At 39.8% G+C, this 144179-nt stretch overlaps 1 protein-coding gene across 7 annotated transcripts; it reads right to left on the minus strand.

The window, feature by feature from the left end:
- Positions 1 to 20505: 20505 nt before the first annotated feature.
- ENAH (ENAH actin regulator) lies at positions 20506 to 112398 on the minus strand. Of its 7 annotated transcripts, none has more exons than XM_050314822.1 (14): positions 112045 to 112398; positions 69106 to 69271; positions 67525 to 67702; positions 56174 to 56258; positions 41304 to 41623; positions 39290 to 40090; positions 37197 to 37504; positions 36792 to 36937; positions 36342 to 36396; positions 36015 to 36063; positions 33745 to 33811; positions 27643 to 27721; positions 25886 to 25943; positions 20506 to 24758 (listed from the first exon to the last, which is right to left on the minus strand). In XM_050314822.1, exons 1-14 carry the CDS (start codon positions 112047 to 112049, stop codon positions 24721 to 24723), a joined length of 2355 nt encoding a protein of 784 aa, XP_050170779.1. In that variant the 5' UTR covers positions 112050 to 112398; the 3' UTR covers positions 20506 to 24720. The 7 variants fall into 7 exon arrangements, with proteins under 7 accessions (XP_050170779.1, XP_050170780.1, XP_050170783.1 ...); XM_050314823.1 differs by lacking the exon at positions 112045 to 112398 and adding an exon at positions 111092 to 111127; XM_050314826.1 differs by lacking the exon at positions 112045 to 112398 and adding an exon at positions 109710 to 109754 and having other exon boundaries at positions 39290 to 39400.
- Positions 112399 to 144179: the final 31781 nt, after the last annotated feature.

A 144179-nucleotide genomic window follows, 5' to 3' on the forward strand; every position in this document is an offset into this window, starting at 1 on the left:
ACGCGGCAGGAGGACCTCACGGTGCAAAGGCAATTGGGCAATGGAGCCTGAAAACCACAGCACAGTCTAAAAGATACCCATTTCACTTTCCTACTTCTCTGTTCCTTTCCTCTCTGCTATATATAAGAACATTTCTCAGAGCACGTTTCCCCCAGTTACAGCCTCTGCCGACATTGCAGCGGCCTTTTGCTGAAGCTGTGGTGGCGCAGGGCAGGCACTGCAAAGTCATTTCCTGCGCTAGCGACTTCAGGCTCTGAGGAGGTGCAGTAACCACCCCATGCTCCCCTGCCACTCCAGCACTGAGACACCACGTGAGCTTTCACCTGAAAAAGGCAGAAAAAAGATAAAATCCAGATGGAATTGCAAAGCCAACGGTCAAAAACAAACCCAATGGCTGCTTTTGCGGGCTGAAGCAGATAGGCTCTAGGCAAGGCTAAACAGAAATCAGGAGATCATCACTGCATCCTCAAGCCTTGCTTCAAAGCTGGGGTTTTAAAGCATTTTCAAGTCTGAAGGAGATTTTTTTGCTGTGCAAACAGAAGAGCATAAGTCAGCATCAGTTGACACAGAACTGTATTTTTCAGTAGTCCCAGTGGCTCACATAGGCGTGGAGCAGGGTGGGGCAGCAAAACACCCAGAAACACCATAACACTCAGGCCACTAAAGCTGGTTTTGAGACAGCTATTGAAACAGCCTCGCTCGCAGTTCCACCTTTCCCCTGCAGCCCTCACTTTAAAAAGGTCTATTCATAAATGCACAAAATCTGTGGAGGCTTCTCCTATTACTTCAAAGGAAAACCTCAGGGAAAGGCCTTTCTCTACATGCTTTCTTACCTACAGATTTACATTTCAGTAAAGGAACTGTGTAGGTCACCCTAACCGTAGACTTTGCCGGTGACACTTCTCTACCGTTCCCTTGAAACCCAGTTTTGCTTTCAAGTTCAAAATGAGATGTTTTTCTCTTCCTGCACACAGCTGCCAACTGCTTCTTGAGCCTTCTAAGGTGCAGCATGTCTCCTTCGCTGGGAGGGGGGAATTTCCTCTTTTCAAAGCATGAAGTCTCTCCCCACACCCAGATCTATCCCTGGTTACTGTATACAGCCTCTCAGAAGACTGATAGAAATGCAAAATAATAACTTGTTTGGCCCCTTTGTATTTATTCAGTTGCTTTGCTCATTAACTGTACTTGTCTGACCCTTCCTTTCCTTGCAGAAGCATGGATAAGGAGTTAACATCAGCACTTAACAGCAAAAGGGAGCCCAATTTCTGCTTTGCTTCCCTCCTCACTCCCCAATTGTCTGTAAGTCAGCACCAGAGATTTCCACTGTCTTGCCTTTGCAAAATGAGAGCCCTGCTAGTCTTTAGTGACTTATGCCTACTTATACCTTCTTTCTTTTGCCTCATTTTTACTAGGACGGTAGAGCTGGCACATATGCCACGCTGTGCTGTTTTGGCTTTGCCATCCAGCGTTTCATGGGCATGCAAACAGAGACGGTGTCACAGCTCCCAGGGGGCCTGGGAGGAGCTGAGTCACACACTGGAGAGAAGTCATCTGTAACTCAATAATTAATAAATGATGCTAAGCAAATCAGAGATTACATGCAAGAAACTGTTCAGAAATACACAAGAAAATTTAAAGTGCAAATTTATATCATTATATAGGCTATATATTGCAAATAATTCACAACATATGACTACTATAGAATTCATAAGTGTACAATTATGCAGAATCACATAATTTATAATTTTCTAACATAAACCCCTCATATATATGTAATATAAACCCTTCTGGAATTTTATAATAAAAATTGCATTTGGTTAAGCCAGCTAAGAGCTTTCTCTGCAATTCTTGAAAGTACTTTTCACTTGAGATCTACACAACCTGGTTAAAATCTAGTTTATAGTTTCAGCACATTCAACGTGTAAAAAGTTTGCCTATAAGCAAGCGTTTCCAGAAGCAATGTGTCTGGGCCTTATTGTTTTGCTCCTCAGACAGGAAAAGTATTGTATCACAGGCATCCTGAGCAGCTGCTCCAGGGAGGGTGAGTCTGAGATACAGTCTTATGCAGTGCTGCCTGTCACAGCAATTTCTCCTAAGATGCTGCAAATTACCCAGTTGGAGAACACCTCACAGTGCAAATGTAAAACAAAGCACAAAAACAAAGAAAAAACTCCCTCCTTAAAAAAACAACAACAATAAAAAATGAAAGAAAATAAAGGAAAAAAGAAAGAAAAGAGAATTAAAAGAATAAAGAAAAATAAGAAAAATAAGAAAAAAGAATAAATAAACAAAGGGAAATAAGAAGGAAAATTAAAAAAATATAAAAAGGCACTTCGAGCTTCTAACTTAAAAGCAGTTCTCTTTGTTTTATGACTTCTTTGTGTGTTTCTTCCCACATCTCTTTATCCCATTGCAAAGTAGCCAAACTTGCCTAACATCTACAGCAGCAGAGGAGCCGAGCTGAGCTTTGATGTTGGGCTGTGGATCTGCATAGTTTCATGTGAGGAGAAAAACAAGCCCTCAGCCACTCCTGCTCCCTAAATTTCATGCTCAGCGAGTGAGCGCTGGACTGCACGGCACAGCAGGAGGCACTAGGAGGGGAGAAGCAACGCTGTGCCCTTCCCAGAGCAGCATTCCTGCAGCGACACCACAAGCAGACCTAAAGCATCGAGGGGCTTGGATGTGGGACCATCCATTTGGAGCCTGGAAGTTAAATCACTTCTTATTGATGCAGGCTGTTACCTCTCAGTAGAAATACCTTTTAGAGGTTCTCGAAGAAACCACTGACACAACGAACATGGTGAGCTGCCTCTGGGCTTTACCCTGTGGTCTCAGGGATCAGTTTCCTGCAGGATCATACGGATGGAGGAAAATGGGACAAGGCAGAGAGAAGAAACTCTACAGTGAATTAGACATCTTTTGCACAACACACAGCTAGTTTATTCAGAGCTGTCTACCTTGCAGTCTAGTCTATGCAGTCTAATCTGGGGTGTGTTTGCTCTCTGGTATATATGATACAGAACAAAATAATTTTAAGATATTGGGGTAAAATTAACAAATACACAGATCATTATGGAAAAATCTGGTTTCACTAATGAGAATAAGACCTCCACCTAAACTGATGGAAGAGGGAGTCCTTCCTATCATGCTGGCAAGAAACACAGGGGCATTAACCATATCTGATAGGATATTAAGGCTATGGGCTATCCCATGCCTCCCTGGTGTTACTACAGTTTCACTTTCCTTTGGAGTACATATTTCAGCTGCTGCAGCTTGTGTGTGATTGTTACTGAGCTGATACCAACAGCCCCCTCATCTGCCTACTTTATGTGCCTACACTGCCTTGGGGACTGGCCCCATGTGGACATCCAGCTACTGCAGTCTGGCAGCTTATTTTAGGGATGAACATCCCACACAGTGTTCACAGTGTGAAAGGGAAAGGCATACAGAAGTTATCCTGGTTTCTTACCCTTCCCTCATTCAAAGTTGCACCTGTCAGCTGTCCCCTTCCATCCTTCTCCACATAAATCCTCCGGCAGGTGATGGATGGTGCGGAGCACTTGCACGTGTGGCCGTCCCGTCTGTGTGAGCACATCCCTGTGCTCCTTCCCAAAAGCAGCTCAGCTGAGCAATGGCAGCAGAGTCCCATCCATAGTTTCCAGCCCAACCAAACCTGAGGACTCTGCAGGAACAGGTCATTATAGGGCTCTCCCTAGACCAAGGGGAGCAGTTTGCAAGCCCAGACTGATGGCTCTGAACTGGAGACTCACTGGGATTAGGGGAGGATGCTGGGACTCTACTGGGCAGGTATCTTCCTAGTGCCACAGCCAGCTCTTCCTCTCCTGTGCTTTTTAAGGCCCCTTGGAAAAGCTTTCAGGGAGGCAGAAGAAAGAAGAACAACTCTTACACCACACTTTACTTGTCCTGATATCTTGACAACCCCAGGAATTGTTCTGACTAAAAAAAAAAAAAAAAAAAAAAAAGGCTTTGTTTCACTAGCTTGATAATTTTTTTTTTCAGGAAACAAAGTTTCCTCTAAATTTTATCTGTTGAAATTGTAGCAGCAAATTCCATCTGTAACAGCTTCAGTGGCTGTTCCAACTATCCATTCAAACAGCTCTCATTTCTGAAGCTCTACAGGGAGATGCCTACTACCAGATAAAACCACACAATTCGGTGACTGTAGAGCAAGAATTAGATGACTGCATGACATGATTTTTGAACCTGAGTCTACTGCCCTTTCAATACATGTATTTCTTTTATGTCATCTTTGAGGAGGCCACCTGAAAGCCATCTCAAACAGGGACAAGGAAATGATACTGGGAAACCTATTTTTCCACGTTCTGCCTGGAAATTAGGATTTATTTGGTGTATGCATCTGACAAGCTGATTACAGTGCTAGCACGAGTTGAGAAAGGCTGCCCTGTGTTACTAACATATTGTCAGCTAGAGGATACTTCACAGAACCACAGAATATTCTGAGTTGGAATGGACCCACAGGTGAACAGCCCACATGGAGATCAAACTTGGTGTTATTAGCACCACACTCCAACCAACTGAGCTAATCTCAGGCTACTTCTCAGTATTAGAACAGTCACATAGTTTACTCTTTAAAAATGCCTGTCAGGGGATGAGGGACACACTCCAAGCGGGTTTGTGTCAAACTCCAACACTCTGCAACAGCCTTCGGGTCTCTCGAAGCAGCAGGCTGGCAGAGGGGTGTGCAAGTGAGCCCTCTTCACTCTCCTCATTAAAAATCCTGCTGAAGCAGCATTTCACATGTGTATGCACGCAGCCAACTTGTAAAGATCAGGGCTGTGGGCAGGGTGTTGCATCATTAGCAGCCCTCTCTGACACAGTACCACAAAGTACTGAGAGAGTTCAAGGCAAATTACGCTTTTCTCAGCAAAGATCCTAAGCAGCTCGCCTCCACAGCAACCTCATATACAAAACCAGAGAGGATAACACACTCAGAGCACAAGAGACCATTTACCAGTCCCTGTCTTACACATTAGAGCCCGACCTGTGAACGTGTGGTTTCTGGCTTGAGGTGCTGCAATTAGACCAGGGGAGAGCAAAGCAATCAGCGTCGCTCTAACCTCTCACGCTATGTAATAATACACCTTCTGTATTAAACACATCGCAATTACCATGCTAATCACCTGTGAGAAAAACAGTCTGTAGGGCGCCCAGCCCTGTCTTTTCCTGGGAAGGGGGGAAAGGACTTGCCAGACTCAGGGTGTCTCACAGTATTCAACTTTTTTTTTTTTTTCTAATTTCAATAGAAGTGCAAGCCACTGCTTTGCAGAGGTAGGACTGAACAAAAGGCTTGCATTTCGTCATTCTTCTCTGTGTTTTCCATAGAGGCACTGGCCAATCACCGAGGGCTCATCAGCTGAGAATGGCAGTGTGATGATACAAAGCTATTCGACCTGGCTCCACCAAGAGCCCAGGGTACACTCCCTGCATCGGTCTCCCGATGCAGCCCTACAGTCAATTCCAAAGCCTGAAGCCCGTGAGAGAGTGTGTGTGTGTCTGTATTTGTGTATGGATGTGTGCTTTTGGGAGGCAGGGGTTGTGCTGTCTTCCCCTACACACAGCAGTGACCTTGTCCTTGCCTACTTTAGATGTTGCTCTTGGGCTTATGTCCCACTTATCCAAGTAAAACTGAGTCTGATTTACTAGATGTTGGTCTTAAATAGACAGTGCAAAAGAAATCTAAGGCTGAGGCACTTCTCATCCCTGCTTTTTCTCCCTTCCCTCCCTTGTTTGTGAGAAATAACTTGGTGTAAAATCTTGGTCTGACACTTCTTTCATGGTCTTTTCCTTCCCCATTTAATGACCTGTACTTGATGCTGCTTAGAGGCCTCCAAGAACAAAGCCTGCATTTGCTGTGCCACAGCATGGGTGTGTTATTTACCATATTACACTTCTGCAACATGATTTTAGTACTCTGAAATGCAAAAATATTTCTCTGCCCTTTTACATGACTAATTTCAAGCTGGGGTAATAAAAGCTCCTAATTTTTTTCTGTGATTTCAACATCATGAGGTTCACTATTTGCACATAGGTTAGTTCACACATAAAGATGCTGAGCAGCACAGAAAAGATTGATCTTGTGCTTACTGGATTCATCATCAGCTTCCAGATAGCTCAGAAATCTGGGAAGGCTGCTTTGGCTGGTAAATTGGAGGAACTAATTGGATACACTCTTTCATGAGTAAACAGCATCCAGTTCTGAGCAGAGCACTTTGAACAAGCAGATGAATTTTGATCTGGAGAGGGTCCATAAAAGCAGCAACCTTGGGGACCCTGAGGGAGGGGATCTCAGCAGAAGCTGCGGCTGATGCACAAATCAAAAGGTACAGAGTAAACTCACAAGAACACCCTCATTTTGAAAGCCCAAGAGACTCCAAGGGCCCCAATGGAGTAAGTTGTTGTGAGCTCAGTGCAAAAACCCCTGCCACCATCAATGCCCCCACAAAGTGATCCCGAGATTGCTCTGACCTACATTGCTCTTACCAGCTGAGCTGCAGCTCCAGTCACGTTCCGCGGAACTGAACCCTCAGCCCTCGCCTCTCGCAGCAACAACAGCATCATTAGTGGGTCTGGCAGCCCACAGAGAAGTAATTGTGGGCATTATGAAGCAGTGACAGTGATGGCAGGTTCAGAGGGCAGTCCCGTAATCGAGTGAACGTTTAGATAAGAACAATAATAGCATAGGGGAACTCAGAGGGAGATAACAAGCGGGTTATTGAAATATGCTTCAAGGAGTAGAAAGATCAGCTCGGATAGGAGGGAATCAAACTGGCATTTCTTTTAATTCAAGTTCAATCTCAGCTATAATCTATACATTCAGGTTTAGGTCCAATTCAGACTACCAACAGACATCCCCACACACATGCACACCACACTGCTTCACGTATGGAATCGAGCTGGATCACTTCAGACCTCAGCTTCACTGGAAATATGTTAAAATGTGCATTTATTTAAAGTTCCACAAATGTTCAGAAGTAAATTTTTCTCTAGACCATTTTTGTGTTGCTAGGCAAAACTGTAAGAATCGTTCTGATTAAACCTTAGACTCAAGGGGCAGAAAGATTATTTGAATTTGGATTATTGAAATGTATATTTTATAAGAGATTGTTAAAGCATTGACACTCCTCGTAAAATGAAAAGTTTTAACATACTGGAAGTTACATATAAAAAACTAGAAGCATCCCTTTGATATTACACCTGTGGCCTCATCAGATGAAGTTGGCAGCATGCTGTGCATGTTTTGATTTTGGAGTGAGGTACAGCATTTTATGCTAAATCCTACAGCCAGTCAACTTGTATTGACAGTGGAATAATTCTAGACAAACATGCAGCAAACTGACATCAGCTCTAGAAGTACTTGTCTTAGAAAAAAGGAACAGAAGACAATCCCTGTGAACCTTTTGGGTGCAGGTACACTGTAGTCTTCTGTAGATACGTCATAATTTACAGACTGCTTTCCTCCCCTCCCCCAAAATAAACAGTATGAAATTCAAGGTTATGTATTTAAATTCCTAGAATTCCAAGAACCAGGGCAGGACCTTGCTAGCAAATGGGCTTTTTTCCACCTCCTAAGCATTATGCAATTTAAAAACCAAATAAATTAAATTAAAGAAATCTCTGGTTTCAGTTTAGTAAATTGGATTAAACTCAGATGGTGCCCCATCTGAGCTTATGTCTGGAAGCTGTAGATGGACTGTGGGGCATGGAACGTGTAACCAATGAACAGCTAACCTGAGTATGGGCACTGGCTGTACCTCCAGGACTCCCCACCTGTTTCTCCACCTCGGCTGCAGGAATTCAGACCCTCTTCCATAGGACCCGGATCAACAAGAAGGACTTTACTACAGGAGGCAAAAGAGACGGTGAATATGGAAACTGAGATTCAGGTTCAGTGAGAGTTCACACAAAGCATCAGTTTAAGCTTCCAGGAGGAGCCAGACACAAAGTGAAGCCAAGCCCTTCTCAGGAGGAAATGAGTTCACTGGGGCTCTCGAGCTCAGCAGCCGCCCACACTTCGGACGTGGGACAAAGCTTTGCAGCAGCGTTTCCAACTTCATTCAGGCCTTGCTCGCCCTCAGGACAAGCTGGTGGCATCTGAAAATTGGGGAGGAAACGGCCAGGGGGTTTGTTCAGTTTTTCATTTGTTTTTTTTTTCCTGGTGCTATGCCTTTGGCAGCTCACCTCACCCGCGTGGTTTCTGTGCCTCAGATCGTTTCCTGTCGCTGCCACAGCTCGTTCGTTTCCCGGTGGTGCTGCTGAAGTGCTCGCTGTGCAGAGAGGGTTGTTTTGGTTTTTTTTTTCAAAACAAAATGAAGTTTCAGTAAGCTGTCAGGAATCAAACCCCCAGATGGTATAGTAAGAGTTTTTAAAAAATAATATGTTGGATTATTTAGGTCAACATTAAGCTCCTCTAAGCCTTTTGTTACGCTGTTTCAAAACAGGCCTTGTTGTATTATTTCAAAGCATAATATACTATATCAGAGCATCAGTCTTTTGTGTTGCCTCAATAAAAACCTCAGACACTACTTAGGATCAAGTTGTGCTCTGAAACAGTCTGAGTTGTGCTGTGTTTATGCCGTTGCAGCTCTGAAACATAACACAGGAAACAATTTCATTTGTGTAGCACCAAGGCAGTGCACAACAGGCTTCACAAAGGCACATCAGTGCTTCGCTGTGTAATTTCTCTCATGTCCTGCTGTAGAGAATATGTTGTGTGTACAAATGGCTCTTGCAACTCCAAGAAAAAGGGTAAATGGTGTTTATATGATGCTTCGATTTATTCACCAGCAATATGTTTAGTTGCTAAATTATTACGCAGTACAGCAGCGGGGTCACCTAGCTAATTTAGTCTTTCACTGTATAATTAGAAAACATATGTAGATATTTTCTATACTAATCTGAAACACTGAAGCCGAAGAGTATCTGTGCAGGCCTACTATGCCAAGTTAAAATTTTCCCAATGGAAAAAGATATATTTCAGATATTTTTTAATTACTTAGTTATACACCATACATTTAATGCCATTTTAGATAAAATATGCAGCTTAAAACTGAACATACAATTTAGGTCTTCAAAAGACATCAGTACCAGACAGTGATGCTTTGAATTATGGGATAAAACTAACTGCAACGACTTTTAAGCTTCTATTACAATTGCTTCTGATTTACCACTGACTTTGCATGTAAAGAGATATGTCAATGGAATAACTGAATGCACCAAATGCATCTTTGTACATTACCTGAAGAACAGTGAATCCCTTCTCTGTTTTAAAAGCAGATGCTGTGTTCTTCCACAGGATGTGAGAGTCAGATGACCCTGAATATTTTCTGCTGGAGAGCCTTGGGAGAGGATAAGGGAGATTTTGCTTGTTTAGGTTAAATCACTGAATGTTTGTCTCAGAAATAACTTCTTTCAGCATTTAAAATAAGGTCTGTCCCAAGTGGTGAAGTACAATTCCCCAAACTTGCACGGTATCTGAGGGGTTTTCACAGTAATCTCAATTCCAGCATGGTTTGCATGACATCTGTTCTCTCTTCTACACATCTGCACCAATGACTTAAGTTGACCTCTGAGAGGCTGCACACGTATGGGTGAGTGCCAGGGAAACATTTACACACGCTTGGGACTCTTCAGGTCTCTCCTCCTGCTTGCATTGCTCCTTCCCTCGGACATATCACTTGCTTTCACAGTGTTCTGGTGAAAAGCACTGAAATTACCCAACCTGACAGGGAAACACATCCACATGGTTCAGCCATTTGCCATCTGTGCCAGACCCCAAAGAAAGGCGATTTCAGCTGGACTGAGATGTTTTGGGGACTGACATTGGTTCAGGGAAAGCAAATCCTTAAAAATAAATAAATAAGTAAATGCAAATCAGGGAGTTTAGTCCATGATGTTTAAAAGAATGAAACTTGTAAAGTGGATTGCAGGGAAATTCCAGCTGGAACAAACTCAGGCAATGCCTTGTCAGACCTCTGACTCAAACCAAGGTCAGCTGTAAGAACAAGCCTGCTGACTCAGAGCTTTAAATGCCCCTGATATGGTATTTTAAATAGGTCAACAAAACATTTTTTAGTGCCTGCACTAACACCCAACAAGCCCTGCAGTTTTTAACCTTGCCAGCAGATGCCACTGCAGTAAAGTTGTTACAAAAGATAAAAAAGTCGAGATTAAGACCCTTTGTTCCTTGGTACATTTTGGTACCTACCCAGCAGCTTCCCAGAATTACTTAAATTAGAATCTGGTGATTGGAAACAAAATACCTAAATACCCAAATCCTCACCACCACCACCCCTTTCAGGGGACTGAGTTTTCCTGGGTTTAGTGCAGAAAGAAAACCACAGCATGGCAAAGCGTGAAGGTACTGCTTGATGCCACAAAAAGGCTGGACAAGGCACGTGCTGATCACTGCATTCAACCCACCCTGAGCGATGCTGAGGAGGACGGTACCTGGAGAAACAGCCACACTTGGAGCATCTTAGCTGAAGTTCGTGCTGCCTGCGTCCTTGGAGACCTGCTGGTGCTCAGGCAGCCTGAAGCAACCCAGTCTCTTTCCATAAAGAATTAACATAACCTGAAAAGGGCTTGGCTTTCGGTTTCATTTTTTTGTTGGTTTGTTTTTGAAGTTTCACCGTAAACTGTTGTTTCTTGATACAAGAAACCTGTCCAGGCAGAGGCACGGAAATCCCACAATCAGCAGGCACCAGCAGCCGTGTCTGGGGAGGATCAGGCTCCACCTCTGCTGGAGTATTTTCCTGGTCAGGCTCTCGGTCTCTGAACATCTTTATGCTGCTCAGAGCAGGAAAGAGCAGCGCTATTGCCAGCAAACCGGCTGGACAATACACATTGGCCCCTGAAGAGGCTGTGGGGAAGCAGTGGAAGAACCTTTCTGCTGTCCTTGGCCTAGGTTAGCTGGAGACAGCTCCTCAGTGATAGGAGCAGCCCAGCTGCAGGAACTCTCCTGCCTGCTGCCAGTTCGGCAGCCTGAGAAGCCTGATAAGGCTCAAAATGCCACGCCAGGGTTTGACAGGAGTGGCCTGTGACTTATCCGGGCAGCAGCTCGTCCCAGCAGCGAGGCAGGAGTGACCACACCCCGCCCTCCCACAGCTGCACCAGGAGCCTGAACAAAAAACTTTGTTTTTAAATGAAACTTCTATGGCTACAAAGACGCCGTAAAGGAGGTGGGAGGGAGATCTTGTACAATGGGTCATGTGCTCTAATGGTGGGATGACACGGGGGTGGGCCTGCGAATTGCAGAGCAATAATCAAGGTATCACCGCTTCTGATGACAACTGTGTTGGGCACAGCGAGGCAAGAAAACACATCTATAACAGCTTTACTTAGCAGGGGGAATAGGAATAAGGTGGACCCTTAGAAAAAAAAACCAAAAACAAACAAACAAAAAAACACAAAAAACCAAACCAAACCAAACCAAACCAAAAAACCACCGTGGCATCCCCACAGCTCCTGGATACCCTCTGAACTAAAGGAGCCCAGCAGCTTCTGAAAGAGATGGAGAGGGACACAGGAGAGAAGCGCTCTCCTCCCACGAGGAAAGAGAAGAAATTCTCCTCCAGGCTCTTGGGTTTCTCAGAAGGAAATTTCTCCACTCACAATGCCCTTGGGGAAGGAGGTGCATCCACAGGATGATTGTTTCCTTCATAATCTCACTGACCTCAAGTTATGACAGAAACCTCCTTACCATAGCATCCAATGCACCAGCTGCACAGGGAACTGGAACTAATTCCTTGGGAGAAAAAAAAAGCCAAAAGGCTCTCCTTGAGCACCTGTGGCCCCATATTGTCAAGCCATAGAAGAGATGAAGTCTTCATCCTCTGGTTCCTCCCTGGTGACTGTTGTCTAGGCTGAATAATTTAGAGTTGGAGGCCTAAGGTGGGTGTGAAAACTGAGACAGTGTCAGTCCCTCCTGAAGCTGTAGATTGCCTTCAGGGCTATCAGCACTGCCCTTGGCAATTAACACTCCTGACCTTCTCCTGTTCCCAGGATGATTTCTTCCAGTCACACTTGGGAAAAGAGGATGTCTGGACACCACTCCTGAGTTTCTTCTCTCTCTGTGCAGATCAGACTTTCAGGTAGATGCGGATCTGTTTTGCAGCAAGGTGCTGAGGATGCAGCAGCTCCTCAACACACACCACTGCGTATTAGCACAAACATTCAGCTAAACAAGTAACAATTCCAGGCTCGTTTCAGTGACAACTCTCACTTTACTAATTCCCCAAGGCCTTTTTGCCCTGCCAGCCTCATGGGATGGAACCACTTGTTCAGCTCTATTCCGAACACACTGACAGGATTAGTAGCTGGGACACAAGGCAATTTTCTGTGAACTTAAATTAACTGCAAGTTTATGGCAAACGAATATTGTTGCCTCGTATCTGAAAATAACTCAAACATGGAACCAATGTTTCCTTCTCTTTCTTTTTTTCTTGGAATTTTAGCAACAGGTTTTTGCGTCGGTCCTTAGAAATATTAACGGTGTCACTGTCAGATTTTTGTTTGAAGGTAAAACACATTTTTTACTGAGTGATTATTTGAAGGATGGTTATTTTTGCTTTTCAGAACATAACACCAAGGGCTGAGATCAAGAGCAATTCAGTCACTGGAGTAAAACAAAAGAAAGAGAAGAATCATTTAATAAAATCACTTGGAAGAATGAATGAGCTTGAGTAAAAACATCACTAATTTGTACCAACTGCACATTTGACAGAACTGAAGGAGCAGATGCAGACCTCTTCTTTCTCCATTGGCTATTGGCATTTGATGGTGTCCTACCATCAACATCTGATCCTGTGGGATAACAAGAACTAAAAGAATCCACCCAAAAGCCTTGGAACTGAAGTGGAATACTCTACCTTTGCTTAGAGACAGGAAAAAGAAATTAGAATTTTGAGCATATATGCAAGCAATCAAAAGGAACTACTGGCAAGAAGTTCACTGTTTTACACAGGGGAATTAAATAGATGTTAAAATACCCAGCCCTTATTCCAAGGCTTCTTCTGAAGGTGGAGAATGTTGCTGATGAACAACGCCTGACACTTGGCAGAGAAGACCTGTGCCCGCTGTCCCAGCAGCTGCACATCAGCAGGGAGGACAGAACCTCCCTTTCTTTCCTCTGACTTATCCCCAAACAGGTACAACCCTTTCCTCAACTCCCAAACATTTCCATCAGTGCTTCCCAGTTACTGTTTCACGAGACTGTCTCTGCCACTGATAACTTCTTCCTTATCCATGTCTTGACCCAGCTTTGTCAGTGATACTTTTGCCTCTGCATCCCGCACAGACTGCCATTTCATCAATCCCGTTGTATCCTTGGGAAGATCTATGTTCAGTTTTCCATTTTAAACAGAATGTCCTGTGTTTAGGAATAGGAATCATACACAGGAACATCTCCTAATCCACCCATTGTATTTTTACTGAAGCTAGTAGAGTGTAAATACAAACACACACACTAATTACAATTAATACCTCTGTTCCCACAGACCTTATTTTTCCTCTTCATTGGCTCCAGCTTTCTTACACGTTTCCCAGGACATAGCACAATATTGGGCATTGTATCTGGAGTTTACTCCTGCTGCTGCCTTTGCAGGGGGATTTCTCAGCAAACGATTATTTGCTTGTTAATACACAGTCATCTGAGTAACACTCCAGACTGAGCATTCTTGGGGGGTATTTCATAGGCTTTTATTTTTAAATTGTATTCTCGATACTGGACTGAATACTTGGACATTTGTACTACTGGGTGCTGAGGCTTGCCAGGTATTTTTTCTGCTTGTTTAGTGGGAAAGCACATTATGCCAAGCAGCATAGTTCACATCACCTGCCTTCTCCTCTCTCCTCCTTAACTGCAGATGGACTATTTTTACATTAATTACAGCATCACTAATTTTTTTTTATAATAACTGAAGAAGATCCTGATATGGTGGGACTCTGGCTGTAGGGAATGAATACACAACTGACATATGATTGCTAAAAAAGCCCCAGTGAACTCCCAGTGAGGAGCTGGTTTTCTGGAACCTAAACCTAGTTACTAATTAGTATAACCCAAGTCACCTTAGCAAAGTGTCATGGTTTAACCCCAGCTGTCCACCAAGTACCACACAGCTGCTTGCTCATTCCTCCCCCAGTGGGATGGGGAGGAAAATCAGAAAAAAAAAAGTGAAAAACACAAACTCATGGGTTGAGATACGAACAGTTTACTCACTGAAAGTACTACTACTAATTATAATAGAGACAGAAATAAACTCCAAGAGAAACAAGTGGTGCACAAGACAACTCTGCCATGTGTAGTAGGAGAACCTTGGTCAACAGGCAAGTGAGAGGCTGGTCAAGGAGAAGATTTAGGGAAGCCCAGAGGAAGAACATGAATCCATATCCATGTATCTATCTTTAAAGATTAATTTAAGCCTGAAAAGACCATGAAGAGTTGAACAGTCATCCCCTGCCTCTTCTGAAGCTGCTTTAAGACTGAAAACACCTGATGGAAGTTGCTCTCCAGATTTGGAAGGAAACAGTTCCATTAACTGCTTCAACTGCACCGTAGGATATCCCCTAGGCTGAAACTGTGGTGACTGTGAAACAAATCTGTTTTGATTATCCTCATTGTTCTACACACTGGGCATGTAAATCCTTTTGTTAAAAACAAGCCATTACAGAGCACAGACTGTTCTGGTTTCTGCCCTCTCTCAAGCACTTCAATTACCTTTCTCCAGCATCAGAAAATAATCAATGCTACACTGCTAGAAAAACATGACACAGTTTACATTCAAGCCAAACTATCAGTATTTATTTCAAAAAGAAAACTGACACTGACTGTATCAAAATAGCACCTTTTTTTAACCAGCAAACATGGATATGAGGAGTTAATCCATTATCACCAAGAAACTTTTAATACAAGCTTCCCCCTGCCTTTTCCAAACCAATGTATTTTCAAGAGGAAAACCTGAAATTAACTGGAACATGAAACTTATATGCAGTTCACACAATATAAAAAGACTATATTTAAGTCACTGTTTGCAACACAGAATCTCAACCTGCCTGTGATATATCCGTGCAGAACTTCAGGGAAGTTTTCCTCTGGGAGCATTAGCTTTGGCAATGACATAAAAAAAGGCCCTCTGAGGTAACTTTGTAATTGGAGCGTTTTCATTTTTGTTCCCTTTAAAGCAGCCATCAAGCCATTTCTGAAATTTTAGTGAGAAGCCTCTCCATAAATAGGTGTTTTCCTTACCTCTAGCAAATTTAGTGCTACTAAAACTCAGTAACAGAGTTCAAAAATCCCTCAATGCTCGCAGTGGCTGCACCTCCCTGCAATGCTGGCTCCAAACTGCACCAGCTGGCAACACTATCCAAGATCATTGCTCAAAAAAGAGACCTTACTTGTCAGTAATTGCTATTGATTTATTAAGTATCTGAATCTCAGTTATTCAGCAAATCAGTTTTAGTTTAGAAATACTGCCAGATGCTTTCTTTCCTTTACTCAGAGCATACTGAGTATGACATATCATATGACAGTGTAGTCGTATGATAGTATGGAAGTTCCAGGACACTGATATCAAACATGAAACATCAGACAGAAAAGGAGCATATAGACTGGCAGTAAGCAATTAAAAATAGTTTGAGCCATTCTGTAGCACCCCTAACAGTATTAGAAGCGGGATGCTCAACCTCCAGTTAAAAAAAAAAAAGAAAGTAATTTCCTGTAATTCAAGTTTTGTTTTATTGCTTACACATTTTTCATAAATGCATAGAAATGCTGGGCAGTATTTACTAGGTTGTATAAATACAAGACAATTACATCTGATGGCTGGAAATATTTCAGACTAAGAAGACCAAACTAGTATTGGCTTCAGAGAAGCTGAGAACACTCAGGGCTTGAAGATGTGCAACTTCTGTTCATGACAGCTGAGAGCATACAGAGAAATATTCACGATTTGGGTCCAGTTAAACAAAACCTTTTGCCTTTAGAGTAACGTAGAGGGTAAATACAGAATGACTTATTTGCTCTAAAGGTTGCAGGCTGACCGACTGACACAAGAATTGTGAGGGTTTTTTTCCCCAGAAATCAGTGACTTTAAGGCAATGAAGTTGTCCTTCAGCAGATATGTAAAACGTAATTATTACGCAGTGAGAACGCCCTGACTTCACTGCTGGCGCAGCCTTGGCTGTGCTCAAGGCTTCATGGACGGGCTGTGCTGGATCCTGCACAGCGCTCAGACCTCGAGCTGTGACCCTGCCAAGCTCTGCCCTTGGGGAGCAGTGCTTCAGACCTGAACTCCTCTCCCTTTACTGTTAGTCAAGTATGTAGAAGACATGATTTCGGTTATATATTTCACCTTATGTTTCTACACCATCAGTGAAAAAGTGAAAGCATGTAAGTGAAAAGCAATACAGCAAGAAATTGCAGTATTTTATGAAGTGCTTGTTCCACTCCCCTTATTAACCTGTGGCTTTCCTCACAGAGAGTGCTGGGGAACACAAGAAACCCGGATGCTCAGATTAACACTCATTGTTTTGACCATGCTAAATGTGCCACCATCTTCAAAGCACTTTGAAACTCAATTCCTTCATTTTGAAGGAAGGAATTTGCGTTTTTGGCTGTCAGAATCCCTCTCTTCTGGAGTCCTCTCATTTGCCTACCACTGCTGTGGACTTGTGATTTCTCTATCTACATTCCCTAAAGGTGCACTGCTCCATTTCTCGCTGGCTCTATGATAACTTATTATATCAAGTAGTAGCTCACTAAGCATTATAAGATACAAGAGATGGAAAACCATCTAGAAAGCAATGCAAACTAACAGACTGAGTAGAGAGCTGAAGACCTGTGTTTTCAGTTTACAACCAATAAATTACAGACCGGTCATATTTCCAGCTTGCAAGTTATTTTGTAAAAGCCTTCAAAGAGTGCTTTCTTTTTTTGCTTTTTTTTTTCTTTTTGGTTAAATAATTTAATTAAAGAGCACTTGAAAGCTGTCCCTGGTATGCAGGCTGTGTGTTCCCCTTTCCTGTAGTTTGAGATCTGTGTGGGAATCTGACCTTGTGAAGACTCAGTATGAGTTTGTCACCACAGCTTCACAAAAGCTTGCTTGACTCGAGTATCTGAGAAGAATATTTAAATCTTTGAAGGACTTTTTTTCCCCCCATAAAATAGAAATAGGACAACAAAGTAAATTTTAAGGCCTCATTCAGCAATGCTGCCTCCAAAAATGTCTTGAGCACAGACTTGCCATGTTATGGAGATACTAAGAGAAGCTGGAGATCGGAGTATCACTTACTATCTCTTTAATAACAGACTTTAGGTGGAAAAAAAAGATATAAGGCCACAAGCATTGGATTTCCTTTCCCTGCTAGACAAAGGCCTCCTGACCGTCAAAGTCTGAACCTGTGCATCCATAGCTAACTGCACTCTCCCTCTGGGGACACAGTATTTACTAGGCACTGTACTCCAGTGTCCCTGAAACTGCCAGTGTCTGATGGGACTGAACTCCTCAGCTTCTTTGTGTAACACTTCATTAGGTCATGTAACAGCCAGTTTCAGTTTCCTACATCATGACTAACTCCAATTCACTTCTGGGAGGTGGAACAGGCAAACTGGCTCCATAACTGAGAGATTCACTCCCATACAACTCGTAACATGTAGAATAAGAGCAGGATATAAAGAGATTCTCACCTCTGAGAAACCAAACACTCCAGCAAACATCTGAACTAAAAAAGACCATGTTTAAGGCCGCATTCTATGTAAAATACAAAGCTTTGCCCTTCGGGTCAGGCTACGAGTATGTTGCACTAACATAGAATATCCAGTTACCCTTCAAGATGTGCTGACAAATCCAGTGTAAGTGCCAAGTCTTTCATGAATGCCAGTGTCTTTCTAGCATCACAGACAGCTGGCAGCATCAGCCAGTACTCCTCAGGATGCACTCTGAGCAAGGAAAAGGATTTTTCACTTACCCTATGAAGTCCTTTGATGGATCAGCTCCATCGGGACCGGACTCCTTGGACCCTCCTCCACTTCTTACACTGTTGTGTCAACCTGTGGGACCACGAGCTGAGGAGAGCTTTTCTCATCAGGGGAGCAAAGATTACTGGGCACGTTTTTGATGCTTGCATTTGAGGCAAAATTGGCCAGTCACTGGCAGAGCTAAAGGTCTCAGCCTAAGAGCCATATAAAACTGCTTCTCAACTTCTCCAACCACAAGGCTTCATGGCAGTGACAGACACCCCTAGATCCACAGTGAGTGTCTCTGCACCTCTCTTTTCATCAGGGCTACATGTCAGCTGTTGGGGCTGGTTCTGCAGCACCACAGGACGTACCAAGCTATGTAGGGTCAAATGGGTTTCACACTGCAGTACTGGGGAAAAAATGTCAAGCAGCAGAAAACTGAATTTCAATACAGACATTTTTTTTTTAACATCCTAGTGACAGGCAAGCAGCCTTAAGACTGTCCAGAAAGCCACCTCTCCTGCCTGTCTCTATTTGTGGATTCCAGCAGCATCCATAGTGGGTTTAAAACCTGTTTGTGTGTTTTCAAGCCTCCTGCAGGCCACTTGCAGCAGTGCCCGTCCCTGCAGGTTATAACCTGAACACTTTCACAACTCCCTTACACTTTCTCTTCTTTCACCAACATCCTCACTACCGTTTATGTTGTCCTCTGCCTGTGTCAGCAGCTTGTGGGACAATTCCCAGAGACTGTGCAAGGAAAACCAGTTCAGCACACCTACAGCATAGTTAACACAGGTAACTTTATTGCTGAGTGGAAAGTTGTTCAGAGAGTAGGAAATTCAGTGGCTCCAGCTGGTTGGTGAAAAAAAGTTATATTTAAGATGCTTAACACTGGATGATGAAGGGACACCACTTCCAACCCTATTGTGCTTGAGCAGTTGCAGAAGAGACGTGAAGTCACAAAGAGAAAGGAAAACGTCACACCAGTAAAAGCTGTGAAACAGGTTAAGACAGAAGATGGCCCCTATCACTGAATAACAATTAAGGCAAAATTAAGCATCTCGGAGAGAGCTGTCAGCTTGCAATCAAAAGCTGCAACAGCCAGAGAGCAGCAACGCAGCTCAGCTGCAGTACTTGCTCCACATCTTCACCACTGAGCATCTGAACAGGACACCAGACAAGGAATACTCATTGAGTAAGATTCAGGACACTTAGCCCTACAAAGCAAATGTTAAACAATGCATTTATATAACAGAGTTTACCTGGGATCCACTTATAAAATGGAGGTAATTTTCAAAGCTCCTTGATTTTCAGCATTGCTGTGACAACCAACTACCCAAAGAACCCCCTGTGCAATGAATTAAGATACTGATTACCATGTAACACGCAGACACCAATGCTGTGATTACAAGGTTTGGCTGAGCTTTCCCAACATCTAGAACTATACCTATTTTTTCATATCTTGGACAATTACACCAATTTCTATTACATGTTTATTATTATTATTATTGTAAACCTAATTGACTTGAATATATCTCCTGACATATCAATTTCAACAGTCTTAGGTGACCATCTTTAAGGTTTGGAAATAAATACTTAACTCCTGTCAGGCCTTCACATAGGCTGACTTAAAGATATGCTGGTTTGAATACGTTAATTTATATGGTGACAGTTGATTTAACATCCTGCTTCTTCCTTAAGACTCTCCTAGATAGCATGTAACTGAGCCTTAGATAATCCTCATACCCAAAAATAACCCCTTTCAGACAAACATTTTAAGCGATCTTCAGCCCACTCTTCAAGAACTTTGCACTGGCCCTGGTTCCACCAAAATCAGACTCTCAGTTCCCTTGTCACCTGCTCTCTATCACCCCCTGCCCAGCAGTAGCCTACAGTGTCAAGAAAATTTACAGCTCCCAAAAAGAATCTTTTGGTAAAAAGCCGGTTTGGGAAAATTTTTTCTTGCTTCCAGTCTTGTTCACCTGCTGAAAACAGAGGATTGATTTTGCAGGCTTTGTTTGAGTAGACATAAGAATATGCTGGTAAGTAATATTTAGCACTGGAACCAAGCCCAGGTAAACATTTTCAGAAGAGCCCATGCGAAGTGTTGACAATCACCAGTTTGATCAACCACTGACCATCTTCCTGCTTTTGTAACACATAATTTTAAAATGTAGATACCATCCATTTCTTGACACTGATGAACAGATTTGGTAACACTGTTCAGACATTTAAATCAGGAATGTTTACACTTATTGCCTAAACACTGCCCCAATAACAGCAGACCATTTTAGAATCTAGTGATAATTTTATTAAAAAACCCCAAACCTTTATAACTCATTAAGATTGGTTCTGTACTTGGCACTGGGACCAATGGTTTGCCAAACAACAACAGCAGAGAAGTACAGCTTCAGGATGTTGAGGACATTTAAACAGCTTGCTCAACATTCTTGTATAAAATAAAATAAATTGAGCAAAATGTCCTTAGCATTCAGAAAGCTCTATTGATCTGCCATGGTAAGTTTGCTTTATTACCAGTATTGAAAATAAGTCATGAACATAGAAGCAGCAAGAGAAAAAGTTGGACTGTTCACAACTATTTTCCCCCCTGGTCTTTCCCTCCCTTCCAAGTTCTCTGTGGATACAGAGACCAAAATGTACACTGTGTGAGGACGTAAATCACATCATACATTTAAAATTAGTTTTAATTTATGTACAGGAGTTACCATTCATGAATGTTACACAGTGCCTGCAATTACACTCCTTATAAGGTAAGTCTTCACTGTTCTCTATTCGATCTTCTGACAGAGAAACAGAAAGGAGAGGTGGAATCAAGGGGTAAGGAGTAATAGAGGTCATTAAAAAGTTTGGGAATTCAAGTACTAAACCTCAGAGAGTCTTCCAGAAATAAATGGTGGCAACATGTATATATTGCAATTTTATTTCATTCGCTCAAACAAAACGTTAGCATGTAAGAAATTTAAAATGACACAATATGATAAAAATAGCAGAGAATGAACTGAGAAACTAAAAAGAAGGTAAACCTAAATGCATGAAAAGTCAACATTCATTAGTGATCAGCTTCAGTCTTTGATTGACACTTGATGCTTGATAACTTTAAAACAACGAACTGGAAATCATTATGAACTATCTGAAGAGATTTCAGCACCAGCACTAAGATTTTTACATTCAGTTGGTTTGCGGTTGACTTGGTAGCCACTTGTCTGTAGTGCAGGTTTATCACAGGTCAGATCACAGTGTTGAGGAAAGCAACGCCCTCCTGGCATTAGAAAGGATCCCTTAAACTGCCCTCAGCTTAAGACATCTGTTGTACAAAAGCACAGAACCACCACAATATGGTTTTTAAAGAACTTAGTCACCAGTAAGCAAAATCATCTTAGCTTCTGCAGTTCATTTTCAATACTGAAATCTCTGGAAACGGTGCAACTGTCAGTAGGTCAGGAAATGTCTACAGCAATCTTTAATTCAATCCGATTTTCTGGAAAGAACCAATTCTGCAGTTTGGGATTACAGAAAGTAGGTTTGTAGAAGCAGCACAAAAGACAACATCTGTTCCTTTTTCTTTTAAACAGAAATCATGTTAATTGTAGACCAAGGCACAAAACGTTTAGTGCATAAGCCAGTTCCTTGCACAATCTAGTAGTTCAGCCTTTAATTTTGGACCACTTGTACCCATTCACTATTCCACTATGCTACTCCTGAACTCTCCTAGAAACAAATCAAACGTGATTTCTGACAAGGGTAAACATCCTTAATGCTCAAAAAGTCCATGTAAAACAAAAAGTTACATCAACAAAGATGAAAATGCTTCCTCTTGTTTTGAGAAAAACAGTACTTGACAAGCTTGCTATGGATTTTTTTTTTCAATGCCTCCAATAAATGCATGCAGAAAAATGTTGTTGCTTCTTTTTATTAAAGAAAAAAATAAAATAAATGGAGTTAGGTAATATTTCCACTGTTGTCATCTCTTAGAATTTCAACCTCTAGAAATAGGCAGTGTTTGAATGGGTGAAAATTTTCCTGCTGAAGCCTTTCTGAAGCTGTTAAGTGCTGTTTTGCCTTGGTGTTCAGCACTCAAGACAGTATGTTATGGAAAGCATTTGTCCTATGAATGAAGCTGCATATACTTGTAAGCTGAAATGCTAATATCTCCAAAAGTTGTGAGTAAACTTTTCTTTTTGACCAGCACAGATCCCAAAGCAAACATGGCACTGTTACAGCTTGGAAAAATTGACAGTGCAAAGGAAAAGGAAAGATTTTGATCCATGTTCTTTGTCCAAAGCACTACAGATCCAATTGAAAGAATTTCTATTCCACTGAATTGTACCACATTAAAAAAAAATACATAAAAAATTAAAAACATAAGATCTGAAAACCCCGAGAAACAGAAAGGTATCTCCTCCCCTAAAAATGATTCTCAAATTGTTGAAGAAAACCAATGGCATTGCTATTTTTCTGGGTTTGGGTTGTGTGGAGTTTGGGTTTTGTTGTGGGGGGTTTTGTTGGTTTTGATTTTTTTTTTTGAAAGGAGGACAGAGGATAAATTAGGAAGAGAGGGGGACGTTTACTGTGACCTGATGCTCTGTCGTTCCAAGGTAACTGCTGTTCTGTTCACTAAACAACCAAAAAAGGAGTCTCAGAAAAGAGTGAAGCAGAAGGTCATGGTATAAAGGTGAAGGACAACGCACTTACACAGGGGCATCCTCAGTAATTCAGATGCCTACACGTTTTTTCTCTCACTGAGAAATGAGTTCGGTTCACCTGGGAGTTTCAGAACCATTATGGAAGTACTGCTGAATTTCAAATAGAAAACTGAAAAAAGATACAAAAGGATTAAGTACCTGGTTCCATTAACATGGTTACTGATAAAAGTTATGTTTTCCTCATTATTACACATGCATGTAAGATGAAGAAAAAGTGTAGAAAGTAATAAAAATGTGTCACCTTCCCCCTCCCTCATCCCGCATCTTTCTGGGCATAAATTAAGCCTTACAAATGAAAAGGCTACTCTGTGACATGCAATTTTTCTTTTAATTAAAAAGCTGGCTGTGTTGTGTTACATTACAAAAATGTCCACATGCATAAATCTAAAAAAAGCCCCAAAATCTACTGTAAATCTACAACATACTAATGATTTACATTTGACTGCTGATTCGCATTATGTAGAAGTCTTAGATTTGGTAAAGCATCGTAACAATGTAGGAAGGCATCTACATCTTTAAACTCCAGACTGTATTTGCTTTTTTTTTTTTTTATTTTCCTATAAAATTGCATGAAGGCTAACTAGAGAGGCTTCCTATCATAAAATTCCAAAATCTTGATATGTCATCACCGTCTAGGTCATTCACTTACAAATATTGCCCTTTAAAAGCACGCGTCTCTAATTGTTCCATGTTTTGTGAACCGAACTTCTACACATCTGATCTCTTAAATTATTCATGGAAATATCAGATATGATAGGAAGACAAACCTGAGATACATTTGAAGAACAACAGTATAACTTGCGAACTCCTTCATTAATAAAGAAAACCTCTCTGAAAAGCCTTCCCAAGCTTTTCCCTGTTTTTTTGTCTTAACAACTGTCCTGGTTACAGGGGTTGGGACCAGTTTATCACTATGTGGGTATAACCAAAACTGTGTATTCTACACCCTCTATGTAATTTCTGATGGATTACTAATCATAGATCATCTGCAGCAGCTGCCTATGGCACACCTGACACCTCAGGCTACAAGCTGGGTGTTAAAGAACCCTGCAGGGAGTGTTTCTTTGTCTTTACATTAATGACTCAGCTGTGATTACCCCCCTCCGGGAAGCATTAGCACCTTCACACCCAGCCTGAGGGGGCACCTCTGCTAACGGGCCATACTGGACTGGCATAATAGGCAGCTGCAACGACCTAGACCATCAAAGACTCCAAAAATATCCCATGACTCACAGAGTTAAATCACCCATTGTGAAACTCCCTGCCCTGGGGGAGGTACTGGACATGCCCACCTGAACCTGAGCACATATAATCTTGGGGTTTCGGGACTTCTGGTACCACTCATCAGATGGAGAGGAAGACCAGAACTCCAACAGGACTGCAACTGCGATCATCACCTCAACAGGACTGCGACCATCATCTGGACCAACAGGTTTTCCTTTCCTTTTACTTTGCACCCAGGGGGGCCACAGTGGTGCTCAGCACAGGGGTTAACAAACACTGTTCTGTTCTTGTCCCAGGGTTGCTGGGTTATACACCTGTCTTTGGGGGTTAAAACCAGTTTTCTCGGTATCATTGTACTTATTGTAATCTTCTTAGTAAATTATAAGTCTGACTTGTAATCTCTCGAGTTGGGGTCATTTTCTCCCACCGGTATACCTTTAAACCAGCACAACAAATTCTGAAACATGTGCAATTTTATCTTGACATGAGTAGACTTCAAAGCATTGTGATCTTGTCTGATAGGTGTAGGAATTTCTGCATAATCTTACAGTAACTTTAAGAGTCTCTTCCACCCTGCTGTAAAGGTCAGAAAAAAGCTGCAAACTAGGAGGGGAATAGCATATCACCAGAGTGATGTGTCTGAAGCTTTTCAGAATAGGTTGTTTCTCCCTCCTTCCAAGTGTCTGTCTGTCTGTCTCCGTTTTCTTCTAACAGCTCACAAAACGTAGTCAGTTTTATATCAAGTTAAAGAGTCACATCGGCTTAGTACTAGTCTTTCTATGCAGTATTCGACTTGCTGAGTTCCTGCCTGATAGCTAGAGAGAAAGAGAGAGAAAATTAGCAAATCAAATAGTCAGGTCAAGGCAGAAAGCCAGAATATACAACTGACCCCTTAAAGGAGGCTCACTCTACTCCAACAGTCCTACAATGTGAATAACCAATACATAAGACAGTTTCATGTGGCTTCAGACAATTGCCATTATCAACCAGGCACTACCTTTTTTCTTCATGTAAAGTTAACATCTTGCTTTTCAGTTCCCACATCCAGCAAGCCTATGACCTTACCTAAGGACAATCATTACCACTGGGATTATCAAGCAGCATGTGTGGGCTCACTTAATTTTTTTTCCTTGTTTTAAGAGCAGCCTCAGGGCCCTGTAAGTTTGTACCATACTGTTGTAAAAGGCTGAGGTACAACACAGCACAGTCAAAATATAGGGAAAAGCACTACACTTTCTGTAGCCCAAAAGCAGCCAGCTCTTTCTACAACATCAGCTGATGACATTTGATATTTTATCAGCAGTTGTATGACTTTAATATGACTTTTTTTTTTCCCCCAATACTTTATTTTGGTACATTCCACAAAGGGAAATTAAAAAAAGGAAAAAAAAAAAAGACCACTAAGCTAGTAAATTATATACAGTTTTATTTAATTCCTGACTGGTGAACCTTTAAGATTGTGCTTTCTTGGTGTTTTCCCTCTACTACAGAAGACTACATAAAAATGAAAATTGTGTGAGTTCTTTTCTTTGACTCTTATGTTACAGATCAAAGAGAAGACAAAGCTGGAAGCACCATTCTAGTCTGAATATTACCAGTTTTGAAATGTGTACCTCAGCACCTCTGGATTATTTAAAAATAACCCACCTACCATCACGTGATACTAAGGACAACTGCAAATCACTCAAATACATCACCTCTCCAGACACTCTTAAAAGACACTACTTGGTGTAAATGTTCCACTAAAGCAAAACTCCAGGGAGAGAAAACAAACACATCAATCAGAACAGGTCTGGCGCAAATGGTTTGCTACCAGGCTAAGAACTAAGCTACTTTTACCAATATACAATTCCCAAGGCTAGAAACACTTTGTAAACACATTATAAAGCACCTGTAGGTACTTATTCTAAAACTGAACAGCAACAGAGAGAGCAGTACTTACCATCAATGAGTTCTTCCTTTAATTTTGTTAACTCCTTCCTCATTTCATCTAAAATGTCCTGTGGTGTCACAACAAAAATAACAGATTAGTTTTGCCACTTGTAATTTTCTGCAGAGAGAAATCGAAAATTCTTCCAATCCAATTCTTCCAAACAACCCTCGACCCTTCTGAAACACGTAAGCCACCCTTCAGCTTCCAATTTAATCCTCAAAATCTAAGGCATCCATAAAACATCTTTACTGCAGGTACAATACAGAAAAAAGCCTTCCATAGAAGTCCTATAAATTGATTTCCACAGAACTTATGAGAAGTGACATTTTGAAGTTAGAATAGTGTACTAGTGTAACTGCTACACACAAAAACAAAACCTTGACACATTCCTTCAAACTAAGAAAGCTTCGTTACAGGTGAAATGTCATGTGGAATGCCAAAAAAAGGAGCTAATTAAGCATCACAAGCCAAGGAAATATTCAAAGAAAAAAAATAAAAGGGGGAGATCAAGTTATCAAGGTCTCAGTTGCCAAGTGGAATGTGAGGGAACAAAGGCAACAGGGCGAAGGTGCCACCTCCTGCTTGCTGTTTTCTCTATCCTTTCCTCTAAGTGATGTTAACTGATGATTTGATAACGTGTCTACAAGCAGAGTGGGGGATAGTTTCTGTTTCTGCAAAAGAGACTGTCATCTCCTCCCCAAATCCGTAGTGAGCACAAAACTCATCCAGGAGATTCCAGCTGTTTCTTTTGCAGTGGTGGGGTCGGCACGCTGTTCACAGCTGTGCTGTTCACAACTGAGCATGCAATTACTGTCATGTGCCCTACACTTGTTGGGTCCCTTATGAGCTGTACCAACACAGGCATGGACACGCTTTTCCTGCCTGAAGGCATTCCTGGTGTAAGATCATGCACCAAAGCTGCAGAGGAGGTAGGTCTCCCAGTTCACCAAGTCTTACACAAGACTCTTGGGCAAACAGCAAGAAGCCTTGGAGTGGGAGTGTGGCCACCAGTTTCTGGCAAGGGCAAGTAAGAGCCTGACATGTGTCCAGTAGAAAGAGTTTGAGATGATTTTGCCTCCAGAGAAAATAATCTTAACAGAGGCAATGGGAATGAGTGCACTGGAAAACATGGAAGAGCTGTGCTTTACAGGAATATGGGATCCTTCCTCATTTTCTGTGCCTTCAACTTGAAAGAACCACAGAAAAGAAATAAAGGCAGACCAGGAAAAAAGAGGAAGGAAAAAAAAAAGCAGCCAGACTGCTATCAGCAGCAGCATTTTATGGAAGCCGTAGCAAGAGTCCCAAAGATCCTCTTGAGATGACAAAACTAGATTCTAGAACAAACCCCCCCACACTCCAGGACCACCCATCAGGCCAGAATCCATTATAGAACTACTTGCTGGGTCAGGACTCAATCCAGAAGCAATGAGAACAGATTGCTGATCCATAACCCAATTTAGAGCCCACCACTAAATGGGAATGGTCTAGAAGCAACTACCAAGTTAAAAGCCACTCTAGAAGAACGAAGCTGGAGCTTGCACCAGAATCTCCCTCCCCACCTGGGCATGAGCCCGTTGATCCTCTTCAGGAAGATCCTTCAACTCAACAATTCACACCCCTCTGAAAACCACTGCCACTGCCATAGCCTTGCAAGCAATTACTAAATCATCAAGTTTGGAACTAGATAACACAATTAAAAATTTATATTGGACAGCTACAAGCCCTTATATATCCAAATTGTTCATTCAAAGCATTATAATACATACCTGTTTCAATCTGTCATAATCTAGACCTTCTGACTGTACTCCATTGGCACTAGGTTGTCCCGTTGGTGTAGATTTTGGTCTGCAGTACAAAAACACATCCATGAGTACAGGATACATAGGACTTCCCCATCAAACTAACATTTTTCTATGGAAAGCATAGTAAAGAATCAGAATGAAAAAAAGTGCTGGGAGTGGGAGGGTGGGAAAATCAAGCAGACCCAAAATACCACACAGAATAGAAAGCAACAACCAAGAACATTTTCCACACTCTGGAAATATTCATTACCATATGAATAAGAGTTATTAGTTCAAAACAAGAACTTTCAATGTAGCAGACAGATTTCACTGTCAGTGGTTTCTGATTTCTTCATAATGGCCATGAAAAGCTGAACGCCTTCAAATGTCAAATACTTTCTCTTTTCAACTGCTTACTCATTCAAAAGAGGCTCTCTCAAGGAAACACTCCCACTGACTAATGACTACATGTGGATGCTGACTGTATGAATGCCATGGAATCACCCTGGCAGATTTTCAACATTTGACAGGACACGGCTGAGCAACCTTATCTGACTCCCTTCCAACTTAAATTATTCCATCAATTGCTTTATAAAGCTACTGAAAGCAAATGCCCTAACAACAGTAAGATAACATGTGAAAAGAAGTTCAGTGTTTTGGACTATGTCACGTTCGATGTTTCCTGATGCAATACTCTCGTAAGACATCAAAGACTTGCTTACCATATCATCTTGCATTTTTTAACACAGATTCCAAAGGAAGTGGGTTTTCTGACTTCTCTTTAATAGAAGGTGTGATTCAGACTCATGGACTTACTACAGCTGTGAGAAGAGACACTCTCTAGATGCTGACAGCAGGAACACTTGAACAGTTCTCCAAAGCAGGGAGGCATGGATGGATGGCATGGGATCAAGTTCATGTCAAGAGGTTTCCCCAATGTTTAGGATTATCACAGTATGCTAACTTTGAGGAAGAGGAGGGTATTAGCAGAGTAAAGTGGGACCTATTTCACTGAACAAAAAAAGTCTGGCCTAAACTCAGTGTGTCACTTCAAAATTCCTACACAGGAGAAATTCATTAAGCACTGCACTTTTCTGGATTTGTTACCCCATGGTGCAGCCTTATTTATTACAATGGAAGCTGGACAGGAACAAAAAAAAAAAGGGGAAAAAACCCCAGCAAAAAAGGCACAGTTCTGTGCTTTATCTTCTCTTGAATATACACCATAAAACTACCGTTTTTCAGAAAAAAAGCAGAATGCATGAAGGACACAAGCAGTGTATCCCGTGTTTTAGTTATCCCATTTATTTGTATATTTTTAATTTAGCTAACCAAAAAAGAAAAAAAATGAGAGTTGTGTTCTCACCCAAAGAAAAAGAATAGCAAACATATATATGCATATATTTCTTAGTTTGTTTTACCAAATCACTACCTTTAGCTTTCATGCATCTTCCTTTACAAGATAACAGTTCATTCACAGAGAAATTGTCCTATTACACGGGCTTTGTTCAATAAGAGCTGAATGAACATCACACCGGACTGTTTTGATGACTTTTACAACCTGACAGGAATATTTTCTGATTTGCTACCTGAAGGAAGAACACTCAAAATGTGACTGCCGACAGAAAAGGGTGCACACACCAAAATGTTGGTTTGATTCTTGCTCTTCACGTGGGATCCCAACACTCAGTTGCTACAGCTGTTAAGACCTAAGTCTACACTGTTTAAACATAAATTCCAAGAGAGAAACTGCTAATATTAGTATTGCATGAAACACCCCAAAATGAAATACACAATCCACCAAGTAAGGCAAAAGATGAATAACTTGATAGTGAAAGAAGTTGAAAAATAGAATTCACCTTGCAACCACCACAAAATCTACTGTGTGTGCTAATGCTATGAAGACAAACCACAATTTAGGATCTTTTACAAAACTCTTTACATATTTACAGTGCTTAGCTCATTATGGAAGAATCCCATGCTCTAAAATATTCATCAAGATGAGATCTTTGGCAATTGCTGTTTCACCAGGTATCTGATATTTGAAGTTTTTTACTTCAGTTTACAGTTTTTTACTTGCAGTTTACATCTCAAACTGTGAACCCTGAGTTACTTCAAGCAGAATAGCATGAGTTTTTCAGATTCTTAATATATAGTTTCTGATCACTTCCAGAGACTACCACTTTATTCCCACACACTATGGTATTACTGCATTTAACAAACATGACTGAAAAAAACCCCAGTATCCTCTTAAATACTGCTCCTGGCAACTGATAACAGGCACCTACTGCCTTAATAGAAAAACTCAAACAAGAATACACTGAAATATCTTTAAAAAATAACTTAAGACTTCAATGTTTTAATGAGATGACTTCAAAGAAAAGCTCTCCACAAAATGACTGCTTCATGGGTTTTTTTATTTCAGTTTCAGAATTAAAAGTCAGTTTTACTCATCATACATGATCTACTGCTGTCAAAAATCTCAACAGGAAAGCTTCTTTATAAAAACTCTACCCCTCAGTCTTAAGAACGTCTTCTGTTTTTGTTTTCTGAAATGCAAGACATTCTTTATATTGAAAGACGGTAACTTGTAAACTAAATAATTTCCATCATCAGGAAAATCTACCTGTCTCTCCCCCGCCAAAATGATGCTATTTTTATCTTCAACTTGCTCAGAAGAAAGATTAACAGCGAATGCAGCTGCCATTAAGGAAAATGTTATCTACTGAAATTTAGTTAATAAATCATTCCAACCATTCGATCCATAGACGGCTAAAGAGCTCTCCCGTGTGGTTTTTCATAGCATTGCCTAACAGGACAGTGAGGCAACCCTGACAGTCCCTAACACACCTTAAATCAAGCATGCAAGGTAAAGATTTTATTCATGCCAACATGCAGAATACACCACCCAAGATAAGTAGCTATAAGGGGAACTTTTCATACAAAAGATTAAGTAATCACCACAGTGAGTGCCTTCATGAAAAACAAAGCTGGAATTTGACTCAGTAATTCTGAGGGGGTCCGACACTTTTACCTCTGGAAAGTTCTCCTAAGAAAGGTTTCAGTGTCAGTACTTTATGAGTACCACAAGAGAGTGAAATTTAGATCTACAGAAAAAAAAATACATGATGTTAACTCTAACTTGTGAGTATGTTCCAAATAGAAACATTATATTTAACAAGGCTTCTATCAAAAATCAGATGTAAGAAACTCACCTGGAAAATTAATTGCTATTCCTGTGCATCTAAACCAACAATTTTGAAAACCTGCTTCTCAAAACACCACAAATGGTTCACTAAATCCTGGCATATTCAATAGGAATCTGCACCTTTGTAGGTGGAGACTGCCAGAAAACCAGTATTTAATATGAATTCATATCTGGTTCTCAAGCCATCTCAATTTGCCTTTGACACCATCTGCTGTTAACAATTTCAAAAATGGGCTCAACTGGACAAACAAAACATGAAGAGGTGGTGAGTGTGGTGATTACCAATCCATGTAGAAAAAGTCCAACCCTGAATTGGTCAAAGTGGTTATTACAAAGTCTCAAATCCCAACAGGATGATACCTGTTTAATGAATCATAGAACCTGTTTTCAGAAGCAAGCAGATTTTTCCATGGAGATTCCCGTCTACAGAGGGGAGAAACACTACCTTAACAAGCTATAATAGGTCTTAATTTTGTTCAGTTCTAACACCTTAAACACCATGGAGTTTCACTAGGTCCAGGAGTTCTATTTGAATGTTTCAGGAAATAAAAGCACAGAGCTTAAGCCATTTCAGTTTGCTACAAAAAAAAAAAAGGCCCGATTTTAAACAGGACACTATCTTATTTTAAAATGCTTAGAACATTCATTCTGAATAACAACAACTTCACTGTCTACCTGTTTGTAAGCTCTGAAGAGAAAATTTTGCTCTCCTGCCAGTTTCTTAAGCACACTTTGCTTAACCTCTGTAGTCAACTCATGTCCCTCTGCAGAGGTTGGAAGCAGGTTCTCAAGTCCTACCAGGCAAACGATATCCCCTTCTGGCAAACACAGCACTACTGTTTCAAACAGCAGCACCCTTTGATTAACTCACTCAAAGAAAGGTTAATTAGCTGCTTGCTGAGACAGACTTAGCAAGCCCAGAGAATTAAGAAAACTGCAAGGATGTTCATTCAAGAGAGACCTCTACTGACACCTTTTCTTTCTCGATCTATGAAACATTCCTCACTGTGGCAGAACAACTTGTCAACACTGACTAGAAAGCTGTACCAGCAGTCTTAAAGTACATAAGCTATGGTACTTTCCAGCAGGTTATGACAGCGCTGGAAAATAATACTGATGTTCAATAAACATGGAGTTCTTATTTTAGAAGTACTTTTAGAGTATACACTGACGAAGGCCCATATCAAGTTGAATTCTACCAACATTTTCCACTGCAGGAGTGAAGAAAAAAGCTTGATGGAGAGAATGTCTCAATGCATCCCAAGAGAAATCTCAAATATCCTCTGTAGTCCTGTAATCCTCTAGGTCAGAAAACATTTTTAAAAAGACCTCAGCAACTCTGAGTTTCACCAGTCGAAAGAAGATCAGTGAAATTAGATGCATAAAACAGTTTACAAGAACCTACTGTTGTAGGGGCAGATAGAAACAAGACTTGAGAACATCCCAGACTCCCCAAGAGTCTGATATGGAGAGTTGCTCTACTTATTAATGCCTTCACTTTCTTCAACTGCTTCTCTATAGGGTATCTACAGCCAAAGGGAGAGGTCAGCAACTGTTTTAAACAATATGAAATCTAAAATGCTCTTTAGGATTCCCGACACAAATTATTTCTGCGACAAGTTCCCCCTCAATGCCACACCTTGAAGCAGAACGAGCTCAGTACAAGAGACCTTGGTCAAAGCAAGTAAGACCTACTGGGGGGTGAGGGGAAAGAAGGCAGGGGACAGTCGAGGCTAAAGGCAATGCAGCATTTTGTTACACTGACAGCGTAGCAGAAAGGACATCGCCACCAATGTGACCTGTTTTGGGACAAAAAACAAAGCAAGCAACCAGAACCAAGGCTGCAGACACCTTGAGCTCATGGGATTTAGTTACTTCTGAAGGACAGACAAGGATATTGATACAGGCTGAGAATATTTAGTGTTGCATTTTAAAACTGAACTGGCAACCTCAACTACAAGTGAAGCCACTTAGAGCACAGTTGGTTTTAATACTCTAATCACCAAATCTTGTATAGCTATTTCCAACAGACCAGACTTTTAAGGAGAATTCAAGTAATTTCAAATACAGCATTCTCAAGTTTAACATATTATTTTGTTTTCTTTCAAGAAATTCAGGTAATTCTGTCAGATTATCACTGTTCAGAATCCTTTAACCTCTGTACGCACAACATACAGGAATTCTAAATGAACCCCGAACCTTCTGCTTAACGTAAATGGCAATTTACAAAAACACCTAAAGCAACCATTTCACTTACTGAAATGCCTACTGAAACACCCACTACCTACAGAAGTTCCAGCTGACAAGTTACCAAACACTGGTTAATGCAGTGAAGGATGTATGTATTTCTACAGTTCTTTAGGACAGACTTCCTTAGACTGGTATGAGACTGCTACTGAAAACTGTCACAGAATCAAATCTTACCAGGATAGCTTAAATATCTAGATAACCATTTTAGGACTAGCACAGTAATAGAAAGGAGAACACCTATTCACTAGATTTACTACTGAATGTGTGAATTGCAGCACTGAATTTGGGTTTCCCTTGCAGGAAATTTCAGACTTCAAAGAAATAGAAAAAATTAAACATTGCTATAGGCACATATATACCTTAATAATTCAAGTTCTATACTAGCAATTGTTTAAAGAATGTTCTTGAGTTTTACTTCTGATTTTACTGTCAAAGATTTCACTTACTAGCTTTCTCCAAAAGTGATTCTGGATTCCTACTTAGAAGTGCCAAAAGCAGTTTCACAGCAGTAACTTTAAACCTATACATTTTACTTTTAACACTATTAAGGTAAGCTTTGCTATTTTAGTCCACTCTCTTTAGCAGCATGTACAACAGCAAACATAAGGAAAGATAGCTGAGAGGAGTACCTGGAGATAACAGGTGACTTGCTTCCATTCACTGTATTTGTCCTTTCCCAAGGCTTTCTTGTTAGTTCTGGAAAACATAGTGAGGAGATTAAAAACTGTCTTTTTCCATTCTTTATGTAATTTACATGAGGAAACTTCAGGTATCTGGCAAGTTAAGCCAGCAGGTTTGTTTTTTGCTGTTGTTCCTACACTGCATTAGTTCTTTCATATTAAGCTGCCTCCTGTTGTATTCATCTTGTTTTTAGTCATACTACCATTTATGTTGTGAGAGCATCTTGTGTCCTAGTGACTCTCACTTGTGTCCTAGTAAATGCCATTTGATTCTTAATCCAACTGGGAAAAGGTCTGCCTATACTTTATGTATCTGATTGCTTTCAGTTGTGAAACATGGAATTCTGGAAACATAACAAGTCAGTTTCAAAGACTTAAGGAAGAGGTTTTAAAGGAGTTTTCCTGAGCTGTTAAAGAATGATATAAAATTAATTCAGTGCCAATTTCAATTTAGTTACAGAAGGTATGATACAACCTCACACAACTAGAATAATCTTTCAGCAACGATATGCTTATTTTCCGAAGTCTTGTTCCCAAAAGGATACTTCTACAGTTGCAATATATCACTTTCCCCTTTCAAATTAATAGACTTAAAAACTAAAGGAACATTTCCCTGGGATCCAGAAGAGATTGATGTTTACTTATCTCCCGTGATACCAGACATTACTGTGCATCTCTTCTCCTGTCTGGGCAGCTTTTACTCTGTGGGTAAGCACTCTATTAATAAACTCTATGCTGAGGCCTTTTAGGACTAGTCTAAAAGCATGAGTCCATCTTGTAGCAAAGTTTTAAAAGCCCAATTTATCTTTATGTGTGTTCACGCTTCATTTTCCAATATGAAGCCTACTTTCAGTTCTGCTTAGAATCCTCTCCAGTAAACTTTGACTGCTATCTTGAGTTTATTACAGTGATCTGAAGTCACATGGGAAAGTCAGTTTTCTTGTGCAGATTTGTGTGTCAACAGCAGACAGAAACCACAGCTGAAAGAAGGCAAACATTTCAGTTACTCTTTATTTTGTATTCTTGCATGGTAAACAGGAATAGTTTTTTTCCTTCAGTGGTCTTGCCTAAGCCCTTCCTCAGAACATACCTATCACCACAAATACTTCATTCTTCATGGATCAGGTTTTCATTCCTTACAATCTGCATGAATTAAAACAGTCTTTCTGTAGTGTGAAATACTTGCTATCATTACATAGTTCGATGTGTTACTGATCAGTCCATATTTCAGATTTGGAGTTTGTTCCCTTTCTTTCATATTGCTCAGCTCTGCTAAGCTGGGCAAGCAGAGAGGCAAACACGCCCTTTCAGAGTCTCACATTGCCCAGAAAGTTCTCTGGGATGCAGCTAGATACTGAGAAGAGTTGCAGAAGTCTGCTAGCGTAGTCTGTGACCCAGCCAAATAAAGGTTGCCAGTGCTAGTAATAACTCTGCAGCTTATTTTTATACACCAGTCCACAGGACTTGTCCTGCCACAGGAGTTATTTTAGTGGGATTTTAGATATATCTGAAAAACTGAGTAACTTCTGCCATGGTTGGAGCTTGGTCATGGGGATGCTAAGCATTCCTCATAAAACATTTTAAAGACACATTCCAGTGACAAGGCACAGCATTACCAGAGCATCTCACATCAAGAAACAAAGTGAAATTTCTCCATCAGAAGGAAATGGTTAAATTCCAAATGCATCTGACATTAACAAGTTTGATGAGGCTTGTTATCATCACAACCAATTAAAGGAACCACTTCTACTGGCTTTCATTTCCCTCTTTTGGACCTATATTAATTTCCCTAAGGCTAAATTCATCCCTGTGTTTAAGAGAATGAAGTAAACTTCTAAGGCGAGGGAAAAAAAAAGGGAGTGGGGTATAAAAACTTGATTTGTATTATGTCATTTATTGCCTTGCATTCTAACTTCTTTAGACTAGTGGCTGTATCTCAATATTAAGTTTTTCAGTTATTTTCATCTGGACACACTTAGCTCCTAGCACTCCTCAGCAGAGGAATCAGGGATAAAGAATTTCAACTCCATACACCTATATTCTTTATTCACTTATATTCTTTTAATCAGTCATCTTCTGAACCAGGACCCCTTCTACAGCAAAATTCAAGGCTGTAATTATGGAGAAGAGGCAGGTTCCAATATTCAGCAGAGCTGCTGAGATTTGTCATTAGATTTTAGCATTATAGAGCCCCAGGGTTCATAACCTGTGCTACTTACCAGGTGTGCTTGTTGAAGAAACTTTAGAAGTTGAAGACTCTGATTCTTCCTGATTAAAATGGAGGAGAGGAAGAGAAAGGAAGGAGGAGTGTTAGATTCACAAGAGTCAATCTCAACTGTTTAAATATTTATTTCACTTTTCATATAGATTTAAAATGGTTCTTCTCAACTGCATGTAGAAAATGTGCAAGCACTAGGCACTTTACAAACTAGTGGTTGTGTGGGTTTCAATATTTAATAAAGTATAAATCAGCTTTTGTACACCATTTGAATCTCTCTCAATCTTTTTATTGAGTAATGAGAAGTAGACAAAATTTCTCAACTCACAGTTTTATCTTCTTTCTGCTCTGGTTCTGTTGATCCCTTTTCAGCAATTCTTCTCCTATAAGCAGAGACAAAAAGTTAACAAGATCATCATGGCTTTAAGAATGTAGTTTACTGCAATTAAAGACCTACACAGCCTGATAGATAACTGAAAATCAGTGTGTTTAAAGAGGCACTTTCAAAATAGTTTGAAGGACAACACACTCCTGGCAAAAGCAACTGTGCAATTTGAAGTCTGTATATCCCCTCCCTTACTGCTGCACAAAGACTTCCACAGAAGTACTGGATTACACTCAAATAAAAACGGCTATTCATGAAACATTATCAACTTCAGAAAGCAACCACATCAGCAAGCCAAAGTTTATTTGATCCTTAGCCAGCTGCAAACAGGCACCCCAAATCCTACCTCTGTGATGACTAAGCAGCTGGAGCACAGCAGAAACAGTTCCTTACCTCCTGGCCAGCAGGGCGCTCATTTCTTCCATCAACCCACTGCCTCCCAAGGGAAGTGGTCCATTTCCACGGCCACCGTCTGTTTTAGATGAAGCAGATGAAGCAGAGCCTCCTCCTCCTCCACTTGAACTGGAGGAGTCTTCACCCTTCATAGTACACAAAATAACAGCAGATGTGCAAACAGAATGACAGCTGACTTAATGAAATCAGCAGAGTTCCCATACAGGAAAGACACAAAGAATGTGATGGGCTGGTAGCACATCTTGTAATGGTATTTTTAATAATGAATTAAGCCTACACAAAAAGTCTTGATACTGCTATTAATCTTGAACAAATGTTACAACCGGTTCAGGAAGACAGGATTTAGAGACAGGAATTGGAAAATGAAACGGAAATCATATTTACCCGTGAGACTTTCCTAAGTTTGGCTCCAGCAAGTGCAGCTGCTAGTCCAGTTAAAGGGCGATTATCTTCAGACACAAACCCCGCTGAAAATCCAGAGGCTGGGAGGGGAGGAGCAGGAGGTGGAAGGGGAACAGGAGGAACTTGGCTAGGAAGTGGAGGAGGCGGTGGTGGTGGCGGCGGAGGCCCTGAAGGTGGAAGTGGAGGAGGTGGTGGTGGGCCAGGAGGAGGTGGGGTTGCTACTGAAGACTGAGCTGGACCAGGGGGTAGGGGAGGTGGAGGAGGAGGTGCAGGTGGTCCTTGGACACCACCTAGTATCAAAGAGAAAACAAACAGAATACATTAAGGACTTAGAAAAGAAATACCTTATTTCCATTGAAATGGTGGTTCTTTTGCTCAGTGCATGAAACACTAAAACTGGTAAGATACTAGGCAAGAAAACACTGCAAGTTTCGGCAGAAGACAAGCATTCTTATTCAGTGTACTAAAAATGTTGCATAGTATAGTATGAGAGATCAGACAGCTTCAGAGACATTTAGATAGGAAACCCCTCCAGTCAGGTTCTGTGCTGCGACCAAGAAGAACTTTACATCAGGAAACAGGCAAAGAGTCAAGTAAGGCAGGAGCTTTGTACCATGTAGGAACAATACTGTGTGTTCACATGGTGCTAAACACAGAGTGACTTTTTATTGTATTAAAAAGCATTTAACACATCACCCAATCTCAGCCCTTAAACTGTTTGAGTACCAATGCTAATTTCTGAGCTATATATAAATCTTTCTTCTAAAAAACATTCCACTAATCAACTTTAATAATTTAATACAAACACTAACTAGTGAGCTAGAAGACTGACATATTTCAAGCTGATGGAAACAAGCTCTTCTATTTTTTACCTATCATTCTCTTAATGCTTTAAATTCACATTGATATCCAATACAAAATGTATTTTGAAGAAGTAATATTCTGATGATCACTGTGTTATTATTAGAAGAAGAATTTAAGAAATTGTGACTAAGACAACAGCTCCTCACATATCCCCCCCCCCCATTTCATCCAAATTGCCATAAGGTACTAAAAATGCTGCACAACTATCTTAAGCAGTCTCTGAGGGCAGGAATTTCACATACAAGTCTGCCTGGTTTCCTAGTCTGCTAACCACTGCATAAATTCAAAAGCCTTTTAAACTCTCTTGGCATCACTCACTATCCAAGTGCACACTTTTATTCCATACTAGAAGTGAGGCCATTCACCCTATTTCCACTCCATCCCAGAGTAGCTCACAGCTTCATTTAAGACAAGAGGAGTATGAAGAGGATCTACTCTGCATGGCTTGTGTGGGATGAAGCCACAGGCTGCTTATCCCCCAGAAGCCCCTCTGCCCATCCCTTTAGCTCAGCTACTGCAGAGTCATGTATAAAGATCTAAATCTCCTAAATCAATATAAAAGCAGGATTCAGGTTAACAAAGACATTTAGACCCATGTAAAACACATATGTCTGTCATATTGGTGGAGTGTCCATTAAGACCATCACCTGCTTAATCAAACTTTCTCTCTGAAATCTTTTTTTTAACTACGCTGATTGAATACCACAGGAAAACCTGTCTATGTATACGTGTGCACAAACAGCCATGTATCAAAATACGACCACTGTCCAAAAGGAAATGCTGTAGGTGATACATACTACTTTCTAAATTTGAATTATTCCTCACTTAAGGTCCAAAGCCGCACACACGTTGTTCTATGCTGGCTGCCATGAGGAAACTAACGATGCTGCCTGTTAGCACCTTGTTCCAGATAAACTTACAGTGCAATATTTACCAAGCAAACATTCGACAAGCTCAGACCTAGATAGGTGAGAGCTTAAGAAATCAGACTTTTACTTATGACAGGTCACACAGACCGCCAGCTCTTACGCACAGGAGCTTTCAAGTTTCCCTTAGGCCAGTTTTCCAAATGATATTTGGTTGTGGTATTAAGATCACTGCAACTTTGGAAGCATTGTATTAATGCCCGGGGGCACTTAGGGGCTTTGACACCAATTGGTTTCGACTGCGTTCCTGCTTAGCGCATTAGTAGCAATAACAGAAAGCCTTACCCTGCTGGGTCGTAGGTTCAATCGGCTGAGAGGCTGCCTGCAAGACTGGCTCAGAAGCAGAGGAGTCTCCCAGCACAGAGTTTAGAGAGTTCTCAACAGAGGCAGGGGTAGCTGCAGAGGGAGAAGGGAGAACACTAGGCTTGGATGAGGGAGTCGAGGCATTCGGGGAGTTGGGAGAAGGAGAAGCTTGAGGTCCAGAGAGTGACAGAGGCGGAAAGGAAGGCAGTGGGGGGGGAGGAGGTGGCGGAGGCGGCGTTGGACCTGAGGTAGAAGGTGAAGGAACCGGATAAGCCAGGTTTTCAGGAAGCCCGTTAGGAGCCGTGGGAGACGTGGACATTTGGGTCACCGGATTAGAAGCCGACACTGGGAGGACAGGTCTCGGACCAGTAGCTTTGCCTGGTGGACTGCTTATCATTACTGGAGGAGACGGGGGGAGGGGGGCAAAACTGGGCGCAGACCAGGCAACAGGCTTTGTGTTTGGAGGCAAAGTCGCCATGGCATTGACAGGAGAAGGGGGCCGAGAACTTTTGTTCAGCGGACGAGGAACCGTAGCATAATGGGGGAGAACAGGGTGGAAAGCTGAGCCTAAAGATGTAGCAAAACGTGATGCAGAGTGCCTTAGAGGCGGTGTAGGGGGAGTGGAAGTCGGTGGTGCAGAAGTCACTACAGCGTACTCCGGTGTGGCCTCTGACATTGGTGCTGAGACTGCTTTTGCATATGATGGAGGAGGTGCTGAAGGAGGCTGGCAACTGGAGTATTCAGGAAGTGAAGTGCTATACGGGGAGTTGTCGAAAGATGGAGCTGGACAGAAGATGGAAAGCAGCAGCAAAGGCAGGATAAAAAAAGGAGAAAGAGAAAAGGGAGCTAATGAAGCAACAAAACCAGCATTCAAACAAAATGTATAAATGTAGACTACAGTTAGTACCAGAGGATTAGGCACAAGTGAAAATACTGTTAGGAAAGTTTTACATATTATCAACAGCTGCTTTTAAATCTTACCAACTATTTTTGTGCCAACATTTGAATTTACAAGTATGTTCCAGAGAAAGTTTTCTCAAATCCCATCTGTGAGATGAGTTAGATACAGGGTTGAGTAATCAGTCTTTTATCAGCTTTTATCTTCTTGTTTGGTTGCAAACTGCAAGCAAGTGTAGTGATCTTAACATTTGTTTCAGCTCCACTAACAAAATTCCTACCATAGGCAGCAAGTATCATCTTTCTATTCCCCAGAAAAAGCTCCATCGCAAACTTGAAAGTGCTGGGAACACAACTACCATAAAATCCTCTGCTCTAAAGTGATTAGCGCTTGCACAGTATTCCTTGACTTCTACCACGAGCTGACTTATGCAAATTGAGTTTGTTACTAAAGAACAACCAAGCACTTGACTAATGTTCCATTATATTACCAAAATGAGAAAGCTTTCAGTTATCACTGGATACATTTCCGCAGGCACTGCACTATCTTATCTACAAGCATGTACAATACATTTCACTGAAATGTTACTACAATGATAAATTAAGCCAGACTTCATACTGAGAAGCATTTCTCCACTATTACTTTGCCTTATATAGGTACATACCTTCTAAGTAAACACACTCAACCTGGCGTGCTTAGGGTGGTTTTTTTTCCAAATTATGCACTGTGAATACATCTTGTTGAACAGAGCAAGCAATGATAAGGTATTTAGAAAGTTTAACTCATCACACTTTAACCAATGTTGAGGGTGTCCAATATGCTTCGAGCTCTTCAAGCAATCAGAGAGTACAGCAATGGAGTGAGCAAACAGTGCAAAAAAATTTATTTCAGGGTTAATGGAAAATTATGACAGGAAAGTCTCTTAGACTTCTTGCCATAAAAAAAAAAAAAAAAAAAAAAAACAGGAATTCCAGCAAATAGAAGCCTGTTGTTACACAGCTGTACTCACTGCCCTTTGTTGCTTCTCTCACACTCCATCACCAAAACACATAAAGAGTAGCCCGGTAGTTGAATACACTCAGGTTTTGAAATTCTTACCAGCATTTGAAATTCTTCTCTCTCTTTCCCATTCCAATTGTTCCCTTTCCAACTGTTCTTGTCGTTCTCTTTCTTGCCTTTCCCGTTCAAGTCGTTCAAGTCTTTCTCGATCCTGCCTCTCCTTCTCTTGTCTCTCCCTTTCTAGGCGCTCTTGCCGTTCCCTTTCTTGCCGTTCTCTCTCCAGTTGCTCCTGCTCTAGGCGCTCTCTTTCAAGTCTTTCCCTTTCTAGCCTCTCTCTCTCCAGCCTCTCCCGTTCCATTCGTTCACGATCCAGCCTCTCCCGTTCCAGCTCCTTCTGCCTCTGTTGCTCTTGCAACTGTCTACAATCGTGAAAAAAGGAAAAAGACTAAGCTGCAAAGCGAACACCAAAAATATGAAGCAACTGTTAAGAGGACACGAAGAGAAACTAATCAACGATCTTTGCACCAGCAAAAACAAAAGCACAGCATTTGCACCTACACACAATTCGTAATTCTATGTGTCATTTTTCTGAGTTGGATAAGAGTTTTATTACGCTTACAGCCAAAAGAATCACATATCCAATTTCCTCTTAACTAATTGAACATTCTGAGAGACAGCTTTCAAGAAGTAAGAATAGAAAGCTGCTGCTGCTAATTTACTGATACAATCTTCCCTTTTTGGGATATGGAGTTACATTTGTTCTTTGCATGGTATTTTATACCTGAAGCAGTGAATAAAAGCACAGTGAAACAGTAGTAAGACAAATACTCATCAAAAAAAACCCACCCCCACATAAATTACATTTTTTGGATTAACTAGTCAGCCAATACATATCCAAATTTTATGAAAGCATCAAAACATCTGTCTCCACTTCTATAGCATTATGCACACATACAATTTAACTGGCAACAACACAAGAACACCCTGAAGGCAGGGGGAAAACTGGACATGGTCAAAGAAAATCCAGGGTGCAGCAGCCAAGGAAACACTGCAGGGAGCTGGCAGGGCTTCCAGCTCATGGGATCTTTGCAAAGGAAAGCAGAGAGGGGGAAGACAAGTGTAAGCCAGGCAGAGGAAATATAAAGAACTTCCTAAGGGTAAGGACGAATCTTGCAAAAGTCTCTGCCAAAACCCCTGGGTTGGCTGAAAGGACTTTCCTGCAAAAATACAGTGGGAAAGGCTATATACCACCTTTTTGATTCTTTCTCCTCAACTTGGTTTACATTTTCTTTAGGTTGTTTGTTTGTTTTTAAGACAAATAAATCTTCCTAGTTGGCTAAAATACACCTTTTTGATTTTCAAAGATTTTTCATCTCTTGGGGATAACTCACTGCTAAACCAAAAAACAGACACATCATCCTCCCAGTTGTGGCCAGTATGTTCCTGTCAGGACATAACACTGAAAATGTTATTAGTTGTTGTTCTCTTTGAATTCTTACTTAAAAAAAAAACAACCTTGTATATAAATCATACAGCCATTTTTTCTTCCATGCTTCAGATGCAAACTGAAGCTTCTCAACAAATACAAAGCACAGCCAGCTTTTCACTATAAAGTAAAAAGGAGACCTTCAAGCTATTAGATATGTGTTTTCTATACTATACCACTGGGCAATTTTCATGGACAGGTCACTGGTAATGCTCTACTGAATGGGTAGAGTCATACAAACCTAATTCTGAAAATGAAGGGAACTTCACCTGTTTCACTCCTTGCCTAGAAAATACTGGCATAACTGGAAACTCTAGCCCATGAACTGTTACAACTGAAGTCCAGCCTTTTTCAGACCAGTGTTTTTCCTTTATAAACAAAAATAAATTACAAATATTGAAACTTAAAATTGCTATGAGCAATAAAGTTGGAATTATGCATAGCAAAAGGACTTTTTCCCTGCTGAACTTGTTACCCACCATCCTCAGAAGCAGTAAAATAGTTCTGCTCCTTGATCAGTCCTTCCCTCAGCTCCTGTTCTCCCATATAAGAAAGCTGTAACAGCAGTCACTATGAAACCAGAGCTGCAACTCAGCTTGTTAAATGCTTGATTTTTAGCCTCTGAAGTCCACTAAAAAGTCTGGTGATTGACCCATACATATTTGGAACCCATAGAGGATTTCTATAAAATATTAAGAGAATGTAATATAAAGCACAGAAACGTAAGTTCCAAAAGAGATATTAAAGTATTTCTTACATTACATTTTTGCTTGCCCTTTACTGCACAAAACCAGTTTTACTATATGCTCTTTTCCCCCTCAGATAAAATCTATTATTTAAGGAAAGTAGAGTTTTCATCATGGCTTGCTCATATTCAGCTCTTTTTTCCTAAAGGAAAGGTGAACGTGCACATGATTGTTGCTAAAAGGCTATTCAGAGTAGAAGTCAACAATGACAGACTCCAAAGTAGGTTTGTTTATTGTCTTCATTCTTTTTCATTCATTTGCCAGAAATGAGCACATTCTACCTATAAATGCATACTCTGCTCATGCTAAAACTAAAATGCAGATACGGCATTTAGGGTTATAAACATTTTATGTTATATTTAGTTTATCATACTAGAAAGTATCAATTCACTGGGTTTTAACAACACATCAAGTAACTGCCAAAAAATTTCTTCTCGCTTAAGTTCTTCGTTTCTTTACAGAAACAGAACCTCAATATAGGTCACTCCTCACACAAGAGCAGCATCACCAAGGCAGTTCTGCCACAAGCCACACCAAGAGCTCTGCTATTTCATATTTTCATAAGCAACTTGGAAAAGAAACAGCAAGGTGCTCTTCTGTAAGCTGCTTAAAATATTAAGTTATTTAAGATAGCAAGGATGATGGTTGATTATGACGAACTACTGATGGATCTTCCAACTGCAACTAACCTGGCAAATAAAACTCAACTGAGATATAACTGGAGTGAAGCAGGGGAAAGAGGGGAAATCTGCTAAATTCATATACAAAACGCTGGACTTTGAGTTGACTATTGACTCAGGAGTGAGGTATTAGAGTTACAACACACAGGTCTATGACAACATCCATTCATTGATGTGTTCTGTTCAAAAAACCATAAACCAGATGCTAGACATCAGGAAAGGATTACAGAGCAGTACAGAAAACAGCACCATCCTGCCTGACAAACCCTGAATCTCTGTTCCCGCATCAAAAGGGGGAGAACAGCAGAACTGAAAAGATTCAAAGAGCAGCAACACTATGATCAAATGTACCAAACACTTTCCACTTAAAAATGATTAAAGAAGCTGAAATTCTGCATTCTGGAAAAGACAATTGGAGCTCTACAAAATCCTGAGCGATGAGGACATCCTATTACAACAGCTGAGAGGAAAGACTTGATGCAACTAATAACAGCAAAGCTCAAAAGAAAAGAGCACCTCTGAACATCAGGCAGATAAGCTATGGAACTCCTTGCCAGAGTGATTCAAAGAAAGAATTAGAATAAAACCAGTAACCATGGGAAGACATTTAGAAAACCAGTGGCATCATGCACAAGAACCTGTCGAACCAAGGGATGCCCAGAGGATGGGAGGGTAGCAGAGAGAAGTATTCCAGGTGTTTGCCCTGGCCCAGACAGGTTTTATTTAAAGCTTTTCTAACTAGTGACAGGGTAAGTGCACATGTGTATATTATGTACCATATACAGGGGAGAATTGGTGATGAGAGTGTACATAAAGGAATATTCTGTCTTTATACAACATGTAACTGTGTGCAATTTTAGCTGAAGTTCAAGATGTAGCTATGCCTAAAACAAATTGTGTGTTTGGGATTGACTGATTCTCCTAATACATCTTAACACGTTCCTGAAGCTTTCCTGGGGTTCTTCTCTTCACAGAGCTATAAAGACACACAACACCCTCGTGTCATAAAAAAATGCACTTAAGTACTTATTTAAACTTATTCTGAAGCAAAATATATCAGCAATCAACACAATTAAATTGTATTGGCTATCTAATGAGATATGGATGAAAGGCAATGAGATAACCAGTTTCATCCACATAGGATTTGAATAAAAAATACTGATTATTTAATAAATACTGAGTGATTCAGTATTTAACATTTCAGTTTTTAGTAAAAGAATCATCATTTTCAGTTTTTACAGAAAATAAAAGGTATAAAATCAGTTTTTGAAATGTAGAAATAACAATTATGAGCAAGTTGAGCATTGTGTTTACAATACAAATGCTCTGCCAAGAGAGGGCAGCAAAATACCTTGCAAACATACAAAATTCCCATGCAGCAGGATAGGAGATTAAGTAGAGCATCACCGAGCATAATTTTTTCTCATTCTATGTTCCTGAACCATCCTATTGTCAGCCAGGAAAATGAAAAAAAACCATCCACACAAACAAACAAACAAACAAAAAGCCCTCTATATGCTTTCCCACCTCACAACCCACTACATTTTTACTGTAATTTTAACAATTTTAACAAACCTTTTGAACAGCAAACCAAAAGGTGCACAGGTCAGAAAATCAGTCTACCAGTAATGCAATTAAGTTGCTTTAACACATCTTCATGAGCAAGGAAGAATTTTGTAAACTACAAAATAGAGCTTAACAACTGCTTACAGTTGTTGCTTAAAAGGATTAAAAACTCATTTGATTATTAAAAAAGAAACCAAACTACTTGCATTAAAATCCCCCTTGGTTTCATTTAGTTAGCATGATATAGCATAATTTTATTTTAAAATTTTGTCAGAGATCAAAATTATATTAGGCAAAAGCATTACTAGATTAAGAAGAGTCATCACACATCAATTAAAGTATGTCTGAATGTCAAGACTGGTAGTTCAAGAACACTGTGAAAGCAATACATGAAAATCCTTCAGCCTTAGAAAGCACAGTACCTGGCCACCAGGACAACTCTTGAAAAAGATGAAGAGGTACTAAAAGTGCCCCAGAAAGTTGTCTGATAATGCTCATTATGCCAAGGAAATATGATTCTAACTGTTTCAGAAGTGCGAATTACTAAATCTAAGAGCTAATTTACAAAACTGTACAGCATGTCAGTCACACAAAGGTACTGTTACACATGTTTTGATTCAGAGGGTCAACTTCAGAAACTCAGAGTAGCTGCTAGCTTTATCACAGATCCTACTCATGAAACTTTCTTCATGGTTTTTAATTAATTTCGTGTCAAAAGCGTTTTTGGAAACTTCACTTTGGGGAGTTTTGGTGGAGGCTTTGGATTTTGGGTTGGATTTTGTTTGTTTGTTTGTGGGGTGTTTTTTTGTTTGTTTGTTTTGGTTTGGGGTTTTTTTGTTGTGCTGTTTTTATATTAGATTACTTTAATACTGCATCAGCTTTCAAAATTATTTCCCCTCTTGCCCTTATACTTTTGTCCAGTGAAGGAGATATTGGGAGGTACTGCCAGAGGATGAAGAAAGAATCAAATTTACTATACTAACTTGTGACTTAATATCTGCCTAAATCCTGCAGTTCTTTGGGCAGACAAGCATCAGGAGCACGGCTACATTACTGAAATAACACATGGAGAAAAATGCAATGAGCAGAATGAAGCACACACTGTTGCATCTCTGCTGAAAAAAACACACATCTGTGATGGTTGAAAGCACTTAGAATTTCTCCTACGTGACAACTGCAAAATACAATTGCAGGTTATTTCCTTACTGGGGTACACAGAAAGCCTTCCTAGCTTGCTCTTGAGTCAGATCATAAAAGGGTATAACAATTAAGGATTGCTGCTGTCTCAGCTCTTGATCTATGAAATGAGCCAAATACACATGTACATTGAGATCCCTTTCTGTTATGCCTTTAGCACAGAGCACCACTACATTCAGAAACCAGTGTGTTGTGAAAGACAACTAGGAAGCTCTCTCAAATTAATACTATCCATTATCTTTTGATCTATAGTGGTGAGGGGGAAGGGAAGAGGCAGTTGTTTTAACTTCTGCTCCTGAAGATGAAATGACTGACAGAGATTAAGAAACTGGTAAAACCATATTCTGTGTCAGAACAGACTTAATAGCCAGGGAGAAACTGTCCTTTTCTGCAATACTTTTCACATCTGAGCCTCCATATCTTGGTCATCTGCAGAAGAGTTTCTGCAAGTGTCTCAGTATGTAGCGAGGCTGTCCTTTCACCAGAGCAAGTCCACCCCAAAATTAAGCAACTCCCATTTTGTCAAAAAACAGAGCTGCTGCCACAAGGGCACCAAGAAAAAAAAAATCTACGAGCAACAAATCCAAGGCTGAAACAGTTTGCAAAAGCAAAGAGCTCCCTGCTCTGGCAGGTCACCTTGTTTCCTCAAGTGAAACTTTGCTGTACATTCACATAAATCTTCTGGATTCTAACACTAGCTTGCTTTGCTCTTGGAAGTGAGATCAAACCATTAAATTTTTTCCTAAAAAGATGATAGGAAACTGCACTGAGAAGCCCACATATCAACCTCAATAACAGAGTTCAGTCACAAACCTGGAAGGCTTCTTGCCACAAAGTCAGATACATTAAAAACAGAGGTATTTCCATGCACAGTACAGACAAAGGCATCTTTGTATCACATCCAAATTCAGCAGGCACTGAGCTGATAGACATTCCAAGATGAACAGAAACTGGTTTGAAGTATTTAATTTTAAAAGTCACTGTAGAAAACAAAGATCCAAGGCAAAGCCTGCAGAAAACAAAACATCTTGAGGAACAGACCTGACTGAAGTAATTGCTGCATTGAGTGAAGAGGTCAGCTGCAGGCAGATAATACATGGTATTTGACAGCTGTTAATCATCATTTATGTACACACCAATTTCATATTCCACTCTTTCTTGGCTGAAAAACTTGACGTCAAAGCAGGGCATCAAATCACTCAGAAAGATCAGTAAGAATACTACCCCTGCTTTGTCTGCCTAAAGATACAACAACAACAAGAAGAAATGGGGGAGGAAAAAAGCACTAATAAGATTGGTGTATTAAAAGATAACACCAAAACCCATCAATCGAGTCATTAAAAAAAAACAACACATGGAATTAAAAATCATAAAATTGAGGGGAGATTTTCAGGTTAAAAAAACCCACCCATGAGGTGTTTTTTGCTTTTCTTCAAAAAGTAGTTTCTTGCTTGTGCTTTTACTTATTCTAAACTTACTTATTCTAAAACAAACATGGTATGGCAGAAGAGAGACAAAAGGATAACACCCAAAAGGCAACATGAAGGTTGCTACACTATTGCTAGCTGTATTGCATTCTGTATAAGAAACCAAATGTGATTATATGATAGAATTCAGCAACGTATACATCTTTCATTCTGTGCTTCACTATGTTTATTTTCAAGTTTTATAACCCAACATAAACAAAGAACCTAGGAATAACTACTATGTTAAAGTTCTAAAAGCGTGTAACCCTGGCTATAATTAGACCTGGAGTCATCAATTTGAACCAGTTGAGCTGTCTCAGTATATCCAGGCTTTCAGGGCTGCTCCAAGCTCTTGCACCAACTCCTGTAACCTTGCCTCAGTCTATGGAGCAATAAACAAGGCAGCAACATTTTGAGCTTTATTCTAAAATGCTGGAAGGCCCAGCATGTGGGCACAGATAGTATTATCTAATCCAACAGTCACTACTTGCTAGAATACATCTCACATGATGGCTCTCCTCCTCCCACCACTGAGTCACTGCCACAAACAGAGCAGCTGGCTGCAAACAGGCTACACAATGCGTGGCTGAGCTGGAGGCACCAGCACCAGATGCAGGGTGACCTCAGCTCCATCTGAAGCACTTTGTTCTCTGCAGAAGAGCAGCTACCTTGTTATTGCAAGGAACTGTATGCACTCTCTGGATATCAATTTAAGTAGATACAGCCAAGTTACTTTATCAATTAAAAGCATTTATAGGGAAGAAAAAAAAGGCATTTTAACATGTTATTTTGCACTTAGCTGCTAGCTTGATTTTTAATACTTTAATCCCCTGAACATCTTCTGCATAAGTTCAGGAGAGGAAAAGTATGTCTGTTATGGCCCTCCCAAATTTGTAGGAACTTAACTGAATAATAAAAACAGAGTACTGACATTAAATTTGCTCTTGCATCTTTAACATTAAATATTTATTCATCACTCCAAAATTCAGCATTTACCACAGAGCTCACTCTCCTGTATGGTCACGCAAACTTTCTGAATATGTATCTCAAGGCCTACACATTATGTACCATGGAATGAACACACCATCCCCCAAACTTTGTAATTTATTTACAGAGAGAAAATATAGCCTAAATCTTGGAAATATACAATCTGTGCGGACATCAAACACAGGCAGAGTCCGCAGAGACTGAGAATCTTTATGAATAAAAAGTACACTGATGCATCAGTAACATAACCTCAGCAGAAGTGATCAATATTTCACCTCTTCGCATTTTCCTAAGCAATCTCAGTTGCACAAACTTCACTTCCCAAACTGAACTCTTGCTATATGCTCTAAAACTCTTACCAAGTTAGCTTTATTTTTTTTCAAGATAGTCCCCACAGCTTCTACCTGAGCAAAATGCACATCATGTAAGAGAAGCCCAGACAAGACCTAGCCACCTTGATACAATGAGCAAGAAACAGAAACTTTGCAGATCTGCAAAGTCTGACTGTTGAAGGTCAGGGTTTGTAAAATAAGTTTATATATATGCTCTGAAACTACTAATTATTGCCACTCTGAACAGTGGTACAGACCTTTGGATCTTTAAACAGCAGTGACAGGTGAGACTGTTTCAAATGATGGATTTTTTTTGTTTGGTTGGTTGGTTTGGGGGTTTGTTTTGTTTTGTTTTTAATTTGTATCAAAGAACACCTTATGCTTCATTTAATGCCAAATTATAAAGGCAATTAATTGACTACATGTATCATGATTTTGAAACACTAAGCAAATCTAGGTCATTATAGCTACTTCCAATGTTCAGGCAGCTTTCTCCTGATTAATCACCATTGCATGTAACACTTCCACTGTCAATTTGATTTTCCCCATACACTGGTACAGTCTACAGATTGGCGGCTTCCCCCTCCAAAACCAGAACACCTACTACGAACTATTTCTCATTCCATTTTGATCAAACAACTCCTGTTCTCCTTCATTCTCACGTACCTCAACTCGCATCAGCATCAAGGACTTGCTCTGTTCACCAAAACATCAGAACAAATTTGATTGTTGCTGGTCCTGTTGATGCCTGTTTTTGTGCTCCACACACCTGCACAGCAATCCTCCTCTCTTCCACATTAACTAAGAAATTCCCTCTTGGTATCTGTTAAATGCTTTACCAAAACCCAGGAATATCACATGAACAGCCTTTCTGCTTTTGCAGAAGAGAATGTTATCTGTGTCCAGTTTAGTGTCCTATGTCATATCTGGGACCAAAGTCAAACTAACAGGCTTTCATTTCCTTGATCTAAAGGGATTTAAGGTTTAATAAGAAGGTTTTATGCTGTAAGCTCAAAATGTATTAGTTGGAAGTAATAAGAACTAGCTTTTATCAGTCAAGCAAAGACTAGTAGCCAGCCACCACCATAAAGACATGGAGAGGCAACTAAATTTTATTAGATACAGGAATTTTAATACACAAAGGGATCTATAATACTCTTGGATCAAAGCTCATTAAGCCTAGTTTCCCTCACCTTGATCTTTTCAATATATTCTCTAAACTAACAGAGCACTTGAACTTTCCTGGCAGAAGCCAGACTGCAGGAAGACACCTGTGTACATACAGTTTTAGAAAAAAAATAAGAAACTCAGTAGTAGAAAAGTCTGCTTTTATTGGCAACTCCCTCTCAGTGGTATACTCCAGTGAGTACAGTTGGAACACAATTTCATGAAAGTGAACGACAATAACTAAAAATCTGGAAAAATACAGACCAGTTCCTAATCCAAATTACACATTTGGCATTAAACAGAAAACCATAGAACTGAATATTTTGAATATTTTTCAAAAAGCATAAGATTTCAAATCAGCTTTGTCAATGGAGTCAAAAGACTGCTTAATGCAAGAGTGCTCTTCTCAGTCTGCTAAACAGACTAACATCAACCAGCATGTACAGTTAGTTATTCAGTGCTGTAACCAGACAGCACCCATTACACCTCTCCTTAAAAGCCTGTAAAGTCTCTGAAAACTAGACTTGACAGAACTAAGGAAAACCTTACGACAAACAGAAGGAAAATGACACATCTTTAAGAAAAAGGGAAAAAAAAGGAAAATAGTCATTATTACACCACAACTCAACTCTGCTTTCAAGAAACTTTTGAGGGCAAGAAAAAAAAAATTAACCTTTTACAATGACAAAAACAAAACCAGTTGATTGGTCTTGATTCGGTCTCCTTTTGTCTCCTGTCCTAGTATGCAGTGTAATGGCTGCAGACTCTAAACTATCTTAGCAAGCTCAGTTTGAAAAGTGTACGCTGACGTAACTTTGATCTACTGGAAACCCTCAGCTTAGGCTGATTCCATCTAAACCATGTCTCTGGGATGCAAACTTCACACGGATTTTGTAACACGCACAGCACACAATATAATCATACAACTGTATTCTACTGACCACTCTGAAAACCCTGAACCAAAAATCCAACTACTGTATCACATGCATATCTCAGATTAGAACTGACTGCTCAGTTATAATCTAATCAATCTGTATGCCTTTTAAAGAAATCCTACTTCCTGAAATAAGTTGTTGGATAAATGGTAGAATTTCAAAAGCAAAGGAAAACTGGAAACACTACATCTGGTCACAAAGTAGGAAAAATGTTACAGGCTGAAGGAAATCAGTAGAAATCAGGCTACCAGGGACAGAAAGTGATGGGCAAGCTTTCATTCTTTCAAATTACTATAGCTACATTACTACTGAGTTAGGGGGTGCAGGTTTTTTTCTTTCACTATGTCCATGTTTTCAAAACAGCTCAGAAATTATATATGTAATAATTACTAAATCATTGGGGGGGGGGATTCTTCTACTGTAGTTATAAAATTAACATCAAAATTAACTCTGAAAAAATATTTTTAATCTGTAAAATAAATATCTTTCTTCTGAGTCTATTGGTAATTAAGAAACTGCTACCCTTGCCTTCCACAAGATGTTACAAAAACCCCACACCATATCAACACTATTTTCTAGCAGTCACACACCAATTTTTCTTCAACAGGGTCAACCCAATCCACAAAACAAATTAAAATCGTAAGCAAACCTGAAGTATTTAACAATATTCTGCTGTTGTGTTTTGCAAGCTTCTCACATTTTTGAGTACTTACGAAAGAATTCGGTCGAGTTTTGGTCCATTACGTCCCTGAAGGACAACAGGAGGCTTGTACACCTTCATGATTCCTGACTATCTATACAGTTTCTCTGTTTCTGGTGTTCTTGGTCTCTTTATTTATGAAGCAGTGATGATTTTGAAGTTATTTATAAACATTAACTCATTAAATTCCCAAGTGTCATATTAGATACCAACTCAATGACTCATATTCCTGACAATATATTTACCATGTCTGAAGAGAAGGTAAATTTACATGCACGAGTAGCACACACAAGCATGCCATGAACTAATCTTATATTTTAAAATGGTATTTGACATTAAGTAACTCTGAAGTTATTAACAAATACATATGTCAACTCAACTTGGCTCATTATCAATCGGTGGAATTCATAAACACTGCCTGACCACCAAGCTGACAAAATGTAAAACAACTCATAACAAAATATCCCTTCAGTTTCGAGGATCAAAAATAGAAGCTGGAGCGTTTTAAAGCTTGTTATTACTGTAGTTAAGTGAGTGCAAGTTAAGGAAAATTACAGTTAACTTCAAGTACTCCCTGAGAGGGAAAGCATAAACCATGTGTTTAAGGTTTCTTAAAAGAGAGTAACAAAGGTATCAATTCACCAGACAAAATTATTTCATTACACCTTATGTGTAATCTTGGCTTCATAAAAACCTCGGTGTTTTAGACTGTATATCTGGTCCTTGTAGATTTAGAAATTATCTCACTGCACAGTAAGCAATGCAAGCATCCAAGTAAGAAGCTCTGCAGCAAAATAAGCAAAGTAATATTACTATTTTAGCACTTCTACTCAAAATGTAAGGCATCTAAATCCTTGCTAAAATAAAGAAGAATCTTTGAACCAAAATAATACACTTTTGCTGGGAATGATCTCATTCAGTTCCCAATTTCCCCAAGATTCTTGAACACTGGTTACAAAAGCAAAGGAAAACATCAGATCTGTTGAAGAGCTCTCTTTAATATGCCGCTCTTCACTGGTCAGTCCTTTGGCAAAATACTTCTGAAGAAATGTTTCTATTTCTGCCTAGGAAAACCCTGAAGCTACAAGCCACATAATTTAACTTTGAAATTAGTCCTGCTTTGAGCAGAGGGTTGGACTAGACCTCCACAGGGTCCCTTTTCCAACTTTAATTTTCATGCAAGCAGATGTTTTTCTCCAGCTTAGAATAATTTCAAAAAATAATTTTCCTGCACTCAACATGGCAGTCAGTTAAACACTACTAAATCCAGGTACACCTAAGGGCAGGGATACGAGAGCAGCACTTAATGATTATCAAGCCACATTTTAAGGAAAACCCCCATCCAACAGACATATTTCACAAGCCACAGACTTAGCAAAGCCAGTCTTTCTCTTGATCTATCACAAACCCCATGTTCCTTCCTACGCAGTAACATTTATTCCCATTTCGTGCATTCCCTGTAGCCTTAGTGCTCCCCACAGGATTCAGTTCTGCCCACACTGCCTTTACCCTCTACTGAGATTGGAAATGTCACTCATAGATATGTTACAAGTAATACATGCCTAAACCTTTTTTTCCCAACTATTTACTACTCTTTACATTATGGGAGTAAGTCTGTGGTTCTCACAGTCTGAAAGCTGAAAGACAGTTACTACAGAAGAGAAGTTCGAGCTTAGAGTTAATTGACCTTCATTAAAACCATGTAATTACAGCAGTAACAAGACTGAAGAAGGACTTGTGAAATGTTTTAACAAAATTACATGTTCTTCTTAAGCTTAATGACACAATACCCATAGTCTTTGCACAGACAATCTGGCTGGCAGCATGAGTAAACACTCCAGAGCTCCATCTTCTTTTAGAGGAAAAAAACCAAATCAAAACCAGGTCCAGACTTCAAAGAGGCCATTACATTAGATGAAAACAATCAGAGCACACTGATCAAATGAGAAATGAAGCCATAAGAATGCCATCTGATAATATGTCCTTTACATACAAAAAATTTCAAGAGACTTGCAGAGCTCTTAACATAGGGCAGTACTTTTTCCTGAAGAGATGCCTATCTACAATGCTTCCCTGAAAGTTATTTCAGCATTAGAAATCTCAGTTAATACAGCCTTCTAAAGGAACAGACGGGAAATAAAAATACTAAAAGCCACTAATATAGAACAAAAAAAATAATCTAAAGAAAAAAAGCTTTTAAAAAGTCTGTCTAAAGAAGTGACATAAAAGACCTTTACTATGACAGCAAACTTTTACATAAATACATCAAACAGACAAATTTATAATGAGTTTCTTGTTATTTGTTTTTAAACAAGGTAACTTTCAGATAAAGTGATCCCTGCTCACATTAAGAACATACTGCAGAAAAAAGATGGACGAGTATGACCAATTTTGATGTCAAAACTTTGTTCAATATGTTTTATTTACTAGTTTACCAAACCTGCAATATTATTCCCAAATTAGCAATCTGGTTATGCTCACCTTTTCATAAACAAACAAAGTGCCAAATATCAACACAGAAAAAACGTCAGTGCCAATTAGACCCAAACATGTTTAAGCCTTTTTCCAGTTACCACAGAAAGCTATTAGGTGCATTTACACTATCAGTCTGGACCACCTCCCATTTATTCAAGGATCTTGTTCCCTGCATCTGTACTGCATGTGACCTAAATGGCTCCCAACATCCCTTCAGGAAGGGAACAGCTAATCTCCTGGGAGTATTTTGATGGTAAAACAATCCAGGATTGCACCACAGGCAGTATGCTTGAGACAGCCCAAGGTCTTGCTGTTTTCATTTAACCCAGTCTAACAGCACCGTCCTACAAGACTTTGCCATTTCACATACCCATATCCCACACACTAAATCTACAACCCTAACCCATATTGCCACAAAACAAACGAGGGAATCTGGTAGCTACAGAGTTTCCTAGAACTTGGGCACATCATTGATACACAGCAATAAAAGGAACAGGAAAAAACCCCGTATGTTAAAAATGTTATGGGTCTGAAAAATATCCCACAGGGCATAGGACAGGGTAGTGTGGCTTCACATTGCAGGGAACAGCTTAGTTTGGAGGAGTGCCAGCAGGTCAGGGGAACACAGACTGCTCACTGAAGGCAGCACAAGATATAACCAATACTGCTACAGCTGAAACTTGAACAACTAAAGGCTACATAAATTTATACACTAGAAGTAAAAAAGGAAGGTTTCTTTGCTAACTAATATAAATGAAGGTAAACAAGACTTCCAACAGAATATTCTGATCTAGTGCATCCACATTCAGGAAGAAAAGCCGTCATTTGTGATGATTCAATTCTCTGTTTCTAAAGGTTAAAACTTCCTTCTTTGCTTGCTGCTTTCTTCTCTATAAGCATGTGTCAAAAACTGAAGACACAAAAGTCACTGCAAAATTAATTAGTCTGGTTGAAAATGACAGCAGTGAAACCTCCCAAGGCTTCCCCTCTGATCTGCAGCTCTTTCCTGACAGGCCAACAGCAGTTGCATTGTTTGAATGGGTGGAGAGCACGAACAAGGGATCAGCTACAATCAAAGTTTTTACAGTGCCGAGCTGCACTAAGGAAAACCACACGCATACAAATGCTGCCCTAATGCAAGAGAGTAATTCTAAGTCCTTGACATTTAATTTCTCATCATTAGGTGGTACCACTTTCTTGAATTTAACAGCTGTTTACTTTTATTACCGTACCTTCTCTGGATTTCCAATTCTTCTTGTGATGGACCATTTTGCACTTGAGAGGGAAGCTGTGAATTCTGTCGAGGCAATGTAGGACCTAAAAGTGAAGACAGACCATAAAAATGGTTCGAATTTTTTCCATGCAGAAAAGCACATAATCAAGGAAAAAGGCCAGCCACCACATGACTTTAAGAACTGTTCGCTTTTGCCTTTTAAGCCAAACAAGCTCAAAAACATAATATAGCAAATAAAAACTGCAACAAATGTTACCTCACACATTTACAGAATGAATTTATTTCACATAGATGGAAAGGCTTCACAGAAATGCAAAGCAGATTTTATATATGATGGAATTTGACAAAAGCTTTGAAAAGCACTCCAAGTCTGATATTTTCTTAAAACAATGAACAAATATTCTTGGAGGAACAGGAAGGGCTCAAAAAATTAAAACACTCACCTAAATAGAACACTGGAAAAGGGGAAGAGGAAAAAAAAAAGCAAGAAAAAAAAAAAGAACAGGAGAGAAAAAAACCATCAGAACCTTATCACCACATCGAGAGAAGGAAGATAAAGTATGTTTCAACAGGTCACACCAAAATTTACTCAGATTTTAGCTCATCAGCTTGGATCAAAGACTTTCTTTTTTGGATATGTAAGTACCGGGTCCAAAGGAACAGAGGCACATAACCAATGTACAAACTGTGAATTCTGCTAAGCACATGAGATGCAAAAGAGAAGGACATGCAAATTCATCTTCAGTTTTTACTGATGGGCAATTCTGAATCACACAACTTTCAAATAACTGTATATGTGTATTTAGAAATGAAATATGTATATGTACATTGAGAAACGAAAAGACTTTTCCATCTTTCTCAAGTGTATTTACAGCACAGAATTATTTCAAAAGAATTAACAGAAGTGAAGAAGACGAAGTGTGGAATGGAATACAGGGGATCAAGAATGCATTATTCCAGTAAAAATGGGCACTAAACCAGTAAACTATCTGGACTATAGCTACACTTAAGATTATGGAATTTATAAGCAAGCAGAACTAAAAAAGATTAAAATGTGTCAAATTCTGAAAATATCCCAAAGAAAAACAGTAATTTCTTGCTGAGATTCCACCAAACTAGTTACAGTAATGGATTTGTAATGAGGTCGCCCCTATATCAAATACCAAAATGTAGAATTTGTTTCCCATCTGAACTTGTGAAAGTCATCCAAACCCATGTGAAGACCATATGTGATATACTGACACATCTAGGACAGGCAAACAAGTGCCCTGTTTAAAGGCTATACAAAAAGGTTCATTTACTCAGAACAGCATAGTATTGTGTCCACTGTGGCCATAAAGACAATTAATCCTGAAAATTATAGAAGTGTACACTATCTGCGTATCCTACAGTCAGAAAGTAATGCAGGAACTTACTTCTGGAAGATAAAAGCAGGTAGTGCACTACAGAGGTGGTGTCTTCCTGATTTATGCTTTTCAGCATGTACCCAATGACATGATGTTGCCCTCGATGCATTATTTTTGCCTGAAGTACCTCCAAGAGATATCCACAGACACAAATCTATACTATTTTAAATGCCAAATATTAAATTGCAATGATAAACAATAATTAAATTATCATTGAGTAGAAACATCTGTCATATTGCTCGTCTGGAAAACTTTGCAGTTTTAAAACTTTTTTTTAAAACTTTTAAAACTTTAAAACAGTAAGGCACATGCTCTCCTCTCATCTCCCCTGTCTGACAGGTGGAAGGCTTTAAGGCCCATAAAACCATGACTGCAGCTCGCAGGCAGCTGGGTTATTTGCTGCCTGCACCATGCTGCAGCCTTTCATGGACTTTTACAAGTAGTCACAGTCCAGCAGCAGCTGTGCTGCTGCTTAGAAATGCCACATACACCACTACTGCTTGCCATGCCTAACAGAATCCTCGGAGTAAGTCAAGGTTCACAGTCTGAGGTGCAAACTGCAAGTAACACTTTAAGAATCAGATACATGGTGAAACAACCCTCGTATTTCTCAGTGTGAAACACACTGACCTAAAAATTAACAGCAAAGAACAGAAATAAAAAGAAATAGTCATACTATGGCCATTTACCAGCCATTTCTTGTACTAAAAAGTACAGCAGAAGTGAGAAGTTCAAGCTTCTGTCCATTTAATCTTTAAGAGTATTTAACAGAGGTTTTTTGAACAAGGTATTATCATGCTGCAGTACCTGAACACAGACCACCACTCTACAACCTTTCTAGCGGTGTGCTCCCATTCTCTTCTTTAGCCAACCCCTCCAGAAACCAACCATCCAGCTTCACTTGCACTGGCTATTCCAACCAACCTAGCTATGAGAAAACCTGTTCTTGTAGCCTCAAACTGTATTCCAGAGCTCTGTCTGCCAGAAAATCATATTGTCAATTCTGCTGAAGGCAACCATCAGCAAGCCAAGTTAGAGTTAACTTGGCCAACCTACTCCACTGATGCCCTTCCTTCATAGCTGTACATGCAAGAGAGCAGAACACAATCACCTGCTGACAATGAACTTGGTGGTTCTAGTATTTCTTACACATTTTGCTGTAAGGAGATGCAATTTCTGTGTATCAAAAGGCTTTCAAGAAAGAAAAGTTTAGCTAGCAAGTCATCTCTCATCAAATTTCTCTCTGCAAGCACAGATTCTTAACAACCACCATGTTAATGGACATTGGCAAGTTAAAGGTACATACCAGGTGGAAAAGTATATTTTATCTTAGAAAAGTTATTGCAGTAAGCCAAGACCATCATTTCTTTGTCTGGCTGGTGAGGCAGGTGGTATATTAAATAAGCAGTAGCTAGCTAATAAAAAAAGCTTTCTCAGAGGCTTTTGAACATGTCAAGATATTACAGAAACATCAACTCCCAAGAGAAATACAGATACTGCCTGGAAAAAAAAGTCTGATCCTTCTACAGGATCACTTAATCTTCAGAAATCAGTACAAGCCAAGTAAGAGACGAGGCTGAATGGTCTATTCATTCTGAGTTTTAAGGAAAACCTAACATCTTTCTTTTTCTAAAGAAAGCACAGATGGTGCACTCCGCAGCACACTCTGACAGACAGAGGATATAATTTCATACTAATTTGTTCAGTAGCCTTTCCAGTTTTACTGCTTTCTGTTTTTCAGCTTATTCTCACCTTTGCATCACATCACCCTTCCTCTATGACAATTCAGGCAACTGCATGGTGAGAGATGGACTGGAAGTCTAAAAATCTTTAAAAACCCAGGGAAAAAAAAGCCTGCATGAAGCATTTTTACCAGCTAGATCACTGCCAGTTCTGGTTCTTCATGTAGTCACACAGACAATTATGCTGGCATAGCTCAGAGAACAACAGACTGCTGGGGGATGCTTTAATCAAATTAGGCATCCCCAACACCACCCCTTCAAACCACAACCAGAGCTGTAGTTTATCAAACTCCTTAACTTCATTTTCAGCCCTGACATCTTACCTGTATCTCCATTCAAAAGCTGAATCAATTTCAGTTGCACAATCCTATAAAGGCATAATTAGCAAACTGGAGATGGAAACACGTGGCTTCTCCTCCCTCGATGCCTTTGAGTTCCTCCATTCCTCCAGTCTTTCAATTACATTGCCTGTTCTGGAGCTTCACACCACACTCTACCCCACTTCTTTTAAGGTCACCTGCATTACCTTATCAGTGTTGACACAGCACCTGGCTGACACTGGGGACATAATGTTCCTATAGCCCTAAAAACCCCCAAGTATCTGCTTTTCAAGATTGGTACAATACATGTACTACAAGTTATACAATGAGTTACAAGGTATATTTTCATTTGGCTGGACAGGCTTAGGTAAGATAAGGATGGGTGAAATGGTTTTTGTGGGGACCGCTGAAACTCAGATCACGTGAAATCTTTCTCAGAACCTCACATGCCCTAGGGTTCAAGAAAGCAAACACATACAAAAAAACTCACTCCTGCAATTACTGTACTGTTCAGAGTAGAGCATTAAAAGAAAAAACTCTAATTTTTTAATAGATCCAGTAAAGTTGGTCAACTATCACACAGGAGAATTTTAGTTTGACGTGAAGATCTCTAATTTCTCTCCAGAGAAAGTTTATATAAACAACTCAGTAACTAAGAGTTTCCACTCTTTCCTTTCTCACTGTTAGTGCCAAAACTAAGCAACATTCCAATTATGCGGTCTGATATCAAAATCAAAGTATGACTTGATTTTTCAAAGTCTTTTCAAAGACTGAAAGTGAACAGCAAGTTTATTTATACATGAATATAAACATAACTGTACTAACTATAATCTTCAGAGACAATTTTGATCAAGGACAGTTTGAGTATACCTGCTAAGCTAAGACCACAGGCAAGAGTTCAAAGCCACAGCCACTAAGATGTATTTCTGCCTGAGAATATAAGAACTTAGGAAAAAGTGTTCCACTAAATGCTTAAATGTTTTCTGAATAAATGGAAAGCAGGATTTTCAGAGATCTATGCAGGGAGCAGTAAGAACAATTATGGCGAAGTACCTTCTTTGACTTGTCCCTACCTCCTCCTCCTCCCATTCAGAGCCTGTCCTGCTCCAGGACATGACACAACAAAGTCTGGGGAGACTTGCTAATCAGCCTTCAGCAGAAACAAAGCCACACTACTTCTCGAGACGTTGACTTGCATTATGGATTTATATGTAAGACTATGATGGCCAAAAACTAGGGCATTATCAAGTGACAAAACTGTTCTCTAGTACTTCTGAGTGAATCATCTTCCAGTTAAGTCTTCCCTTTCTTTCAAATACCTACTTCCTCTTACACTTTTACCATTCTGTAACTACCTTCAGCTGAGTTAATTTAGCCATCACTCTATACTTAAAGGAAATACTTTCCATTTCACTCCACAAGTACTTTTACCTGATCAAGATAATAAAAGGGAGCGAGAGTAACAAAAACATTCATTAAAATACATTTGAATTTAAGTAGAGGTAAGCCTCCTATCAATGCCAGCAGAGCCTCCTATCAGTGCCAGCAGAGCCTCAGAAACCAGGTGCTGATAACCTGGGTGCCAGGCTTGGCTCAGCACCAGTGTGCTGGGTGACCTTCAGCAGGCTTCCAGTTTCCCTCTGCTGTCCTTTCATGCAGGGGGAGACAGAGACAAAGCTTCAGCAGTAGAGAACTACAGCTGCCTAAAGAAGCTACAATATCACAAACTTAAATTAGCAATTATTGAAATAAAATATATCAGTACCATCTACTGTGGAATATTTACTACTTCCCCTCCTCCCTCCCCACCCCAGTTCTGAGAGGATTTGTTTAAATAACAATGTTATAGGTGATGACTGTTGCTACTGGTGTATAATAGTACAGAAATGAGCCTAACAAAGCTGTGTTTCCACAACTATGTTCATGATTTTTACGAAAACACCTTGTTCCCAAAAGGCAGATTTAATCTATCTACAACTTCTACTGGGAATATTTTTAAGACAACAATATGAACTCTCAAGAGTAAAATATATATTGACATTCCCCAATATTTATTAAGCAATACTTTATCCACAAATTAATGTACTTTATATTTGCCACACAGTTTAGACCAACTACCAAATTTTAATTAAATTCTTTGTGTTGTTCACCTAAAAAAAAAATTTAGTGCTTTCACATGATACACCACTAATTCTGAAGAACCATGAAAATCAGAAACACCATACAGGCAACCCTTAAAAGTTCGTATAACTTAGAAACTCTCCCTTTACTTCTAAATACCACAACCAACACTGATGATGCTTTCAATAATCCTAACTGCAATTAAAATGAAAAGGAAGTACTTTGTAATAAATAGTTAAAACTCCTTTTGGTCAATATTTTGATATGTAAATCAGGATTAGTTAATCAGGATTAGCTACTGTAAAAATCTAGAAACTACCAAAATTTTTTCTTTAATCAATCCCACATCTAAAAGGAAAGGAAAAATCTTGCTAGCAAAAATGGAGATATTATCCAACTTCTGACAACACAGGTAATAATATTATCATGTTACTCCCTTTCTTGCAGGGAGTGCTGACAGCCTGCTCCAGAGGCTTGCTGTGAGTACAGGTATAGCATAATTACTTCACTGCTGTAGAATTTCTTCTCTCAAAACAAGTTTTAGCATGACGTGGACCAAAACAGTATGAAGAGAAGCATCTGAGATTCCCCCATGAGCTCCACATATATTTTTCTCATTTCAGTCTTACATAGTCTCTCCATATATTCCAATTAGGAAACCCTAATTTTCGGTTCTGTTTGCATTTCCCAAAGATATTAAATTATTCAATCCATGATATGAGTGCATTCCCCTATCAGCAAGGATTTAATTAACTATCTCTGCTGTAGGAAAAAGGATGGACAATGGTATACAGCCATGAAAAAAGCATGCATATTTACCCCATAAAGGTTTTTTTTATTTAATAACTGGACAACCTAATTTCTAGAGTTAATAGTTCAAGAGAAATTTAAAGAACTTGAACCACAGAAGCTTTTTTCCCCAAGATTAGATAAACGAAATAATGAGACCCTGGAAACACAAAAACTGTTTCTTTCCTCCCCCCGCTTTTCCTATGAATTAAACTGTGATCTAAGGCAGTAGTACTACAACAGCATCACTGAAACCATTCCTATCCTTGCCTTTATATCCAGAACACACCAAAATCTTTTCAAGAATCAATATATAACTGCTAAAGATTAGTACAAAAGGTATCATGAATTTTAGGTATATGTAATAAGAATTAGAACAGGCTTATTTACGGTTGTATGACATCCTTCAGTTCTTCTTCCGACGCTTTCATCTTCTGCAACTCAAAGTACCTCCTCAAATGCAAATTACACATATATAAATCTCATATTTCGTTTCTTATTCCCTTAGCAAAGCTTTCTTGAGATTGAAGAGAGATGCCACACAAAGCAACACCAATTCCAGCTGAACTAGTAGGTACTTTTGCAGCAAAACTGAGTATGATACTCCTTTGTTCCTCCCATCTCCCAGCCTGTGCTTCCCTTACTCGCCCTTATTCCTTCAAAGAAATAATCCATTGTCTCACACACAGAAGTTCTCCAGCCATCCAATTTCCCTTCATTGACACTCTACTCATTCCAGAGCCACTTTGACTGCAACACTGAGCTCTACTTAACGCAGATATGAATATTTTCTTTGTAATTCAATGCAAAACCTTCACAGAGCCATCAGCTTTACACAAGACCAATTACTGAATATCTGAACTCATTGCACACAACCAAAAATCCTCTTCAAATGCCCTCTTAAACTGATGACACACACTTGTCATTTGATGAAGGTGTAACTCCAAACAATCATTTAATGAAATAAGCATTTCAATATCTTCCCAAATGAGTGACAGAAAGAAATTTTAGCTCAGTTTTAACACGACTCTTAAACAACAAGAGGGAAGAACCTGTAGTATTAGTAGTCTACCTTAAAATTCCAGGAGAAAATAATGTCCTGTGTTGTTGTCTTTCTCTGCTGGATTTGCAGGTGGCCTACAATCTGCTCAACTAGCCAGCAGGAAAATAGTGTCTGGTTGAACAGCTACTATCTAATGCAATCATTCAAACCAGAGCAGAGTTAAAACACTTTGATTTTTACATAAAATAAAATAAGCAGAGTTCAAGCATATAAGTTAGGATGTTCATGTGATCAGCCCTGTAAATCAGGGGGAGGAAAAAAACCTAGACCAGCAGAATATTTCAGACAGTTTCACTGACAAGGCAGCCACTGCTTCGTAGCCCTTTGAGACAAACCTGGACTGTTTTTCTAGAAAGAAAACTGTTTTAGAAGAAAACTACCAGCTGCAGTAAAGCCTTTAACATCAGAGACTTTTGCTCTGCATTCTGAACTCATTAGAAGGAGGAAAAGCCCATCACTGCGAGCTCAGCAGTACAGGCACCCAGTGCCTTCACCTCTGCTTCGGCAGATCCACTAGAGGGAGATCCTAAATTAAACAACCTCCAATTTTGCCAGCAGCCAGCAGAACAGCTGAGGATGCCAACTGCAAGCAAAGATCAATGACATTTTTCAAATATATGCAAGAGAAGGAGACCATGATTTAATTTTATTTTAAAAAGAGCGAGAGAGCCATTCCCAATAGCTGACTTGCAAACTAAAAGGATGTACACAGCACAATCTTTAATATTCCTCAGAAGTCATTTAGATTTCTGTGAACCCTTGCATAAAATTTAAAATTCATCTACAGCTTTATGAATTCCTGAACAGTATTCTCAGCTAACATTAAAAGTGCTTTCCTTTTATGAATAAAATACAACATATTATAACCAAGCTAATAAAAGAGAAAACAACAGAAAATAAGGATACTGCAAGAATCCAACTTCAACTGTAAGCAATTCTACAGTAAAAAGAAAGTTACCTATATAGCATTTATTTTACTTCAGTTGGAGGCTCTATATGCTATTTTACATACACTAGAAAATACAGCAATTTATTTAAAATATCAGAGATGAGTTGTCCTCTTCAAGTACAGATTTTTGAATTCTTTAAGTAGAGATTTGAAGCAGTATCATCAGAATACCAACTGCATGTGTTAAAAGTCTTTAAAAGCATAGCAGATAATTGAAAGAAACCAAACCATCAATATATTACGCATTGATCTTCAGGTATTAACACAAATTCCTTTTATAACATATACCTTTCCAATACCTTTTCAAAAAAAAAGGCTGATTTGTTTACAGAAGAAGGGAAGTTGCAATCCATTTTCTAAAATGTAGAGCTAATATTAGAGCCTCAGAGCCAGTGACCCGTCTAACTAAATATTCAACTATTTCAGAGATGCTGGGGGCAAAAATTAACAGCAAGGATTCATTTCTAGCTGCACTTTTAGGAAATTATATCAACTACAGAGAAAATAAATGCATTAAACTTTGAGCAAGGAGTCCAGTTAGCTTGATCCTAAACTGCAAGCTACTCAGTATCCTATTTCCAATACTGAAGCAGGCATATTAAGAAAGATACTGATCTTTTTAATTCCTACACTGATGGAAGTCAGAAAAATTAAGTAATATGTAGATCATACATACTAACATAGGTTGATCACACATATAAGATAAACCTCCCAGCTGATAAAATTTAGCAACACTTCTTGACAGTATTCTAACACAGATAAATTACAAACATTATCTTTAAATATTGTCTGGAAATGCTGCAAGGCTTACAGAGCAATCTTATACGCATAGTTAGGATTTTTTTTTAAAAGCAGCAGTGCTAAACTACTCATCTTCAGACATCTGCTGAAAATGATGCTGATCATGTTAAGCTTTGGTTTTATTTCATTGTGAAGGAAGCTAAAGAGCACCTTTGTGTCAGTGACAGAAATAGCTAATCTTAAACAACTACAGTCCTTTTTGGCTGACGGGGGCTAGGGAAGCACAGTTATCTCCTGTGCCCACCATTAGCTTGTGATGCAGCTAATTAATGCATTTTGACTTGTACCTACTCCTGCTACCAAGCCAAATCACAGGGAGAAACAGAGTGACCACCTTACAGTTCAGAAAACTTAAAGGTTACAACCAGTCACTTTCAGACATAATTACACAACTTAATTCATGTCCTTGTCAGGGCTACATCTCAAAACTGTCAAGAACAAACCAGTAGATGACAGCACTGTAGCCAGCAACTGGGCTGTGATGCTGCAGCCAAGTGATACCACAGCCATGCTCAACTCTCATTTCAAAATTTGCCTGAAAACAAAACAACCACTCACAAATTAACTGGTCTTAAATTGAATGAAGCGGACAAACTCCAACTGAAGTGGCATCTTAGTTCACTAAAACCTCTGCTACTGGAAAATATATCAATGCAGCTGTTAGCCCACATATACTTTGCATAAGGCAGCAAGAGAACTAGGATCAGATAAATTACAATAATCCATGAAATTAAAAAAAAGACACACTGACCAAAAAAATGAGCACTGTCATGCCTGCCCATGTCATTTCAGCCTCTTTAGTAGCTGAGTTTTAGTGTTATGAGGAATTAAAATAAATTATGAAGATATGGATATATACATATACGCAATATAAACCCCTCAAACTTGTGGTAATTATCATCAATCAGGCCGTTTTAGACCTTACACTAAAAGAGTAGAAACCAACACTTCATGTGTTCCCAAACGTTGGGCAGGAGACAGGTGACAAATAGTCAGAATGCATGAGATGTTTACAACTCAGTAATCCTTAGGGAAAGAACTGAGAGATTTACAAGAGGAAAATACCCAACTGAGGGTAGGAGAACGGGAATCACAACTGGATTATTTTAGCAGGCAAAAAGAAACCTTGTAACTCCAGCTACTCCCTTTCTATTTTGGCCTCATATGTTGCATAACAGTATAAGGCTGCAGAATGTATCATCCGTGGTCTAGATAGCTTAGTTTCGAAAGGTAAGCCTTGAAACAACCACCAGAATAAAGAGCAACTTTAGATAAAGTCATCTCTTTTGCTGTAGTTGAGACAGCCCTAGTAAGGTTATCTACAGCCTCTCCTACACAAGAGAAAGAAAACTGGTACAGAAGAACTCTCTCTTGTTACACGGGCAATCTTTAAAGTTTAATGAGGACAAAAGAACTCTATTTGGTTACAAGAACACAAAGGACTCTTAGTATTTTAAAAGAAAAACTCCCTGTGTGTGTATCACAGTGTTATACTGATCAATTTGCTGTAGAGTCTACCTAGAATATGTTACAGATACCACCTGGAGACTGAAAGCTACTAATTTTTTCACCAATATTTTAAACCCTATGTCATCCTGGTCTTCAAACAAATAAAAAGACAGACCTATTGTCTACATTTTATTTGTTCATCTGAATGTTATCCCTGGATTTAAGGTCTCCAAGCTAGAAAACTCTTTATGGTAAGAATTGCCAAAGAGGATGATCTGAATTCCAAAGTTTGGAGGAAAAAAAACACCTCATTTTTATAATAAATCAGTAATCAATGAGAAGCAAAAATACTGACACAACATAAGAAACGGATGTCTCTAGAAATCCTGAAAAGTATCCTAATTACAAGGTACATTTTTCTTGGTCAGGTCTTAAAAAAGCAAAACCAGCAGTTTATATAGGCAATAGATAACATGAAAATTGATCTACTTGCTAGGAATTGCATTTACAGGGATGGCAGTGCAGTTGAGAATCACTGTTAAGAAGCACTAATTAGTTAGACAAAACACCCAAATAATAAAAATGCCTAGAGGCTGAATCACGATTAGAAACAAGATTTATTGGCTTTCCCACATAATCATTGAATTTTTTCCATTTCTGCATTTGAACAACCTTAGGGGGAAAAAAAAAATACTTAAGAGACTCTTACCAGCTTCCTGTGAATTTAATACTTCTAAGGCATGCATCATGGCACTTGCAAAGACATTGGCATCTTCTTTGCTGCCAAAATTCAGACCGTACACCTGCCTGGCATCACGCCACTGGTGGAAGGTCTGGGTAGCCTGATTATACTTCAGCCCTTTCGGAATGGCACAATTTATTACCACCTACAATCATTAAAAGAAAAAGAAAAAAAAATTTTACTTAGGTTTAAAATTGCTGTTTCATCACAAGTTTCAGCTTTGTGTAGATTTCATTCCTTAACCACATGGGTTAATTCAAGAACTATAATCTGCAAGACCACAATGCTGAAGCACATAACCATTTCAATTTTAATTCCAAGGCTGTGTGTAATCAGTGCTGAGAATACACAAGGGGACTAATGAAATATTTTGTATCAACTTTTGTAGCTTAAGTGTTCTCACTTCAAAAGATGCAGCGATGTTTCATAACAGCAATGTAGTAGCATCAACAGTTCTGACTTGCAGCAGCAGACTACTTGACGTGAATACGCACTTGGAATTCAGAAACTCAGTTTTCCATGAATTTCACAGAGTATTTTTTTTAACCGAGTTATCACCTCTCTGAGGCTGCTGCACTCTTTGGCTTGCAGGGCTTTCAGCAGCAGTTTATGTGAACTTCAACGATGCATCACGAGGTATCATTCTGCAAGATCGTTACGGCTCACACAAAAGATGATAAATTTGAGCTGGTAGTAAAACAATTTACTACATCCACTAAGAGGATCCCATTGCACTTCGATAACTGGATCACTCTCACCTTTTTCGCTGAATAATGGGAGGAAATAACCCCACACTTGTTCTCAGATGACTGCACAGAGACCATTTATTACTTGGAATAAGTGTTTAATGACAAATAACACGGGAGATTATCAGCCTATGCTTCAGGTGTGCGATAAATGACCAAGAACAGACCAAAAGAATTCTATGAAATGCTGGGAGAAAGGGAAACAAGTTTAAGAAGCTTTCCTCCAACAAAAGATCAGATTTTTAATCCCACTGTAAGTATCACATGGCAGAGCATATTTCAAGACACAATGCTAAATTTGCCATTTAATCCTGATCCAGTAACTTCATCAAGGAAATTAAGATATAATCCTTATTACTCCCGTCTCAGTCCCTCAAAGCAGTAGGTGATCGGCATTATCAAATATCAGACAACTTTTTGGTCAATGACCTGGGGAAATGAGATATCATGCATCCAAAGTTCTGATAGGACAGGAGGAGCTAAATGACAACTGCTGGTGTCTACACAGACTGCACCTGACAGCACAGAGTGGGGAAGAAAAGCTTTTAGGTTGCTACTTTGCCTTAAAAACAAGCAGATGACTTCTGTGTACACCACTAGCCTTTGTAGATAGGTATCTGTAGGAAGGAATGGTAAAAGGACTGTTGCCTTGGAGGTATGTAAAGTTCTTAGTTCACGGGGAAAAAGCAATAATACAGTTCTGCTCCTTCAATTAAAAAAAAATCAATTTATTATTTTTGGGTCCCGTAATTTTGCTGAAGATTTATTTCTTAACATTCTGAATTTTCAGAGATGTCCTTACCTGATGATCCTGAATCTTCCTGCCCACTACTCTGAATGTGTTGTTGCCTGTGTGATGATATATATGAACTCTGCTGAATCCAGTTGATCCACCAGCTGGTACCCATTTCTTATTGGCATCGTCATAGACCATTACAGCAGCTCGTGCTTGGCAGATACTCTGTTCACTGTTAAAATACAAATATTTTGGAGGAGAAAATAAAATTACTTATGGCAAACCATCAATTTTTGGGTCAGCTTTTTTTTTTTAACTCAAAATGTTAAAGCAATACTCCTTGCAACTTGCTGAAACACCCACCTTTCTGAATATAAACCCTGTAGCACTTTGACATTTTGCTTACATGTGTTCATTCTAAGAAGTTATGGTCAAGACAGACAGGCCTAACTACTAAAGAAAGAGATCAAGACGATATTTATTTTTTCTGCACTTTCCCCCTCTGCTTTCTCCTCACCACCAACCATGAATTTTAATTAAATGCCATAGCCATAAACAAAGTTTTCTGCAAAAAACCGAAGAGTAAAGAATCTAGAGTCACACAAGCTTCATACAGTTTGCATTTTCCAGTGGCAGTTACTTCCACAACAGATGAGAATTGGAAAGCCCTTGCTTCTTTTAACATATATAGAAGAAAACAAACACTCATGGGACAAAGTTCAGCACAAAAAATTCACCAGCTTGTAAATGAAATGCATTTTGGTTTTGACACATTTTACAACAGTTGACACCTAGATGTAACATTTTCACCCTGAGAAAAGGTTCCACTGATCACTGAAAAGTGCAATTTCATAAGGAGATTGCTATCAGTAGCTAATCCTGATTATGCCAGTCATCTGGAAGCTAAAGTACAGCCCAAAGTTACAAGGGAGCGTATCACGAATGCCATCATATTAGAAACACAAGAAATCAGAACATACCAGGAACAGTTTATTAGGAGAGGAAAGGGTGACACTATGCAAGTTGGCTTTACGGGAAATGTCCAGATGCAGACAGGAAGTAAAAATAGAACAGAATGATTTCTTATCAGTAAGTCAAATTCTCTGAACATACCACTCTGGTACATCCAACATTATAGAAAGCACATGATGCCTGGCTTGCAAGGAATGTGGCCTGCTGTTTGGAAAACTGAGAAGGCTGAGGAGACATACATTCTTCAAAAGTTACAAAAGGAAAGAAATGAAGTATTTCTTCATATTTTATGAAGTGGGGAGAAGATACCTCCCCACCCATCTTTTCGGGGTTTGGGGGGGGCACGGGGGGAGGTTGTGGTCTTTATCGGTTGGTTGGTTTGGGGGGGGGTGTTGTTGTTTTTTGGTTTTTTTTTTTTGAAAGGTGGTCCTGAATTTCCTAATATCTTATTTCTTTCTCCCAACACAAGAAAATTCTGCACTGTATCCAGCTGTTTTATTAACTTTCAATACTGACACTTTTTAGAAAACAACATCAATTTCTACAATACTTTCCATGACAATCTAACAATTAGAAAAGCACTGAACACTGAGATGCTTTTCAAGGCTAGGGGAGAAGAGGGAGTACTGAGATCATGTCTCTTATGCACATGAGAGATTCAAGAACAAACGAGGAACTCTGTTCTTAATTTTAAAAATGCACGTGTTCTAGTCTCATCATCTATTCAACAGCTAGATAAGAATTGGATTGCAACCTCTAATTAGACCACCCTTTTTCTAGCCAGAAACTAGTTCAATGTAGGGACATTAAAATTATAATATACATATATACAGTGCTTTTTTTGTAAGCATAATTTACAGTTTAGACTGAAAGGACCACATCTGATCCAAGAAGAAAGATCAGACGCAAAGAAAATAAATTTAGTTACAACTTTTATGTGTTTCGCAGCCCCATTAAAAATATGGCACAGTTAAATAATGTTCACTCACTTGAGAAGAGGGCTACTGGATTTCTTCATTTTTAGATATTTTGGCACACATCTTAAAGTTCAAACCCAGAAACATTCTGTACTGTTCACAAAGTACATGACAAACAGTAGTGGTTTTTCTAAAATGCCTAACAGTATTAGAGTAAACTTGGAAAACTTCTGAAACCACAACAAATTTTGTTGCGTTTGAATTTGGATCAATCATAAGCATGATAAAGCGTAGGTGACAGGACCTAGATACTGATTTGGAAGCAGAGCCATGTGGTTCACAGAGTTCTTGCCAAAAAAATAACTTCAACTCAGTCATGTGCCAGACAGATTAAAAAAGAAAAAAAATTCTATTAAAAATTGAGACTACGATTCTAAGTTAATATGTTCCAATTACAACGAAGGTAGAACCAGAGAGTGATTGAATAATGGTACAGTGATCAGAAGACTTAATTATTAGGACAGATCGTCAAAGATCAGGAGTTCTTATTCAGGGAACTTTCCCTGCCTTGCCTTGGTCCTTTCACAGCCCTAAGTTTATAGAAGTTTTTATGATTTTATTTAACATACCGAGAGGAGAGGGAAGGAAAAAAAAAAAAAAGGAAAAGAAAAAGAAAAACCTATTCATTTTAGAACTATTTGGTATTCAATGGCACACTTCACAAGTGCAAATACGATGACCTTGGGTAGAATTTCTAGCTTTTCTTTAACAACTGTTAAACTATTTTTAGTTCTGTTTCTCAGGCTATGCCTTGTAACTAGAACTATAACCCAAGTCTAGATCTCAAATACTTCATGCTCCATTTAAAATAAAACAATTTTCTTAACAGGGAATTATTCTTATCCATATAAAGATATGAGATGATTCACATACTTCTAAAAGTTACAAATAAAAACAATTTCCAGTTGACCTTTTCAATCACTACACAATAACACTTCTGCCTTCATTTCACACAAATCCTATAACTAAAATTTCAGTGTTCCAGGTATGTAATTTTCATATCCAGGTATCAATTTGAAGGTGATACTCTCCCCTCCTGCCAACAGTTCCCACCAACCATCACTTTGTTTATCAGGCTGCAACAGAGAGATGGAAGAACAAAGCTATCCTTATTAGAAACAAATTAAACTGTCACAGTATGCTAGCCTTTTTCCAGGGTTCAATAATTCCATATTACTAGATGTAGGGGAGATTTATTTAATTACTTTCTCTTAGTAACAAGTTCTCTATGGTGATTACATTTCTCTTTGAAGAAAAGCATGGAGGCATGAGCTTTAATACAGAATCTTTAAGTCTGCTCTTCAATGGCCATTTGATAGTTTAGCATTTGAACATAGTATGTCATATATTGTAGCCATTAGACACCGTAAAGTAAATATTTAATTCTAAAAAAAAAAAAAAAAAAAAAAAAAAAAAAAAATCACCTTTTTTTGTTTGTTTGTTTTTTGGTTTTTTGTTACAACTCCACTAACTTCAAAGGGCTACTACACCACATCAAAAATCCATGCCGGTTGGTCATTACTATCTTTGACAGGTCTAATGAAAAACAAGGTTTGCTTCCTCTCCATGATCCAACTTTTTCTAGGAAAATGCCGAGTTCAACATACAGACTGTTACTAAAACCTGAGCCAGCGCTCTTGTATTCCTTTAAAATTACATATGAACTTAAAATTCAGTTCAAAGGAAAAAGAGCCAACTGAATCAGAACAGTATCACTTATTATATTTCTTGCTTATTACGTTTCTTACACTTCCCTGCCGCACTTTTAACAGGAAACAGGTCTTCACTGATCTCTGTATTTATATGTGATTTCCACAGGGTCTGCTGTAATACACACGTCCCTTACATGCAGGAACTGACCTGTGCTAGGATGACTTCATTCACTGCACCAGAATCCCTTTGGTCTGATCAGAAACGCACATTTCTTATGGACAGAGTACTTTCCACTAGTGGGAAATAAACACATTGTCTACAGTCATGTTGCAGGAGGTTTTCACCTATTTGCCACATCTTCACCTATTTGCCAAACATCCTACAGGGTTTACTTGCCTATCTACAAATTTGCCTCTGCCTGGTGTCCTGTAACAGTTCCAGAAACCATTACACTTGGACTGGGCTGCCCTTTCCCCATATGAGAGCTCATTAGGGGATGTGGGAGAATGAGCAAAGGGATCTATCTCCAGCTTCCAATGATACTGCCAAAAGGCACAGCTGCTCTAAGAGCTGATTGCTAACTTATTAGGGCAATGATTTGGGGAACTGAACAATTAACAATTGGGAAAATCTAAACAGTAACTACAAAAAATGGAGAAATCATATGTTCCCAAGTAAACTTACTAAACTCAGTATGAGTTATAATATATATATATTTGCAGAAAAGTGAAAATTCACACAAGAGAACATCCATGCAAAAGAGTGCTTACCAAACCTTAGGAAACAAAGTGTACAAGTTTTCCTCCCGAAATGTAAAGCTTGACAAATAGCTGGATAAATATATTTTAGGAAGACGACTTCTCTAGACAAAGATGTAAGGCTCTGATTGTTAAAGCCAACCATTATTCTGGGTAAGTCCACCTACAGCAATACCATATAAAGCCAAAGACAGGGTGGATGGTTTTTATTTGGGGTGGAAGAGTGGGGGGGAGGTCTGGCACTCAAAAGGCTCACACAAAAAACCACAGTAGTAATGAATCATAAGTATAAGATTATTCTTATGGGAGAATATACTTTCCTCCTCCAGTGATGAGATCATATGGAAAGCTCAAAAACCATAGCAAACTGAACCCTAACAGACATCATTCTTTTGCCCAGATGGAACGTGTTCATTCTTTCACTCCCAAGTTCTTAAGCTCAATGCACAGTGACACCAATCCTCAGTCTGCTGACTTAAGCCTTTTTTTTTTTTCCTCTCCACAAAAAGTGAATGCTTGGTTTTCCTCTCTCAAGAACTAAAAAAGATAAACATACTTAACTGATCAAACTCATATGAAAAACAGCACGATTGCAGCCACAGAATAGATCATTTAAATATACTAATAAGAGCAAGGAAAAGCTGTGATTGCTCTCATTCTCAACCTTTAGTATTTTTCTCAGTGATGTAACAATTAGGGTTTTGAAAATGACTTCCCACTACTGCTGCTTCTGGTGATTCAGGGATTTTTTTTTTTTTTTTGCTATGTTCTCAATTTAGAGAGACATAACAACATGTTCTTAAATGTGCAGTCTTTGCGGGGCAGAAGGAATGGAAAGAGACACTGATTCATCAAACGCCTGTTTAGGATTTTCAAACCATGTGGCACAAAGCTAGAAAGAAATTCCAAACGTTTCCAATCCCAGCATCTTAAAAATACACGTTTTTGAAAAGCAGCTAAATGCTGGTCCACATATCAAGTTATATATCTTGGTGGTGGAGTTCTGCAAGATGATTTTCCCTGCTTGTTCATGAACCCCGACTGGTACATCCTGGTGAAAATGCTTGTTCTCCGTTCTGCTATTAAAAACATCAAAACCAACCAACCAACCAACAACAAAAAGCCCACAACATACTGTGAGCTGTACCACTACTTTCCATTAACTAAAACAGACACCCTGCAGACAAGGTTGTCGTGCATTCTAAGATGCTCATTTGGCTTAACACAACAATTAAGCTACTTGTCAGCATCTTAAAGTTAACATAAAAAATGCCCTCAAATATGCTCCTCACATTACAGTCTGCTGAAAACCAGACTGAACTCCATTACATGGATAAATATTTATTTGGGGGAGTAGTGGGAGGGAGGTGGATTTGTTGAGGAGGGCGATGTGAGTGGGTAGAAGGGAAGAACTTTGGGTTACTTTAGTTTGAAACTCATAATCAACCTCTTTAATTTTACTCATTTCATGAACTTTGTAACTTTAGCCAAAAGGACATCTCAGAGGAAGTTGAGTGTAACAACTGGTACCTCCTCCTGCCAATTAGACTGGCATCCACACCACCAACAGGACATCATGGAAAAATATAACCCATTTGGGGTCAGCAAAGATTAACAAACTGGTTCTTACAACAAACTAATTTTCTCTAACTCATCCTCAGCTAAAAGGCAAGAGTCTCAACTTTTTCTACATTACTAATACCCAGTTGACTATGCTGCTGCAGGGGAACATTTTGGGCTTGGTACAGCAGAAGGAACTAAGTTGTGCTATTTTACTTGCACTCAACTTCAAATGACCACTCCAACACCTCAGCTAGCACAGAATTTACTTGCTATTAAGGTTTTAAAATAAGATTCAGTTAGGACCAGCTGATTAATCTCACCGGTTTTCATGTGGATTCTTCTTCAGACACTACAGTGCCCCAGAGAACAAGAGTGCTTGTTGATTCCCTCTAGCAGATCAAATTCAAGAGTTGCTGTTCAAACAGGAGATGAACACAGAAGTAGCTCCAGATTGCTTCACTAACAGCTCTGCTGCTAATGAGTTAGTACTTCCCTGTGCCTAGAAAACTTTTGATTGATAACCGAGAGATTCATTCATCTCTTCCACTTTTTCGTCCCTGATAACCGAGAGATTCATTCATCTCTCCCACTTTTTCTTCTCATGAATTACTCAGAACACAGATTAGCTGCAACATCAGAAACCAGTGGAAAATCCTGCATAGGAAAGTCCCAACTAGAAATAAAACTAGTACTGCTGAAAAGCAGTGGAAACTGAATCGCTAGGATTAATAGCTGGCATAGGAAAGGTGCTTTGCTTTTGGCACAGAATTCTGCAACACTCCAGAGTTTTAGCTGGTACAGTTTGTTGAAGATCAACTTACTTTGCTCAATGAGCACCTTCCACTGAAAGAAAATCGCTTTTCATCTCGTGTATAAAAGCATTTAACATTAATTTAAGAGCAGTCTGCTCTTGGAGCCAGAAAATTTACAGCATAAATTTCTCTTCTTGCTATAAATCTGCTCCTTGATGATTTTGCAATTGTAGCTTGTTTCACAGCAGCAGGTGAATATCAAACAGATGAAGGAAATCATTGCAGAACACTCAGGCAGAAAAAGAAACATTATTTAGAACAGCAGCTTGATGTCAAATGAAAGCCTACTTTTCACACAGAATTACCAACTTAAAACTCAAGGAAATTTTTTTTCCCCCAAACATTGTTTCACATGCCATATTTCATGCAGCAGACAAAGTAATTTTGTGTTGGCAATTCAATATTGTCTCTAGGTTTTTTCTATGCTGAGTCACATAAAAATTCAACTATTCCCTCACTGGAAATCAGGAATATCAAAGAAAGAATATGACAACAGCCAAACCAAGAAACAGTCACGCTACACGGAGACAAACCCTAAAAAACCACAAAGTATTCATAGGAATTAAAAAGAGGAGAGTGAAAGCCATAGATTTTGAGTAGCATGAAACTAGTTGTATTTACGACGGCTAACTGTATATATAACATGCAGTAATGTAATATATAATCATTAATACTGTATTATTATACATATGTGACTAATTTTGTTTAGTCACACGCTCCACCTTAAAGCTAAATTCATAAATACTCTCTGAAGTCAACCTTCCAACTGTTATCACAAACCAAGGATGACATTAAGATATCCAGCATGCATACATTTCAGGTGAGGAACTATTTCAACCAGTACAAGTCATCACGTCTCAACTCTTGAACTAAAGAGTCTGTATAATTACCCAAAACCAGATACCAGTTTTTAAATAGGAACAAAAACTAAAAACATTTAATACACAAAGGAAGGGGTGTGTTTACTCCAGCAGACAAAAGGAACAACCATTTGTTGTCTCGCCTTTTAAAAGATTTAAAATTCTTAACTTTTATCATTCACAGTAGACACTGCCTTCTAAAAAACCAGAGATGTTCAAAACTATTATCTAAAAACACCAAGATGAAACTCAAGACTTCATGTCCATCACTTAATTTGCCATAGGTTACCTGCTAACCTTGATCTGTACCTATACAAATACTTGTATATATATAAATACTTGTTTGTATTATTGTACTCCTGTCCAGATATTTCACTATTTTTGTGCCTGTTAAGGGGAACAACTTTTCATGGCAGGCTCAAGGTTTTCCTTATAAAGAATTTGGATTGGAAAAAAAAATGCAGCACTAGAATGTTACTTACACGTGTCCAAAAAGAATGTTCAGCCTTGTACAGATAGTACTTTACATCCTTAAAATAAAATGTGAGGTTTTTAAATCTCAGTGAAGAATCAGACGTTACAAAAGTTGTCCAAACCTTACTGTCAAAAAAATACTAGGTTTACCTAAAATTCCAAGTTTGAGACAGAAGTAAGAATTTGGATATGCTGGAATTTTATACACAAGATTTGGTCCTTGCCTTATATGCAAACCCAGTGATAACTTCACAGAAATACTTTATTAGAAGCCTTCATTATTGAGCTTTGAGATAAGATTTTCAATGAAGCAACCTGCAAGTGAAAAAAGTAGTATTTTCTCACTTTCTTATAGAATTTTCTAGATCTTTTTTATCCTATAGAGAATCATGAAGATTTTTTTTTTCCCAATAAAGGCTTCCAAAGAATGTTTTGAAAAAAAATCAGAGCTACACAGAGGCTATTTCACTGTAATACATTTACACTGATGGGGGAGTCTTTCTAGCCATTATTTTTATCCTGGTAAAATAAAGTCTCACATTTAGACTCCATAGAACCATGAAATAAGATATTTCAGTTCATGCTTCCTCCATGCACTCATCTATATTCTTGTTTTCTTTTATCCCTTTACACAGGGTGTTCTCTTAGACATGGCATTTTTGGTAATTTTTATCCAGATTTTTTCCTGAAAATACTGCATTGTTATAATCAAATCCATTTTTCCACTGATTCCTCAAACATATTTCTTAAGGGTATTTACTATTTTACTTATACTAAAAGGTTATGCAGAATCTGTGCAGTCACTGAAACAGATTACATTCCCTCGATGCAGATCCGATACAGTGGCAATGCAAGCCAAAGGTTTTGCCACAGTAAAGGATAACACTGTCTGGATAGTGATTTTACCCAACAGTAAAACAGGAACAGAAGATTCCTACCATGATTTTTCCTCTATCTCAAGACAGATTTCTACCAAAAATCACTTTCATGGTTTGTCTGCCCATTGTCAAAGCTAATGAAAAACAAGCTCTACAGCAAAATCTGGGAATGAACCAATCTGTAAGGACCAGGGTACACTGTAATTGAACAAAGCTATCAACCGTAAAATCACTATCTTTCCAATCTGTAATGATTGTTCCTATTCAGTAAAGTTCAAATCTTTTAACTTGAAGGTCTTAAAGACCGGGTCAAGAGCTATCCAGATACATTACTTCTTTGCTACAAAATAGTCTATTTTTTGATGGCGTTTTGCTTTCCTTGCTACAATTCCATGAGTCTGAGCCCAACATGCTGTGGAAAGCCTTTTTAAATAGGCAAGAAAAACAAGTTCAGCAACTAGACTGATAGCTAATGATTTCCTCTAAAAAAACACTGAACATACATTTCCTATGTTCTATGCATATTTTAACAAAAAGTAACCCTCTTATTTCTTAAGCTTTCGACACATGGTACAAATCACAGCATTCGGAGCCCAGATTTCCTGGGCAATCCGAGTTCCCAAACACACTGCAACAGAATCCCTCATTACATTACCATCACTACAGATCATGTAACTCATTTTACTTTCAGATAACGAACGCCCAACTCCTCTTGGAATAGCAAGACAGTAGGATTTTTATATTACCTATTTAATATAACAGCAGCCTCTGATGTAGAAAGTAGTTTAAAGGCATCACGGTTCATCTTTGAGACATCCTGGCCCCAGTGTTAACACAGGAATATGCAACTCACAGTTCACTACAAGAAAAAGCCTTTTAAAGAGTTTCTTTCTAAAATTTAACTTCACCTAAAAAATACAAAAGTGAAAAACCCCTGTATTTTCTTAATTGTTTTTAACCACCAAGTTGACATTGACATGAATGAAAACTAGGCCGGGTTGGATGGGGCTTTGAAGACCCTGGTCGAGTGGAAGGTGTCCCTGCCCATGGCACAGGGCTGGGAATCTGTAAGGTCCCTTCCAACCCAAACCATTCTATGGTTCTGAGGGTTAATTGAGGTAATTGTGAGCAGCAAAGGACACAGAAAAGGTTACACGTATTTGCCTTGGTCTCTGAGGCTAACTTTTGTTCTCAGACTTCCCAGGTCTGCATGAGGACTGGAGTATTACCTGAAGAAGAGGAAAATAAAGTTCAGGGTTCCAGTTAGATGAATTGGATACAGGGAGTCCATCGAATGAATCAGTTTGCACCCAACACAGGTGGAGCTGCTACATGATGAAATTGTGAAGCCACTTCAACATATCTTTACAAGTGATCAGAAGTTCCTGACAGCTTGAAAAAGGCCAATGTCGTGACCACCCTCTAGCAGAACAAGAACCAAGGTTTAGGGAGCCAGAGGCTCAAAAGGTTGCAGTGAGTAGTTTGACATCTAACTGGTTCACTATTAATGGTGCATTTCTCAGGTGTCAGCACCAGCTATGATGCTGTTTCAGGTACTTGTTAATGACCAGGATAATGGGATGGAATGCAACTTCAGCAAGTCTATGGATGGTTTTCCATAAATTGGGAGAGATTGATATGCTGTACAGTGGAGCTACTGTGCAGAGGTGTCTCAGGGGGGTTGGAGAAACCAGATGACAGAAACATCAAGAAATCTAGAGGCAAGAGCAAAAACTTTCAACTAGGAAAAAACCCTATAATGCTGTACCAAGTGATTATTCCCCTATATTCAGACCATATCTGGCACATTGTGCCCAGTTTTGGGCTCCCCAGTGGAAGGAAAGACTTTGGCAAATTGGAGCAAATTAAAGAGAAAACCATTAAGGGGGCTAGAGAAAAAGATGCACTATGAGTGGCTTCAACAGCTGTGCTTGTTTAGTCTTAAGCTAAGGTAGGAACATAATGGCCATTCTCAACTATTCAACAGGTCATTACAGGAAATAAGAGACACAATCTTTGCAAAGGGCACTAGGAAGGATGAGAGGTAACAGACAAATACTACTGAAAAAGGTTTAACCGGGTAAGAAGAAGTTGCACCAGGAGATCAGCGAGATGCTGCCCAGAGGAGCTGTGGAATCTCAAGGCCCTAAGCAACCCAATCAAGGTGACTGGAGCAGATGAACTCCAAGAACTCCCACCTTGACTAAGACACTGTACGGCTCTAGAAAAAAGAAAAATTATTTGAGAACACCCCACTGAACTGCAGATATACAAGTACCTTATTTATGACAATTTCTGCTTTAGCACCTCATTTTATTGGAATGTTCTTCCTGAAAATAGCAACATGCATTTCACACTTGAAGTTGCAACCAGCCTTTCCTTCTGTAGCCTATAAATAAAGATCTTAAGTAGTGCTAGTAGTTCTAATATTCAATGTCTAAATGTAAGAGATTTAAATAAACGACATAGTATTTATATTGCTGATGTGTACTACCAAATAAATGTCTGAATATTTAATAAGTAATAAGCCTTATTTCTTGCATGCTCCCCTCCCAACAAAACACGTAAGATTGATTCATGAACTTCTGAAATCTCTTAACAAGTCTGTGCTACAAAGCACTTCAAATATAAACACACCTCTTGACAATCTTGTCCTTATTTCCGAGGGCACCAGGATAAGGCAAGTTCAGGGTTTTTTCAAACAACTCCAAACAAGTGAATTCTTAAGCAACCCAAGAGCAGTCACGGTGTGGTAAACAAACACTGATCTGTAAAAATTACTCCAGTTACAATTGTTTCCTTGTACAGGAAGATCTAATGAGAATTCTCATGTTGTGCATTCAGTAGAGACATTTATGATAATCTGTAAACCAAAGGAATACTAAATTTCCACTTAAATGCCTCTCTACAGTAGAGCTCTACTGTCCTCTTTGAGCCCAGTTTTCCACATACAAATTTCACATATCAAGGAGAGGTTATCATCATCAGGTTGACACAATCTGGAAGCATTCTGCTTCCACTTCAATTATGGTTAATTTACATTTACCATTGAACACATTCAAAGTTATCACCTATGTTGAAACATGAATTCAATTTTCATGCCAAACTACTGCATTTACTCACTGAACAGCACATTTTTCTTCCTCTCTTCTCTTCTTTGATCCAAATTGCTTTTTGGCAAGTCTAATTCAGCCTTATTCTGAATAACTCTGATCTCTTTCCCTCATTGTTTTATCGCTATATATCACTTTTTAAACAACTGATTATTCTTTCACTCCTCCTCTACCTTATGTATCGGTAATATCCTTCTTGAAATGGCTACTCACACAGTCATTTCGGAAGCCTTTTGTCCAAGTCTGACTTCAAGCCAATCAAGATTTCAGCCTCTAACCTGAAGAAACTCCTGATTCCACCTCACACACAGCCCTATTCCTTACTTCTTCCAGCAATTTGTATAATACACTTCCCTCAAGGTACTTAGTCTGGTAATTAAAATCTAGTTCCTTAAGTAAAATCCCACTTTCATACATTCTTCTATTAAATGCAGCTTAAATTAACCTATAATCATTCAATTCTGTGATCATTTTTCTTTTGAATATCCTTCATACTGCGCTATTTAAGAACTAAAAAATGTTGCATTTCCCTAAGTTTGAAGCTGGTTTCACCAGTTAATGACTCTGATGACAAGATAGTAAAGGTAGTATGATCTAAAAATTCTACAATTATTTTATAGTACACAAACTTAAGTTAATAAGAAAATCCTTTTTCAGTAGCTGGCAGAGGGATTTAGAGGATTCTGTCCAGAAATGTACATGTTACTGCAATTTTAACAGAACAGGCTGGTTACTTTTACATTAATGATGGTATAAGCAAAAGGCTTGAAGTGCTCTACTCTTCCTCTCTAAACTAGCAGGCACAAGGAAGAGCACAAAGATAAATATGAAAATCAATGCTAGAATTCACCGCAAAAGTATTTTGAGACTCGGTGACCCACTTTTAACTTTGAACACCAGCAGACGATTGCAGTAACTAATTCAATCTAGTTAATAATTAACATTTGTGCATTCATTACATCTAACGTTCTGTCCCAGAAAATTGGATGATCTAGATGCACCATGAACCACTGAGTAGAAGCTGTTTGATTTTCTCACAATGTCAGCTATTTCAAGCATCTCTTGCAATAAAAATTAAGCGGCTGGAGTGAAGAGGCAGTAAGCACACAGCCCTTGAACAGAAGTGGATCAACGCAGATGTGTGCTTGAAGCACTTGTTTGGAGGGGTTTTACCCACACAGAGCAGCCAACATAAATGGACATTGGAACTGTTATCTCAATGAGTAAAAACAAAACTATTTTTCACCATGTCTTCCCCTGCCTTGAAAGAGGTCTACTTTCAAAACGCTACCAAAATGGTTACAATGTGAAAAAACCAAAGAACAGTCTCACTCCAGAGCAGACAACACCCACATATACATATAAGAAGTTTCTAAATTATGATGCAAGGTCAAGAAAGTTGTAACACTGATCAACGTCTTTATCATAACATTACACACTGTTTTTTTCCAGAGAGCAGCTCTTTCAGTATTTCAAACCTCTTGGCAATGTAATTAATGTTTAAGATTGCAATACTTTCCTTCCCTCATTTTAGGATGTTTTGCAAGTTAGCTTAAATATTGTCACTGAGATCTGCCTTCACACCAGAAAAACAGCTAACAAGCTAAACAGTGAGAAACTGTGTTTGCCTTGGTTTCCTGGTCCCAGTTCCCAAGTGTTTCAGCTGTCTCTCCAGTTGTTCTCTCTGCTTTGCAAATGCTCAATGTTTAGAGACAAACCCTGAATTTTAAGACTCCAAAGTCAACTCTGTTTCACAGTTACTTTAATCTTAAATATGTGTCCCAGCTGAAATCAGGACAATATGCTAATCTGTTAAACACCAGGACCTACAGTAACAGGAACACATCCATGTTCACACGCAGGACTCCTGTTCCATTATCATACCACCTACCTCTACTTCCAAGTTTCAGAACAAATTGCATCACATCTACCAGCTACAGCAAAAGGAGATCATATTTCTCAAGAGTCCTTTCATTTTAACACTTTCCCAGACATGACAAATCATACCTTTAAGTACATCTGTATGAACAAGCACAAACAACTATTCAACAAAGCCAAGCCTCCACGTGTGAATTTCTATTTGTATTTGGGCACAAGATTTGACTCCAGAACAGCCAAAATTGATTAAAACATCACTCAGAAGAAAAAAGTCTACAGATTTTTTTAATTTTTGTTATATTGTATACACAATGCATTATATTAAAAAAAAAAATCCACTCTATAAGTCCTTTATACACAATGGTATTAAACAGCTCGGGAAGTCCCCTAAAGTTCTGACAAAAATATTTTTTCCTTTAGGGCAGTGACAGAAGTAGTTACTGGCTTCCTTTACTAGAAAAACAGGAAAATAAAGTTTTCAAAACAGCAATTGGATCCAAAAAACCCTCATCTAGTAAGAGTGCATTTAGTACATTACTATCAAAACTGGAAGAGATGTTTAGACACTTTCTTCTAATATCAGTTATTATCAGATGTCAGCTATTCTATTTCCTCCTTTTTAAGGAGTGTAACTCACTACACCTTATCTCCCACTGAGAGCCCAGTATTTAACTGAAAGTAGTTCATAGGTTACTACTACTCTGTAGTTCATTTTTCCGTTTATCTTTCCTTACTCAGGTTTCCTCAGTGAATCATTACATATAAGCAAATACTCCTCATTAAACTGAAATTATAAATTCAATCTAGAAAGCTGGAATACAAACAGCTTAAACAGACCAGCAGCTCTAGCCAATTAAGGCTTTTATTCTGTGGCTTGAAGTATTGAAAATACAAGAGAGGAACAGAAAGGTAGAGACCTATAATAACCATCATACTTTTCAATTAAAAAAAACCAAAATTGTAAACTCCAACTGGGAAAAGATAATTTAAAATTAAAATTATATATTCACTGATTTTTTTGTACTAATAAATCATTTAGTGGAGTAACCATAACGCAAAGGTGAGTTGAAGAACAATTTTGCTCACACTAGAAAATTAAGACTCCTTATCAGCACATCCATTGTTTAGGTTTGTGCTAACTGCGAGTGCCAGAAAGCTTTATCTGAACAGGGATTTTCACTAGTTCAGCTAATCCAGCAGTAATTATCAGAAAACGCTATTTTAACGCATAAAGGCAGCACAATCCAGCTGGCATCCCATGGGCCTCTTTCATTGTACAAGATGGCTGTTATGGAGCTCAAAATGTAACATGGCTTTCATTACTCTGGATCAACAGTCCAACCATTGTATTATCTTTCCTCTCCAGCTATAGCTTCATTTTGGAAACCACCTTTTCCAGGCAATCTTGCATTATTTTAACCAGCATTTTAATTTATTATGTTACTGTCTCCAATAGTCATTTTGGTGCCAGGATATCTTAAGCTTCATGTCACAGAACATTCTTCTGCTATTTACTGCATTTACTACTAGCCTGGGTTTTTCCAGTGTCACGACACCCTTTTAACAGCTACCCTTGGAAGTTTAATATTTAAACCACAGAGGGAGTGTTTTGCATCTTCCCTCTTAACAGAAGCATTGGGAATCCTAATTTCTAACCAGGGCCTTTGGGTCTGCTGGCAAACAAGGAGTTTTGAGGCAGTTTGAAGTTTTGTGTTAATGGGGTTTTTTTGTTTGTTTTTAACCCAAGTTATAATCATATACTACTATGCTATAGCACACACATCAGTTTGATAACACCAGCCACACACTTAACAAGACTTAGTTATCTTTGGTTGTCACCTGCCCCACAAAAGCCCTCTTTCAGGTAAGCAATACACAAGACAAGGGGCTTAACATGATACTGCATTTTCAGACTAGCCAAGCATTGCTATTCTGGAACATATTACGTGATCAGTTGCACACTTAAGGTAAGCAAACAAAACCAGGCAAGACTGCGCTACCAGCCCTAAATAGGTACTTTGTGGGGAGACAGAGAGAAAAAAGTAGTTCTATCATCAGCTTTATGCCATATGTGGTCATATGCTAAAACCACAGTTCAATTAGCTGGCCCCCTGATATAGTATATCCCTTTTTCTGTTTATGGGTATTCAATTGACTAAATTCATTTCTTAAAGAGCATGTGATGAAATGTAATGATAAAATCTGGTTAATGTAACATGACACGAAGTCAAAAGAACTTAGTTTACACACCTCCGTGCATAAAACGAACAGGTAACCTTCTAGAAAACACCAGCAAGCTTATTATAGACTTCAGAAAATTATATACTTCAAACCTTTTTTCCATTATGACCTTTTTTCCCTCCCCTACACCAGAATATTAGTTGTGGGGGTTGTTTTGTTTATAAAGTTTATCTTTAAAAGTAAAAAGGTGAACTGTTTGTTCTCTCTCCTCCCATGTACAAAGAACAGCATTCACTGTGTCTATGAAGTACCTAAGGGCTGTGAGTCATTTGTTTTGGAAAAAAGCTCCCAAAGGCTATCAAGCAAAACTGTTGAGATAAAGCCTTTCAAGACTTACATCAGGGTTTCCCAGACACTACATGTACCAGTAAGTGCAGACTAATCATATTCTGTCAGACTGCAAACTACTTCTGAATCCATCTACCAGCATGCCAGAGAGGATAATGTAACCATAAACTATTAGAAGCACATGCTACTCCATGCAGTTCTTCTGCTTCTGCATCCTCATGCAAGTTGCTTCAGAAGTGCTTCATGGCTTTTTACAAAATTAAAATTGAGACAAATGGACTCATAGGAAGCAAAAACAAGCAGGGGGGGACTCAAGGTTCTGATTGCCAGCAGTGAGGGAACAAAGTAAAAAGCTACAGAAAGGCTGTTTCAGGCCACAGGAGAAAAGAAGCAAACTGGCCAGCTACCCCACCAACGCAATCCGCTGAATAATCCAAAGTTATGGTCTGGTTTAGAAACCAGTTACTTCAGCTTTCATTCCAATGATCTAAGGCTGCCAGTGACCTAGGCAGTCTAATCAAATCCAGGCCTTGTTAACAGCAGTAGTTTGAATGACAGTAGTTGTTTTCCTTATGGTACTGGGTCAGACTAACAGCATCATTTGCACTCAAAGCAGGACACAGAGGTTATTTAAATCTAACTATGGCAACACATCTCACTCCACCAGCAAGGACATCAGGCAGTGTTTTATAACAACTAATATCTGCTAAATTAAGTGGACACGCACAGATGTTCACAGGAGCAAGAATTCTCAAAAAATAACCCAAAACCAACACAAAAAGCACCATCACTGTGAAGAGAATATCCAAATGAAAAAATACAATAACAAGCATGAGTATGCAGTCTTACCTCTTCCTGCCTAACAATGGTCAGAAAAGTAGCCAACTCATTATAAGGGAGCATTCAAAGCAAACTGAAAAGTCTGGGAACAAACCAAATACTAATCACAATTCCTCATGAAACACAGCATAGAGCAGGACCCACCATGAGCACCAGTGTTTCCTTCACCTCAACAGCTAAAAAAACAATTAGAAAAGCCTTCAAAGAGGTGAAGCAGAATCCTGAACTACCTCAAACCACTGTTGCATTGGGTAAAGACATTCAATTTATGGAGCAGACTCATGAAAATACATGCCTTTTATAGAGCAGCACAAGCTAACAGGGAATACTTTTATACAAATTAAAAATAAATAAAAAAAATAAGAAAGAAAAGAACTGTAGAAAGTACAAATGTATAAAATAGTTTCTTCACCTCCATTAAGTAACCAGTATTCATATTATAAGACAAAGAGACACTAACACTGCCTTGGCCAAAACAATCCAAAGAGTATCAATTACTGCCAAAAGCAAGAACTTCCTGTTGACAGGCAAATCTACCCCAAAGTATGAAAACCATGCTCATAAAAACCAAGGTTCCTAGTCCCCTGTGGAATGTAAGATTTACCACTTGACAACCTTTTCTGTGACAAATCCACTAATGAGTAGCTCATCGTGAAATAGTGCACGTAGGGGGAAAAGGGTTGTAACTACCAGTGGTTGTTTGGGACCTGCTTGTAATGATCTGGCTCAGGTAACGTGGGCACCTACAAAACTATAAGCAAAGTATCACCTCGCTACCAGGAAGGACAAGAGATCACATAGAAGAGACAGCCACTTCCTTTCATCATTACCAAACTTACTCAGGACAGGTAAAGCACTGCACACTAAGGATACAGTTCTGATATTTAAACATTGCCATATAATAACTAGTAAAATGGTGGGAGATGCAAAATCTAAAGTATAAGGAAAAAGGAACTTCAAATTAGCTTTCTACAAACGTAAGCACTTCGGACGACAGCAGACATACAAATTGGGAAAATACATGACAAGGCAGAAGTGCATTAAAAAAAGACACGGGGGTTACAAGGTTACGAAATAAAAGAGTAAACACAGAGGAAAATACTTGGGGATGTATTAACAACATTCCCCATAAGCATGAATAACAGGAAAATTCCCCTAACAGTAACAGCAGTGAAATACTGGAACAGACTATTTAGAAATATCATGAAATCCCATGGAAGATTCTGAAAAAGTTACACATGTCAAGGTAAGTTTACTGGCTTCTTTATTCTCAACTTGGTATTTCAGGAGTATCCCTGTGCATAGGCAGCCCTCGAGCCTCACACCCAGCAGAGCACACTTCCAGGCAGAAGGGACAGAACCCCATCAAATGAAACCCTCCTGGGAAGCGAGGCATGCCCGTGACCTTGCCCGCCAGAGCACCCTGGGGTCACAGGGATGAACCTCCCCCGGGGATGAACCCTGTCACAGGAGAGACCAACACTGGCTCTATGCAAAACAAGGTCAAGATCCAGCAGCAGGGTTACTAAATGCATCGCAGCACTTAGCAGGTGCCGGTTTTATCGCCCTCAGATCAGCAGTCTGCTGTCTCAGAAGGTACAGAGTAAGAATCAATCAGCCAAATGAATCTGGCTCAGATGTTCGCAGACCATGGCTCCGATCCCATGTCTGAGAAACACCCAAGGAGCATGCATAACTTTATTAGGATCTGAAGCTACTCAGCTAATTTGCAATTACAGCACCAGCTGGTGGCCCAAAACACCGTGCTGTGTTATTTGAGCCTCTCAATATCTGTGGCAGTAAAAAAACCCTGATGCCTGCACCATCCCAATTTCCTTCAACATTCAGGAGACAAAGTAATATGTAGGAAATCAACTGAGCAAGGATCTGAACACTCACACTTATGATAGTAGTCTAGGAAATGAAAAACTTTTCTCTGAATTCACAATATCTCATCAACACAAGTGAGACACAGCTTAGAAGTGTTCTTACTGTTTTTTCTCACACTTCTCCAAGTGATTTGTATTTTGGCTTATCAGCCCAGCATAAACAGTCCCTCAAATGCAGCAGTGTCTAGAAATGATTCTGGTAAATTATGAGTAGACATCTGATTAATTCTGAGTCTCAGGATATCAAATTACAGAATAATCACTTTGGGGGTAAACCAGAATGTTCTGCCTCCTTAGATAGACAACTCCTAAAATATACACCGAGGACTTTCAGGGTTGATGACAAAGAAAGAGACTACCCCTTCCTCCCAAAAAGGGGGTAGTATTTGCATAATAATGATTCTAAATTAGTGCTTCCCATACACTGATAGAGACTAAAATGACAACATCAAGTGTTACATGATTTTATCATTTCTAGAATGCATTAGACTTTAGCAATAACTTCTCCTAAAATGAAATAAAACCAATCCCTAAACAGTCTAGAAACAGACTCTTGTCTGTTCCCAAAAAATTTTTAATATAGTAAAATCGATAATTTTGGGTTCAGTATTATTCTACTTAAGTTTCAGTTTTAATTATTTAGGTGCCTGTGATTCCACTGTGATTATTCATATAGTATTTGTTCCAGCTAACAAGAATACGCAAGTTTTTTGGTTAAACAGTCTGGATCTTTATCTGCTTCTTTTAAAAATTCTGGATTACAGGTGGTTTCAAAAAAAGTCCTGAGCATTTATAGTTTTTCTTTATATTTAGTGCACTATCAACTTGCTATATGGAGCATCTCTCTTACAAGGAAGGGCTGAGGGAGTTGGGCCTGTTCAGCCTTGAGAAGATACAACAGAGAGGACCTCGTGAGTGTCTAAGTATCTGAAGAGAGGGTGTCAAGAGGATGAATCCAGGATCTTCTCAGCAGTGCCAAAAGGGCAAAGGGGAAACAGGCAGAAACTGATGCATAGGAATATGAGGAAGAACTTCTTTACAGTGTGGGTGACCGAGCACTGGAACAGATTGCCCAGACATGCTGTAGTTTCCCTCTCTGGGGATGCTTAAGAACCGTCTGGATGCAATCCTATGTCACGTGCTCTGGGATGACCCTGCTGGAGAAGGGAGGTTGGCCCAGATGACCGAATGTGGTCCCTTACAACTTGTGTATTCTTTGAAAATGTTGTTTGTACCCAGGTTTTTCTAGAAACCCAAAGATGTTGGCCACACATCTGCAAGTGCCTGGCAATTCCAACTACAGCAATTTATATCCGTTCACCATCTGACCTGAGGTCACGCCATCCCTGCAGCACAGCTGCAAAGCACACATGCATTAGCTTCTCAGATGCTGCAGTCCATATTTAAGCCTAATTGAACTTCAGTTATTAACTGTTTCAGATATAGCAGCTGGGGGATAAACTTCTGTCGTAGCAATAGGTGACAACAAACGTGGGTGTGATCAATCTTACCAACCTCCTCGAGAAACCTGGTATCAAGTTGTCCTGTGTAATTCTACAGTGTCTGGATAAGTGGTAACACCTTGTTACAACTCTGATAATTAGATTCAATCAACTGCCCGCTGCAGGTTGAACAACTATTACCTCGCTCTTCCTAAAAAAAAAAAACGTTTGAGCATTTTGGGACTGTGGTATTTGGTGTTAGTTCCGAAGGTCAGCTGTTTGCTCTCCAAAGCTCCAGCCACTGTGAACGGCCTCTCACGCCAGGTGCATAAATATGTATAAAGGATGAAGAAAAAATGTAGAACCTTCTCTTTTGCTTTTTTTAATAGATTGATCTGAATATGTCTGCAAGAAAACAGAGAAGAGTATTGTGTAGGAAAGTTTGCATGGATGTTTTTTGTCCTAGAATTAGGCTGGTGCTATCCATGCTCCTCTTTGCATACCAAGTCAAATTTTTAGAAATAGTGGCTAATGAAAGCTTAGAGTTAAAACTTGAACATATCAGCAAATCCTGTTTCTGAAAGTTTTGACTTCAGCATATATGGAGAGGTGATATTTTTAACAAACTGAATTTAAAAAACCTGTCAGATGGTACACAAGGTCTGTTTGCAGAAGGACTGCACAAATTCCTGCTCTGGGCACACCATTTGACTCACGGTGCAATCCCAAAGACAACAGGTCTGTGTTTTTTGCATACCGACTTTTAGCTTGATTCAGTCCATACACTGTCTGAGTTTGCATGACCATAGCTGTAACGCAACGTAAATCCATTACATTATTCTCTTTCCTCAAACTTTTAGAAGTACTTAAAATAATTTTTGGTATCATAACATCAGTGTTCTAAAGCACTCTCTAGTCTTGAAAACTATATAACTTTGGCAGGAAAAAAACTACCCTATGAAGTCCCACATTCTTGATTCTGAGGCTGTTTAAAACAGTTTTTCATCAAGTCCTATGCCTTAAACAAAGAGCTGCACTCAGTTTCTGATGTCTCTGAAGATTCTTTAGGACCAGAAACCAAAGGATGAATTTCTACCACTGTACCACATTTTGCAGTTTCAGGTGGTGCCTACTGAAACCGTGGGTTACTGCAGGACCTGCTGAGGCCTCTCCTGGCAGCCAGGTAAGAAGCCTGAGTGTGGTTCAGCACCTGTGACAAAAAGCTCCCTCCACCTAAAATCTCTATACTCACACTAAACTCACAATCCCATCATTTTGATTTTTGTTGGAAAAATATGTCTTCTGGCTTAATGCTTTTTGTCCAGTTGGTTTTCTGTACACCAAAGCAGAACCACAACAGCCAAAAATGCTGTTCTCTGCAAAGTTTATGCAGCACTGACAGCAAGAATCATGTCCACCCTTCGTCAATATTCAGTTTTGGGTACTCCAGTGATAAAAGTTACGCAAATCGTTCAATTATAAAACAACTGACTATAAACAAGTCTTCATTATCAGTTTGCTGTCACTACAATTTTAGTAGGAATCCAAGTTTACTGCAGCATTTTTGTATTTTAATCTAGGCTACAGTATTAAGTATCTATGAATGTGATTCACAGAAAAAAACATTAATTTATTTTTAAAAACCCAAACAAATATTGAACACCTTTTTAGCCAAAAAGTTCCATTTCCAAGGACAAAAAAAAAAGCATGTGAGAAGAAGTTATGTTTGAAACAAGTATAGTCTGATTTTTGCAGCTAGCTATCTGCAAAAATACTGCAGAGAAACAAAGCAGTTAATATAAAGTTGTGCCTCTTAACTGGATCAAACAGTTAATTAATTAAGTTCACAACTGTTTTAATGGAAACAAAAGGCAGAGGTTTTCTGTATTAGAAGAGTTCTCCACCTTAAAATGGGAGCTCTATGCAAGTTATTTGCAAAGGCATCTTACTGTGGTCAGCATATATTCTCACTAGGTGCTACCCCTACACAATTCTAACACACAAGACAAATGAGGCCTTTCCTGAGCCATTCACTGTTCTAAAACATCTAAAAGAACCTAGTTTGGCCTAAATTTAAATTACATAACCTCAGTTTCTTTCAACAGGAGCTTTACAAGTATAAATAGAGGCAGCTTTTGGTCCTGACATGGAAACATAATTGAATTTTGAATTAACTAGAACACAACCACATTCTCTTACATACAGCTACATTCACTTTGTACAGCTAGTAACTGTCATACAAAAAAAAAAAAAAAATAGAATTTTGCTGTAAGTAACTGTTCTTTCTGAGTGTATGAACCTGTGAACTTTAAACAGTGTTTCAGACTCCCCAGAACAAAAGGGAAGTTTTCTTACTCATCAGTTTCTTGCCTGTAATTCAACATTAGACTGTTAATATCTTCAATATCCAAAGCCCACAAAACTTCCACTTTTCATCACTGAAGAATTACTCCTACACCTGTTCATGACAATGGAGGATGTAAGAGAAATCAAGCCCAAAACCTTCATTATTGTCAGGTTAAGACTTAAAACATCCAGAAATTTTATAAGAAAATTCCAAGAGTAATCCTAACATTCAGGATACACAAACTATGCCAACCCACAAATATAAGCAGTAAGAATGTAATAGCCAGGATACAACTTAAAAGAGGAGTGTTTCCAAGCACTGCACTAGACTTTAACTGTGATCTTATAGATGGTGGGGTTTTTTTCAGTCAATACACACTTACACTGAAAAACTCAAGTGTCAAGTAAACCACTTCTATCAAAGTCACGGTATATAGAGCACTGCCACCATAACTATCTTCTGAGGTCACCATGTTTTAGTTTTACAACTCTGGTAACAAGGAGATAAAGGAATGGAATGTTGAAGGGCCAACCGATACTACTACTCCATAAAAATGTATTGACTTTTCTCCTGACTTACAAGGATGCTGGGAATTTAAAGACAACCTAATACTGGTAATTCCTGCATTACATGTTCTAAACTTGCGAATTTAATATTCCCCCGTGTCATAGGATTTCCACTCTGATTTTTGTGTTTTGTTCTAAATACAGCCAGGTACAGCAGCAGGACAATGACCTGACGCAATAGCTGCAAGGAAACCCTGTTCCTGCATAATATAAACCATACACAGGAGCTGCACAAGCTTCAAGCTCTTCCCTCCAGCCATAAAAATTACGCAACATGCACTGCCTCTGTGCTAGACACAAAAAGAATACTTTTATAGAAACAGCTCCATAAAAATATTACAAACTGCTAGAGCAATCACCAAAGTAACCTGTCAAAAAATTGTCAAAATGTTTAGAGAGATCTTTCCCTTCTAGTGCAGACCTTTATTTGCTAAAAGGAATAAATTGGAAGGTGCTACTTGGATAGTGTAAACTCCTTCAGCTGCATATCCCCTTAATCCACGCCAAGAAAAATTACCAATGCCCTTTTGGTCTTACAGCACAAACAACATGATTGCTCCTCCTTTTCACTTCACTCGCAAAGAAATATATTCACTATACTGTACTGCATACCATAAACCAGGTTGCTTAACAGAAGCAGAACTCACAATGACAGGGCAAAGTGAAGCCAGTTGCCAAATCTGAGCTTTTGATTTTACTTAACATAAATTCCTACCACCCTAAAGGTTACAAAATTACATATAGAGACGGTGAATTTCTGGACTTTGCTGCTACAGGAAGTTATGAGTGCAGATAAGATCAGCAAGCTAAAAAGGAATTAGAAGAATTCATAATAACAGGTTCTTTAAAAAAAATAAAAATAAAAAGAATCAATAGGCATGTTCCAAAACACTTAGAAACAGACAATGGATTCTAGGGTGCTGGCAGAGGGGGAGGAAAAGGGATTGCTAAGGGGTTGCTGGTGGTTTCTTCCAAGCAGCTTCTCCTATTGCTACTCTCCAGGACAATGTATGGGACTGCATCAAACACGGGTCTGCCCCAGCAGGGCACTGCTCCATTTCAATGGTACTCCAACGCTGAAATCTCTCCCCCTCACACAAACCCAAACTCTTTCCATGGGCAGGGAATCACAGAACTCTGGAATCTGTCTTGTTTAAATGATACATCCTGTTTTCTTTGTTTTGTTATCAAGGCAGTTTAATCTAAGATAGGAAGCAAAGTCTTTTAGATAAAAAGTCATTTTCTATTGTTTTAAGTAGTCAGAAGGAAGTCCCAGTTTAAATAAACAGCCACTCTGCCCAAGGATCACCACTGGGGAAATCTTGGCAAGCTTTCTTTTTTAATCTGGTATTAATTTTAGTTATAACAGCTTTCAAACCTATTTGCATTATTTCATACTTAATCTATGGCTACACTACTTTTGATACATTTTTCTCTAGTATTTCCCAACAAACAGATCAACCTAAACCAAGGCCCTAAAAGCCCTGTTCTCTAGTTATCAGGCAACATGAGAAAAGCAGTGCTCCATGCCCCTCTCACAGCACGCTGTCAGATGTGAGAAACTGGGAAAGAAGAGACACTGAGGTACAGGGCAGACTAAGACTGCATTTGAGACAACAAAAAGATCTGTGCACTCTGCAATGAAACTGAAGTGTTCAACATCCAAATTTTACACTGAGGAGAAAATAAAAGAGGATGATGCTCACTTTGCAACAGGCAACAGCAAAGAATCACATGCATGTGGGTTAGCGAGGCTGTTGTGTTTACAGGCTAGATGTGACAATGTTGTCCTCATTACTATCACACACCCAGTGTTTAATCTCTGTGGTAAGGAATTATCCAGGAAAAGCGCTTATACTTCCAAGAGACACTAAACTGAACAGGGAAGCTGAACACAGTGAACTTTATAGGTTTCAAGAGATATACTGCCTGCAGCCTTCTGAAGAATTTAAAAAGCAAACCCAACCACATCAGTTACGATCCCCCACATCTCAGCTCCCCCACGGCTACTAAAAGGATGGGAAGTTTGCCAATACTCTCACCCTTAACTACTCAAGACCGACACAGCAGTGTCTAGCCAGACCTGCTGCAATGTCAAAAGAGAAAAACAACTCCTGCTCTTGCTTCAGCTGGAGAGCTAACAATAGATGCAGTGCATTCCATGGATCAAATAGAGCTGCAAATAATCCCAGCATATTTCGCCACGGTCACACGGAGTACACAGGCTGTCACTAAAGTTCTCCCCACACTGGGGAAATACTGGAGGAAGTCTTGGGGCTTCTATGGCCCGCAGCCATCTTTTTAAAATGGTTTTTTGCATTATCATCTCTGAGGATGAGCAAATAGACTCTAAAGTGGCTTGAGCTGACCCAGCCTTGCCTAAACCATAGATCGAGACGTTCTAAAGATAGGAAACAAAACTTCTCATTTTCAGACAAGAACCTGTTTTGCAAACACGGCATATAAAAAAAAAAATTAAGTGAAAGCTAAATGTAGACTTGATACTTCAGCTGTAATTTGTCCAGTTAATCCAAATCACAGAAAAAAAATTAAAGATCTTTACTCTTTACAGGAAAAAAATGTTTTATAAATGGTTTTAACTGACATTACAAAAAATAACGTTCCATTAACTTCAAAAAATTTAAGACAAGAATAATAGCAAAAAAGCAAATACAGTTTTAGACAAAAATGTTCTGATTCCGCTCTAATTTCCACAAAGTTCACGATGAACTACAATTTTAGCAAGTGCTAGACATCACTTATCAGCTTGTACTGAAGCTCAGACAAACCCCAGATCAGATATGCTTTATAAACTCCATTTATTTTGACCAAGCCTAATTAAATTCCAAAACCTTGTACTGAGCTAAGTTATTGGGGTAAATCACAGAAAATGAGAATGGCTATATGCGTTACACAAGTTTGAAAACTCCACTATCAATCAAGTCCTGTTCACTCTACTACATTTTTTTGGTAGCAGCTCCACAACCACTGGGCTACAAACCCAAGCTATAAAGATGGCCTTGTGAATGTTCTCCTGATCATCCCATCTGCAGGTATCTGTAACCCTACAACAATCACCCAGAAATCATCCTTGACAGGTCAGCAGAAAGACACTGCCAAGTGAAGGGGGAAAGCATTTGTTGCATTAAGAATTCCACTGACAGAGGTTTACAATGTAAGTATGTGTTCCAGGTTTTCATTTGTGCCTTTGCTGGTCCCATTAGCTAAGGTTTACAGGGGAGAGCAAAAAGTAGCACTCATTTTTGAAAGGAATGTGATGCTCCTGCTAGGAAAAATGGCCACTTACCTTGCACCTCTGAATTTTACTTAAAAGAGTAAGTTAAAATCTTTCTGTACATGCATTTGCTAGAGCTGGATAAAGAGCTTGGGCACTCTCCCCACTTCCATTCCCCTTATGATCTGTTCTTCCATAATGTCTATGAGACATTTTAAGCCTAATATCCAATAGGGAGACAAGCAGCATGAAGTTACTCACTTAAACCTAAATATTCTCAGGAGTGTACAGGAGATAAAAGAAACTCTATGAAAAGACCATAACTACAAATAGTGGCTTGTTGCAACACAAAAGGAAAGAAAAGTGAAAAAGTTTTTGCATTTTCAAGCTATTTTGCAGACAGAAGTGGTCATAGTGACACTTTTTAATGAAAATTCAGCTGGTTTCTAGAAGTAAATAATCCATGATTACCCGTTTAAGAGCTTATCCCTAAGTGTACCAACTAGCTACACAGAAAATTAGTATTTAATAACACTGTCTAGCAGTATTTCCAACACTTTCAGGTCACTATGAAACACAAATAAGCCCTGTACAAAGGAGACAAAACCACCTATCTTTTCAGGTAGTATTTTGGCATGTGCAGATGCCATGAGTACTACTACTTACATCTCAGCAAAATTACCTCTCATCGTAGAAAGCAAAGCTGCTTCAATCAGGGATATATTTTCACATAAAACATTTTGTTTAAAAAAAAAACCAATTAGCTTTATACTGCAGAAGAACAGACTGACCATAGGTCACAAAACACTCTGGAACGCCTTAGACTTCCTTGAAGGTTTCTAGACTATGTAGATTCCTGTTAGGACAATGTAACTCATTTTGATGAAAAGCTGGAGTTTCTCCTGAAAGTCAGAGCAAGCTTAAGATTCAGTACAGAACTCTGCTACAATTCACTGCAGCAAACAACAGCCTGGGTCTGACTGAAAGGATTTTAATCAGGCGCCTGCAACACCCTGGTACCACAGCAAGGGAATGAAATCTGAAGCAGTTTTGTAACTACAGCAAAACGACTTTATGGTAAAAAGAGGGTTATTCCTGCAAAACCAATCACCTCCCCTCTCTTAGGTTATTATCAGTAGGTTGTAGCCCAACATCTTGCCCCACAAACTGTTACAGCCTGCTTGGATCCCAAGAGGGTAATCCTTCTCAACACCATACCCCCAAGCATTAGGAGGGAAGCTGATACCATTCTCATTCTTTAAGCTTTAGTCTTTTCTCCATGATACTATCGGTGATACTAGCAACAGATTGCTCCACACTGCTTTTTACAAAGCCCATGTTCTCAATTGCGTAAAAATCTGCAAGCTTCAGCTACAACAGATGATTTTTTTTGTGTACTTTGTGCCTGCATTTACTATGTGTCTTTTCCCTACGAGAAAACCCTGAATGTCGTGGCTACGAGCCTTGGTTTTCAGGAGACTGCAGTTGTTTGGCTTACGCTGAACAGATTCAATTCCAAGCTGAGGAGAGACTCAGAAAAATTTTCCCTGAAACTATTACCACCGTATTTTCAGCTGGTGTTCAGAACCTCAGACCAAGGAGGGATGTCAATCAGGTTTGCAGAAGCCCATGGCCCAGTGTTACATCCAGAGCGGAGGTTCTGAATGGGAAAGGAAGCAAGCTGTCAGGTTTATAAAGAGCCTATGTTTAACTTGACTCCCATGAAAAACACCAGTGAAAACCTGCTAAAAAATAACAAATACATCTTCAATGCTACTTATGGAACTAACAACATGAAGTAAGTTTAGTGAAGTCCTACTCTTATTATTATAGAGAAGTGGCAGATACTGTAGTATGACTTGGTTCTTGACAGAATTCACAGGACATTTTCGTAAGAGAAATATATACACAAAAATTACTGTAAGGAGAGCAGAAAAGAGCTTTGAAAACCATATTTAGAACCAGCTACTGATGTTACAGTCTTGCAATGCCTGTGCTGCAGCAGAACCATAAAGAGATGGAAGAATATGCATGCTATCATCAGAAAGGGCAGAAGCCCAGAAGAAGATGCAAGCAAGTAGGGTAAGAATTCTGAATAATACTGGCATACCAGAAAAGTGCCTGGAGAAAAAAAGTTCAGGTCTACATTTAGATTCGTTCCAATGAACAGATGCAAATCAGTACGTGACAGACTAGACAACAATCAGCCTCAGCTTCCAAATTATGTAGAACAAGTGGAAAGCAACAACTGGCAGGATGTCTAAAAACAGATCACAATGAGATATTAATAAAATTGGTGATTTTAATCTTGAAAAGACTTAGGGGAAACATGAAGCTTCACATACACTAGGTGTAGCTTTGGAGAGAATAAACTGTTCTGTATTGTCCACAGTTAGTGAGTATGGAAGTCTTAATATGCAGAAAGATTAAGTCACATAGTGAGACAAACTCCAAACATAATTCAAAACGGGAGTAAGTTTCCTGATAGAGGTGACACCATCTCAGATTAAAGATGCATTTAATTGACATGCCCAAACTGCAATCTACAGACCAGAGTCTGCAGGATAAAGATCTGTCTGCCCAGACTGGTCCCTGGCATCATTTTTCCCCAGCATCATTTTTCCCCAGACCCTACAAAGATATAGCCAGAGAACATGTACAGTTATTTTGAAAACCTGTTCCTTGCTGTTTAGAGGGTACTGCAACACCTCCTTCCTTAATAACCAAGCCTATATCTGCTATGTAGCCAAAACACATTAAAGTCGCCATTTCATCAGCATTGTACACTAGTTGCACCTCTGAGTATCTAAAAAGAGTCATCGAAGAGGGCTGTCCCATTATATAAGACAACACAGAGATCAACCTGGACCAATTTGAAGCATCTTCAGAAAAAGTCACCTGGTCTAATCTAAACACTACAACAATGAACCAAGTGTCCCAGTCCTATCTTAAAAACTGGCAGATAACTACTGGTGGATCTTAGTTTGCCTGAAGTTAGCAATTCTGATTAAGAACAGTACAAGGAAAGCACAGATTCCAGGACCTAGTGTTCCTGCCTGGTAAGCACACCTTGCCATAATCACAGTTTCAGCTTCCTGCATGTGCGTGCTCTACTAACAAGACAAGAACTACCAAAAGTTACGGTGATTTTAGGGAGAACACGCGGCTGACAATCTAGCTGTTCCAAATCTATGTGTTTTTAAAATATCATGGCACATTATGTTTGGCTTAGTATTTCAACTTTTAAAGAACATGAGAAATTACACTGTACTATGGTTAAAAATTAAGCTTCAAAGTTAAAAAAGAAATTACAAGAGTTAAGAACAACTAACAGTTCTGGCTGCCTATATATGAAGGAAGGAGTGACTTACAGTTGTAAAACCATTAAAAAGTCTTAGTTATATACTTACTCCTCTCACCCCTCCCACCTTTTTTCTCAGACTGCCTCTGACTTTGGAGAGATGAACTGAGGAGTAAACGAACAGCTAGTAGGTTTCTTCATTATTCAATGTGTAGTGACGTTTTTTGCACATTAATCAAAACTTGTTCTGAATACCAAATTCAGTAGTTATTCGCAGTTTAAGCACAGTGTCATAAAACAGATCATTCGAGAGCTTTAAACTTGAACATTCTTCTTTTCAAGAAATTAGCAAAAGTTGGAAATTAAAGACAGGAAGTTGTTTCCTCCACTGGAGAGTTGAAGCACAACAACTGGTGCACTAAGCCTTCTGATGCTGATCATTTAATCCAATATGATCTAGGGCCCCCTTTGTCCTTAGTGGCCATATAATGTTCTCTGTGCTTTGAAGGACAAAGGTATATGCTGAATAATTTAAGATTTTGACAGATTGGGCCCACAGACTTAAGTCAGTCAGCAAGAAAACAAGTCAGGACACAGCTAATGAACACCACTGACAACTCTGAATAACTCAGCCAGCACCAAAGGACAGAAATTCTTTGAAAAATAAAAAGCAGTCATTCTTGGAGAAAACACTGAGCTGAGTCCATGGAATCATCTTATTTTCAAGCAATTCCCTACCTCACTCATTAGAGACTTTCCAAACCCTGCAACAGAAAAAGACAACTTAAAATAGAAAGAAAAGTAGCCTTTAAACCACAGTCTGTTTCTTTCTACAAAACAGAATCCAGTCTCTATTGCAGGGGAGGAAAAAATAGTGTATAATCACTCACATGCTTCAACATCCTCTTTAAGACAATTCTGCATACAGTATATGCATACAGGTATTAATTAATGACCAAGAGCTAGCAGGCTAGTGTCACTGGTCACACATACATGAAGAATGTACTGATTTCTCTTCAATCCCCAAACAGAACTCTGGACTACTGGGATCACAATGTAATATCAATTTGGGGGGTGAAGATGATTGGATATGAAAAGTTGAGCATTTTGTTATAGCCCTATTACAGCACCACAGCACCTGAGCTTAACTTTTAAATGCTCTTTGCCCTACAAAGTGCTTTTAGAACATACACTTTCTACTTTGAGTTCCTATAAGATTTACCCAAGTAGCCCACCAACACACTACTTAATCTCAAGTTTCCCCATTTCCAGTGTATTGTCTAGAACTTCTCCATCTACACATTAAAATAAGTTCATGTCATTAAAGGTACAGATAAACTTGTTAACTTCACAACCAAATTACATTCTGCTAGCTCCTTAAGAAGTAGAGACAATTTTACAAATTCCTACTGTTTCCCATGTCAAAAGATAAAATTAAAACAAGCCATCATAGCATTGAAACCCACAAGCAGTTTACTCAAACAGTTGTGCAACAGAAGCAAAGATTCCTCTTCCCAAAACAGAAAGCAAAAAGCCCCCAAGCATCCCCATCCATGTATTTAAATTATTTCTCTGTGACAGAGCTCAGGTTTGATCCCACCAAATGCCATAAGAATTTTTTAGATTGCGTCAAGTTCTCTTTGTGTACACAGAGGAATGTTTTTTACTGGGTCTGCTTAAGAACAGGCAGAGAACTCCCTGCATTGAGGTCTGAATTAGGCATCAGACTACAAGAAAGAAATCTGTATTACTAAAGGCTGTTTGCTCAATGATGCCTTATAGATTAGAGGCACCCCCTTGGCAAAAAAAGCAAGAGTACAGTACTGAGAAGTCTTTTGAATCCTTCCGAACTTTATTCTTCCTTTTGATTTCTGCTTTAAGAAGCCACACATAAATACATTTATCACAGCATTTAAAAAAACAGCTTTCAAACCAGCTACTTTCAAACCTGCTTCAGACTGACAATATAAAGATATGGTAGACAATGGCATCTTTCAGTTCTAAGAGCAGAAACAGTGGTAAACATTTGACCTGCTAATTTTAGTTCCTAACTTAATTTCAGCTAAGATTTTTGTAAACTGGCTTTCAAAATCCACAACAGAATTCAGAGAACTGCTTAAAGTAAGATAGATCATTACACAGTATAAATATGATGGCATGTAAGACACAATGCATGCTTTCTAAAAGCACAGTATTACAAATCCCCAGCTTTCAAGTTCCTGTATTTCAGACATCTATACTGCATGACAGACTTTGAAGCAATGATCAAATTAACATCCTTCTAGCTTTCAAATATAATTTTTGTCTTCTTTTCCACTACAGAAGATTAACTAGATTATAAAATAATGCCTTACCAGATGTTGTCATTTGTCCATTACTTAATTACTGGTTCCAGAGCCACAGAGAGTAATTTTCCCAAACACGCCCAAAACATCTATTCTAGAATCCATCAAGAGCAAATATAAAGAGTGCAGATGCTGAGATTGGTTGGTTTTAGCACTGTGGGGGTACAGGGAGGTAGGGAGAGGAAGTATCAACCTATTCAAATATTGACGTTAATTCTAATAATTGAAAATTTACTGGATCTTTTGGTTTAAAGATTCATACAGTACCATCTGCATTAATTTTCTCAGCATCACACACAAAGGTTTTCACAAATCAGAGCCTAATATTTTTTCCATCTAAGAAATTTCTCCCTTTTGAAGTGTTAACATGTTGCCTGGCAATACCATCCCACCTCAGGGAAAGATAACCACCACCCCTTTTTGTCTGTTTGGAAGCCTGGTTGTGTCGCACAGGTGTCCCATCCATCCGAAAACAAAGAAAGGCTCTGCAAGTGCACTGACGTCACCACAGCTACAGCAAGCACCAGAATAGAAGCTCAAATATATACTTCATACTACAGTCCTACAGGAAGCCAGAACCATACCCTCCTGTTAAAGTATAAAACGAACGGGCAGAGATATGTGCCGGGAATACCAATTTAATATATCCTGCACTAAGTGACATTCTGTTTGTTGCATAGCAACAGGAATCTACTGCAGAAAAACAATATGGAACTTTTTTTTTTTTTAACTTGCCAAGCCACAATTAACCCCATTCTTCCTGAGAAACAGAAAATCCATGGCATAACTCTTACCCTTACCCTTGTCACCAGTCTACCCAAGATGCTATATCTAACACTCACTGTGTTTTAAAATGATTCTCCAACATTTAAACAGCTGTAGGGTATGGTGCTGCCAAGAGAAATTTCACTGCTGCAGTGCATATGGCCAGCAGCATTTTAATTCTATAGCTATGACCAAGAAAAAGTGCTCAGTCCATTCTTAAGTGTGAAACATTTTCATCATTTTATACAGTCTTTCTGTCATGAAAAGAATCAAGGTACAAAACTTCTAGAAGAAAACTCTATGGTTTTATTTCTAAATGGTTTTGCTTTGTTTTGTTTGGGGGGTTGGTTTTGTTTTTTTTAAAAAAAAATAAAATAAAAAGAACATCAACCCAAACTACTTTGATTTTAAGATCTGTTACGAATTAAACTATATATGGACACTTAAACTGTGTATCTCTTTGTGGGAAAGAAAGTTTTTTGTCAGACAGTATGAGCTGCATAAAATTTCTTCCTGTTCCCTGAAGAATAAGAAAATTACAATCCCTCAGCTGGTTTGGAAATTGATGCATCATAAGTTATGAAAATATGCATCACCAAATTGGAGAGGATCCTCTCAGTTTTTTGATTCTTTGCTGTTTTTTTAAACACCCGCCCCATTCCCACATGAAACCATGGTAAGCTCCCTGAGAGTTACAACCAAAATATCTAATGACTGGGCTTCGGGATGAGTCCACTGCCTACACTTACCCTAACTGCAGACATAGTTGAGGAGAGGGACTTCTGTTCAATTCAGGAGGGAAAAATGGGAGATTTCAAATATATGGATGTTGAAAACTGAGACTGACGCTACTTAAATCACCAAACCTGAAAGCATTCCTAACAGTTACACTGACAGTCTTCATCCTAACAGCACTTACAAAAAACATGCAATTTACTTAGAAGAACAAGTTAAGGAAAGACATTATGAAGGCTTTACTAAGAAGGCCTAGTTTACATAAAACCATATACCATGGATGAACAAGGTAGCAAACACCTTCCAGTTCAAAACAGCCAGAGATTTCTCTTATCATACAGTCACTTCTCTTCCTCTTTATTCACAAATAGCGAGAGACAGAATGGACTGGATAGAAATCCGATTCCTTATCGTAGGTGAAGATTGTGCCTCAAGTACTGGAAAACCCAAACAAGCAAACACCTGCACAGGTAGCACACAGAGGTTAACAGGACATACCAGGAACAATGTTTTATTTTTGTTGTTGGGGCAGAGAGCAGTGCAAGAGCAGAGGTTCCTTGCTTTGCAACCATCTGCCCTAAGAAAAGGAGATACATGAATCTAAGGCAAGATATTCAGAGGACTCAGAACTGGCTTAACTGTACACTCCTCTATCCCTTGATGAGTAACTAGGGATTTCGACAGTGCAAAAATAAAATCCTACTATTAAGTATTATTAAGCATTAGTCACATCTAAAGATGCAACCCTTGCAGTGCAATCCACTTCTATCTGCATCTTACAGATTTACTACACAGAAGCCACACTAGTGACCAAGACAACATCACCACAAAAATAACACAGATGAGCTCTTTAAACAAGGCATTCCGAGCATTTTTCCCCCAGTGACTTCCAGTAGTCAGATGCTTCAAAGGAAAATACATCTTCATGCTTTACACAGGAACAGTAACATTTGATAAGTATTTTCACAGGTTTACCTTTTGACATTGCTCTCTGCAAAGCAATCTCCATATCCTTCACACAGACATCATCTTTGCAGAGTAATGCAAAAAAAAAGTAGCCATTTAAATAGCATCCTAAAGCTGTGAACCTGTTTTCAAGTACCTAATTCCTTATTCTTTGAAATAAGAATTGGACCAAATATTGCTACTAGGTCAGGCATGAAAACTATGAGTTAAGTATAAAAAATAAACACAGTAACATTTACCTGTATCTGCAACATGCCTGCAATAATCCACACAGTACAAAATCTCCACATGGTGTCTCCAAAGAATTGAGTAACTTTCTCAGGAATTCAGCACTTGGATGTCTGAAAGCTTGCCTGTGTCCTGTTCCCTGTCACTGCAGGAGTGGATCTAACAAAAGATAGGGCCTGTCCTTATAAAACCTTTGTCTTGTTTATAGCCTTAGAGCAACACAGCTACAGCAACAGTGTTCACAACCTGCAAGGCAACCCTTGTGCTTATGTTGTTGCCATCCATTTGTGGATTTAGCTACTGTTGGAAACAGTGGCAATTACAGGAACATAGAACTGTTCTTTCAGTGAGTAAGAGAGGCTGATCAAATAAAATATACAAGAATACCCTTCGGTTTTTAGCCTTCATAGTACACCAAGCCAAGAGGCCTAAGACACCCTATTCCTCCGAACTTTAAGAAAAGACTACTCCAAGGTACTGCCAAATGAAGTCCCTGAACCCAGCAGGACAGATTTCTTCACCTCACAACTTAGTTGCAAGGTCCGATGTAAAGTGCAGCAGTAACCATTCTGAGGATAATTCATACATGATGCAGTTAACACAGCTGATCACCAAACCAAAGGTTACTGGACTTATCACACTGCATTGTGGTAACTAGAACAGTACCACCACAATCCTTGAGATTGCAGCATAAGATCTTCAAGGTGGAGAATGTGTATGATTTACTTCTTTCACATGTTTGATGCTTTGGTCATCTTCCTCAATCTCAAGTCAAAATTTTCATCCGAAAGCCACTAACGCACTTTCACTCTGTAGCTAAAAACCCAAGCAAACCACTGAAATGCTACAAAACCTCATTCTCAATTACTCTCCAAAACACTGAAGAAGCAACTGAAGTACTGGATTCAACTTCTGCTTAAGTTCAAACACTTAAAACTTAAGTGCTCTAACCATTCAGCTGCTCTTCTCTCTACTCATGATTAGACATGGATTCCCTTCTAGCTTTCCAAGAGGGACCTCCCTCCTCAGCCTTCTCTTGGTCAGAATAACACTGAACTAGGTAGGTAATCAAGTGATTACTCTTGTTCTTTTACTATTCTGCTAAAGTCCAAGTTATAAAACTTTTTCTGTTTTGAACTAGGTGGCTATTATAGCATACAACCTCCTCACCTCACCTTCCTTACAGAATTTGTAGTAAGTTTAGATTTACATTGCAACTCAATTCAGGAAACAGAAATTTGAAATGTGTAACAAAAAAACCCAAAAGAATAAGAGAATATCTGAAACAAAACCCTTCCAGTCATGTTTGTACCACAAACTAGAGTTTACAGAGTTACTTCTGGCAGCACACCAGTTCAGCAAAGTAGCATTTTTGTATCACCCTCTGGAGTGCAATCAGTTTCCACTTCTTTCCCTCATATTTCACCTGGTGTCAGCACCTCTCTTTACCATAATTTAAAAAAAACAAAAGAAAAAAAGAAAAAACCCACACCACCAACCCACACACTTAGCAAAGAGGCAGACTAGTTTTGGTCTAAACTGAAATAGTTTTTACTATTCTTTCTTTATGTAAGGCAGCTTCGCCTGGAGAATTTTCAACATGTGAAACGAAGAGCAGATTATTTTTTGCCTGAATATTGACTGTGTTTTCTTTTAATGAGCCTTGCCTAAAGATTACTCACAGAGACAACAGAATCTTACTGCAACTCCTCACGTTAACTTGAGCACTGATTCCCAAAATATGTGCTTATTATTCGGCAGTTCAATTGGAAAGACTAATCCAAAGTGGATTGACAATTCATTTCACGTCGCACTGAACAGTCCCGTTTTCTCCACCACGTTGTCACTAACATTTGGGGAGCAGACCCAGAAAGATGTCACATCACCTCCACAGCAGCAGTTCCATAAGCCTCCCATAAGTGCCTACAGAACTTTCACATTGGGAGGAGCACATGCATAACGTCCTCAAAAGTTGGTTAAGTGCAGTACTCATCTTCTTTTTCAGAACTTTACCATTAATCATGAAATAGCTACACTGAAGGATACTTGTAACAAGTGATAGCAGGGGAAAGAGGCTGAACAATTACTAGAACAATTTCTTAGGAGTATCTGAAGTAAAACTCAATGGTTTTGTCTAAGGACTCGTATTGGTACAGAGCATTTTCAAACCAGACTCCGTTACTTAGATGTATCTTCTTATTTCACGTTAGAAAATTTGTTAAATAAGTTAAAATAAGGTAGTGCAGCTATTTCTAAACGGGGGAAAAGTCTGTATATTATTCAACCGAGAAACCTTTACAAACTGTGTTCTTTTCCAGGTTTGTGAGAACACGGGAAATTAGGACAGGAAAGGGACAGTAGGGACACAACACTAGCTCTTCACCTGGCAGATTTAAATACAGACAGATACAAAAGCAGTTTCCCTCCTTTATTAATCCCAAGAGAATCTAACACCTCGAGAACACAAGGTAGTTTTATACAATTCCCAAGGACTGGCAGGGAAAGGCGGGCTGGGGAAGTGAGATAGGTACCACCAAAAATTACTTATATATTGCGGTAGTTCAAGAACGCTTGTGTGACTTCTGTCACCACTACATTTAATTTTAGCTACTACTAAAAGTCAAATTTTTTGGAATCGAACATAAAAAGCACATATCTTCTGCTTTCTCTCAACACTACAGCACTTCGAAAACCTAAACATGTCTGGATGTTTAAAGAGCTGGCACATGTATTTCTACACTGCTGAGTGGAAGCAGGCATGAACTGTCAAAAGCAATTCTAGAGGAAAGGTCAAAGTAAAGAAGGGAATAATATCTGTTTCACAAAATGTCTAGTAATGAAAGCAAATGACTCTATCCAGTGGTTCAATAACCTACTTCTGCCATAGTTCACATGAAATGCCCTGGCACGGCAAGTAGCAGTCCCTATTACAAACTATTTCCAATCACATGCCTAAGGCAGCGCCGAGATACGTCACTTGGGGCAAAGCATCCGCTGAAACAGGTGCTGGGAGAAAAATTTTTCTCCTTTTTATGGAAGCGTAGAAAAAAGGCTTTTTACGCTACAGTGGCCTGAAGTAGGACACCAGCTCACTCAGTCCTGTTGTCTGACCTCCAACAGAAAACAACATGAAACTCTGAATCAGAGTCAAGAAAAAACTTGTACATGCCCTTCCAGTGAGCATTCCTGAATTATACGCACTCCCAGACTGTTTCTAATTTTTAGAGGCTGACAACATAATTGCTAAGATGGTCATAAATAGCTTCTTCTAAAAAAATTGTATTCTGATTCCTGCACTCTCCACTCACACGGTAATTTTTTAAAGACTTATACTTTTACTATCAAAATAGTTCACTAAACTATCCAGAGGCCCTGAGGGCAAAACAGCTGTCAGATTCCATATCAGGTGGGCAGAAATAACCTGTCCAAAAATTACTTGCAACTGTCACAAATAAAGTGTAAGCTAAAGACCGCACTTCTATCAGACAGATGACTCAGTCCATCTGTTAGTTTACTTAAGGAACAGGAAAGTAACCTGAATTCTTGTATCCACCTGAAAAAAACCTGCCTACACCACCAATTTTTCTCTTGAGATACAAGCAATTTTAGGAACTGTACTGCTTGCAGTTATGCGTATCCAGCCTAATTTAACTGCCTGCTCACACTTCCAACATTTTGCCAAATATTTCTCAACTAAATTAAGCCTTCTACTTCAAATACACTATTCAGGCAATTATCAAAACTAAAATAAAGGCAGAATTCCAAAGCATTACCTTACATATCAATGTACACAGTAACCTAATGTCACCACCAAAATTAATGGCTTTTTGCTACCTTAAATAAGTGCAGCTATTGCAGTATACTGAACTGTACTACTGCCACTAATAATGCTCTTGTATACCCACTTTCCTGGAAACCCTAGGAAACGTGTGTGGGTTCCTTCAAGAATTCCTAGTCCTAATGAAGGTACATGTTTTATTACTTCTGCTGTGGGCTTTCACTCAGTAAACAGTGAGTATGGTATAAGTTTTCTTAGAACAACATTTAAAATATAATGAGGGCTTACCAATCCAGGCAACAAATAAGCTGACTTTCAAATAATAGCATGAATTACCTTCTAAACCAACATACTTGAGCAGAAAAGCTGCTGAATGGAAGTAAACAGAAATTTTAGTATGGTTTAGAGACCACAAATTTAGATAACTTTTTACCTTGAAAACACAAGTGAGGATATGACACGATTTTCTAGAAAGGCACAATCTGTAATAACTTAGCTGTTTGCCTTACCTAAGCATGGAATGAAATTCACATATATGATATGCATAATAGCCCATCACAAATATAGCATTATACTGGGCTCTGAAAACACTAGAATTTAAAATTCCTTGGAAATACAATTTCTTTCCCAGTTCCTGCAACTTGGGTAATGAAACCTAACTAAGCAGTCTGCTTTCTGACTAGTACACTAATGAAAAACAATTCTTTCCCACACAAAGAAATGGATGTAGTAATCCCAAGAGAAGGTTGTACAGTTTGATTTTTAAAAGCCAGTATCTTGGAAAGTTCATTTATTTTTATTGGAGTTAACATTCAAAATGTGTTTGATACCAAAAAAAAAAAAAAATTAAGATAATACAGTTAACCTTAACTGTAAAATCCCAGCTCTAGCAGCAGAGTTATGTTTACCAGCTCCCATAACGCAGGCTTCAGCATATGCTACAATAAAAGTCTGTTCACACATGTTCTTCTTGTACAAATACGATGGGAAGTCATGCTATTACTAGAACCAGGGCACCAAATTGTGCTGCTACCTAGATCTTAACCACCTTTTCCCCCCACCACATTCCAGTCAGCTAGTAAACAGAAACCTCACTGAATATGCCTGTTGCTGGATACCTATTATAATATAAGTGCATTCAGGAAACTGAATTAGGAGGAGTACTTAGGTCAGCCAACACCAGTACAAAGAGAGCAACAGGTGTTCATAGGAATCAGCTGTTTACCTAAGGCAGAGAGAGAGATACACACAAGACCTATTCAAGCTGGCTCCTGAAGTAACTTCATACTTAGGCGAGACCATTTAACTGGGATATTTAATATTCAAAGTTTATCAGCAACCTAAAACCCCCTAGCAGATGTTACTCAAATAGCATATCATTTCAATTTCAATACAAAGCAGACTTCTGCAAGAACTAATTCTTGTGTACCACCAATGTTTGCGTCTTATGGAATTGCTGATTATTTCATAATTCTAAGATGCTCTTCACAATGATGATTAGTTTTACTTGAAATAAGGAAAAAACAGTTTGTTTTTCAGTAACTGACCAGCTAATCACCCAGACAAGATGCGAGACCTAAACACAAAATTATCAGAATTAGATCAGGGTCATGATGGCTGAAGAACAGACTCTCACATACATATGTACATATATATAAATATATATATGTGCCAAAGGACAGAACAGAAACTGAGGGTGCTTCCCCCCGCCCCCCCAGCTCCTCTACTTCTTTTTATACTCTTTGGAGCACCAACTGCATACTTACCTGCCAACCAGCAATGTCAGAATGCAGTTCATGCATTCCAGGAGACCATCAGTATTGTGCCAAAAGTATGTTTTTTAGTATTAACTGCTAAGATTCAACACCACCTGCAAACAGAGGAGCTGCATATGAAACGCTGGCCACTTGTCCCACCTACCCTGTCACTCCTCCCCCACTGCAACTTGCCTTGACCAGCAAGCACACCTTAAAAGACATTGCCTGAACAAAATACAGCACGAAGATACTGTTTAAACACGCTTCAGAAATATACGTCAATCGTAGTCTAAACAAGTCCAAAAGAGAGAGCGTGCACTGAAAGCTTGCCATTGTACTGGAGTCGGACCAATTAAACAAAACTGAGTGAATTTAATAGTGCCTCTATAGAGGGAGAATACTTCTTTAACCGCATCATTTTCTTAGCCTGTGTAGTTTAATTGGTACAGCTTGCTTCTTTTTTCCAAAGGTTCGGAACTGAGCGCTCTGGAAGTCAGATTTCTTAGAAATACCCCAAGACCACTCAGAGCGACCCTCCAACTTGCAACCACGTTTCCCTCTTACCACCTTAATGTCTACATACATGAGCAGGTAGAAAGCTTCAGAGCTGTAATATATTCATTTACCCACATTTACTAACTGCTTCAAGTCAGCTATTCAAACATCTAAATAAGCAACCTAAGGGTAGGTTCAGCCTAGACACTTTCCTGTTATGCTGGTTAAGAGAAATACTTGTGCTCCCTCCAAGCTGGCAGAAGTCCTAGCACACATACAGTTACATCAGTGAATGAGAAGTCTTGCTGGTATAGCTCACTTCACTCAGCATCACCCGCACAATTCAAGTACTTTTTGCCAGCAAGAAACCCAAATTTATACGGGGTTTCCCAGGAAATTTATGCCAAGTCCTGCTCGATTAACAGCATTTCATTGTGCTAAAGGCTGTCAAGATAATTAAAAAGAACACCTCTGTTTAAAGGATCTGGATACGAACTGTAGGTTTTCCAAGTTTTAACTTTTCATCTGCAGGGTATCTGACTTCTACATGAGCAACGTGAATAACTGAAAATAAATTATCACAAGACAAAGCAAAGCTTAAAATAACACAGGACATAAATACCTACATTTAACAAAGAAAACTAGAGGGAAATACAGGAACACAATTCTAAACAAAACAGCAGGGAGACTGTTCCCATGCTTCCCGCTGCAATGCTAGCCTTTCCACTGAAGGTGCACCGAAGGGGGAACCCTTACAGTTCAAAAAAATTGATTAGGATTTTCCTGTAATTTACAGGGAATTGTAATGGCTTATCAGTTTTATGGACCAGAGGAATTTGCCGACTTTGATCATGCAGATCTTGCGGACCTCTACTCCAAAGGACCTCATGACTTACGGTCATCTTTAAGACAAAGAAGGTTCATATCCAACTGCAAGGCAGACAATAACTTCCAGGGGGAAAAAAAAAAAAAGAAAGAAGGCAGGCTCGAGTAACTCGTTTCCCCAGCTGTTCCAGCGAGGGACAGGCCTACAGGGAGCACGGCGTCCCCGAGCAGCCAGACCAGCGCTCGGCCACCGAGCCGCATTTCTCAGCGGGTCCTGCACCAATCCAGAAAGGAGATTATGGAAGCAGAACAGGCGCTAAAAGAGAGCTGGGAGGGGGGGGAGGATGGTGGGGGGGACGGGCCAGGGAGGCAGAAAATCGCCTTCAAATGAATGAGCCGGCGGGGAGCGGGAGTTCCCGGCGGGAAGGCGGCAGGCACCCACCTCCCTCCCGGCCACCCCCCGGCCGCGGCCACCTCTGTGTTTACATCCCAAACCTCCGAACGCCACACTCTCCCGGCTGCCGGGAGGGGGGTGCCCCCTCCCCCCTCGCCCCCCGGCGCCTCTTTATTGATTACCGAGGGAAAAGCCCAGCTGCTGCTGCAATGCAACACGCGCCGGGTAAGGCGGAGGGGAAGGGAGGAAGGAAAAAAAAAAAACACCGGGAGAGAAAGAAAGGAGACGGGCGCCCGGGCTCACGGCGTGCCCGGCCTGGGAGGCGCCGGAGCGGGGCCGCCCCCGCCCCGGCCCGGGCCCCGCCGCCGCCCCCGACCGCAACTTCGCCGCCGCCGCGGGGGACGGGGACGGCGGGGCCGCCCTTCCCCGCCGCCACTAACAATGGGCCCTTCCCCCACCGCGGGGCTCCCCTCGGCCCGGCCCCCTCCCCCGCCGCCAGCCGAGCTCCCCCTTCTTTCCCATTCCTATTCCCATTCCCGTTCCCGGCTGTGCGCGGTCCGAGGCAGGGGGCGCGGAGCATCCCCCCCGACCTCTCCCCGCCCGCCGCCCGCTCCGGGGCCGGCCGCTCACCTCATGGTGCTGCCCGCGGTCGGGGAGCCGCTCCCGCTGCCTCGCTCGCCGCGCTGTGTCCCCCGCCCCGCCCCGCTCCTCGCCGCGTCCCCGCAGAGCGAGACCCCCGGAGAGCCGAGAGCCGACCCCTCCCGGCAGCGCCGCCCGCCCGCCCGCTCCGCCGCTCCCTCCGCCGCCGGGCCGGGCCAGACCACCGCGGGGAGCCGGGGGTGGGAGGGGACGGCAGAGGTGGGGGAAAGGGGCGGGGAGGAGCGAACCACCGCGCGGGAAGGGCGGGGGAGAGGAGGAGGAAGAGGAGGAGGAGGAGGAGAACGGGAGTGGGGAGCGCGGAGGCGGCCGGAGACACCGGCGGGGCCGCGGAGCGGCGGCGAGTGGGGGCGCGGGGGGCAGCGGGAGAAGGGAGGGGAGGCAGGGCGGGAGGAAGGGGCGGGCGGCGGAGGCCGCGCCCACCGCCGCGCTGTGCCCGGGCGGCTCAATGGGACTCGGCGGCCCCGGCGCGGGGGCGGGAGGGGGTGGAGGTGGAGGGACGGGGCGGCCGCAGGTGTGGGAGCGCCGTCTCCTCGGGAGAACGATCGGCCCGCCCGCGGCGGCTCCTGCCCCGGCGGCCCCGGGAGTCGCCTCGGAGCGGAGGAGCGGGATGGGCTGCCGGAGAGCCGCGTCCCGGCCGGCGGAGCTCGGCGGCTCCCGGGGTGCGAACAGCTCCATCATCAGCAGACCCTTCCCCTTCCCCACTCGGCCCCTCCGCTGCCTCACCGGGCTCCGTCCGCCCGGGAACCCGGCGCTCGGTGCAGCGGTGGCGTTGCCGGAGAGAACACGCAGCCCCGGCAGCCCCGCTGCCCGAGCTCGGCACGCACTGACAGGCGACAGCACTGCGGGCAGTCGCCCCTCTGTGCCCTCGGAAGCCGATGGCCTAAGCCTTTTCCCGGAACGCAGGAATGTTATTGCGGCTCTGCATCTTTCCTTAGCCCCCCGTTTGTCCAAAATGCAGATTTACGTTCTGTTCTCGGTGCCCGCAGCGGACCCAGCACACCTCACGCGTAAACTTTAACCCAGCTCCTGTTCGGCTCCTTTCTGCCAACCGCGGAATACCCTTTCTCGTTCGTCTCGGTTAAAAAAAAGAAGTGATGAGCAAGTGCCTTTGTGATTTCGAATGCCGTTAAGCCATCTTAGTGCTTCTGCATCTCCGATTTCATTTTCCCCCATGAATAGCAGTGTTTCCTAGGGTCTAGTTATTAAAAATGTACATAAGAAATGAATGTGTATGAATCTTCTTTATAAACGTTTAGACTTTTACATATAAAAAAGTAAAGAATTCTGGAAATACATATCTTTATGTATTTCTGATGTAGGTTTCACACATTGAAGTTTTTTTTACCATGTATCTCGGTTATTTGACACTATGCATACAACCTCTGATCAGTGTGGTACTGAGGCAGGGTTGTTCACTGTCAATTAATGGTATTAGTAACGCAGTAAGAGATGAGGTGGTCAATGAAAAAAAAAAGTCAGTTGTTAGAAAATACTAACTCAGGAACAAGGACAGGCTCTGAAACTGAAGCTAATGAAGAACAGTTTAGTAAGAAAACATGTTTTAACTGGCCTAGGGATGATGTCAATGAAAATGTTGCAGTTGAGGTGAATCACAAAATGCAGATGAGTAATCAGAAGGAAAGCAGCATGGCAGTCTTAAAAATTGTGTACCTTTGACCACAAGGTAAACAGAGTCTGAAAAAGGGGACACAATTCAATCCAGTAAATATAATATTACCTCGATCGCTTCCAGCAAATACTGAGGACTCTAATGACTGACAGTGGACCTCAGTTCTTAAGACATCAAGAATTTCCTAAGATCTGGGCTTCCTATCACCAGAACATCCTCCAAATAAAAGATTTGGAAAGAAACCCATTGTGACAGTGAAAATTCTCTTGAAGGCAGCCAAAGAGAAATGTTAAGAGTTGTATCTGATACATCTATGTATCTTTATAGATATATCTAAGATGTTTGGCTAATGGGCTTCAGCAGATACATCAGTGGAAGGAATGGTAGAGACAGTCAGAAAGATTTTGTCCAAAGACACCAGTTGTTCTACAACAGAAAAGATCAGGATCATAATGTGACTGTCCTGATGCAACTGTCTGGTCTTATTAGTCAAATCTTAAAGAATTTTGACTGTGACAGGCATATAGAAAACACTGAAAGTATGCCTGGGCTACACGTCTGCCTGAGAGGGAATGAAAATAGCCAGAAGCTGTTACTCCTGCAAAATAACTATTATCGTTATTTGTGTTATACTACTTGGTGTTCTCAGCCAAATCAGATATGGTCGTGGCTGGATTTCTCAAGACGTGCTCAGTGGTACAATAGAATTTGTAAAGATGCCAGAAGGATCATTTTGCATGCTGGCATCGCAGATGTCACCAAGTGCAAAGTCATTTTGGACACTAGCTTAGTCAAAAATCCCATTGAATTAATCTGTAACAAAATACTAAACCTGCAGTAACTCATATTAGCAGTTACATGAGAAGGAGGGGAGCCAAAATTATATAGGGCAGAAATCAAATTATAAATGTTGAGTGCCTTTTTCTTTCCAGGTCAATTTAGTGAGGTTATTGTCAAGAAATTAAAGTAGTCTAGCAGAAGAATGAGTTAGTGTCGTGTACATGTTATGATACTGAATTATGCATTGAGAAATCTGTACGCTCTCATAGCGGCTGCGTGTTCTCAAGCTGCAATCGTTCCATGTGTCCAAGTCTCTTGGTGCGACTCTGCCGTTATCTGTCCCTGCTGACGGGATCCTCCATCGGCACAGCATGGGTGTCAGTGCCCTCTGCATCCCCTCCTGCTGCTCTCTCTTCTTCTGGCAGTGACAAATTCAGTGTGGCAGAAAGCCTTCATAGCTGGTGGTGTCACGCTAATAACCTGAGGCCGCCGACAACTGATGAGGCAGAGCCGTGTAATGGTTCTTCTAATCTGTGTCCAAGGACTGTGTTCAGGCCCTTCTTCCTCTGGATCCAAGCAGCTCAGAATACCCCAAAACCACTTTGCATCCCTCCCTCTTGCATTTTCTGCTGCTCAGCTGCAACTGAGAACTGGAATTCTGATGTTTCCAAAGGCTAGGCCAGCTCAGGTTGAGCAGTATGGCGTGCCTCCTCTCCAAACAACCTGTCTAATGAAGGCTTTTGAATGCTAGAGAAATGGCTCACCCAGGCATAAACCAGAAGAGAATGTATTTCTGTTTAGTATCAGCCTCTGCAAGAGGCTTGGCAGGCTACTCCTGAGTAAACCCAGCCGATTCCGTCGCATCTCATCAGCATGGCTCACCCTTGATACAGAGTCATGAGCAGGATGCATGACTAATGTTCTGGAGACGTTCGGGGAATCCAGAAGCTTCAAAAAGCAGTAGCAGAGTAATCCTTCCTCTCACAGTGAGGTTTTCCCCATCTTCTCTGAAACAATCTCCCACTTCGGAGTCTTTGTTTCTTTGGAAAGTCTGTATTTGAGAGGAAAAAGTAATTACTGCAGTCAATGTCCTAAAACAGCAGCACTTATACAAGATCATTTTGGCCTTCTTTGATGGCTGTACATAGCATAATGCAGGATACAGTCAGAGATGTCTCTGGAGCAGGTAGAAGTGTGTTTTTCTGGTGTTTTTTGGGTTTTTTTGAAGGTTATTGTTCTTTTTATTTAATGCATCTAGAGTTCAGGTTTTGAAAATGCAGGAAAGATATTTCATTTCACTTGTTTGGATAATTTTCCATAGAACTAGTTTAGAAAGAGAACACGATTTCCTATGTAATAGAAGTGAGAGAATTGCAACAACAATGCATGAGCTTTCTCTCTGGTAATAGTGAAGGCCTTTCCGAAAATGGAGGACTAAAAGAAGACAACTCTGACAGTGTACTTCTGGTAGCATTGAAGATTATCAAACAGAAGTGAATTAAATAATTGAATATATAGTTCTCATCACTGATTATGTTAATCTAATTTATAAATATATTTTCTGCTCTGGACCAGACACAGAGCTGACGCCCAAACCAATTCTGTGAGGTCATGGTTAGTTGAACAAAATGAGGATCAGACTTTTATATAGATAGTTAAAGTATACTGGCTAGTATAATTCTTCCTGTCCTCTACTTGCTTTCCCTCATCCCCAAGTCATTTTCAATTACAGGTTGCCATGAGTCAGCCGACTGCTGAAGTGTTGCATAGCAGACCATTAAAGGAAATGCTTTCAACCAAAAACTCTTTAGCTTTCTTTTATTTATGAAATTATAAGGTATTTCTCAACTGTCTTCTGGGAGAGGGGGAGAAAACTATCTCTACAATTCTCTAGGAATTCTAAAATAAACAGTGATTGGCATGACTCAGCAGATAACAACAACAATAGCCAGCAAGGTCTTTTCTTAAAGGAATAATATTTTTATTCTGTTGTAAAAACCGAAAAGCAACATCACCAGAAAAGGAAGCAGATCTTTTGCTATCACAGTCCTTTGGCTCCTGAAAGGTGAAGCTCAGTATTCTCACACAAGTAAACAATTCATAGGTCTTCCATCACCAAAGCACCTCCAAAGTGAAATGAAAACAACAGCTGAAGCTTTCCACTGTGCTGCTTTCCAACAGGGTTCCTGATAGTGCCCCTCATACTGTCAAATAGCATCAGCATATCTAACCACAAGCCTCTGTAGATGTGAGTTGGGAGTATGGTATGTGTCTTTCAGTCTGTTCCCAGTAGACTAAAATATTTAAGTGAAAATACCTTGAAGAAAAAGGGATTGTTTTTTCCCCCTAGGTTTATCATGAAAAGATTTTGTATTGTGCCTGTAGGCTATTCAGTGAGGGCTGAAGTCTCTTTTTGTGTAAGCACTGTCTATCAAGTGTAAATCAATGCATTGTGTACTGAGTGTAAAAATGCTTTTCTGACACTCAGATAAATTATAATTGTTGTTTTGACCCTTGTCTTTCGTTCACCTCCACTTAGTTGCTGACTTTTGTGGTTTCTGAGATGAAATGTTGATTTAGGACCAGTGCGATAGACCAATCTCATCTCTTCCTTTCCATCTAATTTTATACTCTTATCCCCTAATGGTCTTATTTGCCACAAGTCTGCGTTCTTCTTGTGCATTACCAATAAAATTTATTCATTATGTTCTTTGCTCTCCCTTGCTAATGTCTTAGAACAAATTGTACTCCACTGCTTTGTCTTATGCTGGAGGAAAGTCCAGGCACAAAGCTGGCCCAGGATTTGGTTAAGATTCTTTTGAGCCATCTTTTCTTACAACTCTAGATGAGTTATGCTTTAAGTTCCTCAGTCACAGCCAAGGATTTGGGCCACTATTAATTAGTTATTATTAATAATTGTTAAGTGCCTACAGTGCACTTGTGGCATAAAAAAAGGCCTGCTTCACCCCTAGAAGAGCTATGTACTCTACAGGATGTCTACACTGCAGTCTCCTGTATCTGAGCTGGCTTTAAAATACTCAGCTGGTATTAGTTATCTGGTGCAGTCTGCCTGAAACTGCACTGAGCTCTGCAGGCAGCTTCCACGACACTGGCAGAGATTTGACTTTATCAGAGCGTGTTCACTGCACCATACCCCTTCATTCTGCCCTAATTTAGGCAGGCAGATACCAAAGGAGGTGGTGTAGCCTTTCAGTTGGAAACCTGTACCGGTTTTCATTGATTTAATGCTACCTTGCCCTTTGCAATGTATCTTTAGCAGAAAAAACAAACAAACAAACAAACAAACAAAACAACCACCCACACCCAAAGAAACAACCAACCAAAATCCCCAAACCAACCCAAAACCTAAAGAATTGCAAAAAATGTTGTGAAACCCAACAATTATTCTACTTCGACTCCATTGCAAATATGTTCTGTATTTTGCCCATCTTTCTCCTTTCTCCTCCTGTCTATTTTAGATGACTGACAACACACTTACTATTACTGGTTAGTTTCCATTCACTGCAAAGTCAGAATAACTTACGATGAAAGTACTGTCCCAGTTATAGATGAATGACAACACTTTTACTATAACTGGTTAGTTTCCACTGACTGCAAAGTTGGAATAACTTGCAGTGAAAATAATGTCCCGATTATAGATGAATGACAGCACTTTTGCTATTGTGAGTGAGCACCTGTGGATTGCAAAACTGGAAGTAACTTACAATACAGATATTGTTCTGATAAAGGTAGCAGCTTAGTCAGATGATAACCTTTTTTGTCCTTTCCAGCACTGCAGATTCTGCTTTCTGGCAATAGCTATAGCCAGTTCCATAATTTGGATTTCAAATTTAGTAAGCGATAAATCATGCATGAGACCCAAAATATACAAAGCAGCAGTTGCAAAAATATTCTTCCTCAGTATTTTAGAAAGAACATCACAAAAATTTTTGCCAAAAGAATTAATGTTTCTATAAAAAGACATGAAGAAACGAGCTCTTAAGAGATTACAGTGCTAAAACATGCCATTATTATTACTATAACTGGTTAGCAACGATTTCAAAATTTAGATATACTCTATAAAACCAGTGAAAAGGAATTCCTTGTAATTGGCCCTAAGTCTCACTTCCAGGACTAGGGATCTGTATCTCAACAATAATCACTCTCTCTGCTGAATATTTATTTATTCTCTGCTTCCTCTGTTAGTTCTCCTCCCATGTTTCACAAATACAATCACATAAACAGTGATGGATTTTCTTCTGCTTTTCTTTCCTTCCACCCTCAGACAGAACAGAACCACCTCATACCCTATTTCCTATGTCACAGGTTTATTTCTAAACAACTCATACTGAGCGTTTACCCTGACTATCATGCTGCAGTCAGGAATTTAGGTACTACAGTCAACCAACTGCTTTCCAAGAATATCACTTATTAAAAAGTACTGCTGGAGACTCTACATTCAAATCCTTGCTGAACGCTGGGGTTACTCCCTGGCTAGTAAGAAACAATTAATCTTCTGGAGAATGTAATTAAACAGAGGTAGGAAAAGAGCAATGAAGATTCCTCACTAGGCTGTTTACAGAGTTTCATTCAAAAGCAACCTTATAGTATCAGGAATACATTTCACTGTCAGGAAGTTCTTCTTTGTAAAACTTTCCTTGTTTCTCTTAGGCTTACTCTGCTTAGATATATTCTACCTTCCCTGTATTTTTCTCTTCTGAATTGCTGTAAGTTTTATCACAGGCTTCTTCAGATATCAGCTATCCCTAAACCATCAAGTGCTCTCTGTCACTAAAAAGATTTTTCAACTTTCCCATAGCTCAGTTACGTAAAAGCCTCTGCTATCATTTTGTGGCTTTGTTCTAAGCTCCCTCCAATGTCTCTAGTCTTGGAAGCAAAACTAATGCCTTTATTCAAGGCACAGGCAACTGCTCTTTGCTTCTGAACACGGAAATAAAAATCACATTTTATGACACTGTTTCCACTTGGGCTGTTGTCAGTCTAAAAGATGCTGTGGATTTGTAAGAGAAGACAGGTAGCACCAACTGAGTGAAGACAGACTGGTTTATAATCATAAGGGATGCTCAGACAATCATTTTATTTAATTTTCATGACCGGTTGAACATTTTTAACCTTTTAATTGTGAATAGAGGTTGCTTTGTGTGGCAAAATGACTCTTACAACAATGATCCATTCATTCTGCTGTGACTACATCAGTGGGTGAAAGGGAAGGGCCAGCTTTGTAATGTTTGAAATTATTATTATTATTAAAACAACAGTACTAGAGTATTGGCATATCTGCAAAGAAATAAAAACACTTCCATCGCCTACTTCCTCATGGTTTAGAATCATCCCAAGCTGGTAGCAACCATCACCATTAGCATCTGATAGGGTTAGTCTATTCATAAAATCATCAGTAAAATCATCCCAGAACTCCTAAACAAACTCAGCCAGAAAAAGGAAGCTTACAGAGGGTGGAAGCAGGGACAAGGAGCCTGAGAGGAATACCAAAAATTTTTCTGAGCAGCCAGGGATCAGGTTAAGAAATCCAAAGCCCTGATAGAGTTAAACCTGGCCAGGGGCATCAAGGGCAACCAAAAAAGCTTCTATAGGTACACTGGTGATAAAAAAAACTGGGGAAAATGTAGGCCCTCTCCAGAAGGAAATGGGAGAGACCTGGTGACCTAAGACATGGAGAAGGTTGAGGTATTCAATGACTTTTTTGCCTCAGTCTTTACCAGCAAGTGATCCAGCCACACCAATCAAGTTGGGGATTGTGAGAATGAAGAACCATCTGAGGTAGGAGAAGAACAGGTTCAAGAGCGTCTAAGGAACATGAAGGTGTACAGCTCCATGGAACCTGTGAAATGCATCTATGAGTCCTTAGGAAACTAGTGGATGAAGTGGCTGAGCCGCTATCCATCATATTTGAAAAGTCATGGCAGTCTGGTGAAGTTCCCACTTGGTGGATTAGGAATTGCCTGGATGGTAATACTCCAAGAGTTGTCATCAGCAGCTCAATGTCCAAGAAAACACCAGTGATGAGTAGTGCTCCTCAGGGGTCAGTGTTGGGACTGGCACGATTTCACATCTCTGGTGACAGGACAATGGATTGAGTGCACCCTCAGTGCACCCTGGCTTGCTGATGACACAAGCTGAGTGTTGTGGTCAACATTCTGGAGGGAAAGGATATCAAAGGGACCTTGGCAGGCTTCAGAGGTGGGCCCATGTAAACCTTAGGAAGTTCAACAAGGCCAAGTGTAAGGTCCTGCACCTGAATCATGGTGTCCATCCCTGGAAGTGTTCAAGGCCAGTTTAGATGGGCCTTTGAGAAAGCTAGTCTAGTGAAAGTTGTCCCTTCTCACGGCAGGGGTGGTTGAAACTAGATGGTCTTTAAGGTCCCTCCCAAACCATGCTATGATTCCATGATTCTATGAATATGATCTGACGTGATGGTAAGAAAGCATGCTCAGACAAAAAATGCCAGAAAGATGAGAAGCCCATCCCTTTCCACAGAGAGGTGACTGATGAGGTGAAAAATGCAGAACTGAATGAGGAACAATGCAAGTTTGCAAGCCTGTTCCTGAAGCCCAACAGCAAGGGGAATCCTTGTGTGCTCCTTTGGAACAATGGCTGAGAACAAGAGCAGGTAAAGAAGTTGATTTTTAGCAAAAAGGTGGTGAGGTTATAATGCTAAAAAAATTATAAAACTCTGTGAGGAATTCATGAGCATTTTTCCTGATAAAATAATTCATCGATCTACAAAGGCAGGGAATGTATTTTTTTAAAGGAATTATCATATAATCACATTTCACAGAACATTATTCTAAGTCAAATTCCAGTGAAAATATAATACCAAAGTCAGTCTACCATTGTAGAGTTGGGCTTTGCATTTATCAATTTAATTTTCATTTTAAAACCAAAGAAGTCCAGCTATTTATTCTGATAAAGCTGCTATGCATCACCCTTGTATCTCTTAACTTCATCATGAAAGCTCAAAACAAGTTTTAAAAGACACATTATAAGATTCATTCATTTGACAAAAATCATCATTCACTTCATATCCTTCTCCATAACGTGGAATAAATGGAGTGTTCAGAGGACAGCTGAAAGGGGATATGTGCCTCCCATCCCGCTAAAGCGCAGGGTTTCCTGCTTCATAATGGTCCTTTTGGATTGACCACGCTTGTGGTAACTCAGAGCACTCTGGAAGCTGCTGCAGGATATGCTTGGGAAGGGAGAGGAGTCAGGTAAAGCTCAGAAGATGAACTAGCCCAAAGAATCCTATGGAATTTTATGCGTAAATCAGATCATGTTAGGTCAAAGCATGTCACTAGAAGTGATGCCTTCAAACCTGACAAAATGAGACTAAAAGCATTGCTTTTGAATCTTTGCCTGTGACTTGTACAGAGATGTTGAGAATTTCACCCTACTAAAGAAATACTAGTTGCACTCATATGTTAACTAAGAAAAAGGTGTTCTTGCTTGCATTTACATCTGGATCACAGAGGAAAGCCCAAAATGGTTGATTTTTTTTCAGGAAGGTCAGCCTGGTACAGACTGCAGGAAAGCCTTGGACACAGGAGTTCTGCCTGAGCACAGCTAAATCAATGAGCTTACTCTTCAAAGCTCTTAATTTGTACTTTTTCAGGCAATTTTTGGAATGCATCTTTTAACTCATAGAAATAAGCAAATTAACTCATAGAAATAAGCAAATTGTCCTCATTATCACTGCGTTACAGTCTCACCCCTGACGACGTAATGCTGGTTCGTATGATAAAGAAGTATCTGAGCACGTTGCTTTCTGTGTGAGTTGGACCTTTAGCACATACAAATCATATGAGACTCTGACCCACATAAACTGTGACCTTACAGCAGGGCATTTCCTCTTCCCTTCATTTCAAGCATAGCAGCTCATCTTTCCATTTACATGAAGATCTTTTACATCAATTACATCTGAATTTTACGCTATAATTAAGATCCCTTTGCACTAAAAAAAGTAGGTCCAAATGCATTAATTAATTTTATTAAATAAGCACACAGGAGACTGCCTTGCATTTTTTGTTCTTCATGTAAGAATTTCGTGAAGTCAGCTGCAATTCACAAAACTGCTCAGCTTCCGAGGTGCAAAACTGCACAAAACTGCATTTCTCCCTCAAACCCCTGGACTTTCACTTTTTGCATACCTTACTGGTTTCTGTGAGGGCTTTCAAGCAGCCACAAATGCGTTTCTCTTCCTATATCCTACTGTGTGCATTTGCTAAATCCTTCACGACACGTTTTCCTCAAAAGCTGAGAATTTTCCATAGCCTGGGTTTTACCTATCTGTTCTGCAATTCTGCAGATGTACTCTCCTGAGATGCTGACCTCACTTGTTTAATGCTTTCTGTCCAGCTACTGCATTCTTACAGCAACTACAGCAACTACACAGAGAAGTTCTGGCTGACTGTAAGAACCAGGGAAAGGGTTGTCTAAGTGTATTTGAGGGACTTAAATGTAACAGCAGAACATCCACAAGGCAAGTAAAATAAATTCATCTTAAGTGTCCAGGATTGCATCTACACTGTCTCTTCTCCTGTTATTATGTAAAGAAACCCTTTGTTTGATGTTAAATTTGTTATTACAGCTGTGAAACTGGGTGATCCTTTTAGACGGGTACAGAAACTATGGAGTAATTGCACAAGGGTGGTCATTAGTAGGGGAAGACAGAAAGGAATGCTTAGTTGGGAACAGTGATCTTCCAGAATTCATCAAAATGCCAAGATTTCTGAATATTGACCTCAAAAGACAGATTTTTTTGCTGCTATTTCACTTCACTGTGGCTTCATCCAAGTAGGAGTATCGGTGCAGAGTTCTGCTTTGTTGGTTTCTGGTGTCTTTAGCACAGTGGAAATAAACGATGAACAATCCCTGTGCTCATCAAAAATAGATCATTTGCAAAGCTTACTGGGAATATTTGTGCAAGAAAAGAGAAGGGTTAGAAACTATGAGCACATGAAACACAGATCATGGCCTCTGTTCAGAATACATGGATAACAGAGCTCACCCAAAAGCCTGGAGGGATAGATCTGCTAATGCTATATACTGTATTCTCCCTCTGCACTGCCTGTTAAGGTCCCCACAATGGAAGGAAAGATATTGGCAATCTTTAGTTTCGTGCCTGTCATTACCTTGAGACAACCATACGTTCCCCTCAGCACTCTGTATGTCTCCCTTAACCTCGCAGCAGCAACATCAGTTACTCGACAAGAAATGTCTCGAAATAAGCCTTTCGTTTGAGGAGTCTGCCAAAATGAAAACACTTTTAGAAAGAGACAACTGATCTCATAAACAGAAATAAATCTAAAATTAACCGAACCCAAAATCACGTGTTTCCCCCCCGCCGTATGCCCCAACCAGGTCTCTGGGTGTTGGGAATCTTAAGCTCCATTCTGAAACTAAATTAGGTTTGCAGTTTAAAAACTAACCCCAGACTCAAACTTTGGTGAAGTGGCTTGAAATGATACGTTCTCTAATTAGATATAAATGCACAACTTTAGATTCATTGTACTCACAAGTTGTTTCCTAGAAACAAAATCTTATGATTTCAGTTCAATTAGATTGTGTATTTTAATTAATTCTCTAGTCTTTCTCTGGAAGCAAACCATCAAATAGAAGAGACATCTGCACAGTTCTAATTAACTTAAATAGAAATAATGAATGCACAACCTTAGGGTTGATTGGACACCTGGATTATTTCTCACTCAGAAAAATAATACATCTATCCACAAGCAAATTTTGGGAAGAGAGAGTGTGGTAATTTCATCAGCAAAGCATTGGGAAGTGGTCTAGAATTACAGGTTTACTGAGTAGAGTCTCTACTCTGTGCACTGTTAGAGTTTCACTTTGAAGACTGTAATGAAACAGCAACAGTTTGTTTCTTTCAGAGATTTCTGCAATAGAGGAGAAGGCAGGATCTGGTCCGTGTATCTGTATATAGACAACAAATCCTTCTAAATAAAATATACTAGGAATTGCAGTTGCCACCTTTATTCACTCTGACTGAAATAATTCCACTGAAATCTATTTCTGTTTTGTTTGATTTTTTTTTTTCCTGAAAGAATGGGTCTACATTTTATTAAAAGAATAAAATGTTGTTATACCTAGAAAGCAAGATGCCTTTCCATAAAAAAGTACCTTGAACTAATTTTTACAGAATACAGACCATTCACTTCACAAAATTAAGCTCTTGTATTTGGAATTTTGTGTAAAAAACATGAATGAATCATGAATGATTCCCATAAGGATTCATTTAACAGGCTTCATTATATGGAAAGGGTATAAAGCAACCAAAAACCTAAAATGGCTGCTCAGCATTATATTGTTCTGTGGCTGCACCGTGATTTACAACTATGCATTTTCTGCTCGTTTCTTTAGCTTAGTGCTGAATTATAGATGAACAACTGGATCCTGGGATTCTTCATCTAGTTCAAAAATAAAATTAACCTGATGGAGGGTCACTTTTTTAACACATGAAGTCAATGAATTCTTTATAAGAAAATGCTTTATTTGAAGAAAAAGGCCCTAGCCCCTCTCAGACCTTTCATTTTTACTCTTAAATGAAGAACAAAGAAAGCTAGATGTAAAACCAGGACACACAATTCCAAGTAAGCTTGTTTGGTGCAGTTCAAGTAACTGCGTGGATACACAATGTGGATACACAGTGCTTTGTGTGAACAAATATTTATGCATCTAGAAGGCAACTGGTATGGTTTGGAGTGATTTGAATGTAAATATGCATGTAATTTGTCCACTGATGTAGGCATTTTACAACATGCAGAGTCTGCAAAATCACCTTCACTCTTTCTGACAATGTGGATCATCCTGTCTGATCAACAGTTGTGTTCCATATCTGTTATTAAATAATGTACACAAATGCTGAAATCCCATCCCACAAATGAATCATAAATAATTACTGTGCTTTTTTTTTTTTTTAATAGATGCTGCATCTACCTCGAAAATGGGCTAAAAGATGGAAAATAATACACAACAGCAGAAACTAGCAGTGGTTTGGCACTGTTCAACACTAAAGGCTTGAGAGAAGACATTGGTATGAAGGAAGACAGAACTGTGAAGTTCAAAGTCAAGAGCATATTTACACTAGAAAGACATCTATCTCAGTTTTACTTTTATGCTGGGTGTGATTGATCTCAAGACCTGCTGGAAGGAGAATCACCTCCATGCATGTCCCCAGTCCTTGCTGCATTTCTAGCTATGTCATAGGTAGGCCTGAATTTTTATAACTACAGAGTTGTATATCTAGGTAGGTGCTACTAATCTAGGAGGTGCTCTTGTGCTTTGAGTTTGCAGATCCCAAGGTGGGCATGGAGATTGTCCCTGTGCCTTTCCAAAAACCCCAGTGTGTGGCTGTGTGTGCCTCTGTGGGCCAGTCACAGGGGTTAGGGCAGACCAGAGGAGGCGCCTGTACAGCCCTTTGCATCCTCTGACCACAACCACCAAAATAGCTCTCGAGCCGTCAACCACGGCCCTGGGGAACAGGGAAGGTTCTTCAGCTCTCTCCTCATATTACAGGCCTGAATTAGGCTGATTTAGCCTTATTTTTTTTTTGTAAATAAGGCACCAGGATCTGCCAACAACATTCCTCTCATTTTATCTGATCTCATAAGAATTATTTTTAGTAAGAACTGGTTTGCCCTGAAAGAAAGCTATTCTCTAAAAAAAGCTTTGTACACTTAAGACATATGGGACAGAAGGAAGCCTGCATCTAGCATTACTTTTTTTCTTCAGTCACCAGAAAAACCCTGAAATTGCCCTTTTTAGCAAAGAGAAAAGATAAATGGATTAGCTCTGAATCAAAAATAATAGGTATGCATTTTGCCATCCTTGACAACCTTTTCTGAAGTCTCATTAGCTCACAGAATATGTGCACAACTCCTGCCTCTAAGAAATTTACTCGGGTGGAATTCCACCGAAATAACAGTTGAATAGCTGTAGTAGAATGAGAGCTATTTTTGTCACTTCTCTCACAAAAATTAGTTGAAATAAATACTTTACAGAAGTAGCAGCAGCCAGTTCCCCTTTCTGTCAAGCTTACTAGCACTGCAGACATTGCTTAGGGTCATCACACTCTGTATTTTGGTGCACAGAATTAGTGAATGGCATGCATGATATGCTTACTAAGCTACTTTGGATAAACATGGAAAAAATCTAGTGGTGTAGTTGTCACAGACCAAAATGGTTTCATGTGCTATGTGATTTGAAGGGAGATTCCTTTGCTGTGTGTCATTTACCTTTTATACATCGCTGCTGCTCAGTATTTCATAACCATTAATTCTTTGGATGCCCACACTGACATTGTTATATACATACATGCATAAAAAAATGGGAACTGGGCATTCTTATGTGACGTCACTTTATAGTCCACAAACAGCTTTATTGGTCTTTACCATGTTTGGGAACAAAGGGGAAGGGATGCCGATGACGCATGTCTCACATTAGAACAATTTCCTTTTCACACTTGGAAAACAGAGCTCCTCTCTTTTACATATGGTTTATGTACATGCACATAGCCTTGGGACATCAGGATCTGAGCAAAAAACCTCTCATGTTTCATATGTAAATCCATGACATGTGCAAAATGATAAATAAGCTGGTGAGGTGCCGTCAGCAAAAAACTTTCAGGAGTTAATTTTTAACTTTGTTTCTTAAGCCACGGCTCTGCAAGTCATGAGGACCTTTGAGTAGGCTGGGCTCTGTCATGCATGAATCAACTGCTGGCATAACTGATACAACAGCAAACAGCATCCTAGATAATGAACTTCTTTGGGAAAAGAACTGCTTGTGTCTCTCTGGTGTATGGCACAAGATGAGCTCTGATGCCTGCCTTTCCTGGCATACCTGTCGTGCATTCTCTGTGCTTCAGTTACTGTGAATTCCTTAAATCCATTGGCACCGCAGGGAAGGAATTATGATATTTAGCATACAACAGCAATTCAGATTAATGCGAGATCTGTTTCTCCCTTGGGTGGCACTTTGAAACAGCCCTCTGATGCTTCTGCGTCTCCATTTCTGCCTTCATGGTGATAATTTCCCTGTCCTAGGAAGTCTGAGAGACTATAAATGTGTTTAAAATGAGCTGAAGTCTTCAGTTGCAATTTTAAAAGCAGATGTAGCTATTTTGAAAAGGAGGTTGTGACATTATGGATAATAAAGTTAAGGCTTCCTGGATCCGAAGTTTGTACACTGTCCGTTTAATTCACTGTTTCCCAGCTGAATTACAGTATTATAATATTAGCAAGTACTAACTATGGCAGCTGAAAGTTGCAGTATTGGGTATCCACCTCATCTCAATACTTTTGAGTAATTCTAGCCAAAGTAACCCAAGAAAGAAGGATGTAATTCTGCCTTAAAAACGTTCACATTCTTTTCTGTAGTAATCCTAACCCTTCCTTACTCTGAAGGAGGGAGAGATCACTGATGGTGATACCAAGGAGGCACCTTTTGCTGTTCACACCATGAGCCTCTCGATTTGATCAAACCTCTGAAAATTGCTTTTCACTCATTCAGTCAAGAATGGGCATTAATTGGAAAAAATTGGATTAAACTTGTGGGTGTGATAGAGAGCTGGCAGGAGAGCAGGGGGAGCAGCCCTGTGGAAAAGTACCAGGGGTACCTGGTGTACCAGGGATTGACCTATGGAGCTTGGAAGCAGCAGAATTTATGATGAAGACTTGAAGAAGGAGCTCCTGGCAGCTGGAATGTGGTAGTGGTGAGGACCAAAACATGAAGCTGAAAGAAGACTGAGAAACAGGAATGAAGACAAGCAGATGTAAGGCTAAGAGGGGGAGAAATTGGGACTGTGGGAGCTGAACACTTCAAAGTCGTGTTAAGAGCTGACTCTGTGCCTAGGTGGGTTACTCCCAGAATTTGGAATAGAATCCAGAATTTCTGACTTGCAGTATTTTTTTATTTTTTCCTATGGAAAGCCACTAAAAAAGTGCATGCCTTGTCTCCTTGAAGCCTGCACAGCGGATTATACACTTCAACATAATAGAAGTTGTCCATCAACTTCTACTTCAGTCTGTGGATCTGGAATTCCTTCCAATGAAACAAAAGGAACTAAATGTAGTAACGTGTGAAAGGAAATCAACCTTCCTTAAAAGGCTATTAAATTCTTCAATATCTGCCTGAGTGTGTGTGTGTGTGTGTGTGTGTGTGTGTGTGTGTGTGTGAGAGAGAGGGTGTGTATACACATAAACTAGTTTGAAGGGAACTTGTAATGTCAATACATTAAAAAAATAGGAAGTACAAGAATACAAGAACTGGAGCTCAACCATTGCTTGTCTGCTCTGACCACTTCCATTTTTAACCGGTCTTTATTTCTGCCACCTCATGCAGAGGTTTCTCCAAGTCATCTGGTGCACCAGAGTTACCTCACCTTTTATTCTTAGCATTTGTAAGTATTTGTGTAGTGGTAGTTCTTAAGTCGGAGAGCCAGTCTCTTCACAGACAACTTTGCAATCTAAAGAATCTGGATTGTAATTCCATAGCTGGAACTTTTCACTGCAGTGCTCAAATTGAATTCAACCTACCTCCAGCTGATGATGCTGCTCTTCCTACTTTTCCTCCTTTTATTTTTTTCTTCACTCCTTAGACTTTTATTTCTTTTTTGGGTGTTTTTTTCACACTTTTTTAATAAAAACAAGAGCATTCTATATTTCTGCATCGCTCTTTTCCTTTCCACCTCTTCTGTTTCTGTTTTTCTTTTGCACAATTAGCTCATCTTTTTTTTTCCTCCTTCATTTTTATTTCCCTCTTCTTTTACCAGGAATGAAGCATGAGTCTGTATCTTGCATTATCTTTATAATTATTTGAACCTGTATTACGTCTTCAGACCACCACTAGAGTCACAAGAGTTAAAACTCTATTTTTTTAATCATAATTTTTTTTATAAAAACTGATCTTAGGCAGCCTTCCAACTATGATATCAGTCTTGTAACGTTTGCCTGAATTTGCTGACATCCTGAAAGAATGATCTCAAGAGGTGTATTCTCTTGGCACGTCACAGCCAGTGATCAGCCTGCCCACAGCTGATTATTTTGGGGGGTTGGAATGGTGCAAGTGGAGAGAATGACACCCCCCAAGAGGAAAGATCTGGAAATAGCTGGAAGAAAGGTGTGCAGGGGAGATGAGAGGTAAGCAAAAGAAAATCCAAGGAGGAAAAGGAGGTATTTAAGAGCCCAGAGGCAGAAGCAGCAGTAGCCTAGAGGAGAGATTTTCTTAGTGTGATGGAGAACAGGAAGACAAGAACTGATTAAATTTTAGTTACAACATAATTTTAATCTATGAACAAACCTCCTGGTAATATCAGTATGAGTTTCAGTGATAACTGGAGAGATTATAATGAAACACGATAGCCTGCTTTTCTCCTCAGTTCTGCTCTATCATCTTGCTTATCCATCCCCATTTTCCCTGCCTAGGCCTGCCCAGCTCCTACAGAAGCTAACAGGAGATTTGCCACTAACTCCAGGAGGAGCACAGTTGTGAGTTACTGTAAATTGAGGCCAGTCTTGGCAACAGGCTCACAGAAGGGTCAGTCCCACGTCAGGAAGCAGGGGATGTTTCACTGACAGTGTTAATGCACTGCAGAGCAATAAAACTACTGGTTTCTGGCATACTACGAAGCAACATGACAAAAAATTGCAGAATCCACAATATTATCCTACCCACAGTTTTCCACTGACCCTAATTATAGTACTGTTGCTAAAGCTGTATAATTTGATTCTCAGCAGCACACCAAAAAGGCAGGAGGTCAGCAGTTCCCAGAGCAATTGCACACAGTTTGCTGGACAAACGCATTTTTCTCCTAAGTCAGAACTAAGGTGAATAATTAATTAAGAAATTAGATGTCCAAACCTGTCTCCAGTTGGACTACAGAACAAGAACAGTTAGTTACAGCTGGCATAGCTGTATCTTTGCACTCCAAATGTCTAAATTTGATGATAGTTTTTTACTCTAATGGCAGGTGGTAGATCCAGTGGAAGCCATGGTGTTCTTGCACTTTCATTCAGGGTGTAATTTTCATATCTTCAGAGATAACAAAAGGCCTAAGCACAACTGGTGTGGTGGTACTTGGCCCTCATGCATATGACAACAAAAATATTTGTTAGAGAAGGAAAATTTAATTTTACTGACCATATGAACTCTTGTTTGAATCTTAAAGCATTTTTTCCCTTCTCTTATTTCCATACATGTGTATTTTTGTTCATTTTGCCAGTAAAGCTCCCAATCTCTTTTTTGCCTAATTTGCTGTCGATATACAGTTGTTGTACACCATGAGCTGATGCCTCCCCACCACTGACAGATGAGTATTGCTGGGGTAGAGTCAAGAGCTTCCACCTTCAGCTGCCCAGTCCTTCTAATGGAGGCTTCCACCTGATGGCAGAGTGAGCAGTGGGAAGCCTGTGCTTCCACCTCTGTGGGGAAATCGGTGCAAACCCACTTAAAAATCCAGTCAAGAATCCAGCTGAGGTGAATGTAAGTAGACAACCAGATTTTCCACAAAGAAACTGAGTTGTTGTTGGGTGGCAATAACCTCCAGCAAAGCAGCAGGCTGGGAAACCAAGGCAGTGACTTCTGTAGCTGCTGCAGCAAAATTAACCAGAGCTCATCTCTCAACACGTAGTAAAACTCTTGGTATAAGTGGAAATCAGGCTTCCTCTGACTAAAGTGAAAAGTAGCAAGGGACATGATTTTAGATTGTTACTGATTTTGTTTTGCTTTCAAAGGCAGCAAGATTAAAATTTGGATTCTAATTATCTGTCTTTTTTTTTTTTTTAAGATGCAGTGCCTAACTAATTCCCATCAGTGCTTTCCGTAACATTAGAAGCAAAGCTGTCTCTAAAATATACTTTTTCAATTCCAAGCCAGTCATATAAGAACACTGACTAAGATGAATCTGTTCCACGATGCTCTCATTCTGTGTTTAATAATAAAATAAACCCAAAAATTACTAATGAAATCCTGACTCCTGCAGGGTGCTGAATACTGCAGACTGTTGTCTGAGCTTGCACTCTGACTCTGGCTTACATTTGTTTGCTAAAGCACAGTAAGCACACATATTATAGAAGCAAATAAAACACACAATTAAACCAATACATTCAGGCAGATAAAACTAATCGAAGGTTTAGCTCTTCTCAAAAATCATGTGCATAGTGGAAGACAATCTCTTAAAGTGTGTGCTGTGTGCTAACATAATAGATTTCCATGCTTAGATTTTCAAAACTGCAAAATACAGGCATTTATTGGTACGTGTTTCAAATTTTTAATAATCTTTTTGTAGGAGCAGTCGATACCTTTTTCTGACACACTGAAGGGGAATAATGTTCATTGTTTATGCATTTGCTTAAGCAGTGGAATTTTACATGGCTAAACTTCACTTCATGAGATGTGTATCAGTTTAAATTAGCTCAAAATCCAACTCAACATTCATTTTTAGATCACAGTCTTCAGAGCAACTGATTTATCAGGATGCCTAAATCCAGATGCACTACAAATGAGCCAGGAAAGACAAATAAGCCTCTTGGCATAAAACAAATGAGCTGGGAGGGAAAAGGAATGTGAAAAAAGAAAGGGCTAAGGGAAAGTAAGAAAAAAACCTGTTGGTGGGAAGAAAGCACAGTTTCAAATCCCAAATGCTACCCCATTTGGATTTTGTCATGTTCCACCTTCCCTCCAGCCCCTCCTTTTTTTCTTCTTTTTTTCTTCTTCTTCTTCTTTTTCCTTTTTTTTTTTTTTACCATTGCTATCTGGACCACTTTCCCTGCTCAAATCTACCAGTTCATCACTTCTGCATTTGCATTCCTTTCTGAACCACTTCTCTTTGAATTTAGCGTGCCTGAATGAGAACAGTTTGGAAGGACGAAAAGGCTTTGAGCACGGTCTGAGCAATGGTAGCTGCCTGAGTATGGTTTTAGCTCCCAACAAATCTGGAAAAACACCCCAAGAATAGGACCTTAAAGTGAAAGGCAGTCGATAGCAGACCCTTTTGCCATCCTTCCACTGGGTATGTTGGTTTGCTGATACTGGAGTTGTGAAGACTTTGTACAAGAGGAAAAGTTGTAAAAAAGGAAAAAGTGAAGGAAAATTAAAATGTTTATATGATACCAGTCCCATCAAGAAACATCAGCCAAGTGGTAGATTAACTACCCTTTAAGAAATCTGGGATTAAAGGTAAAATACTACTGCACTGAGACCAGTTCTCCTTAGCTGGGGAGCAGCCCAACAGAGAGAAATCCTTCTTCCTGCACAAGCTTTCCATTAATGGTGGCTAATTAACCTGGTGTTATGTTAAAGATTTAACATATTTATCAGGTCTGACTCAGTCCTTATTCATCGCTATTTAAGAACACAACAGAGAGCATGTCTTATTTCCATCCTGGTTCATGTAGTCTGGCTTGGGTAGAGAGGTAAATGAACTCAGAGAAGTTAGGTCTCTTAGATCATGCAGAGGATACAGTTTTACCAGGTAGCCCTGACTGCCTGTAAGGCAGACAGTGCCACATATATTACCATTATAATCTGTTCTTCATTTTGCTCCTTTTGTTTCCTATCAGACTCCCTAGAGGCCTTAGTTTGTATTCATTCACTCTCTAAAACGTCTTCCCAGACGCTCAAATCCCACTTCTGTTATTGCAGTTTCTTTTAAATTTGTCTGGATCCCTTGTGCAGAGTCAGGACTTTACTGTTCCTTAGCTCAGCATTCTCCTGGCTGGAGTCCAGCTCAGGTAATTATATCCAGTACTCTCTCAAACTTCTCTCTCTAGCTGCATTTGGAGAAGTTATTCTTCCCTTTCTTTTCTGAACTGCTTTATAACATTGCAGATACTGGGAACTGAAGAGATGTGTATTTTGGAGAGGCTGTGCATTATGCATGAGGGGTGTACCAACATCCTCCGCAGGGGGACTGAAAGCACTGACACAGCTTCCTTTCTTTTTCATTTAAATGCTATTTTAAGTGGACAGTTGTCACACCAAGTGGAAGCTGAAGGATGAAAATTTGGTCCAGATTAATCCGTTGTTGCTATTTGAATGTGGAGACTTGGCCCTCTAATTTACTATTCTGAATCTAGCCTTGATTTGCTCAATAGCTGTTCGGTGGCTTATGTCACTTGAGCCGGTTGTCACAAGATGCTCACAAAAATAGATTTCTCACTTATTGGGAGAAATATCAATACAGAGGCTGAAGAGAGAACGAGCACTGCTAGAGGTAATGCCGCTACATCAACCATGAGGCAAAGTAGAAAGCAAAAGCAATAGAAAACTTAATTTTGCAATGCCCATGTTCAATCTCCTTATTAACCAGCAGTTCTCTGTTTCTGATATTTGCCTAATGCTAGGCCAAAGACATTTCAGAGTATCCTTTCCAGTGAAAAAGGATTCAAGCAGAATCACGAGGAGTCTAAAACATGTAAGAGAAAAAAATATTTTCCTTCTTAGCTAAGAAGTATGAACCATAACTTTAGGCAAATTACAGGAAGAAAAAGAAATACATAGTAAAAAGAACAAGATAGAGAACACTAATTTATCTACTTACTAGATGGTGCTCATTTCCTGCAGAATATGGGCATGAGAACTGGCTGCAAGTACTTATGCAAGCTCATGTAACTGCTCACTGCAGTGCAGTTCTTCCAAGGCAAAGAAATGGATCTTCACACATCAAACAAGTAAACTATAATCAATTCTCACTCCCTCACCTTGGAGGAATTTGAGCTGTTGCTATCAGCAGAAGTTAGCTGTTCCCTAGGTTGAGCAGAATTGCTGCACTCAGAAAAACCCTCGGAAGACAAATGATTCATGAGAGGTCTATCTAAGCTCAGAAGTTTAAGAAATGCTTTCCTAATCTAAACTTGAAGGTTTTACTTTCACCATGGGCCATCTCTCAGTGAAGGATCATCAGGGAGCAGGCTCATCTACTTGGCTCTGCTTGGAATGGAGATTGGACCGAATTACCTCTGGAGGACCATTCGAGCCTAAATTATTGAATGTTTATTTTCCATCCTCCACAGTGATAGCCTATATCAGAGAACAGGTTGCACCCTTGATGCTGGCTTTGCACCCACAAGGGAATCCTTCACATCAGGGAGATTCCTACTTAGGAAATACAATAAAAGAAACATCTATCTGATGCATAAGTAATATAGACTATATCCAGTATTTTTTGTTTTTCCTTTCCCCTCAAATCTTTCAAGTTTTAAAAGCTGCTTGGTCCAGCTCAGCTTTTATGCTACAAAACCACATTTATACCCAGTGAGGCCATGACTGAACTTGGATCTCTTGCTGAATTAGGTTCTCCAGAGCAATGACAACCATCACAGATGATGTCCAGCCAGCTGAGATGTCTTCTGCACTTGTCGCAGAAGCAAACAGAGGGGAAGGAAAGGACCAGGGGTTTGCGAAAGTGTGCATCTGGAAGTTTAAGTTAACCTTACCCTACTGCAGAGTTAAGTTAGCACAGCCCCTGTGCAGTTTTGATGACAGGACTTGGCTAGTGCAAAAATATCTGGCACCAGGTTCAGCTTCTTCCCCCTCTGCCAAACAGGTCCTTCATGCAAAAAGAAATTGACCCCACTGTAGTCGGTAACATTTTTATCCTCCCTCCCCTGCAGTTCAGCGGTGCGTAAGCAGTAATAAATCCGTATTTAAAGTGCTGTTGACTGCTTTAGAACTTCGGCAGCAGAGGAAATAAAGTCAGCGCGCAAGCATGTAGCCCTTGCACTGTTAAACATGGCATCTACTGCTGGGGATAACTAAGAGCACGGTTGACTAAGGAACTAAATAAAGCTGTAATGCACTACTGTATGATTTATATCACATGGGCTTTTCTGTAATTTCTGTAAGTAGAAACCAGGAATGGGTGCGGCCCATGTTTGCATAAGACAAACAATAGGAACAAACTCATTTTAGGATTCTTACTGCAATCAAAACACCGGGGACAAGGAACGAGTCAAAGTATACAAACATGCTTGAGCGCTGGAATTTTTATGAAGAAGAAATATTCACTCTAGAATGATATCCATGTAGAGTGGATGCTGTTGGCTTACATTATACCAGCTGAGATGAGTTTAAGGATGATGATGATACTATGACATAAATAGCTAATGAGAAATGTAATTTTTATCCTTTCATGCTCATATATTTTCAAGAGGTAATATTAGAATAAAGCCAATTCTAGAGCTTCATAAACTTCAGCATCTGTTTCTTTTTTTCTGTCTGAAAATGTTAAACATCAAATAGGTTTTGGGACCAGCCAGCAGGCAAGTAAAAAGTTGCTTTATCCTGTCCAACTCAGGATTTTCTTATTAATCATTATGAGTAAAGATGTCTAATGTAAGAATAGCAACAGTCTAACCTTCCACAGAGCCCAAATATTTCAAGTACTTTACAAATATTACTAGATGAATTTGCATTGAACAGTGATATGCATTTTAACAAAGAAAAGCAAAGGCACTGCTTCACTTTATGGAATTTATGGATCAAATTTTTGAGAGCACTGCCAGTCTTATTCTCTGCAGGGTCTTTACATATGGGGCAAGATCACCATGGTGTAATCCTTACCTTACTTTAGTCATTTAGAAAAAGAGCCTCAGACTGCTCATATACATTTCTGCAAATACTGTAGCAATCTCCTCAAAATTCACTGGGACAACTATGTGTTTTCTTTAAAAAAATGTCAGAGAAACAAAATGAGTGCTTAAACCGCTGCTTTAGCAGAAAGTCCTTTTTGACTGCACGATTGCAAACGTTTGTAGATGAGTGAAAATGTTTTGAATCAAACTTAAAATAGAATGTGGAAATAACCATTAGCAAGCCAGAGGTGCCTGTGAAGATCATAGAGGATAGAGGGAGGGATATTAAGAGAGTGCTGCGATTCAGCTGGGAAAGATCAAAGAGAGTCAGACAACAGCCAGGGGACATCAGAGCACCATGAAAGTTGCTGATGATGTAGGAAGTCTGTGTAGTGCTGTGGGACATAAGGGAAGTTGAGTAAGATATGTATGTCTAGAAACGTCCCAGGGTGATACAAAAAACCAGAGGACACATCATCATGACAGAGCTGTCTGAGAAAGCCTCACAGTGCTGTGAGATGCAAGCCTCAGGATGATGATGATGCAAACCAGAGAAGGTTGAGAATTGCTGGGGACACAAAAGACAGCTAACACGAGAGAATATTACTGAATGCAATCACATCAAGAAGGGCTACAACTGCTGGGTATAACTACAAGGATATTTGAAATAACAAAGTCAGAGTGTCCATATTTTATGAGGAATAACACATGCTGCTGGAGATCAGGGACCTATAAAGGTAAATGAAGAAGCAATTAGAAATATGCCAAGGAAAAACACATCATATCACAAAATGGGGGAAAAAAATTTCATTGCTAGAGAGCATAAGGGAGAATCTGAAAAATGTTTTCAGCAAAAAGCTCCGAAGCCTTAGGAACCTTCTTGGAGCAGCTGCTGAGCCTGAAGAAGGCTATAGCATGTTAGGGAATGAGAGAGCAACCGTAAGATGCCAGAAAGAGTGAAGCAGATTGTGAGATGAATGACAAATGTGTAAGCTGCTGGTTGCTATAAAGGGCCACAGTGTCAGGAAATGTTGGAGCCTGCTGTACTGCTTCTGGAGGCATCCAAGAAGAATACAAGTTGAAAGAACACTGTATAGGTTGAATAGCATCAAGAAACATTGGAGAAGGCCGTGAATACCTTTAAGCCTGTTCAGCAGAGGGATCCAGACTAAGGCAATGAATTGTTGGAGTGGTTAGCTATGCAGCCACATAGAAACCAAGGCGAGGCTGTGATCTCCCAAGGGCCCAAGATACCAGAAAAAAGCTCCAATAAGAATGCAGATTGCCAGAGGGACTGAAGAATCCTGCATATAAACTAGGGACAACTGAAAAGCTGTGAGATCTGTCAGGATGCACAGGGTAAGGTCGCAGACTGAAACAACTCAGATGTCTGGTTTCACCATTTGACTAATAGAAGAAAGATGTGACCCAAGATAATCCTGCCTGCTTTTCTTTTGGAGTGTAGAACAGAATCCCTTTCAGTACTGTCTTAAAGCAATGAATGCTTCTTGCTGAACAACCAAGGCCATGTATGGAAAATAGCTATCTATCCTATGTCATTGTATGTTTAAACATGGGCCTTGGAAACCACACGAGACTAGGAGAGGAAAATAATCTCTTTGGGGCAAGGAAAACTTTTTTTAAATGGCTAAGCTATGCTCAGTGCAGGGTGCAGGGAGCCCTTCTACCCTTCTCAGTACAGTTAAAAGCAGGTAAATATCACTGGTCTGTCATCGCAGGTTTATAAAATACTGATAGTGGAAAAAACAGTATGGAATATATGTTTTATTCATGCAACATCTAGGTCCAGAGCACCAGTCCTAAAATGGAGTAACATGGCCAATGTATTTATAATTCACAGTGCCAACCGGCTCTGGAGCGATGCCTTGCTGGAGCCTCGGCCCCCATCTGGCAATCTGGTTTTGAAGAGGAGACACTCTATTTGAAACCTGCCCCTTGCTGCACATCTTCCCCAGGGAATGATGGTCGGCACCAGCACTTCAGCAGCACATCTCCTCCCTCCCTCTAGCACAGTTCAGCCTCAGGAGAGCCATTCTGCAGCCTGCGTTTGGATGGGGAGGGGCAAGGGGGAAGAAGACAATGAGTTATTTTTCGTGAGATCTGCTGCGGAAGGCTGAAAACAGCCAGGTTTCCAACCTCTTTCCTTTGTTTGCCTTAGGTCTCTCGGTTTCTATATCAGGCTCTGGTTCAGCTTCCATTAGCGCTTCCTCATCAACATCGTTAACAATGGTTTCCTCACTGAGGGTATCACTAGGATTATACTTAGTGCCAGAATCCTCTGGCACAAAATCACTGTCTGAGTCAGAGCAGAGAAATAATTAACCCTCATGATACTTCTCTGAAGAATGAACAGAATACCTAATAAGATTTATGGGGCATCAAACTGATCCGGCTCTTAAGGGGAAAAGTGTCCACTTGCCGAAGTTAACATCGTCACCAAGGAGTGAGGAGGTTCCTGTGTCAACCAGGAGACATCTTCACCTCACCTGTAAGCCACCTGCGTTAACTTAATTGCGTTAGTTCCCCTACATGCCTAAACAGCAAACCACTTGTTTACTGCTATGGCCCTGGATTAGATCATGGTTTCATTACCCAAAAAAAAACCTATCAGTGTCAACAGATTCTCAGCTTCTGTGAAACTGGTCAGGCTGGAGGCAGGTAGGGCAAAACTTATCTTCCTTGAAATTAGCAGCATTTGACTTGCAAACAGCCTTCAGATACTACTGATCATATTCTTGATCTATAAGACTAGATTTATCATTCAGCCTACAACTCCAGAACTGAAATAGAATTGCTGGAAAAATTTGCCCACATATGGAGAAGCGTGTTGCCCCACAGAAGAGAAATAAACATCAAAATCTACTCAAATTTGCATGCTTTTGCTGTTTTCAACTCGAGAGACAAGAGTTTTCCTTACCTCCAAAAAGTAATCAGTCATTTCAGCGGCAGACATTTTAAAGCAAAACTAATTAACTTTCTGGGTCCAGAAGAACCCCCTCCCAAAAGCTGGTAATACATCTCCATGGGGTAAGAGAAGGATAGTACAGTCCTAGCTGACTGGGAAGGATCTCTGGAGAAGTACATATGATACAGATTTTTGTCTGCAAAAAAACAGTAGTCTGCTAAGATCTGGAAGCCTTAAAATCCTTTCACTTCTGCTGGGAATTTAGTTCAAAGCAGCTGCATGTAAATGTTGCATAGCAAATGCTATGCTGGCAAACCTTTTTCACGATTCTTGTTTTTAAATCAACAAGAGTAAGCTATATAGAAGATGAGCTAGCTTTAGGGCAGCCAGATTCACCCTGTTTTAAAATAAAAGTGAAAACAAGCCTAAGGAAAAAAAAAAAGAGATTTGAAATATGTATGAGTAGCCTCAATGCCCTGCCTCATCTCTTTGTGCTGCATAAAGGGGACACAGATTGGCTGAATCCTTTATACACAGAGATCTGGTACAGAGATTCATCAGAAAACATGCAGCTACCATTCCCAGTTCCTCTCCCTCCCAACCGGGAGTGGGTAAGAGGCAGGGAGACAAAGCAGGAGGGTCAGCAGCAGGCTGGGAATTGCCTGAAAGCCCCTCATCTTTCTCTGGGCCCTAAAACGGTGAGAGCAGTGAGTGTTTCCTCCTTCATTCACATCCACTGTCTGTGTGTTCCTGGTATCTGTGCGACCTCTCAACTTTTGCCTCATCTGAAAGAAAGGAGAATTTTGTCATTAATTCCTGAAGGAGTAAAATCACTTCAACCTTTGACCAACTTAATGTTAAGAAAAATGAGATCAGTAAAAGTTGCTAATGGAGAGAGAAAAACACTGCAGCATGAATGCAACGGTTAGGGCACATTTCAAATCTTAGTAGTAGTTATCCCTTCAACATAAAGTCACAGCCATGGAGCGTAATTTATACAGATATCCTCCCCGCCCCCACTCCTAAACACCACCTAGAACTCCTTTCATATTTTTAATCTACTCCAAATCTTATGAAAATGCTAAACTTAGAGATTTGAGGTTAAAATTCCTCTGCAGTTCCAAACCAACCAAAGGGTCAGGTAAATGCTTGCAACCTCTGTGACAAGGATCTTAACAGCAGCACCATTTGGAAGTAAGGAAGCTCTTCTCAGCACAGATCCCAGCTCTTACATATGCTTTATGTGGGCCTGCAAGCCCTATAGCTACACAAGCCCTGTATCAGACATCTTTTATAGGAAGCTGCCATCGTGCAGACATCAAAGGAATGTGTGTGCTTGTAGCTGTTCCAGGAATTGGCAACACAAATGTCTAGAATCCACTTTGACACTGATTTGACCATAATTCGGACCTCCACCCCCACCAATGTTTGACCAAGGACAAAGACTGAAACAGGAGAGCTTGAGGAGCTTGCAGAAGCTCTATTCTGCTGTGCATTCTTGGCCACAGCTACTTGTTACAAAGTTCTCCTACTGCTGTAACCATGGGAAGGGGTGTACGGGAGAACAGCTGCACCGCTGTGGCTTCCCAAGTTCCGCCTGCTGGCCAAGCTGCCCAACACTCCTGTGTGTGCGCAGCTGGTGTCCTCCTCTGCCTGCAGCCAAGGGATGGGAGAAGCTGCTGATTCAGATCCACTACCCCTGCTCAGCCCGTCCTGCTTCTTGTGGAAATTACTACCTCTTCGGATCTGCCTGCAGGGTAGGCTCGTGTGGACACCCCCTAACCTACTTTGGTCAACCTGAGCCAGACTTAGCTTAAATGGATTAAGTAGGAGGTTTTTGCTAACCCAGTTTGATTGAAGTGGGTTAAGGGGCACTCACACAAGCATCTCTGCAAACACCTCATGAGAAGGCATTCATTCCTGGGCAAAGTGGCTGAAACTACCGGCCTCTTTTACTAACACAGCTAAACCAAGCGTCCACTGAAATGAGGTCTCACAACTTCGGGGACAGGCATGAATTTACTTTGTAAACAGTAAAAGTTGTAGTTTGCCACCAGCCTCAGGTTGCTTCTCTTGCAATAGCACGGGGGAAAGGGAAGCAGGTTACTCTAACTTAAGTAAGAAGTTGGCAGGGTTCACCTGCTAGGAAAGTCCAGGTTTTGGCATTACAGCAGGAACTGCTCATGTCACCCTTTCTGCGGGCTGAACTGAGAAGGAGGCAATTTCCATTTGATCTGGGCTGAGACATGTAGTTTACAATTAGAAGCCAACTTAGTTAAAAAGTCCAAAAGCCCTTCCACCCCAGCTGCAGTTATGCTGCTCCAGAGGCCTTGGGAAGCTATCGCTATGAGCATTTAATCTCACTTGCCCATTCTGGTTGTTTGTACTCTCCAATTACGTCAGCCACGGCAGCATGAACAGCACAGGTAAACCAGCCTCAAGTCATGCCTATCAAATAAAAAGCTTTTCTACTTAAAGATTAATGTGAGAAATCAATGTGCTTCCAGCGTGTGCCAGCAGATGATCTAACCCCGTCTTAAGCAGGCTCAGAAAATCCACGTAATGGTGATACAAAATCTATGAGTGGTTAATGCTGAGAGTGTCTGTCTGCTTCCAGAGTGCTTCCAATGCTGGTTCATGAGCTGGCTACCAGATGTGCTCCTCTTTTCCCTGAAGGCCATCACGAGGACTGTTATTTCATTCTCAAACCTCAACAGGCAGTGAGTGTTGTGACAATATAGAGTCTGCTCTCTAGCATATGTCTCTTGCATGACAGTACATTCATTTGAATATGTTATTATGCTGAAGGGACTAAACTGACCACTTAACAGGAAGGGATGAATCTTTCTAGCTATCAAAACCGAGAAGCTTAACAAGAATGCTGTCAGAACAGCATTCAAAAATGAAAGGGCAGTTTTCTACTAAGGATAGAAGACAGCCACATGGAGGAACAGATCTCTTGCTACAGCAATGGCTATTGACATCCACATATATAAGCTCCCTGACATAAAGCAAGATCAGATTAGACCATATTAAATGGCATTTTCTTTTCTAATGGTTAAAGCAAACCAGGAAACAATGCTGCCTTGGGCAAGGTCATTGCTAAAAGGTATGGCAAGTGTGGATCACGGTGTGTGTGAGCCTGTGGGCTCCCCAGTGGCCCTGGTCAAGGACATGCTTGGAGTGTGCTTCCTTTCAAAGGAAGAAGGGCACTGGGGAAAAGGAATGAGGATAGCAACAGGCATCCAGGTCTCACCCTGCCTTGAAGCTGTGACTTGGCTGTGACAGACACCAGGACAGGGCCCCAAAATCCTGCTGTCCACATACAGCCTTGGCTGTCATGAACTTTCTTTTAACAACAAAGTGACACCAGTATTTTATTATCCTGTTAGGACAGCATGAACCTCAATCACTCAGTAAGTGCAAAAGAAACAGAAAATTGGCACTGATGTAATTAACTGTGTATGGCTCAACCTGGCAAAACCATTAGCCAAGCTGTGTAAAACATAAAACCCACAGAAAGGAGACGCGTGTTTTGTGCTCCTCCAGGAGCTGTGGAGTGAAACCCGTGGCTCAGTTTGGCGTGTTATAACCCATCCAGAAGCACAAACTGCTTCTGACTGCAGACTTGGTTCTCATGGGCACTGAGATGCAGAAACCGGGGAGATGTCAAAGACCTTGAATCTTAGTGTATTCAAGATTTATCTGCACCCCTATGCACACAAATGCCCTTTCAAAGAAAAAAATAACCCCGTGTGATTGAAGTCTGCATCAGTACAAATCCCAGGCTGGTTCAGACACACAAGAATGGAATGTATAATCACAATGCCTGGGATTCTCCTCAACTTTACTGAGGGCTGGGTTGAAGCTATTTTGAAAGAAGCAACTATATCTCCTTTAAGCATTGAGCATTCCTGGCAGTAATAATTGCCTTGTAACTAACTCCTCATTAGCACTCTCTCAGACCTGAATGACTGCGCTGATTTTATGTTGCTCCTGGTCCAAGAACAGGATTAACATCTCAGCACCAAAGTCTGCTCTTAATTATACTGTTAAAGACACACACACACTCAAAAAGCCAATCAAATAAATGGAATGACTCTGGATTTACAGCAGCATGACTGAGATCAGAGTTTGGGCTATTGTTCCCCATCAAATCCATAATTTAGTATGATAAAGTACCTCGTTCTATACAAACCTTCTTTTAGCTGGGAAGACCAGCTTTGTATACCCATGCTGATAGATAACTATTTTAATGAATTTAATACTCTTATCTTAATTCCTTATCCAGGAAAGAAAAGTAGTTTTGCCAATAAGAATATGGCACCTGCTTTAGACTGAATAAAAGCATTAATGTGAAGAACAGGAAACCAAATATCTGACCCTGAGTGATGCTGAGCAGCTACAAGTTCCATGAACTTTGTCGGAGTTGCAAGAACTCAAGATCTCCGTCGATGATATTTTAAGACATGATGCAAGGTCTTTTTCTGCTATTTCATTTCAGTTTGCCGTTTATGCAAAGGAAGATTCTAGATAAAAAACCTAAAGAAATCACCATGTGCAATCCAGATGCCTGAATGTAACTTTATGAAGCAAAACTTGCAGTGGCGATGCATGTAGAAGCTTGATCAAAGAGAGGTCATTAATCATGTACACACAGGTTGAGGGGAAAAGGCCTGAGGAAAAACCACATGAAAAACCTTCATCACACAAGTACTTACATTATTGCTTCATAGCTTTTTACGGCCTTAAATCCAAGTAAAAAAAGACATTATCTAAGGTGGTCTAGGGAATACAGCAAGGACATATAATGAGAGACTGAGGAAAGGGTAAATGAGGTTTTGCAGCATTCCAGATTTCACTTGCAAGTGATGGAATGGCCGTTAAGACCGTTGGAATGATTTCTTGCATGGCAGAAAGTAGAAACTCAAGAAAAGAAACCAAAATGAGTATGTATGTTTTAGCAGAATTCTTAGTAACTACTAAATTATTATTGGCTGCATACCAAACACTCCACACAGTGATAAACAACTGTTCATTTTATTTCACTAAACAAAAAGCCCAATGAGAGATTTCTACTATTACTGCATTCACTGGACCTCACTTGAAAAATACAGTTTTGGACATACATCAAATACAACTT

The sequence above is a fragment of the Myiozetetes cayanensis genome, unplaced genomic scaffold (assembly GCF_022539395.1).
Source record: "Myiozetetes cayanensis isolate MyiCay16 unplaced genomic scaffold, myiCay2020 scf2-11, whole genome shotgun sequence".
Classification (NCBI taxonomy): domain Eukaryota; kingdom Metazoa; phylum Chordata; class Aves; order Passeriformes; family Tyrannidae; genus Myiozetetes; species Myiozetetes cayanensis.

Bases quoted from the DNA above. Each gene is read 5' to 3' on its own strand.
- ENAH (XM_050314821.1), bottom strand. From the start codon at position 109,741: ATGAACTGCATTCTGACATTGCTGGTTGGCAG. The intron at 36,938-37,196 runs GTAAATATGATT...TGTACTATGAAG, and splicing joins AACTTAGGAAAGTCTCACGG to GGTGAAGACTCCTCCAGTTC. The intron at 36,064-36,341 runs GTGAGTTGAGAA...CATTTTAATCAG, and splicing joins AGCAGAAAGAAGATAAAACT to GAAGAATCAGAGTCTTCAAC.